The following is a 128,984-nucleotide window of genomic DNA, read 5'->3' on the forward strand; positions in this document are numbered from 1 at the left end:
AAACTGCAAAGTTTCTATTACTTCGCCTGTAAAGGCCCCTAAAAGCACTAATGTAATCACTGCTGACATAGTTAAGGTGTTGCACTTAAGGGAACTGTGAACCCCGTCGTACGGCAACGTCTGTGCAGGCCACAAGGTTGAAAGAACACGTTTGCAAGAACCTAAAAAAAAAAAAAATCTAAGGGACCTGAACTCAGGGGTACTTGCCTTACATTGCAGCCACTACAAGGGCTGCACCCCTGCCATTGAAAAAAGCAACTTTTCTTCTCAAGTGTCGGGGCCCTGACAATTTCAAAATGCGCATATAAATGTGTCAGGAATGTTCCATGTGCGCCTTAATGAAAACTAAATGTCATTTCTAAACGCCAATGATAACATGAATGATCGGAGGAAAGGGAGACAAAGGAGAGATAATGAAGTGTTGATTCTTAGTTTTGTTGTTTTGAACTCAGTGTCTGTATATTCTGGTTCAGGGCAATAAAATATTTGTTAGCGCTCGTGTTTCCGTTCTTATCGTCTCGTCCATGTTACTAATGCGCTGCAATCTCCAGTAACTTGGAAAAACTTTAACTGTATTTTGCGAAATATATAGATTTTCGATTCCCCAAGAACAATCAAACTGCGCTGAAATACTTCACTACGGATATAAATACATACCTAAATTCTAAACAGCTGCCCGAGCTGTAGCCAATACACCACTATTATACGTACCATAGCTAGAAGCTTAGTGTTGAGCCGCTTGGCTTAGTTTGTAGCTTGAAATACATTAAAGGAAGCCTTCTGAATAGCTCGAGGCTGGCGCTTTGACCTTGCAATGATAAAAAGAGTAAAAAACACCCTGCCAGAAGTAATGCGAGAAATTTGTATAAACCTTGTATCATAACTGAAAAAAATTGGCAGTGGTTTAGCTCGGCTATGCAGGATATACTTAGCTATAAGAAATGTGTCCAAACGGATTGTTCACAAAGTCTGCTTCAAATGTCTGGGTCGCAGATGCACTCTCGAAAACTCGAATGGTGTGATCAGTCACACGATGGGCCTTTGCATCCTGTTCTGTCGCTGTCGTCAGTTCCCCTTGATCTTCCGAAGGCTCCATCTGAACGGCCATGCGCCGCATGTTGCCCTCTGCACACTGGCGTCTAAGCTTGGCGAGACGTTCTTCTCTCTGTTCAGGCGTCTCTTCTGCTCGCTTGACCTTTCTGTATTCAGTATTTCTTTGCTGAATGGCCACTTGGCGGGCGACAACTACTGGATGCGAGGAACTGGGCCTCTCCTGTTGATACCACCGCTGAGCAGCAGCCCGTTTCTCCTTCTTTATGCGAAACGACTGTGCTGTCTCCGCCGAGTCTCGCCTCCGAGTCTCGCCTCCGATTATACACGCCGTTGCGCATGGGCAGTTATGCGCATATCTAGCACGTGGTATCCACGTGACGTCAACCGTGGTTCCGACGGTGGTGTAGGCATGCTGCCCCGCTGCGCCGGTCCGAAAGCTGCTTCTCTCTCTCTCTCTTTTTGCCGCGCATGCGCATAACTGCGTGGCGCCGGCACGCGCGGCAGCAGCGGCCGCACCCGGCAGCGAAGTTCTGATGTTACGCCCCTTGCACTCGCTCCTCCTCCCCGCGTAGCCCAGTGTAGTTTTCTCTACAAAATGTGCGCCTTTATTGTGTTGCCGTTTTGTATTAGACAAGATAACAATTACAAGGTGAAGCTAGTTTACGTGTTTTGCCTTGCTTTATTGTAGAGTGGTCTTTGCCGTTTGTTGAACCCTAACTTTATTTGAGAAGCTCAGACACGTTGTTCACTTTTCTCGTCATACATCATTTCGGATGATGCTGCTAACGTCCACGTGCTCGGCAAGCTCGTCTCCAGTCTGTACCAAGATGACGGCGTAGGTGATGATGGAGCCAGCCATCTGAAAGCACAGGTCACGGAATTAACAACTGCACTTGCTTCGTTGTTTTCACAGCAGGTTGACGAATCAAGTACTGAAGGATTTAGGAAAAGTCGTTCTTGCTCACTGTATAAAAGAGAGGACATTTAGAGCAGCAAGACAGGGACAAAGAGATGAAGTGGACAGGGCATGGTGCTGATTTCGTCTCTTCGTCTTTTTGCTTTAAGATTCCTGTAATCATGTACAAACCAGCCTGCCAGAGTGTCCTCGCAGTATAGGAAATGCTACAGTAAGATTGAGAAAGGACGAAATGCTACCAATTTATATCTGTATTTGCACGCGGTGAACATTTTGAGCGCTGTTTGTAATATAATTGCCAATCTCAAAAACCTGGGAAATTCAGCGTTGTCAGTCCAAAGGCTACAACGGAACAGAAGGCAAGAGAAGCGAAAAAATAAATAAATAAACAGATTAAAATATTTACTTGCCTAGTTAGTCAATGTACAATTCTTTTCCCTGAGCAAATAAAGCAAATCGTTACTGTTTCGAATAAAAGACAGTGCCCAACATGAGTGTTACTGGCAGCTGTTACTGGCAACTGTTACTGGCAACTCTGATGAAAAAAAAAAAGAACGCGAAACGCATAAACAAAGCTGCCTACTCAAACGCCATCGAAACCAACTAGCTCAACTTCATGCCTTGAATAAATTATTTATTTGAATTTTCCCTCTTAGGTTAACTTCGACTTAGCACGTTGCGTATAATCTTATAATTTTGATAAATGCTTCTGAGTCTACGTTAAGGCGTTAACGTATCACTAGTATACGCATCCTCCAGGCGACACGGCTGAACAGTATCAAAACTATAGTTCATGTATACATCCACCGTTGATTCATCGACCTATCACCATTAATCAGTCACTAATAATAAATCTGATAAAGAGATTTGATGGACGAGCATACGATGGGATGAGGTAAACCTGAGTGAGGGTTTAGATTTGATATTTTCATTCCTGCTTTTACGATAGTCGTATTCCACTGGATCAGATAATCTCATTTGGGCGTCCCTCTTTTCGCGCTCCTGCGTGCTTTGTGGACGATTCTGGAGGCTTGAGAATTTCTGATGGGTCGTGTTCTGCATGGACTATACCTTTAATACCAAGAGGCTGGCCTTTCTACCCTTAAGGTCACTATTGAAAAGGAAAGGCTGGATTTTGAGGTTCACGTGGATTTCAAGCCCGGTATGCTATTCTCCGGATTATTGCGTTTCGCGTTAGCCATCGCGCCAGTGTCCATATTCGTGTCTAGCTGGCAACAGTAGGTTGCTTAAATGTGCGTGTTCCGCTGCGACACAGACGAAGCTCACCTTCCTTCTGAAGTTATACATTACGTCCAAGATATCTGGCTCAGGCGATTGGCACGTGCGTAATTTGGCCTCGCTCTTTGATAGCAAACTTACAGACACGACAAGGGCTTTGTTGAAGCGGCGGAAGCCGGTGCCAGACAAGCACATGGCCTCGGGGTCAATAGTGTCATGCAGATACTGTACCTGTTTGAAGGAAGAATGCAAATAGTATCAATCAATCAATCAATCAATCAATCAATCAATCAATCAATCAATCAATCAATCAATCAATCAATCAATCAATCAATCAATCAATCAATGGACTAATCAGTCACCCAATATACCAGCACATTTTTATGCTAAGGTTCCTCCACAGTTACAGCGCGAAAGAGAGGACAAAACAGGAGGTCGAAATATACCGCTGTGTTTTGCCCCGCTTGGTGGTGCAGTGTTTCGGGCGCTCGACTAATGTGCCAAAGGATGCGGGACCGAATCCCGGCTTAGGCGGCCGATTTTCGATTGAGGCGAAAAGCAAGGCGTTCGTATGCTGTGCGATGTCATTGCACTTTAAAGAACCCCGGGTGGTCGAAATTTCCGAAGCCATCCACTAAGGCACAGTAACTTTGGGACGTAAACCCCTAAAACCAAAACAAAACAGCGCTGCGTTTTGTCCTTCTCTCTTGTCCTCTCTTTCGCGTTTTAGCTATGAAAGATAGTCCCCAACTCGCCCAACAACTTGCTTTGTTTATGGTAATGTTAAACTGGCTAACAATCAGTTAACGATTCAGTCACTGATTATAAAGATTCATATCTAAAAACATAATTATTCAAACAAAAATTACAACTATAAATCATATTGTTGTTTGACTTTGTTTACCTGTTCTCTGCAGGATTCCGCGACTTCCGACATGGCAACACAAATTGTGGCCTCTTTCAGGTTATGAGCCTTAAAAAATAAGTAAAACGAACGTGAAAATACATGGCGTCGTCTGTCGAGTATGTTTTCAACCAAGGCTTTCTTCTTGATGCACTTATACTATTTCTTGGCATGCGATTGTTGATGCGCGTTACGCAGAATCGGTAAATAAAAGTGGGTAATCAATAATGGTTTTTGAAGAGAAAAGGCAGATGTGATGGGCGTAGCAAAGTGGGAAAGAGTGAACTAAGAGCAGGGAATAGGGAAGGGGGGATTGAAGATTGTATGGCATTAATATTATTTATCCACTCTTTAAAAACTGAGGACGAGTAAGTAGAATAAAGTATAGGTGGTCTGCTTCTAGGCGGCATAGTGGCGCAGATTTAGCTTTAATGGAGGTCCTTCCCTCTGGAGCGGGTAGGACAAAACCCTCCTTACCATGAAGAAATTCAGAGCACTGGAAATGCATGACAAGGCGCTCGAAGTGGCCCAAAAGCAGACCTTCTTGGATCTATACAATATTGACAAAGACTGTACATTGCGAAAGTGGCTTTTTATGGACTCTTTGGAGTGCGTCATGTCCCCGGTAACGAATATACACAATGCGGATGGAAAGCGTAAAAATAAATTCTTGTACAATTGTTGTGTCGAGATTGAAAATAAGAACTCGAGAAAGTAAAGAACAGTGAGGAAACCAGCAGCCAAATGCACCTCCTGCATGATGCCCCATGGACAATAAAAAGCACCTGAGAGCACCACGGGCTTCAGCAAAACATTCACTAAAGTGGCCTACAGGAGTGCACGTATCATGGGTGTGTGGTGTTACGGAAAGTGCACGTTAAAGAACCGCAGGTGATCGAAATTTCTGGAGCCCTCCACTACACGCCTGTCATAGCCTGACACGTTAAACGACCCAAACCACCACAGAGAGTGTTATGGTGAATAAGCTTATGAAAGAGGCAAGGTCGCGTGAGCGATGCAGGTTGTAAGAGGCTTAGGTCGTATTTCATCGTAGATAGGCTCAAAGTGCGATTTTCGAATATTCTAGCATGCGGTTAGCTTTGTTGATGATAGATTCGACGTGAGTTTTCCAGCTGAGGTTCGAAGTGATATGAATGCCGAGGCACTTTTATGATGTGACGGATTCCAGAGCGATGCTTTTTAGGGTGAAATCAAATAAATAAATAAATAAATAAATAAATAAATAAATAAATAAATAAATAAATAAATAAATAAATAAATAAATACAAAAATAAATAAATAAATAAACAATATGAACCGAGGCTCATTGTTTTGAATTATTTCGATATGGTTAATGAATTCTTTAGTACCTGGGTCCCAAACTGACGATGCGTACCCCAGTTGTGGACGGACGAGTGTTTAGTAAAAGAGAAGTTTAGTGTCAGAGGCGCTGAGTTAAAGTCGCGCTTTCAATATTCTAGCATGCGGTTAGCTTTGTTGACGATGGATGCGACGTGTTTTTTCCAGCTGAGGTTAGAAGTGATATGAATGCCGAGGTACTTGTATGATGTGACGAATTCAAGAGCGATGTTGTTAGGCTGATGCAAGTTGCTATTCTTTCGGGATATGCGCATAGATTTAAATGTTTTTAACTTTAAGGGCGTCATTTGCCATGTTTTTCACCAAGTGGAGATATGGTAAATATCAGCTTGAGATGCATGTACGTCCGCGTCCGTTGTTATTTTATAGAATATTACGGCAGTCGTCAGCAAATAAGTGAATAGATGAGGTAGTACAATCAGAGAAGTCTTTATTGAATATCAAAAAAAAGCAAAGGCCAATGATGGTGCCTTGTGGAACGCCGGTTAAAACTGGGTGCAAAGAAGGGTGCATGCTACATGCTATTAGCTGTCAGAAATTGTTGACGTTCTGTAAGAGAACATTCAAGCCGTTTTAGTACGTTTGAGTCAGGACCTATCATACGTAGATTCAGTAGAGGCGATGACTAACCTTATTGAACACCTTCGTGAAATTCAAAAAGATACTATCGGTGATTGAGCGGCAGTTAAGCATGGCATAACTGACTAGCGTATGAAAGAAGTTGTGTTTCACATGAATATGGTTTGCGGATGCCATGCTGTGCGGGACGAAAGAAGTTAGTTCGATTCGAAGAAATTTACCATATGTAAAATAAATACATGTTCAATAATTGTACAAGGAATACTAGAGATAGAGTTAGAGCGATTGTTATATGGTGACTGGTGAGTGCCTATTTCTAGATTTATGTACTGGAAAATCACTTTCGTTATCGACCAGGTCTACTGGAATAATATCGATAGAATGATCGAGCAATATATTTCAGTACTTTTTTTAACTTTAGTATTAATGAGGTCGTGCCGATAGCTGAAAACAATTTCAAGTTGTTGATGATTTTTGAAATTTCTTCCAGGTTGTAAACAACCGAATACACCAGTAAGTAATCATGGGCACAATATTTGGATAAGTTGGCCTCCGCAGTTGTAGCAAAATGCCTGGAGAAGACATCGTTTAGTATATAATGCTGAGTATTCATGATCTTTAATAGTTTCATCGTTCAGGTTGGTTAGTAGAATTCTAGATGTGTCAGCGGATGAGCAACTTTTCAAAACTTCAGCGAATTTTCTATTAACATGTGTGGTAATATTTATTAAAACAATTTTTTTTCGCCTTTTTCACAGCTGAAATGCAGCCTTCGTTCGAAGAGCTATACAGTGATCATCGAAGTTGACTATGTGATATTTTAGCTGGAAGTTACAGGAGATTTTTTTTTTCGGTTAGATAATCCACTGACGTATGAGTTATACCAAGGTGCTTTTGGATTATACGAGATTATCCGGACTGGTGAAACGGTTAGTAAGTGTCACAAACCCCCGCCTTTACGGTCACAAGAGGTGCGGGATCCCCTTTACGATTACTCGTCGTTCCTCTATGAGGGTTGTGAACACATTTAAAAGTTAGGCCGGTCAACCCGTGAAGCACGTGTGTCGGTGTGTGATTGAGGAATAAGTACAAATAGGTCACTTTCTTTTACAAACAATTGAAGGTTTATAAATAGCAGACCAAAATTACACTGATAATAATAGAGTACAATGAAAGAGAATACAACGCCACGACAAGATATTGATAAAGACGAAGAAATAAATGATAAGAGAAAAAAAAAATAACCCGACAATGAACAAAACACTGTGATAAAAATATGAAGACTATAAAGATAATAAAGCAGGTATTTCAGATATTATAAGTGTGAGCAAAAGTTACATAAGAACACAGCGTAAAATACTACTAAGTCAGGTCAAAAGTTAACAAAGCGAAAATAATGTTCGATTGAACAACAGTCCGTGGCGAATGAAATTCTCACGTCTTCTTGTTTGCTGAGGCGTCGAAGGCTGTGTTGCTCGGTAGCGGCGGCCGTACAGGTGCAGAGGACGATGCGTCGATCGCGGGCCCGAAGAACACAATACGCTTTCGGAGCACCGCGGAGTGGCCGGAAGTTTGAATCTTCCCAAACGCACTGGTGAGGGCGTGCTGCTGTCGGTTATTTTATACCCTCGGCCGACTATGCAGCAGCCGCGTCAAGGACAGGCGGTCGCTGCCCCATCGGCTTGTCGAATCTTGTCCAGAGGAGCGACGGAGTCCCGTGAATTTCGCTCTATATTCCAGCCATAAGCTCCCGCATCTTCCGCTGTATAATAGGTGAGGCAGCTTGTGACAGTAAGCTTGGCAATCGTTTGTTTAAATAAAGACCAGTTATCATCAACTGTGCGTAAATCGTAGTTTTCAAACAGCGCTGATAGGAAATGACTTAGTTTGCTGTTCATTTTGCTGAAAATAGAAATATTGAGTGCAATGTGGTCGCTTACACATTGCAAGTGTATTATTTGTGAGGACAGTTTGGGGCTAGAGAAAAGAACTAAATCTAGTATGTTTGCAGTAATGTCAGTTATTCGCGAAGGCTGTGTGACGATTTGCGGTAAGTTGCAGCACGGACAAAAATATCTAAATTTTTAGCATGTCGATGGGTAAGGTTTATTAGGTGGAGCGATCAAGGGCCAATCCATGCTAGGAAAAATAAGGTTGCCGAGTAAAAACACAGGTGCTGATGGGCAATGCAATGTTACAATATTGATGGCGTAACGAAGAATGGATGTAAATGTAGATAAAGCGTTAAACGTGCGATAACAAGCGCCTAAAATAACTTAACGGTGGTTTGTTTAACACATACCCATATAATCACTAAGTCTGATCTAATGCTAAGGTCAAATAAGTCTAGGTGAGTTGCTAATGACTTTTAGTACACCAGCTTCTTGCGTTGTATCCCTATCGCATCGATAAAGATGAAACTTGCTAGACGAATAAGAAAAATTCACAGTAGCGGATATTTCTATGTAGGCATGTTTCAGTTAATACTATAATATCATCAAAACCCGCATCTGCAAGAAATGACAGTTCGCTGGACTTTTTGATTACGCTTCTTGTGGTGGTGTATAAGACAGAGATGTATTTTTAGGAGGAGGATTGATGGTCACTTTTCCTTGGCAACCGTTAATCAGATGGTGACGTACTGATGTCAGTGGCAGGCAAGGACGCGAAATTAGTACCCAAGCTGTCATAGGCTGAAGGCGTAGGCCGAGTGTTGGTTATCTCAAATACCTTGTCAGTAACGGGATTGTGCTTGTACTATTTGTTAGCTATGTTCAGTTTGTTATATATAAGTTTGAATGATGACTGTGGTTGGAATTTTGTAAATTCAGTGAGGCTATTTTTAACGTGGCGCGTGGAAAGAGAGATATCTTCAGTTGCACTAGCATTATCTTGTTATAGCTTTGATTTATTCTGGAATACGTTTTCTTTTGTTTTGAAGCTTTGGAATTTTACTTTGACAGGACGGTTTTTGCTAGGCTGGTATTGTCCAATTCTGTGCGCACGTTCAGTATCAGCCGAGGATAACCGGTTGTTGAGACTCGTGAATAACAAGATTGTCTTTCTTTTCCGTCTGTGCCCATGTTTTTTGAGCGTCTCGTAAACCAACGAAATAACACGTTATCCGCCGTCTCCAGTCATCAAGTTCGGTCAGATGTGAGGGAGAAAGCTCATTTTTTTTTTAAATTATCGACAGTTACATCAACGACTTCTTTTAATGCGAAGCTTATATTTTGTTTCGTATTTGTACGGTCGAAGGAATAACTACGAAGGCCAAGCATTCAGGTACGTTTACACCCGATAGCAAGAACATTACGCATGCTCAGACGCTGAGTGCGAAGGGAGATGACGTTTATTTACGCACTGCCATAAAAAAGATGAGCTAAAAGATAAAAAAAGATAAAAGATAAGATGTTACATTGTCGGGCCAGTTTGGTGACGAGATACAGGAGAGTAATTTCAGCTTTTAACATTAGAAGTCTGGCAGAAGAGTAACAGAAGAGCGTGCCTCATCGTCAGTAGTTAAAAGCTAACATGATTACGCATGTATTAAAGGAAGGCGGTGAAAATGCACAAGTGTGAGAAGATTGAGACGGCAAAGTTTGTTTCAATGAAGAAGATTCGTCCGTGTCGAAAACCTCTTTCTCGGGTCCGCGTCCTTGCACTTTTATGTTGCCCGTCCAAGGTCATACATTATACTGTAAGCAGGGTTTGACGAGGTTAGAACACATAGGCTATATAATTTTTTATTTCACAAACTTGCCATAAGACATACCACATGAACTCATGTAAAGCATTTTCTTGCGGGTTAACAGGAGAAGGCTTCTGATCTTATTTCTGTTGGTTAGTTAAAAGGTCGCAATTATTAGTAAGTTTAAGCCTGTAAAGTAGCAAATATTGAACAGAAACGCGGGTGAACCACGTAATCTGGAGTGCATGCACAAATATACTAAAACGCTGCGGCTTACCTCATCGGTCAGCGCCTGGCTCAGAATGGCAAGGTCCACAAAGGTCATTGTGGTTTGTACAGAATAGGCCATCGACATCCAGACATCTTGGTGCCCAACATTGCCAGTAGCTACAGCGTAGATAGTTATGCACACTACTAGAAGGAGGCACACTGCCCACACAGCCAAGGCTGGATGCCATATCTCGTTTATGGACCTCTTCAGACTCTTGATGGCGGTCACGCTAAGCCTGACGTTCTCTATTTCACGGCGGATCTGCAGGTAGGGACGCATGTGGCTGCCTTGCCTGCGAAGTGCTGCAGTCTGGGCGCGCAGGTAATCGGCCAGAACATCAATGCAGCAGCTGAGGACAATGTAAACGATGATGTCGTACCACGCTAGCACAAACGCGGTTAATATATTTACTGCTGTGGCGCAGAGCCTCCACCACTGTTCATCACCTCGTAGAAGAGTCGCTAGAGGAACTCTAATGGCGAAGCCGTGACAAGTAAAGCTCCCACGCTTGCAAATTTTCGCATCCGGGCATGCCTTTTTGTCCTTCTGATATGGGAGTCTTCGATAAGCACGAACGACGCGGATATTTCGTAGTCGTGTGAGTCTCGGAGGAACTGAAGGAGCTTGGACGAGCCCCATATCGTGCAGCCGAAATTGACGGTGAGCTTGGCCGCCACGATGCTGTTCACGATAAACAGCAGGCTCTTTGTGAAAGACTCAGTTAGGTCAGAGGCGAGGAAGAGCTTGCCGATGAGATATATCGATAGTGTTGCGCTTAGAAGCATGCATGCGGCGGAGCAGAGGCTGTAGACGCTAATAAACCGGACCTTGGCCTTTTTCAGTGAGCTGTCCCAAATTCCTTCTATAAAAAGGCATCCGAGCAGCCGGTAAACGATGCCATATTTTTGAAAGCGTTTCATCATGTACGATCCTTCATCAAGGGGAGACGCTTCTTGTCTGGCTCGAATGAAAAAGACCTTCCGTTGCGGATCTGAAAAAAAGAAAGTTATATTTGATTAGTTTCGAGGTGGGGGGGGGGGGGGGGGGGGGGGTATTTTTCAGCTGTCTCGTTTGTGGTCAGGTATGTCTGTTTTCGCATGGTTTGCGAGATGATGAGTCTTATTCTTTATGAAGCTTAGCATTCGAATCTCACATATCTGTAGCACGCTCGTGAAAAAACTTACGATAATTGATGGTAAAATTTGAAGAGTGACATATCAGCAGAAATGCCAGAGCTCGACAATGTGAAACCTGTAGTAGGAGGAGAGCAGAATGGGTTACGAAACCGACGAAACTGGTGAAAAACATTGCTCTGAGCCATGCAGACCGCAGCAAAGAAGCCGACCTACTGGCGCTACTCACAGCTAAATTTTACTTGAAACCAGGAGGCATCTTATATAAGGTGAAGTTTCAAGAGGAAAGAAGGGTAGAATGGAAGAGAGGGTGTACAAAAACGACCATCAAGAATGCAGAGGCAAGAAACAGTCCAGAATAACAACGAAAAAACAAAAAATGTCGATCAGGAGATAGCAGCGTCTAAAAACTTTATTTCGAAGGCAAAAAGAGATAAATAAGGGGGCTGGGGGATGCACCTACTTCTAAACTTCATAATATGAGAGGGGCCTCCTGGTTTCAATACGATTTAGTTGTGAGTAGCGCTTGTGTCTCGTCCTCTTTCTTATGGTCTGCATGGCTTGGCGCAAATTTGCACCAGTTCAAGTAAGCACCAATTAGCCCAAGAAGAGGTGTTAATGCGGAGACCAACAAGGTTAGCGAAATCCCGTATAGACCGCATACAAGATGCTATTCAGAAATCGTGTATAAAAACTAAAGGGGAATAGTTTCGTAGAAACGAAAACCGAAGATTGCAAGAGAAAGCGAGCACATTAGGTGGCGGTAGAGAGGTGGGCACATTAGAAAGCTTGCGAGGATGTATGATTGCGGCAGTGGCATAGGATAGGGTGAATTTTAGAGGCGGAGCGAACTGCTTTCTCCGGCAAAAGGGGTGCTTAAGGCTGACGATGATAATAGCGACAATTAGTACGCAGTCAGCTTTACGTAGGGCTGACCGCCGAAGAATTGACGCGTTTGAATTGTGGTGCTGGCGAAGACTCTTGAGAGTTCCTTGGACTGCCAGAAGATCAAATCAGTCGATATTGTCGACCATAAACCCTGACTGCTCATTGGAGGGTCAAATTCTAAAGGTAAAGCTCAGCTGCTTTCGTCATCTGATGAGAAGAGAGGAGTCGCTGGAGAAAGATTCGATGTTGGGAAAGGTTTAGGGTCGCCGGAGAAGGGGTAGGCAGCGAACGCGATGGTTAGATGGCATCCTCGAGGCACTGCAGATGAAGTTATGTGATGTTAGGAAGATAGTGAGAGACCGGAAAGCGTGGCGTGACATGGTCCATAGGGTCACGAAGAGTCGGACACGACTGAACGACTGAACTGAACTGAGGCCGTATCATGGAATCCGGACCTGCAAGCTGATTCTCGGTGGAAATAGATTTTGCCTAAAGCATGCCGTACAAAGGTCAACGAGAGACTCACTGTAATCAGCAACGTTTTCTTAACAACGAAGACAATGGTGCGAAGTTAAAGTGTCCGTAACTGAGTACTTCCGTCATTCTGTTTATCCGAACGATGGTGCACAAGGAGGCTTCACATTCGACCTACTCATGCATATAACCTTAAACTAGGAAGGGTATAAGGGAATAGTATTCACAATTTGGGACGTCATGAAAAGTGGCAGTTTTAAACCACACCCTAATATTTAGTCTTGGCGTGCTGAAAGTGAAGATAACTGCTTATGTTGAGTACCTGAGTCTATCGCGGAAGCTGAAGTTCGTGCTTTTAGTGGTAAATAAAATGGCGTTCCTTACGATGAAAGTAATCCATTGCTTGTAATTTTGAGGACAGCATCAGGCGATGAATGCACGAATTCCGCGCAACATTGAGAGTGCTCTACTGACAATGTACTAGCAATAAGGTGCTGTCTTATGCCCTATGAATAAGGTACAAATGGCGTAGTCGAAGATGACTAATGTGTCCCAAGTGACCATCTTTCTGAATAACTCAACATACATAAATGACGTGCTCTGTGTATAATGAAGTTCCTATGAAGATATTTCATGCAGCTCACATTTGCTTATGCCGGAAGGAGTGAGCAGACAAGTTATGTAGGTGTTTACTGAGAAGATGATTGAGTACTCGGTTACACGCTCACACAAGTTTGCAAATATGCGTCAGAAGAAAATATTTGAAAGTTGTTTACCAGATATGCTAATGACTGAAGTAGCCTACAGTCATGACATGGGTTCCTCATCTACTTATCGTAGCTGGAACTAACCATCCAGCAAGTTCGATTATCAGAACTATGTAGGCCTCGTCGCCGGGTGCAGGCGTAAATTGTTCCATCCGTGCAATGCCTAAAAAGCAAGACTAAGAAATTAATTATGCAATTGGACTTGCTCGTGGCGGTTTGCAAGGGGCCAGTAGATGCAGGTATATGATGAGAAATAAGCGTTTTACACGGGGCAGTCCCTGGAAGATATAGAACGATGGTCACGTATCCCGACTAACGCCATTAACTGCATGCACTGTCCACCTGTATTGGTGTAGCAAACATTTCATCGCAGCATTTCGTGCCGTGGCTTGCTGAGGGGACATAAAGAGCGTCGTTAATCGTCGATCGAACCGAGAAACATTAGTAGTCCATAGCGCGTGAAAACCTGTACCCACTCCCAATTCATGAATAAATACGTGCGGATGGTTTGGAGAAGGCATGCTGAATGACCGAGACTAGAAGATAACCTGCGCGTAACAGTGCGTACAAATGAAGAATTAAAGACATGACATTGATGATCTTAAGTCCTATGACGTATTAGAGTACCGCAGTGGGCTGTGCAAATATTTTCATATTGGAAGGCTCCCAAATGCAAGTTCCTACTGTAATTAAAGTGCCCCAAACTTGTAGTTCACGGGCTCTTTTGCTTGCATCTCTTTCACACAATAAATTACGGGGACTGAAACAAGCACAAAAATTTGAGCATGACACCCGAAGGGCCCTGCCACTCAACCGCTATGACAGGGTTTGGAGGGGAGAGAGATGAAGCCTCTTAGAACCGAGCTAGAAATGGTTATGTTCTCGTTTTGAGAAGCAGTCAGCGGCACTCGCTGCATAAAATTTTGAAACGAAATATTTCAATACTCTTAAATTCATGAAATTTGAAGGAATTACATACAAATATTGTCCGTATATTTTCGGAGCATGAGAAAAGAAAAACGGCTAGGTAAAACGAGATCAAAAGGTGAGCATGTGCGTATGTGTAGGCATCCTGCTTGCGATTCCTTCTGAATCTAAGTATTCTGTACATCAGTGCTCCGAATAAAAAATCCAAAAGACCTCTAGGTGACCACCCGTCGATGTGGACTCTGCAGAATTCCTTCAAATTTTCATATGCCTAGCCCATGGGCTAGGTACGGGAAAATATGAAAGAACTCTGCAGAGTACACGTCGTTGCAGCCTGCTGAGTCCAGCATCGTTGCAGTCCAGTGCGGAGGCAGCGCTGCCTCCTCGTTGGGCTGCAACGACGCTGAAGCGGCTGTTGACGCATGAGGAGAGCTCGGCTGGACAGTGCCCGAAGATTAAAAAAAGGCTTTTTCCTGAGTCCGCTCGCAAGAGTCCAGACGTTTACTCGCAGGTCTGCAGATCCTTCAGTGGTGACAATATTAAAGGTTCAATAAGAACAACTCAATCCGATCGCGGTTCTCGGTATGTAAATGCCTTTGATTTCGCTTTTCCTTGATGTGTCGACATTTTTACGTGCAAATTAGACGTCTTCGACTGAATAAATAGGATTTCGACATCTTTCTTCAGTTGATTTAAAACATAAGCCATCCGTACCGAAAAGGGTTGGTTTCAGCCATATTGAATCTAATGGATATGTGCTATGACCTCCAGACTCTGTGACAAAATTTGTATAAGAAAAAATAAACACGATCAAGGATCTAGCATCGTTAGACCAAATGTATTTTAGGCGTTCTGTCACATTGGATTTCACTTACGTTAGTTTTGGCTTTTAAATGCATAGTTGGTCTGTGCCGTCCGCCAAGTGAGCCTATGCATGCATATTAATTCATAGAAGCTCTGCTCTGTGGATGCAAGACAGTGAATACATAGCTTACAAGTTTTGATTTTGCAGGGATTTCTGCATTAATATTCTATAGATCCTTAGGTATTAGTTCTGCGCTGGCCGCAGACCAGGGGAAGAGCCCAAGACTGGAGGCGAGGAATGCTACTGTGGTTTTATGCGATATCATATACAGCTATAGTTTAGTCGAACAACCGTCGCCTTAAACCCCATTTGAGGAAAATATGTAGGAAAAACATACTCGTGATTTCCCATAAAATTTTGATGAAACTGTTCTTCGCGCAGCGTTCAGTTGTTGTCATACCATTTCGTTTCCCATTTAACATCCATCAGAGATAGGGATTTAAACCGACCGCCCCTGTGCCTGTAATTGTATGCCGTTAATTTTAAGTTTAGGTGTCCAATGTTTGGTACGGTTATGCTATGTAGTCTACGAATGAAAGACTGTCATGAGTTTGCAAAGTGTTAAAAGTCTTTAACCGATTTGGTTTTAGCGGAAATAAAAGCGCACAGTATCTGTCTCACTTCTCATTGGACAACTAAACAATGCCAAAAGTTTTCGGACGCTTTAATAGCATAAGTGGCAGAGTTAAACTCTGGCTAATTCTACGCGATATCGTATACAGCTCGTCCACCGAAAGGGCCTCGTTGTCATGACCTGGCATCGCGCCAAAGAGTCGCCGAACGTGTTGAAAAAAAATCCAAGGGTGCACGTAGTCTTCCAAGTGTGGAGCATGCGTAAGCATGCCAAATTTGGATGCACATCTATTTAGAAGTCTCCACTGAGTTGGACATCGTCATATTAGGTTGGGCACCTGTTTTGGTGCAGTTCTGACGAAGCCCATTTTTGGAGGGTTGAGATGGCGAAATTTAAGTAATGGTTCACCGAAGCTTGAAGGTCTCCACAGAATTGGCCTTAATCGAATTAGACACCAGTGTTCGTAAAATTCTAACGAGGTCACATTTTGGATGTCCAGAGGAGGAGGAGGAGGAGGAGGAGGAGGAGGAAAAAACTGTATTAAAAAAAAATGTAAACACTCCCAGGAGGACCTCTTAGTCCAGGAGCCCTCTGGCTGTTCCTTCTAGCTTAGCCCGCTCGACTAGCCGCAACTGATCTGCAGGTTGCGTGGCTAAAAGGGCAGCCTCCCAGGAGGAGGGGGTGGGGTGTTTGACGGGAGGAACGCGGATGGGATGTGGGCATTCCCATAAGTAATGGTAGAGGGTGGGTGAGGTGGCGTTGCACGTGGTGCAGTATGGTGGGGATAGCCAACCTAAATTTGGAGGTAACTATTGATTTGCGTTTACTCGAATTAGGTCAGACACAGTTTTGGTCAAATTGTGACGAAGTAATATTTTCAGGGTCTAGGTCGCCGAATTTTAGTGATGGGCCATCCAAATTAAAGTGTCCTCACTGAATTTGCCACACTTGAAATAATGAGGGCACCAAACTTCGTCAAATAATATTTGGGGTTCCAGAGGGCCAATTTTGGCGCTTTCTGTACACATTGCTATCTGTACATTTTGTGGACGTCTGCGTACGCTTTTTTTGCACAGCGAGCCTGGTAATACTTATAAAGCTTCAACTGTTAGGCGGTGCTTAGGCGTCTATCAAGATCTTTTGTATCGGTGTTGCTTTCTGAAATCTGGTCTGTTTAATCGTGGTCTGAGAGTGACACTAACCATGGCGAATCCTGTTCCTTGTCCTTCCGTGGACGGCAACGATGTCTGTTTTATTGAATACAGCGAGGTGGTGAAGGGGGGCTAATCCTGGCCCTGATGGGGCTGGGACAGGTAGGTCACCGCCGCTTGCGGCGGCGGCTAGCCTGCCATCGTAGTTTATCGTTTGTAGGCCGTCATTGCACCCGCCACCGCTTCGGTGGAGGACGACGGCTGTTGTGGCGCGCGTCTTTCTCTCCCTCTTCTTTTTCTTCTCTATTTTATCTTCTGCCCGCACGAGGCAGCGGAGGTGGCTCAGCTACAGAGGCAGTAGCAGGCCCGTGGATTTTCTTTTCGTTTTTCCTACAGCCACAACAGTCGAACGCTGATTGATTGATTTATAGGAAGGGAGAGGCGCGGTACCTGTCTCCCTTGTTTTCTGTGGACACCTTAACCGCTCTGTAAGGGAAGGGAGGAAGGTGGGAGTGAAAGTGGAAATAGAGAAAGAGGAGCCGTAGTGAGGGCTACGAAGTAATTTCGACCACCTGGGGATCTTTAACGTGCGCTGACATCGCACAGCACACGGCCGCCACTTCGTTTCGCCTCCATCGAAACGCAGCCGCCGAGGTCGGGTTACCCGGGTACTCCGGCACTGTAGTCGGGCTTTCATCCCATAAATCGGATTTGTAGCACACTTCCCGGGCTTGGGCTTTGTTATAGAAAATGGCAATCGTTGCAATGCAAATAGCGGCGTAATGTTTTATTTTTGATGATGCTTTCCTGGTAAAAAAAGTCTGCCACTTAGTTTTCATCATATTTGCGCACGCTAGCATGAAAATTGCACTATGCGACGGATTTATTTTTCGGCCAGTTCAAGTACGCATATATGCTGCCGGCTGGCAATGTGATTAAGGTGCTGGAAATCCGGAAGAAGGAAGACGAGCATGTTTCCAGTTTTAATTTTATTTCTCGTCGTATCTTAATGTGATTTAAAATTGAGGTTATTTAAATATAAATACTCAAAAGTATGATAATAATACTCTGGGGCTATCACTGCATAAGGAAAATGCCGATTTCATAAACGTCCCCGTGTATTTATCCTTTACGTTTTTAAAAGATTACACGTATTAAACGCGTGCTATAAAGAGCGCGGTATTTTGGCGCACTTTGTTATATTTATATGCTACATTCAATTTTCATGTATTGCAGGTCCTCTCTTTGCTGCAAAGTGGCTGTCATATGCTTCTTGCACTTTCTAGTGTATATGCAAGGCAGGGTTGAGGTTTGAGCTACTGTCAGCCACACGATGACGAAGATTAGCAACACAGTAAGGTTTACTTCACAGCTGCTGTGGGAGAAATGGCCCTGACAAAAAATTAAATCTTGAAGATTTCGCTTAAGGCTGCGATGCAATGTCCCATATTCTTTAGTGCTTATCACTTTTAGGAAATGTATGAGTCCCTTCCCTGCTCTGCGCTAATGCTAGAAGCTTAAGTAAAACACTACCTTCGCACCTCCCGCCTTTAGTTGGTTCGAGACTTCGTGAGTCGAATTCGACTTCAAAATGTTTCGGGCTTAAGCGACTACAGAAAGCGAAAGCATTCCTACCGCGCGCCTATACGTTGCATGTATTCTACGCACGCAGCTTTAGCAGGCGCCTGCAATATCAAGCAGACGGGTGAGCGGTCGGGCTGGGTTTGGAGGTAGGGAAACACGCGATGTTACATCTTCCGAGCAGCAGTAATTTCAGGCGCCGCCACCAGGTGCAGCGGTTCAAGAAAAACTAAGGAAGATTGTGCATGCCGGTGACTTCGCGCAGGAAACGATGCCGTTTCAGTCAACTACGGAGCAGCAACTGTCACTGCAGAACAAAAGTAGGTCACCTAAAATTTAGCAGTGAACGCTTAGCTATGAACGTTGCTAATTTTCACAGATTTATTTAGTTTCAGCCTTCTTGTTTAGAAAGTTCAAATTCATCGTGCCTTTCCCACCGAAACATTAGTTACGCTTAGAAGAGCAGTTTCTGAATTGAGTGAATTCATTTCTGTCTTCTGTCCGTTAAAGGTATCTCTCATCAGTCTAAACGATAGCAGTTTGGTCATTGTTTTGGACTGAGCCACGATCTCCTTGTTAAAGTGCATCGAACTACTACGAAACATATCGTTTTGACAAAGAGAGCAACAACGGCTGTTCGGTCCGCTTGCCGGCAACCTCGCCGTTGGTGCCGTCTCCGGTGTAACTGAGCGAAAGATCGCCACGAGAGTCACGAGCCAAGGACAATGCGAAAGATGAGCCAAAGCTCTCCGCCGCTCACTCGGTGCTCTTCTTTTTCTTCTTCTGAGATATTCTTTGGTTCGCGAGAAAGCTAGAGTGCCTAGTAACTGTACATACATGTAAGCAAAAATTGTTAGCCTCAATATATAAAAAAGCGCCTAAATATAGCTGCGAAAATATCCAAAGCTTCGCGTATTTTGCTAGGAATAGTCCCTACACGGCAAGGATGTAACCACTATTTGCACTGCATTTATTAACATAAGGATGACTACCTTAATTGAAATATGTGAGCTTTAATGGTTTTGGAAGTTTTGATAAAATAAAACTTGCTCTCAGATACTGCACAGCGTAAAAAAAAATGACTACCTAAATTCCCAACTGCTATACCTGCTCCCTAGATCCCCAGGTGGTCGAAATTACTCCGTAGCCCTCCACTACGGCTCCTCTTTCTCTCTTTCCACTTTCTCTCCCACCTTCTTCCCATGCCTTACGGCGCGGTTCAGGCGTCCACAGCTACAAGTGTGACAGATACTGCGCCTTTCCCTTCCTATCAATCAATCAATCAATCAATCAATCAATCAATCAATCAATCAATCAATCAATCAATCAATCAATCAATCAATCAATCAATCAATCAATCAATCAATCAATCAATCAATCAATCAATCAATCAATCAATCAATCAATCAAAGCACTATGATCACAGACATTGTGCGTCGGTTCGCCACGAGTTATTTTTTGCCGTGTTATGTGCTCATGTAGCCCTTTTGAAAACGTCGGGGCTCGCGCATTAAAGCCTTGCTTTGATAAAAAATAAAATGGGTATTAGAAAATGCCTTGCCAGCAATAGTGCGCGGAATTTATATATAGTAAAATATACGCACTTTCTTAGGGTTGCTGTCTTATGTCATACGATGGGCGCCACATTGTGAAACGAATATGCATGTTTTAAGTTCCTTGGTATAAAAGTGGCCTGTGTCTATTTTTTTTATTCAACTCGTTTTGGGAACCTTGTACGCCTTATTCACTTTTCCCATCATGCACCTTTTCCCATGATGCTGCTAACGTCCACGTGCTCGGCAAGCTCGTCTCCAGTCTGTACCAAGATGACAGCGTACGTGATGATGGAGCCAGCCATCTGAAAGCACAGAGCACGGAAATAATTACTCCACTTGCTTCGTTGTTTTGACGGTTTAGGACAAGCTAAAGATATTAGCATTGGAGGTTCTTTAAAAACTCGGTTCATGCTCAAGTCTCAAGACCGAGACAAAGAGACAACATGGGCAGGACACGACGCTTTCTTCGACTTTGTGCCCCCGTTTCCTGTGCCAAAATCCGTTAACACTGTACCAACTAGTCTCCATGAATGTCCTTAAACAATAAAAAGTACTACCAATAGATTGGCAAACGACACGATGCTAACTATTCGTTGCTCTATTTGCACACTGTCCTAATTTTTCTTGCACTGTTCGCAGTGAGAATGCGCGTGGTTAACTCATGCAAAGTTCAGTATAACAGTCTAAAAGTTGCAATAATAAGTAAGGCAAGTGAAATAAAAAGAAATAAAAGGAAAGATGTTAAGAGCTTTACTTTGCTCGGGCGGTCGGCAATTTACTATTCTATGCCGCAGAACAATGCATTAAAATCGTTACTGCTTAGGGTGTTAAATTTACGTTGTCGCTCCCTTATTGTACTTTCGTTTAATAAATTGCGTGCAATATGATGATTTTTCCATTGATAATGTTTTCTAAAAGAATTAGGTTTTTTTCAGGGGGTGCATTTTCAGGCGCATTGCCAATAGTCTGCAAAATGCTGTTAGTGAAACGGTTTTATTCTGCAATGCATAAATAAAAAAGTCATAATTTTTGGTTGCGTTCTTGTATCATTATACAAATGGTATAATTTTACATATACCATATACATTGTACGCAAAATATATAGAGAGGCAAGAAGCAGAAAAATATTCAACAAAAGTGGATATTTTTGTACTGATAAAAGCACAAAGACAGAACATCAGGCAGCAGAGGCGAATTCCGAAGAGTAACAGAACTGGAGCATACACTGAGAGACACATATCTCTATGAAAAGATCGGCAATGTTTTTGCATTATTAATAAAACTTTGGTGCGCGCTTCAGGGTGCTGTAAAGATTCCATACTGCTCTGGGTGTTTATTAGGAATTCAGATAAGAAATCATCAATGGTTTCATATATATACCAAGGAGGCCTACAGGTCGTGAAAACAAGGAAGGCTTAGGAAAATTTTTCTTTCTATGCAAATTTCTCCTGTGCCACTACGAAATACAAAGCCGTAGCATAAGGTTGAATATTTTTAAAGTCTTTACAGAGATTTGGAGCTTGAGGGGTCTCATAAATGCTCCACTATAAGACCGGGGAGCAAACATAACGATGGTACGTTATAATTCGGGTTATTGCGCTTCGAGTTACCTGTCGTCTCAATGTTCAAGGTTAGAATCAGCTGACGGTAGTAAGTTGCGTAATGGTATACGTTCCATACCGACATATATGAGAAAAACCCTCCCCCCGACGTCAAAAATAAAGCGGGAGAATGCATTTCTTTGCGGCACAACTATCATATACTATAATATATCATACATTGTTTGAAAATGCACTTACAGACAAGAGAAGGGCCTTATTGAGACGGAAAAATCCTGCGCCAGACAGACACATGGACTCTGGATCAATGGTGTCGTGCAGGTACTGCACCTATTTGAGAGTGGAATACAATCAATCAATCAATCAATCAATCAATCAATCAATCAATCAATCAATCAATCAATCAATCAATCAATCAATCAATCAATCAATCAATCAATCAATCAATCAATCAATCAATCAATCAATTAATCAATCAGTCAATCAATCAATCAATCAATCAATCAATCAATCAATCCATCAATCAATAAAACAACCAATCAATTAGTCAATCAATTATGCAATCAATCAGATATTCAATTGATTAATTATTCATTTAGTCATTCACTGATTAATTTATTGAATGCACCGAAATAATAATTACATTCAATATGTGGAATGATTATTTTTATTCATTCAGTCATTCGACAATTCAAAGTAAAGATACCTAATGTGGATGCTTGGCCGAGTTGGTGTTCTATAGATCTTGATACAGCGTAACGGACGCGCACGAGCGCTCGTGTGTCTTTTGTTTGTGTCCCCTTCTCGTACACGTTCGTTGCATTGCATCAAGAACGAAATATACCGTCACGAAGAATGAACGAAATAGCTGTTAGAGAGTATTTACCTGTTCTCTACAAGATTTCGTGTTTACTGACATGCCTGCACGAATTGTGGCATCCTTCAGCTTATGAGCCTGTAAAGAAAACAAAAACAGAAGAAAGAAGCCAGCAGTCAGCGAGGCTAAGTCAGCGAGGCGAGGCTGCATTTTTGTGACTAGCCAATTCCTACTCATTGCAAAAGTTCACTACTTCCTGGCATGTTATTTTTGATACGAATTGCGTAGGATTGGTGAATAAAACTGAGTAGTTAATAATGACGAATGAAGATAAAATAGGGATCAATTCAACGGATCAAAGGTAGCAAGAGCGTAAAGAGTGCATGATTTGGATTCTTCGTTGCTGAAAATTGTATGGTGCCAAATTATTTCTGCTCAGAGCGCGTGCTTTTTAAAAGGTATAGAAGATGAATTGCCGCCATCAGTTCTACCTCACATTTTTTTGACCCAAGTGGCGACAATGTGGGGCGCGGGGGTCACCTGAATCCCACTGAGAGTAAAAAAGGGACCTTCCTCGTAATGGGCGCATGTAATGAAACGATTTGTCAGGGCCGAGCTTAGGCCGCACCCGTCATCGTGACCTCGCCAGACCCGAACATAAGCTCCGAATTTTATTTTTAATCAAACTAGGTTTTTAGTGCGCGAATATGAAGGTGAAAAAATCGCGAAAAACTTCTCACCTTGAAAGAAATAAAATTTAATATGGCCCGAATGCGCCACGAAAAATAATCTTAGGTTTTCTTCAACAGGGCATTTAATACTATGAATGAATGTTCTGCATGCATTAACTTTGCTAAACTATGATGACAACAATGGCATATCAACATATTGCAGAATACGTCTCAATTGAGCAACATTAAACAGGAAAATAGGCGGTGCAGAGCACATCCTTAGGATGGAGTGCCATTTCCTTTCGAACTCAGTCTCGGCATGCGCTTCCCCTCAATGAACAATCATCCACTATAGTGGTCTTCTGCAAACCACAGATTCGCAATGTCTATCCGTTATGCGTGTTTTCTGGGGAATGTTTAGGGCAATTAGAGATATAATATGTCCAAGGGACCGTTAACGAATGGCAGTACAGTGAGACATCGCGGGGAATGCAGTGTCAAATCAAGGCCAGAATTCAATGTCCGTTGCAAGATATCCCAGAAGAGTACCGCATCTTTGCTAATAATGATGCAAAGCAGAGGCAAAATTCGCACTTGCGTTTGGGCGCATGCCATGCACGTAATATTTTATACAACGAAATCTAAATATTTTCCACAACACCATATTTGCATTCGAAAAAACTTGTACATGATTAACATTACAAGTCCTTACAAGAGGTCCACGTGTTGCACGTAGCCGGTTTTTCTTTAGCTATAATCACGACTGCTGTTAAACATACGTTTCAGAAAATCATATACTAGGTGGGATGGAATTTTGGAACCTTGAAGAGGGGTGAAATTTGGCTCGAGCGCAGAACTTCCATAAAGTGTCGCGCGATATTTTAGGGTGCCTGACATGCACGACTGATGCGTTTTCTTTTTGGGCCTTGCAAGCTGTCTGCTCTTCGCGCTTTAATTGGGAAGTGATAAGGAATACAGACACGTAGAGTGAATCATGGGAAATGATTTATCTAGTACAAAACTTATACTTTGCTTCAAATTTCGGCGCTCCAGAGGTGAGTACGAAGGCCAGAAATGCAGATGCGTAAATGCGATTGTAAGAACATAACGTATTCTCAGATGCACAACAGGGAGGTATTTAATCTGTTAATTTGGCACGGTGAAAAATATAAGCCCGTTTGCAAGCTTCCTGCCATGGTAACGGTCAAATGCAGACGAAAAATTATAGCTTTTTACTTTAACACGGTGAGAGAAGGCTGCTATTGTTTCGCCTATATTCGATATTTTTTACAGAATAGCGTACTTCATTTTGGGCATTTTAAGGTTAACATGATGTGACGTGTCATAGTAAAAGGAGTAAAAAATGGTCGTGGTTGTGATAAGTTTTATAGCATTGTTTGCTAGATAAAGCAAGGTCGTAATCCAGTGCTCATCCGTGTCGAATTGTTTTTTGCGTCCGCGCCCTTGAATTATTTAGGTGCCCTTTCTAGTTCAGACATTATAATGCACTCTGTGCCCTATGAGCCTAAATGACATTTGCAATTTTTATTATTGACTGTTAAGAAGCACGATGCACTGAACTAAAAATCGGGTGAACCTCGAAATATGAAGCTCAAACACACAAATAACTATAGCCTTTGGCTTACCTCATCGGTCAGTGCCTGGCTCAGGATGGCGAGGTCTATGAAGCTTATTGAGGCTTGTGCAGAATAGGCTATCGAAATCCAGACATCTGGGTGCCCAACGTTACCGGTAGTGATGGCGTACAGCGTTACGCACAGTATCAAAATAATACACACTGGCCACACTGCTAAGGCCGGGTACCATATCGCATTGAGGGACCGCTTTAGCCTCTTGATTGTGGACACGTGTATCCTGACTGTCTCTATTCTCCGGCGGGCTTGGAGGTAGGGGTGCATATGACTCTCCTGTCGACGAAGTGTTGTGATCTGGGCACGCAGGTAACCTGCCAGAACATCCGTGCAGCAGCTGAGGACAATGTAAGCGATAAAGTCGCACAGCGCCATCACGAATGAGGATAATATGTTTGCTGCCATCACGCAGAGCCACCACCACTCTTCATCCCCCTGCACTAAAGTCACTACGGGAACTCTAATGATGAAGCCGTAAGTGGCGAGCCACGTTGCCAAGCTCGCAAGTTTCCGCAACCGGGCGTGCCAACTGGTGCATAGGATATCAGAGTCTTCGATATGCTTGAAAGACGAGGATAATTCGTAGTTCTGCGAGTCGCGAAAGAACTGGAGCAAATCGGACGATCCCCACACCATGCAACCGAAGTTAACTGTGATCCTTGTGAGCACGATGCTGTTGACGATAAACAACAGGCTCTTTGTGAAAGACTCCGTTATGTAGGAGGCAAGGAAGAGTTTGCCGACGAGAAGTGCAGCTAGTGCAAGGCTTAAAAGTATGCATGCTGCAGAGTAGAGGCTGTAGACACTAATCATCCGAACCCTGGCCTTTTTCAGTGAGCTGTCCCAAATGCCTTCTATGAAAAGGCATCCTAGCAGCCGACAAACGATGCCGTATTTTTGAAAGCGCTTCGTCATGTACGACCCTTCCGCAGGTGGCACCGGTTGTTGTCTAGATCGAACAAAAAACATCTTGTCTTGTAAGTCTGAAAAAAACAACAACATATCATGTTATTTTATTAGTTCAGAGTTATATACTGACCAACAATCTCATTTGTGGCTAGGTGTGCTGTTTATGATTTTTCGACATGACGGCTTGTACTCTTTATGAAGCTTAGTACTCCGAACTTGCATATCCTAAATATCGAAATCCTATATATGATGCCTTATAAGAAGCGGCATAGAAGTCTTATATTAATCTGGATGCGGGATAGGCTTCCAGAGCAGAATACAGATGATTCCGGTGAAAGCAAACGCTATAGGGGGCGGTAGAGAGTTAGGCGGGTGCACTAGATTGAGAAGCGTGCGGAGACATGGCTGCAGCCAAGCTTTTTGATTACACCTGTTAGGAAGGTCTGCTCCAAAAGGCGATTTTTTAAATGCATTTTCTGGTGCTTATCAATTGTGGCGTCATCCAGAAGCTTCCAATAAAAGCTATATGCCGTGATTGCATAATGTCAAATTCCTTGATTTTTTTCTGCCTCTATATGTTTACACGAAAAATAGTGTACGTGGCTGCGTGATGCATTGATTTCGCCGCAGTAGCTTCACGCCCTCGTTGCTGTAGCTATTGCCTTCTATTGAAGATTCCTGCCAGAAGACGTACTAATGCTTGAACCTTAAACGTGAAGTTCAAGGTCTGGTATTTAGTCATAAATGCGCCAAGTAAGGAGTACTAAAAGTATGCTGTTTAATCAAAAAAATAATTCCTTTAAGCGGGCACTCAATATAGCTGCATACAATGAGAGGGCTATGTTTCGTTTTCGTAATTCCTGGCCCATTACCAAAAAATGTTGTTGCGAAATAGAAGAAGCTTGATTTGGACGTTTAATTCATGAAACTTTTTAATACTCATGAAAATAATCTCAACAAGAATGAGAGAAGGAATTGGAGTATGTTGGTACGTTATAAAAAGACTGCAGTTATAAGCCACACCTTAATTGTTTGAGTATTACATGGTGCGACAAAACTGAAAAAGATTGCTAATGTTGAGTCTCTATGCCAGCAGAAAAGTGCCTAACGCGTGCGCCTGAGTTGACTGCGCGAGCTGAAGCTAACACCTTTAACGGGAAGGATTTGCTACAGTACTTACGATGAAAGTAATCCATCGCTTCTTATTTTGAAGACAGAACAAACGAAGAAGGCAGAAATTGCACGCAATGTCGAGAGCGTATTTGGAACGAGGTACGTACAACCAGACGTCTTCTGCCCTACACATCTAACCAAATGGCAAAGTCAAATATGATTAAATGGCCCGAGTCAGTGCTTTTATGAATAACTCAGTATATGGAAATGATGCATCGCTGGTCTGATGAAGTTCACTTATGCAGCCCTCATTTGTTTATGCAGAAATTATCGAGGCGTCACGTAACATAGGGTTGAGGGGAAGACTTAATTCAGTACGCACACATGGATGCAAAAAATACTCACAGAAAAAAGATTAGAGAGTTGTTTACCAAACATGAGACTTCCTAAAACAGCCTACCGTCATGGTAAGGGCCCCCATCTATGATTAGTGGCTGTAGGTAACCCTTCAGCTACTTCGCTTAGCGAAACACTGTACGCCTCGTGGCGCCGTGTTCGGGCGTGAATTGTCCCGTTCCGTGTAGTGCCTAAAAAGCAAGAATGAGATATGAATGACATGCGGAACTTGGTCGTGGCTGTTTTGCGCGGTGCAAGTATAACTGCAGGTAAATGATGAGAAATAATCCTTTTGTGCGTGACATCCCCTGGCAGGCTACGCCGTGGTATCGTACTCTGACTAGCGCCGACAACTAAACTGGTACAAATGTATTCGGTGCCGTAAAACATTTGTTCGCAGCAGTTTTGTTACTACCTCTTGCTGAAGGGACACAAAATACATCGGTAAATATCGGTCGCATCGGGCAACATTAACTGCCTATAGCGCGTGAGAACCATCTAACCATCTGTCCCCCCTCCCCCTTCCCCATGATTATGCAGTGACGTTTTGGTGAAGGCACTTAGAATGAGGGAGGAAAGGAAAAAGTATAACAGTGAGTGAAACGACGGCCCGGCGTCGATATGTTGATGTCCTATTAAAATATCAGATCAACGCAGTGAGCTGTGCAAAAATCTTTCCATTGGACCCATTGGATTTCTTCCAATTAATTTAACCTTTCTCTGGGACCTTAAAGTGCACAGAAATTGTTTTGAACCAGCCTTTTGCATTGCATCTTTATAGGACTGCAAACTTTGAGGAAGTTAGGAAAGGTAAAACATTGCGCGTGAAACCTGAAAACCGCTGCCAAAGAAGCACCAAGACAAGCTTCGAGGGCGCCAGAGAAACCAGATAACATTAATCGAAGAAAAATGATGACCTTAAGCCTGAAGAAAGTTTCCCTGCTCATGGTAGGGTAATCTATATCATGAACGAACAAGCCAGCCCCTACGTATTAAATGTGAGTACCCTTGATTTATAGCACAAAACGCGTGCAAGAAATGGCAAAGGTATACAAAGAAACGAATATGCAGCGCAACATAATGCTTTCGCATTACGGCACCTAAGCAGACTTAATGGCAGCCCTGAAATTATAAGTCGGCTTTGGAGATACAGGTAATCATTTCATAGTCGCAATCGACCACATTTTTTGAAATACGACCGAAGAGATGTATACATCCCATTTTATCTAAATACGAACGACTGCATGACATATGATTATATCGTAGCGTATCGAATCCGGGACGCAAGGGTTGCTGGAGGGTTCGGTTCTCATTCCAATATTCCACCTCAACGAAGATACTGGAGTTGCCAGCTCCTGCCAGCTTAGTCATGTCAGGGGGCATCTTGGCGTCACACAAACCAATTACCACTCAGAACCTGAACATGCCAGCTACCAACTATCACCTGCAATAGACATGGCCGTGATATGTTGGCCATGACGCTGACACCCGCACGTGACTTTTTAGAGAACGGAGTATTAATATTGCAGTGTTAAAAAGAAAAATTGCAGGCTGGCACCGCTATCTCACGGATATCGTACGCGCCGTGGTCGTCTGCTAACCCCCGAAACGTGTGCCTCTGAAACCAGCGAGATTCTTTGACGCTGGTTCCCATAGTGGCATGAACGAAAATATATGTTTTTGTGTTTTTCTGGATATCATGCATAGATAACATAGAGGCCATGCTTTAATAGGCGGGTGGTCCCTATCTTAAATATACATTTAGTTCATGGGAGTTTTATAGCGTGGACAGGAAAGACGGTGAATACATGGTGTGCAAGCTTGAATTCTTGAATCCAGGTTTTTCTGCAGAAAGATTTCTCGACTCCAAGTTGCTATTTCTGCACTGCAGCTCCCGACCAGGAGTCCAGCCCAGGTCTGTTGCCCAGGACTGAGCGAAGTTTTTTAAAGGTGAAATCCTTTCTAGGCTCATGGAACGAAATCCCGTGCGCGGGAGTTGTGTGCGAGATGTGCGCGGGATCTGTGCGTCGGATCTGTGAATGAGATCTGTGCATCGGATCAGTGCGCTTATGTGTCACTTGTCAATCATCCTGATGACGTCATCAGAAAAATGAATATCCTGTCTCCACCGGGAATCAACTTCCATCTCTCGGATCCCCAGCCGAGCGATTTAACCCTTTAGGCATTTGGAAACCTAAGCGAGCCTGCAATTGAGCAGCGCTTTGCTGTGAGGGCTGCATTTGCAATAATGAGCGCGAAGAATGGAAGTTTTCAGCTCAAACTTCGGATTTGAAGAATGGTTGAAGAGAGCAAACGTTATAATGTACATCAGAAATATTAAATGAAAATGAGACAATTTCATCAGCCGCTTGACTATGTAGGCCACAATGAGATCAGATTTGACGAATACAAACAGAGTACCAGGGTTTCTCTACTCAACATCGCGTCTGGTTTGTGCTGTTGGCTGGGTGTGTTTTGTGGTTTAACCCGTGCATCAGGCATGGCTCTATTAATATAAAGCGATGTCTTTCGAGTATTTCATTCCGCAACCGTAACCTGAGAACAGTGTTAGAAATGATCCAAGCGGGATGGATAATATTGGGGGACCAGAATATTAATTGAATATCGCCACTGGCGGACGATTACGGATTGTTACAATACTCAAACAACTGGCGGTACCATAGAATACAAGTGCAGTTGGTGTAACATCGGATGGGCAGTAAACAAACCCATCGATTCAAGACCTCCCCTTATTCGTCGACGTGCTTTCGTATCACTTTTTCCGCAATAATGCGATGCTAACAGTGAGTGCTTGATTAAGATTCAAGTCCATAGGTCACAATAATAATTCCTCTCCTGTACATACTGTATAGTAGCCGTCATTACATGCGCCTTTATACATGTGCCGTACAGCCTTTATACTCATTGCATAATCATATACGGCCGTTTTTCAGTTGACGATGCCCTGTCTAAAGCTATTTTACGTAATCCTTCCCATCAATGGTTTTTCCCTCTCATATACTGTTTAGTACTGGCCATCCTCCTCTGGTTTGCGAGGTTCCAGCGGCGCATCATCCCTGCCTGACCTTATGCACCGTTGACCTATAGCTTACAAGGATATCATCAGTAGCTGGTCATATCATGACCAGGGTTATAACTAATGGCTTCGCCATGCAGGACAATTTAAGAAGCTTCGAGGGCTGCAGTGTTTTAACCTGAAATGTCATGCGCATTGCGAATCCTACAAGAGGCTGGAAGTGGTTGGGCACACAAAGCCGAAGGAAAATCAACAAATGCCTAGGACGAGCCTTAGCACTGCGTGGCACCTTCGTGAAGAGTGGAATGTAATGAAATTGGTACTTCAATCAGATAACACTGAGCTGAAGCCGAGTGAGCGTCTAAAGAATATGTGACTCGACTCCATATGAGTCAAGTAACGACGGTGTGTCTTATGGAGCCTCACATGGCAAAGTATTGAGTGACAGCAGCAAGCACGCTTTATATAGCCGCCGATGATTAATATGTGGCTATTAACCTCCCCGCCCCTTTCCGTTTACAACTCAGCACAAGTATAGAAAACTGGGCGAGTTGGATTGGATTCATCTTAAAGCAGCGCGAAAACACAAGTCTAAAGGAACAGGAGACGACACAAGCGCTTTCTAGCAACTGAATTTTTATTTGTAGAAAGGTGTAGTTATATAGGAACCAACCCAGATAAAATCAAAACGAGCCACGTGAAAACCACCGCGGTGCCCTTTTAGAAACAGTGCGCGTGCGCAAAGTGAGGATTGAACACTTCACAACTAACAAACCTATCAACCTCCCACATGACAAACACCCGCTAACACCTCATCAGCAGATAACTCAGCAAACGTTTAGTGCTTAAAAACGTAACCCTAACGGAGCTGATTATATGCTTGATACGTGTCTTCGTTGGCATACAGAATACGCGTAGGTCACGGCTCGCCCGTTACACGGGCCGTACGTGGGAGCAGAGAAAACCTACCGACCGGTTCCCCTACTCTTTCCCTCAAACAAGAACCGTTTCCTTCCTCTTAAGTCGCGAATTCCTACAAGACACAGCGGGATAGAGAGCGAATCGCTCGCTATATATATTCACCGCACTAGTGCAGGTACTGTGACGAAGTCCAAGTGGGCTAGCAATTTTTTTTCTCGCCAACATGCAGATCAGTTTGTTACCGGTTTCAAATTACTTCTTTGTGTTTATGCACTGAGAGAAACACGATCTGTGCAGCTAGCCTTCGTTTCTGTTCCTTCCTTCTTCAGTTTCAGCACATTTTGCTCCCCTTATTTTTCGTAACCTTGCATTCATTATTCATTAGGCATCAACTCAAGGACGAAGGAGCAGCTAAGGGGACACAAGCCACCAGCCATGGCGGAAGGTAGACAGACACCTGAGTTATATTTTTGTTTTGTATCTCTCGCTGAGTGTGCGTGCCTGGGAGCTATCAGGCATGCCCACTTGATTGCAGCTTCCTGTCTATACTTAAAGCTCGTCGCAGCAAGTCTTTCGCAATCCGAGGCGAGCAATTTCCGTTACAACGCGGGGTGAAGCGGCAGTCGCTAGCTAGGCGTGCGGAGTGCCAGTCGTTCAAGTATCTGGACGTCGCTAAGTGCCGAGAAAAGGAAGAATGCCACCGATACGCAATCCTGAAGTCAAGTTTGTAAAGGTCAGTCTTCTATAACTTGTTTGCGAACACAGGGAATATGAACGCGCTTGTTTGTATAAGCGCTCCCTTCTTTACGGTTGGTGCGTTTGCTGTCGGAGTGTCCAGCAATAGCTTGGTGTATAATCTCCAATAGTGTGTTTTAGCGAGTTTGTACATCGCCCAATTGCATTACGCGTTTTGCGCAAGAAAGGTGCCCCCATTCCTCGAAAGAAAATTTTGATTACAAAACAGCATTCGCCTCTGTGTGCTTGTGCAAATCAGTCGCTCCTTAAATGTAGCTGCAATGTTAGAGGTCGTGTAAGGCAAATAATCAGCAAAGAATTAATTTATTGTATGATTCTGATTAAAATTCATAGTCCTTGATTTTTCTTTACTGCCGAGTTGTGAACGGGAGGTTTATTTATTAATGCTAACTAGGTGTGTACCCATCGATGCAGATATTTATAAACAACGAGTTCGTCAATTCGGTCTCTGGAAAAACTTTCCCGACTTACAACCCGGCCACTGGTGAGAAGATTGCCGATATTCAGGAAGGAGACAAGGTGAGAGATGTGACAATTTTTTTTATATTTTTAGAAGCTTTGCGAAGAGATATTTATACTAACTGCAATGGTACTTTCCCCAGTAGGTGGAAGGTTCCTGATGAACACTGCATTTTTGCGACTTTAAAATTCCAAGCTAATGCTCCCAAACAATACCAAATAAACCGTCAATAAAATAAAAAAAAAATACGGGGCACTAAGCTCGGCCCTAAAGGGCACGGCGCGATATATCATTTCACGCATAAAGCCCCGCTTTAGCTATAGCCGCATGAACGTGCTCCCGTGGCATAGAGGTAAAGTGAATGCAAGGGTATTGACAGGCTCATTCTGATATCACCCTCCCATATGTCAGGAGAGGCCCGAGTTGGCAGCTCCTGCCAAATATAACGACAGGCAACTCCACGGCCAGTCAGTGGACGGCCATGACAGCTACCAGCTACCGCCTGCCAGCGCCATGTTCAAGATGTTTAGCTCATAACGACTACGCCGGCGCCAGCGCCGGATTTTCGCTAAACCCCCTGTAATGCTAAAGAGTTTACTGATTCATTTACGCCTGTGCCTCTATCTCTCTATTCTTATTATTACAGTTTGCACGCGACAATATCTTGTAGACGGAAATCGGATGTGCGATACGCGTAGTTTTAATTAAGGAGAAACTTTGAGTTAGGCCGAGACGGTATAATACACCGTACGCTCACTTCGCAAAGCCGCACCAGTTCGAATATTAAGGAAACTCAAATGAACAAAGTGAAATTTGTTGAATAGAATCAATGATTTCCACTGCTGCTCCTTACAGTGGCAAGAACAGCAAGGTTTTACACCTTCCACCACGACTACCTCATTTTGCTCGTACGCTGAAAACCATTCTGCCATTAAGAATCTGGTGCACCGGAACGTTTTTTGGTATTCTTTATTATTCAACAACCTCTGCCACATACACTTCGCAGGGTTTACTGTATATTTTTTCTCTGTTGCAATTTCTCATGAAAGGAGCATTTTTCAATTCCACAGGAGGATGTTGACAGGGCGGTGAAAGCCGCCAAGGCAGCGTTCGCGCTCAACTCTCCATGGCGAACCATGGACGCCTCGCAGAGGGGCAGGCTGCTGTTCAAGCTGGCCGACCTGATGGAGCAGAACCTGGATCTCATCGCAGTGAGGAATTGTGTCTGTTTGCTCTGCCCAGGCAGCATTAATCACCTGCCCATTAACCACACACTGGCCGTATGTAGGGCAGAACATTCCCATTATAGTGCCAATATTGGGCTCGTGATTCGTGCTGCCTGGGGGAAGCTCATAGAGTATAAGCGAAACAAGATGAGTGGGACAAAGATCATGAAGAAGAGCGCAGATAAAAAAAAAAGCAGCGTTCAAAGAGCTCGATGAAGAAACAAAACAACAACAACAGCAAATGTTTCTGACTGCTGGCGTTAAGAGGTGTTCTATTACATTGTTCTGAGCCCTAAAGTCGTTTATAAGTGGTCCTATGAATTTTAAAACGAACCACTTTTGTGCGCCGCTGATCTATTTTATGCTTATTAAAAGATGATCGCTTATTTCTTAAGTATGACCATAAAGGAGGTGCTTGTATGGCACAAAATGACTTAGGCGTCTAAGATTTACCGGACCGCGAAAAGCTGAACCTACACGCATAAATAGAATAGAGAATCAGGGACACAACATAATACTTTTCGTTACTGCCTATCTTTTCGAGAATCAAGTCCTTATCTCAAATGTCAGAATAGTGTGCACGCAACTGCTACAAGACTCGTGGCCAAGACGCAAACAAAAAGGGCTGATAGCATGATTGTTCTATAAGTTAATGTAACTTGTGAACAGTTTTGTGTGCCGCTTTGTGAAGTCACAGCAGGTGGGAATCATCATCATAATCATCATCATCATCATCATCATCATCATCATCATCATCATCATCATCAGCCTGATTATACCCACTGCAGGGCGAAGGCCTCTCCCATATTTCTCCACTTAACCAAGTTCTGTGCTAGCTGCATCCACTTGACCCCTGCGAACTTCTTAACCTCATCCGCCCACCTAACTTTCTGCCGCCCCCTGCTACGCTTTCCTTCCCTTGGAATCCAGTTTGTTACCCTCAGCGACCATCGGTTATCCTCTCTTCGCACTACATGTCCTGCCCATGTTCATTTCTTCTTCTTAATTTCTTAAGATATTAGGTGGGAATCAAAGCCAAAACCATTTGTGGAAAAGACTAGTTGGAGGTAATACTTACAGCACACTGGAGAATTCCTCTCCATTTCTGTCATTCCAACCCATGCGCGCCATCATCCTTTAAAAACATAACCCTAAAACATTACATGAATAGAGATAAATATACTGCAGAGGTGCTCATAAATACACCCAGTCTGGAAACCACAGAGGTTTTTGAGGCGAAGTTCTTCCTTTTATGAGACCTGCGCTGCTGGGGAGGCGAGATTTTCCTGTGGCAGTTTGCCAAGGACCTGAATGTACTTCCGTGTTCGCTTCCAAGCTCTTTGTTGCGCAGTCCCCGATACTCGCCTCGATGCAGTGATTGTGTCGGCACGCGGCATCGTGAGCAGGCAGACGGAGGCCAGCTAGGTGCTGCTGGAACATAGGCATCTGGGCATTTGCACAACAGTGCCTGTTTCGACCACAGGAGATTTGAAGAATCAACCTGTTAGCCTTGAAGGAGACCGGAAAAAAAGAAGTGAGAGCAAATGCAGCAGTCAGCACAAAAATGGGAAATGAGAGACAGAATAAGTGGTTGGGAAGCTTGCTCTTGGGAAATTTGACGTCGGTTTTGACATCGGACGCGGTTTTCACAGAATCTCCACTTAGGCAGTTTTTTTTTTTTTTAAGATTCAGTTATAATATAGATACATAGCTCTTCAACCGCGTTTGATTGAGTGCTATTGTCACTCCCGAGCAAATTTCTCCCACTACAAGTAACCCGGAAAGGTTAAAATACAATGCGATGGCAAATGCTGACGAGGAGGAGCTACCAGGTATGCGTACAAGGGGTAGAGATAGATAAAAAAAAAAAAAAAAAAAAAACGTTTCAAAGCTAACACCGCTGCTGCGGGGCCGTAGGAGTGTAGATGGAGGTTGGAGAGAAAGGGATCTTGAATATACGCCAGCAGAGGAACGCAAGGCCTTCCCTGGTTAGTGAGGAGGGGTTAACTGTAATACGGAATGTAGAGATAGGTGTAAGCAAACGTGTCGCTGCTCCGTTTTGCTCATGCTAAAACGAAACGAAGTAGTGCACTTTCCATACTGACTCGACGCCCGTGAGAAACAAAACTAAAGCCTGAATGCGATAAATAAATAAATAAATAAATAAATAAATAAATAAATAAATAAATAAATAAATAAATAAATAAATAAATAAATAAATAAATAAATAAATAAATAAATAAATAAATAAATAAATAAATAAATAAATAAATAAATAAATAAATAAATAAATAATTAAAAACATAAATAAATGAATAAATTGAATAATCCACCTAATCGTGAAATAAGTAATTAACCTCCAAATCCTCACGAATATTGTTTACATAGAAACTTTGTAAAAAAGAAAAAAACAACAAACAAAAGCAACCTCTACATTATCAGAAGGGTTGAATAGGAACCAAGCAAGGAACAATTAAAACCACTGGAGTTAGAATGTAGTCGTTGCAAGGTTGGACGAACACTGGTGCAACTTCAACGGTGGGTTGATGAGATGCAATGAATATAAATGAACAAATCAGAACGTAATAAGGCTGAAAATGAATTTCTCAATGTTTGAGAGTAGTGGTTTAATCAGTGATGCGATCAGAGAATTTTTCGATAGTCCCAAGAAAGGACAGAACGTTGTCAGCTAGCCATATAATCCAACGCTTGACGCGTAGGGGGCGCAACTTGAGAAGACCACTGATATGTGGGTACGGCAGCAAGCCATCATTGTCTTCGAGATATTTTCAATGGTAACGGCAAGAAACCATTCGCGTGGTTTTACCACGGTACCTGTCGCTGTCGCCATGGTACATAGCAACCGAAGACTGAAGGTCGTTTTTACTTCCTCACTTAATTATTAGGTGAGGAACATCATCACCCTATGCAGTAACACAGTAAAACATCAGCAACAAAAGAGCAGTACGTAGTGAAACTGCTCATTTTTATCTTAACTCGGGATTATATTATCCACTGTTGTGTTCCGTCTTTTGACTCTTTTTTTTTCATCAGTGTGATCTAGAATTGCGTTCCTGTACTTATAGTACCTTTCCTCTGCTTTCAGGTTTTCAAATAAACAATTCTGAAGGTCACTCAATAATCCAAACAATGTAGTTCTTGGCTGCGACATATGTATATTAGCATGTTGTAAAAAGAATAGAAATATGAGCGACGTAAGGTAAGGGAGCACAGTGGAGTGCTTTCTCATCAGCGAATTTCTTTGAGGAGGCTGTGAAAAGAATGTAACAAAGACAAAAAAGAGGACCTTGTTTGGGGTACTGTGAGGGAGTCCTTGCTTTAACCACACAAACGGCAATAAATGAAGTCAAAGTGGTTGAATGGAAAAATGTTATACTGCAGAAAGAACTAGCAGATTGAACAAGAAAGGAGCCACACAAAGATGAAAAACTTAATGAATTAGAAAGGGTGCGTAGTGGAAAAATAGCACAACGATTTTGTTTCAAGTTGGCAGCTCCTTTTAGCTGTCGACCTCTGGAGTTCCTTAGAGATGGGAGGATGAAATGGGACCGAACAACTCGGGACGTTTGGATCCCCAGTCGAAAACGCTACCTTTAGGCTGCCCAGGCACAGCTTTATATTTATACCGGATGGTTATTCACTTGTTTTGATCGTTACGACGGTATGATAATGAGTATGTATACGAGATAAATGATGCGAAAATTAAGCAATTGGTTATTAAGCGTGTTTCAAAGTTCGTATACGCGAATAAGGATCCGCAAGTGGAGTTGCAGATTTTATTCATTAACATTGTCTCGTCATGCCTTTGAAGGCGGGGCTTAAGCGTTTCTTTTCCAAATATTTTATGTATTTGTACTAATAGTAAGTACGCAGGTAGGAAGCGGTGGGTTTGTCTTTTATCTTCCAAACTTTTGCTGACATGAAGACTTTAACGTAAAATTTCCTTTTTGCAGAGCCTCGAGACCCTGGACAATGGGAAAACATTCAACAACTCATTGAGCGACACCATGTTTGCCATCGGTTCCCTTCGCTATTGCGCTGGTTTTGCCGACAAAGTTCACGGGAAGACCATACCACTCGGTGAGCACGATACAAAGCTTTTATAGAATTCTTCATTATGACATTCAATTCGCAATTTATTTTCTTTTTTCTAAAAGAAAAACAGAGAGAAAACAGCAGAGAACAAAAAAACCTAAGCCGTTCATGATACAGACTACCAATTGATTTGGCGCATTGTTTTCCAGCTTTGTAGCCCTTCTCCTCCTTCCAGTCGTGAATGTGTCCTAGGCCAGCAGTGTGTAAATGCTTGTTGTATTTACGCCTTAAAGAAGAAAGCAATTGCTATAGGTTTATTTCAAGCAACTGAAGTACGGCAGAGGTCATATTTCTCTTTTGTATTTTCCTTTCGAATGATGCATCAGATACTAGTTGCATGGAATGCTATGAGAATGTTTATTGCTTGTTGATGGTGTTTTAGGGTGCGGCTTCCAAAATAAATTTTGGAAGTCACGTGTAAGTTGTGTTTATGTCACGTGAGGCGTAGCAAATTGCATTATGATAGCTGGCACTCATTTGTATTTAATTGTGGCAATTAATGTAGCCCGATTCATGACCTGAAATGGCAGCAAAAGATGTATATCGAAATTTTAATCGTTCACTTCACCTCAGCTCCTATTGCTCGATTGATGAAACCAAAACCGAAACGATACCAGAGAAGAAGTTGAAGTTCAATTACAATCTGTCCATGGTCATACAGAAACGCTATATCGTTGAGTTTTGCGTTAGCTGCAATCTGGTCTGATTTGCACTGCCGCTCAAGTGTTTTGCTACACTGGGAAGTTTTTTTCCAAATAAAAGCGAAATTGAGTATCTATGTGTACTAAAGCGATAACATACACCTGCAATGGAATGCATACAACGTTATCCCAAATTTTAAAGTTAAAGAGTTAAAATAGCCTGGCTATCAAACATACAGCTCATCCCCCGCCCTGTGTATTTACTCTACCAATGTCATCAACCAGCATGGACAATAGGAGACAAGGCGAGATAATTGACAGACATCTCGATGTGGGAGAGTTGCTGGTACAGTGTCTTAAGAGGAAGGAATGTTTTAGAGTGAAATACTAAATCCTTTTAGGATTAATTTCGCACATGTATCAAAAGATATTTTCTTCTAAACAGATGGAAACGCTTTTGCTTACACCCGGCGGGAACCAGTGGGGGTGGTCGGCCAGATCATACCTGTGAGTGGTGAAGCATGTAGGACCACCTACTTTTATTTCATGCAACTTTTTTCAAGGCTCGCTAAAGAAACTTTATGAAACGCGTGCGAGGATTTTCGTACATGGAGTACATCAATGAGCAGTCAGGTTGCTTGACCGCAGGCAAATTTCCTTTTGTTTTCATGCTGTAGTACGGCGTCAGTCTACTAACAGCTACGAAGAGAACTTCGTATGTAACAGAGTGATATATACGTTCTTTTAATTGGTGATTATTTTGTTAATATATTGTTGAGTCAGTGCAGTGACTGCCTGCTGCTCATAATAACTGTGCTTGGTGTGTGAAATACATGAAGACGCTCCATTTATTTCGATATGTGCAGCAGGTATGCAGTTACCTTAGTTCATGCATGGCTTTTGGCTTCTTCGAGATACGGGAAGAAAAATCGGCCTGTAGTTTTGAAATTAGATTTCCTGATTTCCTGATTCCTTAACTCTTTCAGGCACGGTGGTCAGTGTTGCTGACCACCATTTAATTTTTTTGTAGAGCCACCTGGTGTTCATGGAAAAATAAAGGCTGACTTTTTTTTTTTTTAGTGTTCTCTGAGCCCCCGCCAGATGGCGGGAGGTGTCTGTTCGATCTTAGTGTTGTAAAATACCCGCCTTTCTACCCGCCATATCCATTCCCCCATTGTGGTTAGCTACACTTACCACCAAGCATGAACCTTGTGGTATAGGTAGGACTCTATATTTTATCATCCAAATTCAACATGAATGTAAATTTCGCGTTCAAACCCGCCTTCCAGATGTTGAATATGAGGATATTCCATTTCCAGGATATTCCACAGGCTTTTCAAAGATAAACAGAGTGATGAAGGTGTGCCATAAAGAGACCTCTAGCATGGTGGTCAGCAGCACTGACCACCTCTATGTTCTAAAGAACGATAAGTAATTTGTTTTTCTACTTTCTGAAATCATGTTTTTTTTTGATCATTTTTTACTATTTGTACAATGAAATTAAAAATTTAATGGAAAATAAACTTTTAAAAGCATTTATTGAGCACGTTATCATCCCCTATGCAGAATTTCCGCGTTCACTCTAGACCTCCCTACCAGGGATTGCACAGGCTGAAAAATCGTCACTCATCATTCGGACACCATCATAAGCGCTTAAGAACTTTGATGGAAGATACGGCTATGCTGGGCAGAACTGGATAGAAATTTCCTGGTCAATAGTGGAGTTGAAGCTTCTCACTTTTTTACTATGATTTCCATATTTATCTTCGAATTAGGTTGGGTCTAGACTAACAAGTATGAAATCAGGTTTTTATGTAATCGGTTATCTGAGACCGTGCCCTGAAATGTGTTACCGAAATTTTCCCTTATTACTAACTACGCCCTTCAGATCCGTGAAGCAGAACACAAATTTTAGAAGGTCCGTTTTCGTATCGTTAAGAACCAGCATTTTTACGGACAAGTCTTCTCGAACAAGTTGTTCGAGGTTCTAGAATCGGGTGGAATTAAACTATCAGAAAATGAAGGGTTTAAGTTATTGCTTTCAAATTTGGAAATAAAACTAAATAACATACAGACAGGTCAGGGTGGATATTCGGGCGAGTTGGTTCATCGTCAAGTAGTCATATCTCTTACTATTATGAGCTACCACCTCAGTTCAGTTCAGTTCAGGCGTTCAGTCGTGTCCGACTCTTCGTGACCCTATGGACCATGTCACGCCACGCTTTCCAGTCTCTCACTATCTTCTTAACATCACATAGCTTCATCTGCAATGCCTCGAGAATGCCATCTAACCATCGCGTTCGCTGCCTACCCCTTCTCCGGCGACCCTCAACCTTTCCCAACATCAAATCTTTCTCCAGCGACTCCTCTCTTCTCATCAGATGACCAAAGTAGCTGAGCTTTAACTTTAGAATGTGACCCTCCAATGAGCAGTCAGGGTTTATGGTCGACAATATCGACTGATTTGATCTTCTGGCAGTCCAAGGAACTCTTAAGAGTCTTCGCCAGCACCACAATTCAAACGCGTCAATTCTTCGGCGGTCAGCCTTTTTCACAGTCCAACTCTCGCATCCATACATCACAACTGGAAAGACCATAGCACGGGTTATACGGATCTTGGTTGGCAGACTAATGTCTCTGCTCTTTACTAGGCGGTCAAGGCTAACCATTGCTCTCTTTCCCAGAAGCAGGCGTCTCCTAATTTCATGGCTGCAGTCTCCTTCCGAGGTAATCTTGGCGCCCAAGAACAGAAAATCTGTCACAGCTTCCACTTCTTGTCCATTGATGCTCCAGGACTTGATAGGGCAAGACGCCATGATCTTCGTCTTTTTAATGTTCAGTCTAAGCCAAAACTTCTCACTCTCTTCTTGTACGCGCATCAAGAGTCTCTTGAGTTCCACTTCACTTTCTGCCATTAAAGTGGTATCATCCGCATATCTAAGGTTGTTGATACGTTTTCCAGCAATCTTCATTCCAGCTGAAGACTCGTCCAGACCGGCCTTCCTCATGATGCACTCTGCATATAGGTTAAATAGGCAGGGCGACAGTATGCAGCCTTGCCTCACCCCTTTCTCAATCGGAAACCAATCAGTAAGACCATGCCCAGTTCTGACTGTGGCCTCTTGCCCTTCATAAAGGTTCCTGAGGAGACAGATGAGATGAATTGGAACTCCCATCTCTTGGAGAGCTTGCCGCAATCTGCTGTGATCTACGCAGTCAAACGCTTTCGCATAATCAATAAAGCAGAAGTAAATGGGTCTCTGGAACTCTCTTGCTTTTTCCATGATCCAGCGAAGGTTGGCAATTTGGTCTCTAGTTCCTCTGCCCTTGCGAAACCCAGCTTGCACATCCGGAAGCTCCTGATCCACATACTGCTGCAGCCTACCTTGCAGGATTTTTAACATCACCTTGCTAGCATGCGAAATAAGCGCGATCGTGCGGTAGTTGGAGCAATATTTGGCACTGCCTTTCTTTGGAATGGGGGATGTAAACTTACCTCCTCCAATCCTGTGGCCACTGCAGGGTTGTCTAAATCTTTTGACATAATGTATGCAGTGTGTTAACAGCGTCGTGGTTGAGGTTTTGAAGCAACTCAGCTGGAATACCATCAATTCCGCTAGCTTTGTTCTCAGCAAGGCTGGCTATAAGGCCCATTCAACTTCACTCTTCAGGATGCCCGGCTCGAGATCAGTAATCACAGCCGTCCTATTTTGGGTTTGCACATCCGGGTCCTTCTTGTACAGTTCTTCTGTGTATTCCTGCCACCTCTTCTTTATCTCTGAGGCTTCAGTGAGGTTCTTGCCTCGTTTGTCCTTTATCACGCCCACCTTAGCACAGACGCTTCCTTTGATATCTTTGATTGTCTTATACAGAGCTCTTGTGTTCCTTAATTGGCTGTTGTCCTCAACTGCTTGACACTGTATGTTCAGGAAGGCATTCTTATCTCTCCTTGCTATTTTCTGAAAATCCGCATTGAGAACCTTGTATCTTTCTCTTTCCCCCATACCTTTTGCCATCCTCCTTTCCTCAGCTATTTGCAAAGCCTCTTCAGATAACCAGTTTGCTTTTTTGCATTTCTTTTGCTTTGGAACTTACTTAGTAGCAACTTCTTGTATTATATCACGAACATCAGTCCACATCTCTTCGGGCTCTTTGTCTTCTAGATCTAATTCTTGAAATCGATTCCTCACTTCCACAGCATATTCTAATGGAATCTGATCCAGATCATACCTGAAAGGCCTTCTAGTTTTCTGCGTTTTCCTCAATCGAAGCTTAATTTTGGCAACAAGAAGCTGATGATCGGTGCCACAATCGGCCCCAGGCCTTGTTTTTACTGATTGTATAGCGCTTCTCCATCTCTGCCGGCAAATAATATAATCGATCTGATTCCTGTACAAACCGTCCGGTGAAATCCATGTGTACAGGCGCCTCTTGTGCTGTTGAAAATGAGTATTCGCTATGGTCAGGTTGTTTTCTTGACAGAACTCTACTAGCCTCTGCCCAGCTTCATTTGGCTCACCAAGACCGAACTTGCCTGTAATTCCAGATATTACCTCAGTGTTATGTAATTTGTTGCTCCTAAGCTCACATAAACTAGGTTCCTGTGTAGTTGCTTTGCAGATATCTTGCTAGATTTGGCTACAAGCTAGTATAACTATATTAGCAAGAAAAATGTCGTCAGACTTGTACAGCATAGTACGGTTTTTCATATACTGGAATTTATTATTAGTATAATTGTAGACCTAATTACTGTTGTTTTTCTTACATGCTGAAAATTTCCAAGTTTCTTCAACGTTCGCTACAACATAATTGCTCACAGGCTACACGGCTACATGTGATAACTAGCTTTATCGGAAATAAACAAACGAGCGCCGACAGAGAATAACCTGCCCGTGAATAGGTGACATATTAATTTCAACACACTGTGGACCCCCTCTGGCATATCTCCCCTATATCTTGTTCCTTCCTTGTTCGCCCACGGATTGCAGTGGAATGCGCCCATAGTGATGCTGACCTGGAAGATTGGTCCGGCGCTCGCAATGGGCAACACTGTGGTCCTCAAGCCCGCCGAACAGACTCCGCTCACGGCGCTCTTCGTGGCGAGTTTGTTGGTGGAGGCCGGGTTTCCTCCTGGAGTGGTGAACATTGTACCGGGATACGGCAAAACCGCGGGCTCTGCCATCTCCAGCCACCCTGATCTAGACAAAGTGGCATTCACGGGGTCTACCCAGGTGATGAGACGCTTTTTTGAGGCGATACCTTACCCGCTCAATCAGTGCCGTGAGCTGAAAGGGTGAGCAGGAAGTGATAACAAAACTGTCACGTGATTTCTTATTAAAGTGTGACACAGCCGTTTTATGTGCAGCGTTCTGGGTGACGTCATACTGTTTCGCTTGCAACTTAACATTTATCTACTAGTGAAGTAGGTAGCTAGTTTGCGATCGGGGGGGGGGGGGGCGGATTCGAACCAACGATATATACAGTATTGGCCAAAAGTCATAATACCAAGTGATTTGCATCTCAGCCGCAAAATGGAACCGTCATTACCCCGTTAAGGCCCAGAAGCCGTGAAATGCTGTGAGATAGTTTTTTTCATGTGACAAGAAACAATTTACCGGCATTTTAAAGGCTCCGCGCTTCTGTTGATGCCGTCACGGCTTCATTTTGTTGCTGACCCCAAAGTCCTTCGGCTTCAAGACTTTTGAAAAAAAAAAAACAACAACAACAAACAAACTTGTAAACAAGTCATTCAGCACATTTATGCCCGCATGGATTTATTTTTTTAGGACTCAGAGTCCCTAAGCAAAGCGTAAACGACATAGTGAACAGTTTCGGCTTCAACTACAATGTTACGATAAGTTGCCGATCTGATCCGGACGTGCTCAAAAGAAAGAGAGGAGAGAAAAAAGTGCGCAGGTCAGTCACGACGAGGAAAGAATTGATAAATTTCTTCGGCCTCTATGGCGCAACATTTACCTAAAACACCTGAACTTATGCGTGCGCTGGATACGCTATAGTTGCCTAGAGGCTACACCGGTTAATTCTGCTTCCATTCGTTCGTATGCAACAACAGCAATAACAACAATTCTGTATATAAACGCATGATGCGTATGCATGGAAAGTTAATACGCTGCAAGTTGCATGGGTTTTATGTATTTATATTGTTTTTTTTTTATTTTCTTGCTAAGATCTTCTTTTCTTACAAATTTAAAGTGACAATCCTAAATGAGTGGGTTCAACTATAAGTTTTAATTGCGCGGACTTTGTGGTGTTCTAGAAGCGACCCATGTATAAGGTTTCATTTCGTAGACTTCTTAAATTTTTCGAACCATCCAGGTTGGCCGAATGGTCCTCCAGGCTTCTGGAGCGTCGAACCTCAAGAAAGTGTCACTAGAGTTAGGTGGCAAGAGTCCTCTCATCATTTTCCCAGATGCAGACTGTGAGTATAGTGGCCTGTTCGACCTCTTATTTCTAACTGCTCACCTGCAGTAGCGCGTTTTAATTCTGCAGTTTTTTAAGTGCATTAGCCGAAGTGCTTTAAGTAGTAGAAACCATCATTTTTGGTCATAGAATTTCCCGAGCAGAACACCTCTGTGAGACTTTGCTGACTCTGCGTCTTACGCAGTGGATCTGGCCGCCAAGCTGGCCCACGAGGGTGTGTTCTTCAACCAAGGGCAGGTATGCTGCGCCGCCACACGAACGTTTGTTCACGTCGACATCTACGACAAGTTCGTGGCCAAGGCTGTGGAATTGGCTAAGAAGAGAGTCGTCGGCGATCCCTTCGATGAACGATCCGTCCAAGGGGCCCAGGTACGGACTTGACAAAGGCACCCACTCGTCATAACTTTTCACCTTTAGGTGGCATACCGTCATCACCTGCCGGACTATATCCCAACTCTGTCCTGTGCTAGGCATATTCCGTTGCACCCTGAAAAGGTATTAACGTCGCCCGCCCACTTAATTTTATGCTGTCTACATTAGGCTTGCCTTCACATGGACTCCGATTTGTTACTCTTAGCGACCATCGATTATTTTCTCTTCGGACTGCTGTTGGCCATGCCAATTTATTCATGTTGATCTAGACCAGAATTTCGTTAACTGGAGTTTTTTCCCCGATCCTCTCTGCACACTTTTACTCTCATATCTCAAAAGGCGTATAACAATCTAATACTAACATTTACTGCGTCCTTTCCTTATAAGACAGGCAGATGGGTGACAGGACGTACTACATCGTTCCTTTTTTAAACACATAGAAATAGATAGGCAGACGGACAGGGCCGGGTTATCCAGGGTTCAAAGGGTTAAAATGAACTGGGCCCTCCATTCTCAGGGTCCTCCGGAGAGAGAGAGAAAAAATGACAGATTTAGAGGTTTGGTCCGATAAATTGTGAAACCATCTTCCTGATTTCCCATGATTAAAGTAAATTTAGAGCTTATGTATTGCAATGTAGAATGCTTGAAAAGCTGTTTGTTGCATCGCACAGTTGATCCCAAAGCCAGCCTCACATTTCGCCAGTCAAAATGTAAAACTTTGTACTCACCCATATAGAGCAAAACAAATCCAAAATGATTTCAGCTGGTTCTACCTGGTTTCAGCTGGTCCCGTAGCAAATCGTATTGAATTAGCCATGAAAATAACAACTCGGGGAATTTATTTTCCACAAATTTGTGTTATGATTTGCGAGGAAGGATGTTATGTAATATTATGTGTTAGACGATGCTCATAAACAGCCTGCATATTCTTCGAGTTAATACGGCGTATGTTTTCTGTAGGAAATTAAATGCTTCAAGTTTCAAACGTGACAACATGAGGGGGAGGGGGGGGTAATAGGGGCCCTCTCAATTTCTGTTTTGAACCAGGCCCGGATCACTGTTAATCCGCTCTTGCAGACGGGCATACACACTCATAATCAGGTAGAGAACAGCAACTCCGATTGCTCAAAGCTGCGCTTTCTACACTGGTCATACGCATATGAAGCGCAACGCAAAAATTAGTTGTGGTTTAGCTCTGGTTCACTCTAGTTGAATTGCGAAAGCAACGGCGGAAGCTTCTTTTGCCTGCTACATTATTCTCCTGTCACGCCCTATTAATGTAAGGTGCTACATTTTTGGGGACAGTTAAGATCATCTTTTAAGGGTATGACGTGAGAGCGTAAGCTACCAGCATACATATAAAGCCTCCGCTTCAACCAAGCCGTATGGACGTGCCTGCGTGTCGTAGGGAATGGAATGGAATGGAACCGCCTTCCCCCCGATATTAAAGCCATTTCAGATAACAAAACCTTTCACGACGCAATAGCTAACAATGTTTATACTGAAGGAATTTGATCATATTGTTACCTGGAAACGCGGTACCAAAGTGATGTGCTCACTGACGAAGACGACGACGACAAGGCGTTGAAAAAGAGGACGACGCTCACAGTGTGGACACTGCACGGCTACTGAAGTCTCAGCGCCAAGTTCAGCCCATCGCAGTGCTGTTACATTAAGTGCATCCCCGTAACATCTTGGTGGAGGTCGCGGGTTCGACACAATCTGACGCTGGATCTCCGCAGTGGCCGTCACCTCGGAACCGTCACGATGACAACCGACGCGGCTCCATCTACCTCCGCAACCCCAACTGTCGTCGTAGCCCACCCCCGTGACCCTGGCTCATTCTGCGGTACAGATGAGGTCGACGTCGAGGACTGGCTTTCGCTTTATGAGCGTGTTAGCCAGCACAACAGGTGGGACGCCACGCTGATGCTGGCCAATGTCATCTTCTACCTTACTGGCACGGCACGCGTTTGGTTCGAAACGCATGAAGCAGAAATACCCTCCTGGGATACTTGCAAACAAAAACTCCGTGACCTGTTCGGAAAACCGGTTGGCCGTCAACTCGCCGCTAAGAGGGACCTCGCCAAACGTGCCCAGACATCCACCGAGCCTTATATTACGTATATACAAGACGTTCTGGCCCTCTGCCGAAAAGTTGATAAAGACATGCCAGAACCTGATAAGGTGGGGCACATCCTCAAAGGCATAGCCGACGATGCCTTCAATCTTCTACTCTGTCGGGACTGTGCTACGGTTGACTCCGTTTTGCAGGTTTGTCGACATTTCGAGCAGGCCAAACACAGACGCATTGCACATCGCTTCGATCGGCTCCCCAACACTGCCCCTACCTCCACGTGCGAGGATCTGCCGACCCTAAGGCAACCTTCCAACACTGAAAATGTGACACGCATTGTGCGTCGTGAACTAGAAGCGCTCACCCCTGCTGCATCCAACCCGCCCTCCTCGGACAGCAACCTAGCGACGATATCGCTCATTCAAGCCGTCGTTCGTCAAGAGGTTGCCAACTTGGGCGTCCCCTGTAGCCACACCGTAGAACAACACAGTTCGAGCTCCGTCCCTCCCATGGTCGCCACCGCTACACCCCGCAACACCTACGCGCCACGCTACCGATACCGCAATCCTGATGAGTGGCGCACCCCTGACGACAGGCCTATCTGTTTCACGTGCTCGCGTATTGGCCACATCGCTCGCCACTGCCGCAGCCGCTGGACATCACCACCTCGACGTTTTCCTTACGTTGACCGCTACTCCAATTACGGTCACCCCCGTTTCACGCCTCGTTATGAGCCGCCCCGCACCAATACTACTCCGCCTCCTCCTGTGTCCAGTCGGTCTCCTTCCCCGCCAGCCCGCCGTTCCCGTTCACCTCTTCCTGGCCGCAGTTCCTCGCCGTCCTCTGCCGGCCGCTTCACGGGAAACTAGCCAATGCAGCCCCCGGAGGTGACGCTGCATTGGTACCCCGACCTGGAAATCCTCTACTGCCCATTTCTTCGCCCTGTAACCTCCTGTCCCTGTTCGTGGATGGTGTTCCCGTCTCTGCCCTCATTGACACTGGTGCCCAAGTCTCGATCATGAGCTCATCGTTTTGCCGCCGCCTCAAGAAAGTACAGACCCCCGCCGCTTCGCCCACCGTTCGTGTTGCCGATGGCAGTACTGCTGCCGTCACTGGGCAGTGCACTGCCCGAGTCACCCTTGCCGGTCATCACATCCCTGTTTTGTTCACTGTCCTCAACCAGTGCCCTCACAATGTGATCCTCGGCCTTGACTTTTTAACGGCCCACTCTGCCCTTATCGACTGCTCCAGCGGCCTTCTTCGTTTGGACCTACCTGTCTGCTCAGAACATCCTCCATCTGCACCCCGCCTTCGCTCCACTGAGTTCGCTCGCCTGCCCCCTGACTCTGCTGTTTACCTACCTCTGTCACCTTTCCCGCCTGTGCCTGACGGTGACTATCTTGCTTGCCCTATCACCGAGGTCTTTCTTGACCGCAACGTCGTTCTTCATCATCTCATCGTACGCGTTACACAGAACAGCACCTACCTTCCTATTCTGAACTTCAGTCTGTCACCCCAAGTTCTTCCCGAAGGAATATCCCTTGCTACCTTGTCCCCTCTCACAGACTGCACCATTTGTGCACTCACTCCTGGCCCACATTCAAGCGTCCTTCCAACACCCGTACTCTCCACCACAATTACCGACCCTATTTCCGCAATGATTGCCTCTGACCTCAGCCCCGAACACGTTCAGGACCTGCGCAACCTTTTGTTATCCTTCTCCGACATTTTTGACTTTGCTGCCGGTTCTCTGGGCCAAACATCAGTTGTGACTCACCGCATTGACACCGGCGATGCAAAGCCTGTACATCGGAGGCCTTATCGTGTGTCCCTTTCTGAGCGCCAAGTCATCCAGCAGGAGGTCGACAAGATGTTGGGCAACGATATCATCGAACCTTCGAACAGCCCCTGGGCATCTCCTGTCGTGCTCGTTAGAAAGAAAGACGACAGTTGGCGCTTTTGTGTCGACTATCGACATCTGAACAAGATTACAAGGAAAGATGTTTACCCGCTGCCGCGAATAGACGATGCCTTGGACTGTTTACATGGAGCCCGCTACTTTTCCTCCATCGACCTTCGTAGCGGCTACTGGCAGATCTCTGTTGACGAACAAGACCGCGAGAAGACAGCTTTTGTCACACCCGATGGACTTTACCAATTTAAGGTTATGCCTTTTGGACTTTGCAATGCCCCTGCTACGTTTGAACGCATGATGGACTCCTTACTCCGCGGCTTCAAATGGACGACTTGTCTATGTTACTTGGATGACGTGATTGTCTTCTCGCCCTCGTTCGAAAGCCATCTTAGTCGCCTTTCTTCCATCTTGGCACTTTTCCGCCGTGCCGGACTTCAACTGAACTCAAAGAAGTGCAGTTTTGGTCGCCGCGAACTTAAAGTGCTTGGCCATTTGGTGAATGCCACCGGCGTGCAACCCGATCCCGACAAAGTTCGCGCTGTCAGTGCGTTTCCATGTCCCCGTTCACCCCGTGATGTCCGCAGCTTTATAGGACTGTGTTCTTATTTTCGCCGGTTCGTCCCAAACTTTGCCGCTGTTGCTCGTCCTCTCACCAATCTGCTGAAGAAAGGCGTTCCTTTCTCATGGGGACCAGAACAGGCTAACGCATTCTCCACCCTCATCGCTATTCTCACCAATCCTCCTGTGTTGGCCCATTTCAACCCGTCTGCCCCGACGGAACTTCGCACCGACGCCAGTGGCCACGGGATTGGTGCCATTCTTGCACAGCGACAACGCGGCCAACATTGCGTTATTGCCTACGCCAGTCGTCTCCTGTCATCAGCAGAACAGAACTATTCTATTACGGAACGGGAGTGCCTGGCTCTCGTTTGGGCCGTTGGAAAATTCAGACCCTACTTGTTTGGCCGACCCTTCACTGTAATTACCGATCACCACGCCTTATGTTGGCTCTCTTCCCTGAAGGATCCTGCTGGCCGCCTCGGCCGCTGGGCACTGCGCTTGCAGGAGTATACCTTTTCCGTTGTATATAAATCCGGTCGGCTTCACCAGGATGCAGACTGTCTGTCCCGCTATCCCGTCGATCCCCCTTCCTCTACTGACCATGAGTCGGACCCCTGTGTCTTCTCTATATCGGACTTTTCCCACATAGCCGACGAACAGCGGTTGGACCCAACCCTCAGTTCTCTTATCGACCGCCTCCGCACACACAGCCGTGACTCTTCCCTCGCCCTGTTCTTCCTTCATGGGAATACGCTATACCGCCGCAACATGCGACCTGATGGCGCTGAGCACTTGCTGGTCGTTCCCCAACACCTACGCTCCGCCGTTCTCGAACAAATGCACGACGCTCCTACAGCTGGTCATCTTGGCCTCTCACGCACATACGACCGCGTGCGCCGGCGTTTCTTCTGGCCTGGACTCTACCGCTCTGTCCAACGTTATGTAGCCGCTTGCGACCTCTGTCAACGTCGGAAAAAACCCCCTGTGCTACCACCTGGACACCTGCAGCCGATTGCTATCCCGACTGAGCCATTTTCTCGTGTTGGCCTTGACCTTCTAGGGCCCTTCCCCGAGTCCTTGTCGGGAAACAAATGGATCGCTGTGGCCACCGATTATGCCACGCGGTACGTGATCACTCGCGCCATTCCAACCAGCTGCGCCACAGACGTTGCTGACTTCCTTTTGTACGACGTCATACTACACCATGGTGCTCCCCGTCAACTCCTTACCGACCGTGGCCGCTGTTTTCTTTCCCGAGTTGTTGAGGAAATACTTCGTTCTTGCTCCGTTCGGCACAAGTTCACCACTGCGTATCACCCTCAGACGAACGGCCTTACGGAGCGTCTTAACCGCACACTCACCGACATGCTCGCAATGTACGTATCCGACAATCATCGCGACTGGGATATTAGTCTGCCATTTGTCACCTTTGCATACAACTCTTCGCGTCATGACACTGCTGGGTACTCTCCATTCTATCTTCTCTTTGGAAGAGACCCCTTGCTGCCCTTCGACACTTTGCTCTCCGCCGCTAGCCCCGTCACAACCTATGCCCGCGATACCATCGCCCGAGCCGACGCTGCTCGCCAGATTGCTCGTCAGAATCTCACCATCTCTCAAGAAACTCAAAAACGCCGCTACGACGCTCACCACCGCGATGTGCACTATCCTCCCGGATCTCTGGTGTTGCTCTGGCTTCCGTGCCGTCGTGTGGGGTTGTGTCAAAAACTTCTGCCCCACTACACAGGTCCTTACCGTGTACTACGCCCAGTGACCGACGTGACCTATGAGATTTCACCGCTCCACCCAAAGTCACCGACTGCTACACCCACTTCCGAAATCGTACATGTCGCCCGCCTAAAGCCATATTACTCCCCCTCCACATCGCACGCCTAATACGCACCGGGACGTTGCCTTTTGCCGAGGGGGGTAGTGTTACCTGGAAACGCGGTTCCAAAGTGATGTGCTCACTGACGAAGACGACGACGACAAGGCGTTGAAAAAGAGGACGACGCTCACAGTGTGGACACTGCACGGCTACTGAAGTCTCAGCGCCAAGTTCAGCCCATCGCAGTGCTGTTACATTAAGTGCATCCCCGTAACAATATGTTATATCTGTTTCCACTGTGTTGTGTACATTGATTTTATGTTATTTACGCTTTGTGAATGTTTGTTTTATTCTGGAGGAATTTTATTTTGTACTACTTGTTTTCACTGTATTATATTCATTGCTCTGTATCCTAATTAAATCACTCCCCTCTGTAATGCCTTTGTCCCTGAGGGTACAATAAATAAATAAATAAATAAATAAATAAATAAATAAATAAATAAATAAATAAATAAATAAATAAATAAATAAATAAATAAATAAATAAATAAATAAATAAATAAATAAATAAATAAACGGTTCTGGCAGGCTGATTCTGATATCACCATCCCATATGAAAGGAGGGACCTGAGTAGGCAGCTTCTGCCCGTGGCATAGAGGTAATGTGAATGCAAATGACATGACAGGCTGATTTTATTTTTATGAGGAGACCGTAGCTACGCCTCTTCACGGCGTAGCTGCGGCCACCCGAGGTCTCACTTTGGCTATCGTAGTATTGCTTTCGCAATAAAGGTTCGCATGCTTTTTTCATCCTCACAGATAGACGGCACACAGATGGAGCGCATTCTAGGGTACATCAAGCTGGGGCAGAAGGAAGGCGCCAAGCTGCAGTGCGGTGGCGGCAGGCATGGAACTCGTGGGTGCTTCGTTCAGCCGACTGTCTTCTCGGACGTCGAGGACAACATGACGATCGCCAAGTAGGCCCAAAGTGCGCTCGACTGCACATAGGTTATGGCAGCTGTTATCGCGTATACAGACGCTAATGTTCAACAGCTCGTAGCGTTGCGTGCAACGGCTGGGCGCGAATCGCTGGTACACTGATACACTTCTGTCACATTTAGCCAGTGACAGAAAGAGATTATATCTGGGTAGGTGTTAGAGCACGAAGTAGGTTGCATTAAAGGAATCGAACATTTTCAGAGCCCATTGAGCATACAATTACTATCGAATTCTATATGCTCCTCAGAAGCGACAATATTGTAACGTAACGTTACACAGAAGGCGCTCTGGCACTCTGACACCGAAGAACACCAACAGCCAGTCAGGGCAGCACGAAAGCGGAGCACTGTTTCGCTTCGTCGTCTTCTCCGAATCGCCGGTTCAAATCGTCGTCGTCTATGAATGGCATGTGTCATTGCCCCCCTTCTTGGCAGCATCGCCTCGATGCTGCAAATGCTGCTTGATGCGATGAGCTGACAGATGTTATGGTAGGTTGGTGTGGGATACCACAACACAAAACGGGGCACCATCAGTCTCAAGAATAGTCAGCGGGGCGATCGTGGTAGGGTTTCATCCGAACGACGTGTACAACATCAGTGAACTTGCGTCGTCTGCGGCTTGAGGGATCTTGGGTCGCGGATTCAACTTCGTAAGTAACGTCGCTGAGGCGGCGGAGGACACGATATGGGCCGAAGTACCGGCGCAGCAATTTTTCAGACAGCCCACGATGACGAACGGGCGTCCAAATCCAGACATAGTCTCCAGGCTCGTAGGCAGCGAAGCGCCGTCCCTTGTTGTAACGGTCAGCGTCTAGTTGCTGTTGTTGGTATATGCGCTGCCTTGCCAGCTGCCGTGCTTCTTCCGCCCGCTGGGTAAAACTAGCGATGTCCAGGTCAGGCTCATCTTCGTCGTCGGTGTATACGGGCAGCATTGTATCCAGTGGAGTGGTCACTCGACGGCCGAAGACAAGCTCGAAGGGTGTGAGCCGCGTCGTCTCCTGAAGTGCCGTATTATATGCGAACGTGGCATATGGGAGGATTTGATCCCAGGTCTTATGCTCTATATCCACGTACATAGAGAGCATGTCGGCCAGAGTTCTGTTTAGCCGTTCCACCAAGCCATTAGTTTGTGGGTGGTATGCCGTGGCCCGTCTATGGCTAGTATGTGTAAGGTCCAGTACAGCCTTAGTCAGGCGGGCCGTAAAAGCTGCCCCGCGGTCGGTAATGATAACAGCCGGAGCGCCATGACGCAACACGACGTCGTGGACAAAAAACTCTGCGACTTCGGTGGCAGTTCCATTTGTGAGCGACGCAGTCTCAGCATATCGGGTCAAGTAGTCTGTCGCGACAACAATCCAACGCTTTCCATTACTTGACTTCGGGAAAGGACCAAGAAGATCCATCCCCACTTGTTGGAAAGGAGTTTTCGGTGGGGCGATCGGCTGAAGAAATCCAGCTGGTTTCACGGGTGGAGTCTTTCGGCGTTGACAATCACGGCAGGTTTTTACGTAAGATCGCACTGAAGGTAATAATTTCGGCCAATAGTATTTCTCCCGAATTCTTGCAAGCGTACGACTAACTCCCAAGTGGCCGGAGGACGGTTCGTCGTGACAAGCGCTTAAGATGTCAGGCCGTAGGTGCGTAGGCACTACTAGTAGAAATGTCTCTTTGGATCTTTCAAAATTGCGCTTGTAGAGAACTCCACTTCGTAAAGCGTATGACTGCAAGCCACGACGAAAAACAAGCGGTACTCTACCACCGTGTCCTTCCAGATAATCGATGAGCGGCGCCAGCTCCGGGTCCTTGCGTTGAAGGTCAGCCATATGTGATTGGGTAATGGCCCCAATAAAGGGAAAATCGTCGGCGTTTTCCACTGCAGTGGAGTCCAATGGCGCGCGTGACAAACAATCCGCATCTTGGTGTTTATGTCCCGACTTATACACAACAGTGACGTCATACTCTTGAAGACGGAGGCTCCAACGAGCTAAGCGTCCAGACGGGTCTTTAAGGCTTGCCAGCCAGCACAAGGAATGATGGTCGCTGACAATACGGAAGGGTCGTCCATACAAATATGGTCGAAACTTGCTGATGGCCCAGATTACCGCAAGGCACTCCTTCTCTGTTGTCGAATAGTTCGCCTCTGATCGTGAGAGTGTTCGGTTCGCGTAGGCGATAACCCGTTCTATTCCGCCTTGCCACTGAATGAGTATCGCGCCGAGGCCAACGTTGCTGGCATCAGTATGTACGTCGGTTGCGGCGTCTTCATCGAAATGGGCGAGTATTGGGGGTCTGTGTAGGCGGCTTCTAAGCTCCTGGAAGGCTTGTTCTTGATCGTCTCCCCACAGGAAGGGTATGCCTTCTCTGGTTAGTGCTGTCAGTGGTTCAGTTATCTTAGAAAAATCTTGGACGAAGCGGCGGTAGTATGAACAAAGACCTAGAAATCGTCGAAGTGCCTTTTTGTCGGTGGGGCGTGGAAAATTTGACACTGCGGTAGTCTTCTCGGGATCAGGGAGAACGCCCTGTGCACTGACAACATGGCCGAGAAAGCGTAGTTCCTTGAAAGCAAAGTGGCATTTCTCAGGCTTGATCGTTAGTTGCGCGCCTTTGAGTGCTTGAAGCACGATGCGCAACCGGTCCAAGTGTTGCTCGAAAGTAGGCGAGAAAATAACGACATCATCTAAGTACACCAAGCCCGACTGCCACTTCAGACCTGATAAAACCGTGTCCATCATACGTTGGAACGTGGCCGGTGCAGAGCAAAGACCAAACGGAAGCACCTTAAACTCGTATAGGCCGTCGGGCGTCACAAATGCAGTCTTCTCTCGGTCTCTCTGATCCACCTCAATTTGCCAGTATCCGCTTTTGAGGTCTAATGAGGAGAAGTACCTGGCGTCGCGTAGTCGGTCGAGGGCATCATCAATCCTGGGCAGCGGATAGACGTCCTTTTTAGTCACGTTATTTAACTTTCGGTAATCGACACAGAATCTCAAGGTGCCATCTTTCTTTTTGACAAGGACCACTGGCGATGCCCATGGGCTCGTCGAAGGCTGGATCACGTCGTCCGCAAGCATTTCATCCACTTGCATTTTAATGGCGTCACGTTCTTTAGGAGAAACCCGGTACGGGCGCTGGCATACCGGTAACGTGGTCTCATCGGTGATAATTCAGTGCTTGGCGACAGGAGTGCGACCAACCTTAGAGCCTGTGGCGAAGCAGTCTGCGAAATCGCTCAGAAGAGCCGAAAGAAGATTCCTCTGATCGGGCCTCAAGTCGGGGTTAATTTTAACGGTCTGCAGAGCATGACAAGGTGCGGCCTCCTCTTTAGGGTTCGCTCCGGTGGTGCATGAATGAGGCAGGGCAGTAGCATCGTGAAGGACGGCAACAGCCGTGTCCTTGGCGAGATGCCGCATCTCCTTAGCAAAATTTGTCAGGAGGACAGTAGCACAACTGTTCTGGAGTTGTACGAGTCCTCGAGCAACGGCTAATTCCTTCTCGAGTAGTAGCGGAAGGTGCCCATCCGCGATGCCCTCGTAATCGTGGAATAAGTCATGCTTTACAAGAACCAACGCACTAGAACGTGCCGGAACCCTCACGTCATCGTCGACTATACGCAAAACGTTCAGACCCGGATCTTCGTTTTCAATGCGCGCCACGGCTCGTTTCGTCGTAAAGGAAACACGCGCTTCTTTCAGGTCAATGACAGCGCCGTTGGTCTGCAGGAAGTCTAGACCGAGGATCAAGTCTTTCGAACACTCAGGAAGCACGATAAATTCTCCGACATACACAAAACCACGGATGCCGATCCGCGCTGTGCACTTGCCTGCAGGTTCGATCAAGTGGCTTCCCGCCGTGCGAATTTTCGGGCCGGACCAGTGTGTCAAAACTTTCTTCAATTCTCGGGCGAGACCACGGCTCATTACTGAATAATCGGCACCAGTGTCGAGTAACGCGGTGACATCCACTCCATCAATCGTTACACATAAATCGGAGGTAGTATGCCGGATGCTGTCGCTACCTGACACAAGCGAAATCTCGTCGGGTCGGCCTGACGATGACGGAGGATCTTCACATTTCCCGACATCAGCGACCCTGCCTCCGAAGGCCGCTGGTATTAGTTTTCCCGGCTAGGGCTGGGAGAGGAGCGGCGTCGGGAAGAGTGGGGACTTGTCGAGCGGTAGCTCGTCGGGGACGTAGACCGGCGCTCTTGGTAACTGGACGTGACGGGATACTGTCGCGCTGCAAGGTCGCTTGCAATCTCAGTAGGCCGTTCGTCATTCCGAGGGCGGAGTTCCTCCGAGGCGAAACCCCGCATGTTGACGCGGCGGTACGGGCACGCCCGGTAAAGGTGACTGGCTTCCCCGCAATGATAGCACAGGGGGCGACGGTCCCGGGGCCGCCATACTTGACGGGGTCGCTGGTAGATTGGCGGAGGGGAGTAGTGAGGCCCCATGCGGCTCCATGCGAGGCCCTCCATGCGAGGACCCTGCGGCTCCATTGCTGGAGCTGCGGCGTTGATACTATGGTCCGGCGGGGGAGCCCTACGTAAGACGGACGCGTAGGTGGGCCTCGCGTCGATCGTCTGGTGGGGAACGCGCTGCTGGGGAACAACGTCAGCAACTTGCTGAGCTGCCATACGCACCTCGTCCCGGACGACTTCAGCCAGCGAAGGAAAAGCTGTTGTGTTGCAAGGCATCCGGAGCGCTTGCAGTTCCTCCCGCACGACAGAACGGATGAGATTTCGTAGTGCGTCCATGTCGCTGCCGATATGCACAGGAGGTGCGTCGGACCCAATGATGTTAACGTCACGGTTGTACTGACGGGCTCGGTGTTGCAGCGTTGTCTCCATGGTCGCTGCCTCGCTGAGAAACTCCGCCACAGTGCGCGGTGGACTGCGCACCAGTCCCGCGAAAAGTTCTTGTTTAACGCCCCGCATCAGGTGACGCAGTTTCTTATCTTCAGGCATTTGTGGGTCTGCACGCTTGAAAAGGCGTGTCATGTCCTCAAAGAACATACGCACGCTCTCGTTCGGGCGCTGATTGCGCGAGTGTAGCGCAGCTTCTGCTCGCTCCCGGCGGTCGGCGCTAGGAAAGGTGGCTTTGAAATCACGACAGAAGGCTGCCCAGGATGGGAAGGCAGCCTCATGGTTTTCAAACCATGTCCGTGCAGACTCTTCAAGGGCGAAGTACACGTTGTGGAGCTTTCGCTCATCAGTCCACCCGTTGTAACGAGCAACTCGCTCGTAGTTCTCAAGCCAGTCCTCGGCGTCCTCGAACACGTCGCCATGAAAGGAGGGGGGTGTTCGCGGCTGATGACACAGGATGTGGGTGGGAAGCCTGCTCTCAGATGTCATTGCAGCAGGTTCAACGGCCGTCTGAGGATGCGTCGTCCTGGTAGCGGCCGGAAGGGGTCCGAATTCAGGGGGCTCTCCACGTAGGCGGCGGCCGAGGCGTTGATGTACGGGGGTAAGCTCCGTATTGGCAGGTTGATTATGCAGGACTGGATCGATACCCCGCACCTCCACCAGATTTGTAACGTAACGTTACACAGAAGGCGCTCTGGCACTCTGACACCGAAGAACACCAACAGCCAGTCAGGGCAGCACGAAAGCGGAGCACTGTTTCGCTTCGTCGTCTTCTCCGAATCGCCGGTTCAAATCGTCGTCGTCTATGAATGGCATGTGTCAATATTACAAAAAATGGGAAGAGAAGCATGGCTGAATGGGAAAAGCTTTACATGTTTTCAGGGATGGGGAAGTGTCTGTGTAACCAAACCCAATCTTCAAGGATTTTAAAAGTTATCAAATTGTTAAGGATTTGAATAGAGGATGATGATAGCGCCTAATAATTGTTTTGAACCACTTTTGTTTCCTTGTTTTACACGATTTCCTGGAACGAGTGCTTTTACACCTAGATTTTATCTTTACCTCACGCCGGGCGAATACGTATTGCGGAGAGTGGATATTTTGCGTTTTTATTATTACGCTCATATCATCTATTCACAACACGCCATGTATAAGTGGAAACTGTGCCAGGCCTGATTTTAAGAAAAGAGGGCTCTAAGGTGTCATTGGTCAGCTTTGGTGCAGGTCTTTTTTTTGTGTGTGTGTGTTCATCATCACGCAAAACATAAACCAATCGATTACTACTGTTTCCTGGCTGCTGAAATTTAAAGTAAGGTAGCTATAGGAACATGGAACCAACCTCCCAAGCGCATTCACGTTTTTTATATTTTTTTTCTCGCCGACTGACAGCGCAAGAAAATCATTTTTCTGTCTTGCAGGGAGGAGATCTTTGGTCCCGTCCAGAGCATCTTTAAGTTTTCGACCACCGAAGAGGTCATCCGAAGGGCAAACGAAACTAACTACGGACTCGCGGCGGGTGTCCTCACAAAGGACATCACTACCGCCACAGTCGTGGCCCACGCACTGAGAGCCGGCACCGTTTGGTACGTAGTCGTACAAGGGAGTCACGGTTTTAATGCGTAGACAATTTTAACCTAATTGCTTGCTATTTGAAGGCGCACAGGAATTACGTCACTGAAAGCAACAGTTCTTAACGCGCGTGGAGAAGCGTGCCGTGTGAAATAATACCAATGGACCTTTCTCGTAGTAGTTACATCATTATAGACCGTCTCCTTATGGACGATGGTTAACGACGCTGAAGCCTACCTCATTGTTCTATGTTGTACCTGAGTCCTCAAATACTATTGAAGAACTCTAGCACAATACTGTTGAAGGACTCTAGTTGTACTGTAAAACCGGCAGTACTTGCTAAGGTGCTCTCAAAGGCGTAAAGAGGCGTAATTCTATACATTGTTAGAGTAAGACGTGATGTTGGTCTAGTGGGTTCATGGTTATAACAAAACAGAACTGTGCGAAGGCAACGGGACAAAAAGGCACGAATACACACACAAAAAGCGTATTGTTAGAGCTCCGTCAAAGATACATTACTCTTTTTTGTACATAATCTGCAAGGGCGTACTTAATACCTTATCATTGTCCTGAACAAATGTCCAGGGTGTAAAACTCTAACCAATTTTATGGCTCCTCGGCTCTATCTTAGGAAAACAACAACAACAACGGCATCATCATCATCATCATCATCAGCCTGATTATACCCACTGCAGGGCGAAGGCCTCTCCCATATTTCTCCACTTAACCCGGTTCTGTGCTAGCTGCATCCACTTGACCCCTGCGAACTAGGAAAACAACATACACTATTTTAGATAACCTCCAGTTTGAATGTCCTCGTTTCACTCCGCTTCTTTCTGTCTGCCCTTGATGTGAATTTTTTTGGGCCACAGCTTCCAAAATTTTTTGACAGACCACCGGTTACGTGTTTGATGCATCGGTTACGTTCTCTCACATTGCAGTTTGTCTTCTTTCATACTCAGATTGGACTGCTACGTCTGCTTATGTGCCTACTTATAAGGCTTCAAAGGATGAGAGAGGGGCTGAAAATAGAAATGAGACAAGCAAAACAAAATGGATAAGTTGTGCTGTAGAGGCTTCAAAGAGGGCTGTATTAGACAAAGAAATTCCTTGGGCAGACCGTTCCAATCTTTTAACTGTGAACGAAATAAAAAGGACACATAAAACGATGGGTGGTCGTTCCCACATGCAACAATGTAGAGCATTGACGCCGGCCAAGTGATAAATCATGCTTTTCGGTCAAAAAATGTTAAAATGCATGCATTTCGTTTGCGGATGAGTCTTCAATAGCTTCACATGATCACGAAAAACGTGGAAAGATTTCATGTGGGTGTGTGCTCAGCTCATTACTGTATTCCATGTATTATCGCAATATAGGATCAACGGTTACTACCAGATGGGACCTCAGGCACCATTCGGAGGCTATAATATGTCTGGAATTGGACGTGAAATGTGAGTTCCTCTTAGCTGCCTTCTCTCTTTTCCAGTGACTATTGTATTTTGTTGTTTCAAATGAGCTCCTCTAAATACCATAATATTAAAGCTTTATTACGCGGCCGCCTTACTTTATGCAGCTGATATTTCTTGGTAAAAACATGTGTGAGTGGGAAAAGAAAATTATATTTACGATCTAATGTTCTTTTGCTGGCTTAAAACTAATGCAAGCTGCGTGTAACAAATTTGGTGTGATAAGCTGCAGTAATATATATTTTATAGCTTTACGCGTGTATGGCGCGACAATGTTCACATGAACAGCACCGATGTTTCGTTTGGTTCAACAAGAAACAGTTCTACTGATGCCCCGCCTGGGTAGCGCAGTAGTTAAGGCGCTCGACTACTATTCCCAAGGATGCGGGCTGGCCTCGGTGGCCGCTTTTCGATACAGGCGAAAAGCAAGGCGTTCGTGTGCTGTACGATGCCAGCGCACGTTAAAGAACCCCGGATGGTCGAAATTTCCGGAGTCCTTCACTACGGCGTCTTTCATAGCCTGAGTTGCTTTGGGACGTTAAACCCCACAAACCAGCCACAAACCAACCAACCAGGTCTACTGATACTAATTTCATGCTGTGAAAGCATGACTCCTGGTACGTGTTGATGTTCCGTCCGTAAGTTCTACTTACTTTCCAATCAGTATTGTGGAGTTTACAAGTTCAGTGTGCCAGACCCCTTCGTGGAATGTAATGCTCTGGAGAATTTTGCGCAAATCTCAAACGCGAAGCGTATTTCACAGGCGGCTGCAGCCCGATTATCCATGTGGCTGTCTAGGTTTATTTTGATTTCGCCGGCGAGAAAAATAAAAGCCACAGGCTTCCCTATTTTCCATTTTTCCCGATTTTACTCGGGTGAAGCGGCGACTTTGGTTTTTTAATTTGTATATTTACTTGTTTCGGAATTGTAAATGGCAAAATTGTGTGAATGCAGGAAGGGAAATAGGAAACTGCAGTGAAAACAAAGGCGTACAATATATGAAATACTCTGGTTATTGAACGTTCACAAGCAGATAAATAAAAGAGAAAAAAAAACGGCAATCAATCATTCGAAGAAAGGCTAATCAAAAGGATGAATTAACTAGAGGGCTGCAAAAGTATTCCAGAAAGGCAGTTTTTGTCCGAAACGAATCTCAGCAAAATTATGTTTTTCATTCTCTTGTTTGGAAAAATAGTTTATTCAATGACTGCTTCACTCTCGCGTTCCTAGATTCTTGAGAAACGTAGAAATAGAACTCTTTTACGCGTGAAAAGTTTGCGCATAAGTAAATAAAAGTGACATTTTTCTCCATACTTTCAAGAGTTGTGATATGGGTGTCCTTAATTAGTACTATACACTCAAGATTGCTGCTCAACTGTTCCCTCCTCCTCAGCCTCAGACTCTCCTTCACCCAGTTCACGTAGACTTCATCAATTCCACATAGATGACATTCTCAGCTTACAGAGGGGATACTTCCTTCGCTGCGACTTACGACAACGTCTCCTCCCTAAACAAAATATAAAAGAGAGGTGAACAGGGGTAGAGGAGAAGCCTAAGTTTGCAAGCCAAGCCAACGTTTCGACAAGTGGACTTGCCTTTCGCCACACAAAGACAAATCAACTGGTAGAGAATTGGACTCGGCATGCGAAATGAGGATCCCCCTTCAAACCGCCAGTTCACTTTCATCCTGTGTAGCCACCTTCTTCTATAGGTATACCCTGCATATCAAACTGTCATATAGACATCATAGTTAAGCGTTGTGCCTTTCATGTCCTCGCTTAGTCTTCATTGTCTTGTGTTCTTCTGTGCAGGGGTGAGGATGGCATCCTTGAGTACACCGAAGTCAAAACAGTAAGTGTTGATTCACATGCCGTATACCGTCATCATGTTACTTTAGTATGCATAACTACTGGTTCTAATTCCGCCTGGAAAATGTTTCGATGTTTCAGGTTGTCACCAACATCCCGGTGAAAAATTCATGAACATCCAGAACTGCAGCGGACATATCCCTAAAGAAGACACGAGATGAGTGCAATAAATACACTGATACCACAGAAATTTGTCAGCTAAAGATAATATGCGTCTTATTTTGTGGACAAAACATCTTCAAATCGACTGCAGTTTTATTCAAATAAATGTGGCTTTTATTCTAAGGCCAGGGCTCGACATCTTGAAAGTGTTTAAAGTCAACTGCTTTCCCCTCATTAATTTATCGGGGGTGGTGACGCAGTGGTTCGGGCGTTCGAGTGCTGTGCCCAAGTATGCGGAATCGAATATAGGCAGCGGCTGCCGCTTTTGGATAGAGGTGAAGAGCAAGGCACCCGTGTACAGTGCGATTTCAGCGCATGTCAAAGAATCACAGCTGACTGAAATTTCTTCAGCCTTCCGCTGCGGCGTCTCTCATAGCCTCAGTCACTTTGGGATGTTGAGCCACATAAGCCAAACCTAACCTCCAACTACTTTCCTTTCATTTATTTCAGCATTTGCCTCTAAATCAAATCTACATGTGCTTCGGCATTTACGAACCAAGAAATATATTGACACTGGCTCAGTACGGACGTTTTGATGAAATGTATGCTATTCTCACTTAAATGCTGAGGAGATGGTGAGTTATGAATTCAGCAACAGAAAAAACAAACACGAAATGGCATACTCAATCAGGATATATATGCTATATATGTTCAGGCGATTTGCTTTGGTATGATGTAAATGCAGCGTTCGAACACAAGGGCAGCCACAGAATGGACAGCGCGTGCGGCAACTTTCAACACAGTTTTATTCAATGCAAGTACAGGTTTTTATACTTTGTAGGAGCAGGAACAAATATTATCCCAGCAGTATAGTCTTAGACAAAGCGGTCCCTGCGTAGGTTTAACAGCGATCCTCCAAAGAGCCTGGTGGGCCCTATAAGTATTTTCTCAATATCGCACCAAGCCCTCCCTAACCTTTGTGTGAATTGTTTTTGGATAATTGAAATGCGCAGGAGAGCCCGAACCCGAAAACGTGTCGGTGACTGGTTATAGGTACACGGCAAAAACTTCGCCTCAAACTGAACGATGGTCGGATGATTTCTTCGGTGTGTGTACTGCAGGCTTCGAGACAACTGAGTGGACCAGAAGGACGCGCCAGCAGCTGCAAATTAGAAACTAACTGCGCAGAACGAATTTACCACCTTAGCGGGTGTTCATGCTTGCCCACTGGGAGATATGCACTACCGCGTATGCGTATCTATAAAGAAATACCCGCTTATGTGCATGCGTTCGCGTATTTGTCATTGTGAAAGTGCTCGTGTATGTGTATGTGTAAAGAAACGGCACAGAATCAACGCTACCCTTCCAGCTCGGATGTCTTTTATAAACCCGTATACGTGTAGATATTACATTTCTGTAGCGTAAAACTCTTTGCCAAGGCCAGCTAGTGCTTTCGGGACCATTCTTCTCGTTTAGGGCAATCTGAAGACACTCGAAATTGAAGTCTTGTTTAGTAGCGTTTTCTTAAGCGGTGTCAAGTGACCGGGGCAGGTGGACGTTTATCGCCGTTTATTGCAAAAACAAATTTCAAGGAAATTTCAAGGAGATGACATATACTACATAGAGTATATACTAAATATATATATATATATATATATATATATATATATATATATATATATATATATATATATATATATATATATATATATATATATATATCTTTATCTATAAAGAGATAAAGATTGCTCGCATGTGCAAAAAAGCTGTTCGGCTTACGCTAAAATGTTATATGATGTATTTATGATGTTTATTAGTGTCCTTCACGCGGCCCAGGCAGGCGAGTGACCGCCAATACCTGAATATTGCACTTATTGTGATACAAGAAATGCCAGATTTCTGTGTGTAGAAAACAAGCCTGCCGAATTGTGTATGATTGAAAGCGTGGTACTTTATGGTGGGAAGTGGCGCTCATGGGTAGAATGTCACTGACGCACGAGAAGGGCGGGAAATCGAAGGTCAAGGGCCCTGTTTGAAACCGTGTGTGCTAACAGCACACATCCACAAGACGATACGAAAAGGCATTGCACAAACGCTCGGCAACATGACTGAAAGAGCGGAAATGAAGAGAGTCGGTAATGGACTGTATCATGGGTGACAATAGAGAGAATTAGCTTACCGTGATCCGCGATCCGCCTCGGTGACCCTCTACCGTGCGTGGGCGGGGCGAACAAGCTCATTGGTCTCGACGCGGCAGGTCCATGTGCGGACATCCAGTATGTGGCGCCATCTATCCGCGTCGAGGGGGTTTGGGCATGCGCAGTGGAATGCGCGGTGGCGGTTCACTGTAGCGGATCGCGGATCACGGTAAGCTAAAACTCTCTAATAACTGCATTGAAAGGCAAGTGTCTCGGTGAGTAAACAGATCGACGTGCTTCTTGGAAATGGCTGGTAGAAATTATTGAGTACCCGCGTATAATTAAGTGTCATAATGGCTGTCAAAACGAGAAACACACGATCTGCGACCTTAATATGGCTGTACTAGTTCGTTTGCCACGAATCGGTGACACCGTGAGCTTGTCCCTCCTACATTTTTCTGCCCGGTGACAAAACCCACTAAAAAAAAATCTCTCGCACATCTCACTTTGCATGGCTATTCGCCCAGTCACGATCATAGAAGGGAACGATATACAATTATTTTTAGTAGAAATGAACCTAGCTTAACTAAAAAGACAGTTTGAGTCTATAGGGCTCATCATCCAGTTGTAGTTCACAAAACGTGGTAGTGTTAGCCAACCTTTTTATTATGTATGGAGAATGAGACAGTCGACGTTCTTGTTCCTTTATTCAAAGAACTCATTCATATAACAATGTCAGGCGAAAAAGTAAAAATATATTTTAAAGGGAAGCTTCCTGATTTCACAATCACTACACAACTACAATTAGCTGTGATTATTCACAGACTATGCTTTGGTGTAATTAAAAAAAATCTGATTCATAAATATCTGCCTCGGAGGCTCAAACATACCAGCTGCTTGGCGAAAAGACTTCAATAAACTCTTCATTTGACCTTTAAAAAGGAATATATATTTTTTAGAAAAGAATGGACCGACTCTATTTGGTCCCAATCTACCATACGCACATACGCTCTAAGCGTGCAAAGTGGATGCTATGACAACCTCTTGTTATGAGATCGAGGCTTCGTTCGGAGGGTACAACATGTGGGTAATCGGACTGGAAATCTGAGTTTCTTTTATTTCTACTTTTTTTTTATCCCAGCGATGGTTGAGTTTAGAGATTGAAATGAACTGCCGTGATACAGTGCTTGGAATAAAACTGCTCCAAACTCGCGACCTGACTGGAGCTGTCGCAAAGTGTTATCTAAGCTCGGCAATTGAAGATTTAGCCCTCATAAAAATAGGTAGAAATCATCACTGGCTTCTTTGCCTGAATACTTGCATTTGATAGGTGCAGAGAGGCGATAATACTGACATATTTATATATTTAAAAACGATGACTGTGAAACTTTACTTTAATTTATATTGCTCATAAGAACCAAAGTGCAATGCAAAACAAAAATGGAAGGTAAGAAACAAAGACAATATTGGGGTTTCTTAAAAGCTTTAATATGCTTGAACAGAACAATACGCCAATTAATAATTCCATCAAGTGGTCTTCAGGACCGTGAATAAAACAGGGCCACTCGTAAGTGTTCATAAACAGGTAGTTCCAAGCCAAAATATACTGCAATATAACAACTTAGCGCAATTTCGTTTTGTCTTTTAGACAAAGGGCTGTAATAATATACTACTCGTTAGATGTGCGTAGCTTGGGCTTAGTACCGTGAAAAGCGCGCGCAGTGGTTTCCTTGCTTGGTGGTAATTCACGCTTTTTGTGTGCATTAAGCGCGATCGTTTTGCGCATATTTCAAATCATTGCATATGGTTAGCTTCTTGGCTAATATTGTCTCCGATTTCTTGTATGTACAACAGACATGATGTGCCTCATATTTAACGTATAACTTCCTCACCCCTCCAAATCATATTGAGCTCCGGATTCACCTAGGTAACATGAACACCACCTGTCCAGACGTTTGCACGGTGAGATTTTCCCTAACAACGTGCTCCGTTGGTGCTGTTAACCCGCAGGAAGTATCATGCAACCTTCACTGCAAACTGCTCAGGAGAATGTACCTGATCCGTTACTTGCAGTCTTTTAATTTTGGCGCAGGCGAACACAGGATCCGTAAATAGATCGAAGTGAGAACAGAAAGTCTCTATCAATATGCCATTTTTGCGCACTATTAAAATTAACATGCCCGAGTGCTTATTCATATATTTTTTGTTTGTTTGCGATATAAATAATGCTTTGTCCCTTACCCCCGCCCCCTGCAATGCCGCTTGCGGCGCTGTGGGTATTGCAACACTGAAGGTTCATAGTACAGCCATAAATGTACTGAAAATGAATTAAAAATTTAAGTGTCGGTAATACGAAATTTGTTTATGGTCGAACAAATTTCCACGTGCGTTGAACATAAGAAAGCACTAAATTAAATGGGTTATTTTGCTCCTGGATTATGCTGCTCATTTTGAAACAGCGTATAGTGACTAATTTTGCTCCGATAATTTCAAAATTAGATTTACCTTTGAGGCCAAGAGACTCGCAGGTACTCGGCAACGCCCTAGAGTTGAAAATGTTATTTTTACAAGAACGCAGTGCTCGCTTTGCGCCGGAGGTAGTGATAACTCAAAGGGTCATAGAGAGAAAAGCAGTTGAATTGAATTAGCCGTGAATATTGAGTGGTCGTTATAGACGGGCCAAGAAAAGAATTCAACAACAGCAAGACCATTATTTGAATGCTACTGAAAGAAAAAGAAAAAGAAAGGAATGGGAATGTTGAAATCTCTTATTTCAAGAAGAGGGAAACAAGGCCTAATAATGAATCATCTGCTCAAATATAATTTTCACCTGTAAGTACCAATGAATAAACGCACAAAATGCGTCGGTTCGCCGTGAAACACGAACACATGACAAAGCAGGAGTTAAGCTAAAACAAGGAAACGTCTTCGCAAAAATCCTAGCTTTTCACCTGTGCCCAGTTGGCGGACGCCTCGGGCGATGAACGTTGATAATAGAGAGATTAAGCTTGCCGGGGACCGTAGACGTATTAGCGTAGACGTATACAAGTTTGCCAGACCGCTCCTGCGCACGCACATTGAGATGGGTGGGTGCAATCGAAATCAATGCGCCTGCGTGGGAGAGGTACGGTGAGCTGGTATACGTCGACAATAGTATGTCGCCGGCAAGCTAAATCTGTAAATCTGGCATTTGCGCAGTCTATTCGTGATGCATGCGCGGCGATGATGAAAACACTTTTGGTGTGAACACTTCCCACAAGTTTCATGGTAGGAAGCAGCTTACCGTAGGTAATAATCGTGCAACTGGATTCCTTCACTATAGCTTTATTGACAAATTCATGACATTCGTATTATGCAGAGACTTCCAAGTTACATTTACGGAGCAGTTCGAACCAGGCTTCCGACATCCACGCGCTCAGCAAGTGTGTCGCTCGTTTGGACCAAGATAACTGCGTAGGTTATAATGGCGCCGCCAACCTGAAAGCAACGAGTACATCAATTTTTTTTGCAGAGCATTGGGCCGGCACCTCATTTGTTATATAGTTAAAGGTAAAGAAGTGAATACTATAGTTCGAAGCTTCGTTCACCTTCATCACGCACGCACACGCACACACACACTGGGCAATTGTTGTCTAATTATATGTAACTAATTATTAATAACACCGGTCAATGAACTAATTACCACGAATAATTAAGCATTCAATAATAACTAATTAACTAATCATATTTGAATATTCAACCAAGTATTATTCACTAATTAACTAATTATTGTTCACTAATGTTCATACACTTACTACTACATCATTGATTAATTATCAATACTTAAACCGCCCTGCTCCTTCTGAAGATGATTGACAGCTTCCATGGACACACGGACGCACGCACCGTCACGCCGGCGAGTCATGAGCCAAAAAAGGCTTTCTAAAAAAACCGACCATTCCGGCAGCTTGGCGAACTCTTAAGTAAGTATGCACGGGCACCTTCTATGACAAACGAACCGAAATGAGCAATAATAAAGGTGATTCTAATGTGAGTAGAAGTTGCATGTAGGTATATTGATCAGAGACAATTAACTATAAATATATATAAGCAGATGTAAGCTGAGCGCATGTAAGTTCATATCAACGCCAGTCATGAGGAGGTGTCTGGATTATAAGTATAATTGAAACTTATTCCTCAGATTACGTGCTCTAATCAGTCTACAGAATAAAGTTTGCAACGATAAGTCCATAATTTCCTCTCATTGAGTTTCTCGATGATGTCTGTTATAATTCTCAGTGCCAAACGAGACATGCAAAAACATCTGTTTGTGTATATAAAAATACACACATTAGAGAGTGAATACTAAAATAAATAAATATTTCGAGTTCTTCGGACATCATTGTGCATTTCCCCCGTTTTAAAACTGGCATGTTATTTGCAACAGACAGCAAACAAATAAAACCTATCGATTAAAAACATAGTTCTATTTACAATGAGAAGATGAGGGTAAACCCTTATGCATGCTTGGACAGTTGATATGACTGGCGTTTTAAAACGTTAGGCTGAGCTCTTCGTACTGTCACGTGCCAGTCAATGTACTAAGAAAAATGTCTATCCAGAAGTTCTTGGCTCAGCCGAAAAACACGTGTCTTGCCACCTGCCACTGCCTGCTGACGCCAAAGCGCACACAGTTAAATCTGCAAAAAAGAGAGAGAAAAAAAAAAACGGAGTTCCTAATGCGGATCTATTCTACCTAGGATAATTCGAACTGCGCATTATTTACGCTCATTATTCCCGTTGGCTTTCTCTTTTTTAAGACGAGCGGCAAAAACCGCGTAACGAAACTTCTGTTTTGTGAATTTTGCACCCCTAATACAAGCAATGAGCGTCGCGCTGGAATCCGGAATTGTAGGACGGTTTCATGATCGCACTTCTGTTTATCAGGCTAACTAGCTGGGACGCACAGAATCGCGACAGATGTGTTTGGCTATCGTCGTTCATCACGAATTGTGTTCAAATTTTGCTTTGGCTTCGCAGCGGTGGCTCATTCGTTAGGGCACTCGACTGGTGAACCCAAGAATTTGGGGTCAATCCCGGTCTCGGCGATCGTTGCAGGCGGAAAGCAAACTGCCCATGTGGTGTCCGACGTCAGTACACGTTGAAGAAAACCAGGCGTTCGGAATTTTCGTGGTCCTTCAATACGGCGTTCCTCATAGCCTGAGTTGCTTCGGGACGTTAAATCTCACAACAACCAACCATAACCAAACGATGTTTACTGGTTAGGGCTTTTTTCATCGAAACCTCTCTCGTTTTGTCCCGCGCAACTTACACCAACCTATGCCAAAGATCTCATTGCCTAATATTGCCACGAACCACTCAAATCTCTATTTCCTGTTCCTTTAACAAGCCGCCGGCATGCGGCCTTATCACTGTGATTATAGCCCACGAATCGATTATGTACTCTTTGTTTGTTCATGCTCGTTTTCGCGAGACGCAACTTGGTCATTTCATTTGTCACGAAAGATGCTTCGAGACGTACCTCGAAGGGTTCCAGCGACGCTCGTGTGTTTCTACAATGTTCCAGGTTATGCTCATCACCGTTTGCGGTTTTATCTAGATGTGTCTTCTTCACGGGCATTCCCTGCTTGACGACCGACGAGCACGTTTGCTGCTGTCACCGCAGAGTTTCTTAGTTCATTTGCGGGCGCAAGTCAGCCCAATAAAGAGTTGATTTCACTGCTATTACGCCTGTTCTCTTTTGTGCCGATGACATTGTCCTTACCCCGTGACAATAAATTTACCTGAGTGACTCTATGACCGTCTTTATTTAAAAATGTTTTAATACGCAAGAAAACAAGCAAATTTTCTTAAACTGTTCACTCTGGAAAATGTTAAAGTTGATTAAAGTGGTTTGATGGAGTGTTTTTCTGGTCCAAGCACACAAAGCATGACAACATTTTGCGCCAGAACGATGATGCATCGTAATTCATCTCCGGCTTTTAGCAACGAACCTACCGACACGAGAAGGGCCTTGTTGAGTTGGTAGAAGCCAGCACCGGAAAGGAACATGGTCTCAGGTTCGATGATGTCATGTAAATACTGCAGCTGTTGGGCGAGAAATGAGAAATATCAGGAATTATACAGTGTTCATAGCCGCCTCCGAGGATGCGGCAAATAATAGTTCCGTCTCCCTTACATGCTGTCGGTAAGAATCAGTGGTTCCGGCAAAGCCTACCCGCAATGTGGCGTCCTTGAGCTTTTGGGCCTGAAAAGGAAAATCATTTGAGAATCCTTTCCAATCCTTGCGAATGTGGAAAGACTTTCACAACATACATCAAAAGGGCGGGGGGGGGGGGGGGGGGGGGGGGTCTTCCCAGCGCAATCTTCAGCCCACTGAAGCCCAGTCGTTAAGGGAGGGTTAATGAAAAGCGTGGAAGAGAGCGGGCGGTATTTTCGGGCCTGCTATGGAATATGGCGAAAAAGATTTTAATCCCAGAATGTAAGGAAAAGTCCAGGCAGTGTTGACCCATTTCATTTTTAAAGAAAAACAACATTTGACACACTTTATCGTGCTAGCGTTAAAGATCCTGGTTTGCAGAAAATCTAGCTTGTCGACGTTGCCTTCGTAGGATGTGTGAGCAGCAATCACGGGCATGATGGCCGCATGACCGGATACTGATTGGTCGTATACTGACCACGTGACCACGTGGCGTCATGTAACCACATGACATGGCCGATTTGGCTGGAGCTGTCAACTCGCACTTCTCAATTCATTTGGAGGGTGAGTGGAATTTAATCTTCAGGACTCTTACATTCCGATAGAACGAAAGGAAGAAGATGGTTTGCACGGTATAAAGAAGAACTGAACAAAGGTAAATAGGGTACGCCTCAGGTCGCAGATGAGCCAACGTTTCGACAAGTGGACTTGTCTTCGTCTGGACATACCGATCATCACTGGTAGGGGTTTAAATACGCGTTTGCTTCCGAAGAAAAAAAGCTGGGGAGGGGAAAGTGGGTGTGAAAGAGTGGGGAAGAGAGGATGGGTGAGAAGAAAGTGGGTCATGAAGTGGAAAAAAAAATCTTCAGCATGTACTTATCAGCCATGGAGCTAGGGATTCTGTGGTCTGCAAAAGAAGTAAAAGCGGCAGTACCAGGAACTTTTCTTCTTCGGAAGCAAAAGCGTATTTAAACCCCTGCCAGTGATGATCGCTATGCCCAGACGAAGACAAGTCCACTTGTCGAAACGTTGGCTCATCTGCGACCTGAGGCGTACCCTACTTACCCTTGTTCAGTTCTTTTTTATATCTTACATTCCGAGTTAGACATGGTACCCATAGGTCACGCAGGCATGTTCTGATGGCTTGAGGTTTCGGAGCTTATATTTCTGTCGGGTGGTCTTTCACGTATGATAAATGATAGTAAATGATAAATAGTATTTGCGAGAGGATAACAGCACGCATTAAAGGACGAGTGAATGAGTGGCAAAGTGCGTGTATTCGAACGTGGATACGCAAGGGGATCCGCGGATGGGAACCATCAATGCTATCGCGTCATACCCTTAAAGGTGCAGTTTAAGTTTACCCGTTATTTTTCGCTGCCTAGACATGAAGTGCAATCCGGTAGAAAGCAAGATTACGATTGAGAGCGAAGTGCAAGTTTGGAAATACGGAAAGTAGGCAGTTCCTAGAATGCTCAAGTTGGAGCGCCTGTTCCACAAAATCCGTGGGACACTTAAGCTCCACGCATGCGCCTGTTCCACAAAATCTGTGGGACACTTAAGCTCCACGCATGAGCGCAAAAGTCCACTCGACATATAAATCCCGTTTAACCAAGCCGCATTAACTTGCCTGGTGCGCTGTCTTACTCAGAATGAAGGGTCCTGGCAGGTTGATTCTGATATCACCCTCTCATAGGAAAGGAGAGGCCCCAGTTGCCAGCTCCTGTCGAATGTATCGCCAAGCAAACCTACTAGATCCGATCAGTGCGCGGCCATGTCAGCTGCCAGCCTCATGCTCGTGATTTTTCGCTCACAGCCATAGAGTTTCTTACTCTTACCTCGAGGGAAAGCTGTGCTGCCGTCTATGGGAGTTTACATGGAGTTTCCAGACGGCCAATTCAGCCACCATGGGCGCTCAAAGCATCATGGGCCGGTGAGCTACCGAGTGCAGAACTACAACTTTTGGCCAAAACTAATGCAAAGATAAACGTTGTTCTACCGTAAAAAATGTCCTAACATTGAATATTGTGACTATAAATTGCAAAAACAGAGAGAAACAGCATGTAAGTGTGATATTTATCCAATATAAGCGATGGCTCTTTCTCCTATTGGCTTAGTTTTGAGCAGCACAAACACCAATATTTCGCACTTAATAGGCAAAATTTGAAATAAAAAAAACGTTACAAAAACATTTATGGTTGTGCAATCACTGAAGGAAGTTTTTAGAGGCATTTCGGGAAACAAGAACCATTTATTGGCGACGTCTGCTTTTGCGCCTTCGCTACTATGGCTTTCGCGGTTTATGTACGCACCTTCAGATGATGATAATGACGAAAAAGAAACATTACAGTAACGCCACTCCACGTACCCGAGAAAAACCTACTTTCCCGCAACAAATAGCACACCGGTCCATGATTCTTAGCGCGCCCATGGTGACTGAAGTGCAGCGCCCTCAGCTTTCCCTCTAGTTAGTGTAAGGAACTCTATGCTCACAGCATCGACGCCGACGCCGACGCTGACAAAGCCTATGGAGTTTCTGGAGAAAGGGCAATTTAACGCCGTCGCGTCCAAAATTGTAGTATTGTACATTAGACTATGTGAGGCATGCAGTGCTTACCTATGGTCAACAACCTGCAAGATGAGTCTGCCTTTAAACGGTTTCTGCTATTAAGGCGAAAGCCTTTAATGGCTCATGCGGTCGTAGACAAAATCTGTCCCGCTTTTGCGGCGGTTCTGATTGGCTGAAGCGGCTTGACGTCATAGAGGTATCGGCCAATCATAGAGCCCCACCACAGTATGCGCGAATGCGTGCCTTATATGGCCATATATTAATCAATGATCAATTGATAATAATGCCTTATTATTAATTACTAATTCATAAATAATCAAAAGAAATAATTTACTATAACTAACTAATAAATAATATAATCAATTATTAGGTAATTATTTACTTTATTAATGACTACCAAATTACTTAACTATTAATTAGTGTCAGTTTCGTAGCAGAATGCAGCCCTCAGGCTTTCGCTTTCACTACTTTAGTCGCTAAAGTCCCTCGTAATTTTTTTTCACAGCACACCGTTCGGCATTATTATAAAAAACCTGCTCAAATACACTAATATGGAGATACAAAAGGACCGTTTTCGTTATTCTCTACAGTGCAACTCCGTAACAGGCTCCTTGAAAAAAAAAGAGAACCATGGCAATTCCAGTTTAAAGACGCCTTTATTATGTTTTTCAAGAAGCTAGAGGTTCTTCCAGAGTACGGTTCTTAAGAAGAAGACATATGTAATAAGATCTCTAATAAATACGGCTGTGTCAAGAGTATTCTCCTCAAAACCTGATCGATTACTAAATTTAACTTTGCGACTTGCTCGAATATCAATATTACAGCTAGAACTGGTTCTAATAGTAACCGCATTATGAAAGAACTCACCTGAATACGAATCGAGCATTTTCATAAATAGTTACGGCTTTCGGGAATATCTGTTCTAGACAAGGAGTAGTGCGAAGCATTTAATCACCAGCGGTGGCCATAAGTGCGGTGGCATGACTAATGAAGCTTGAGCTACAGGTTTTGAAACGCGCGACATTAGTTTTCACTAAGGAGTCGCAATGCGAACTCAAAGTTATATCCACACATTCTGATAAATTTTTTGAACGTTCTTTAAGAATGCATTTTCTTTCATTTCTCGTAGAAATGTACCGTAAAGAATAGTGTAAAATCATATCCTCCATCTACATGCTTATAGTTCTTATGAATTCAACAACGAATCGCACAGTTCATTATACGGCAGGGTTAGCTACGAGGTGGGAGCGGAGGACAATTTTGAAAGCCGTTTTTTCATACGCATGCGTAGGAAACTTAGAGTGCTCTTTAGATATGTTCATGACAGTATGTTACAGTATACCATAGTGTTCCCACAACTAAATGCGGCAGCCTGCTAAGCTGGATGTGATTAGTTCTGTCAGTGTCCAGTCACACCTACTGAAGAATTACCTTTCGCTATTGATGACAAAAGAGAAGAAACTAAAATGACGCTTCAGGACATGAGGCGTATGACAGATACGTATGAGCCACAGCCTTTGAGGTCTGGCCTCCAGGCTGAATTTGCTGATTTTGTATGAGCCGTGCAGCAACATGCAATCTCATAGGTCATGTATGAGTCTTATGAGCGCTGCCGCATGGATTATAGCGTCGGTGGAATTCTTCATCCCGCGCTTATGGATCGCTCCCGGATTTTCCCGGCGCAGGCGGGAAAATAAACAAATTGAGGCGGGCCTAACTCCTGCCTCTTACCAAATATTGGAAAAGTATTTGAAAACCTGCAAGATACTTGATTATCTTCGCATAAGATTGAACTTACATTATTTGATTCGTTCGAATATTTAAATAGAAGGATAGTTGATTCTTTATACTAAACTTTCTAATATTCGCACATTTCTAATAGTAACGAAACACGTTACTAGGCTAGCTGGTAAAGCATGGTTTCTTAAAGGTTGTTCAGCGCTGCATAAAGACGAACACATAAAGACGAAGCAAAGTTATTATATCGTGAAGTGGAATGTGCCATTCATAAATCAGAAATACGTTCGCTGTTAAGAAAATAACTAGCAACGTAATGCATGCGAAAAAACTGCAGAAACGCACAGCTTACCTCTTCTCTCAAAGCTTCGCTCAAGATGACAAGGTCCGTAAAGCTGAGCGAGGCATAGGCGGAATAGGATATTGCGAGCCAAACATCCGGGTGCATGATGTCACCTTCAGAAATGGCATAGAGAGTTATGCAAAATATCAGTATCAAGCCTGCTGGCCAAACGGCCAAAGCTGGATTCCACATCTTATTGATGGACATTTTGAGGCGCTTAACGTTGGATACTGCATGCCTGACATCCTCCACATGGCGCTGCGTATGCATGCTGGAGTGCGGTCGGCTGTCGTTCTCACAGTTGCTTAGTATGGCCGCCTGTGCTCGTAGGTAGTCGACAAGGACATGCGCACAGACGCTGAGGATGATATAAATAAGGGAATCGTAAAACAGAAACACGAAAGAGGTGACAAAAGCTGCTACCACTATGCATATTTGCCATCGTCCATCGTAGCCTTGCTTCGCGCTCGCCGCGTGCACTCTTACGGCGAAGCCAAAGACGAATGCTAGCAGGAGTAAACTGACAACTTTTCGTAGCCTGCCGCACCTTCTTAGCCTCCGGCTTCCGGAGTCATCGATGGGGACGAAAGACGCAGTCTTCTCGTACGCTTGAGAGTCTCGCAGAAAGTCGAGCAAACTGGATGACCCTGCCATCATGCAGGAGAAATTTAGGACAACACGAACGGTGATTGTGCTGTTCACAATAAAAAGCAAGGATTTTGTGAAGGAATGGGCTACGTCAGAGAAAAGGAACACGTCGCCGATCAGGAGTGCCGCCACAGCTGTGTTCAACAGTATCCAAACGGCGGAGCTGAGGGTATAGACACTAGTCTTGCGGACTCTGGCATTTTTTAGGCTCCTGTCCCAAAAACCTTCGATGAAGAGACAGCCTAGAAGCCGACAAATGATGCCGTACTTCCGAAACCGCTTCATCACGTAAGACCCTTCTTTTGCGCGGTTTGCTCTTCGTCCAGTTCCGATGAAGATGGTGTTCGCATTGTTGTCTGAAAATAAAACCATGTTGTTTTTTAGTGGGATAAAAACATTTGCTAATTTCTTGTCAGAGATAGTTGTTGACATTGTTTTTATACTTTGACGTTGACATTGTTTGACATTGACATTGTTTGACATTGACATTGTTGACATTGTTTTTATACGGTACTTACAGGGTTAAACTAAAAATAAAGACAACGATTGTAGATAATTCTGTATAATTTTTTTTATAACGACAGCTAAGGTTGCCAATGAATATGGTTCCTTTTGTGGTAAGCAAGCTTAAAATAGCATCAAGGCTTACTATGAGAAATACTAATATATACAGAATAAATGCAACAGGACTTACAACAGTTGTATTCGAAGGACTTACAACAGTTGTGTTCGAACGAAGTAAAAAACAAAGGAGTATATGAACACGTATAGGAGGCTGTCAAAGTTTTGATGATGTTTCTGCTAATTCGCAGTAAACCCACGGCAAGATAATGTCCCGGCAAGGGGGAAGCATACAGCGTCGAGTCAACAAAAAGGGAATGCATGCTTACTTTGTGCCCACATATTCTTGATAATTTCATTGGTTCACCTCACGTGTATGTAAAGAAAAACAATGCACGCTTATTACGCATTATAACACAGCCTTTTAGCTTCTTAATTTCTAAGGCATTTGTATAAAATGCGCTTCTCAGAGCCAGTTTTTCTATGCTCTGGGCATACGTAAGTTGTTCGCGTTGAAATCTTGCCCTGTCATGTTATATACTGAAAGTTAACTTTGATTGTGTAGTTAGAGTTTTAGGCATATTTGTTTTTGGAAGCTTTTTAACCTCAAAACCCCAATGCAACAACCAACCGCCTTTTAGCTTGGGCGCTTGCAGTCGTGCAGAACATTACAAATCCAGCACAATCATTCTCAGTACAAATGCCTCTCGCAAGCCAACCCAACTTATTTTTCCAATAATTCAGTTAGACGAATATGCAACGAATTTCATGAACTCTACTTTTTCACTACAGACAAAAAATTATTAGCAACTTACGTTCCAAGTAATCCATTACTTTCGACTCTCAGTGGACCATCGAAAAAGCATCATTGACGCAGCGGAATGGTTCCAGGACTGTTGAGCCTGTAAGCCCAGTCGGAGCTGCCTGGTTTTTAAATCCCTACCCAACTTCCCGCCGTCTTTCTTAGCCTGCATACGCCTTGATCGCAGGCTGGCTGGTTCGTCGGGCAATTGAACGAGGGAAACGCCAAGCTATTCCTTTTAGAGTGCATAGGAGTTACGACAGCCATGTACTGTCCGAAAGCTGTGTGAAACAACCACCATACCGTTTCCTCTGCGTGGTGTTAATGTAACCAGCTGCGGTGGACATTTGCAAGAAAAAGAGGTTTCAGGCTAGAAAAATAAATGAAAGTTGTTCGATGGCTTACAAAACAGCTCCAGGCTGAGGTCAAAAAACGGTTGTGACTATATTGCGTTTACAACAATCATTATGAGGCACAGAAAGGGGAGCGGTAGCGAGTACAATCATGGTTGAAGGAGGTGCCGTCCTAGTTTTCATGGGTGCCGTGAAGCGTTCATCTACACCCTTTGCAAAAGACTGCACGTGTCGTAGAACAAAGGCACGAACTCTTGCATGAATAAAAAACGGGGCTTGCGGAATCGCATATGAATCAGGAATACGGGACAGTTTATTAGTGATGGGAGCCGATATTTGCGACTATGACAGCGGCTTTCCTGCGCGAGAAGGGTCGCAGGTCGAAGGTGATGTGCTTTGTCTCAGAGCATTTACATTAGCCACAGAGGTGTTTATATGTGGCCACAAAGCACTGTGAAAGAAATTTGTGATGCGGGTTGCAAAGTGTGAACGAAGGTGCCCGTTAATGACATGTCAGTCGACTAATGCATGAAGCGCGAGTGTGTCAATAAGTTAATTGATGCAGTCTCCTCTGACGAATATTTCATGCAGAATTACCATGCAGAGAAGAGCAACGCAGTGACACATTCATCGCCGAAGTTAGGGGCGGGTGACCTTACCTGTGTTCACCATACAGCAGCGCCTGTAATTCGGAACAGTGGTCCGGTTCGTTTGCGCCACGTCGCGACGCATGGTCTTCAGCGCTTAAGAATTCACTCGACAAAACAAAAAGACAGTAATGGGGATCTAACGAGGGTAAGAAAGCTAATAGAAAAATCAAAAATATAAAATCGTAATCATCGCCCCGCAAAAATGTTCTATTTAGCTTACTCAGCCCCTCGGCATCCGTGGTTTCCTTCTCTACGGAAGCGCCGGCACCAGAGAATTAAACATAATGATCGCAGACTAGTTCCACGCTCCGCCCGCGAAACTGTCACTAGCCAATGCGGCTCGGCTATTGGCTCGTTTGTTGCTTGCACCTTTGTGACTAGAGAGCAGAGGCAGAGTGGAAAAGGAAACGAACAGTGGTATCCTTGTGGGCAAGGCCGTCACCACGATTTCTTTGTTGTGGCAATGGCGAACGAATCAACACACACCATTCAATGACGTACCCCTTCGCAAGATGATGCAATACGCGGGAATTTAGGCCAATGTTCGGCACCGCGGGTATCCGCGCGACGAAAAAGCCGAAGTTCTTAGAATTATCTTGTGAATTATTAGCTCGCTTCAAGGACCTGTATGCGGCGTGCATGCTCAGCGGCGTTTCGTGTACATAACGCGCGAATTTTAAAGCCATACTCTAGTACCCCTTTCAACTAATCATTGAGTTGAGAAAAACTAATCACACAACGCAATCACAAGAACTTTTGATTCGATCGATACAACATTAGGACGGATGGATGGATGGATGAATTATAGGAGCGTCCCCTTTGAAACGGGGTGGTAGCAGTAGCTATCATGCTCATTTTTCTCCCTATATCTTAATTATTATTTTAGATTGGTTAACTATACCATCATTCTATTTATTAATTTTTTTTTCTACATTACTAAGTCCCTTCACATGTTCTACATGTCACTTCTCTGCTTTTAAGCCACCAATCTTCCAGTCGTTTTTTGCTAGCTTCCACCGCCGGTTTATTCACCCGGCCACTGGTATCTCTAAACTCATAAGCTTTAGGAACAGTGACTGCGCCTGCATCGACTTTCGGATGGATACCATTACATTCGAGTACAATATGGTCAATTGTTTCACTCGAGTTACCACATACAGCACATGCAGCATACAGCATTAGGCCTTTCAGCGACAGCGCTACGTACGGATACCAGTGAACTCGTTAGCTTAAAACCTGCAACGCGAGATGAAGATAAGGAGTAACGGTGTTTTCAAGATGTAAAACTGGTCGGTGTTTCATTGAGCGAGCAAGCGAACACTACCGAAACCTGTTCAACAGTGGAGGTAGCTTCTAGTCGACTATTGCAAAGTGTGCTTAAATTGCCGTCCTGAATTAAAAAAAAGAACTGTGTTCTTGAGGAGTGGAAAGGACTGCATCGAAAGAGAGATTGTAGAAGCCTATTATATAAAAAAAAGGAAACAAATGCCTGAGCAAGCCTTCCATTACACTTAGCAGTGAGGAAGTGTCTTTCCTGGAAGGTTTTATATAGCTAATAGGTTGTTTTTGACGATGTGATGGCGTCCGCACGGATTTGTTTTCGTCTTCTATACCTTTGACGCAGACTTTGGTCTTATCACTTCATTTTTCATTTTTTTCCACGTTTCTTTTGGTCATACGCTATCACTCCCCACGCGGTTGTTTTTATTGTTTTTAAAAGCTTTTGTCTTGTTCATGGTTTCGAAGTTTATGCCTTTGACGCAGACTGTGGACCAACTGCACATCTTGTTTCACTTTCTTCCACGTTTTCTGTTGGTCATCATACATGACTCCTCACACGGTTGATAATTATTGTTTCAGATTTTGATTGACTGGGCTAGGCTTCCTTTCTTATTGTGCTGGTGTAGAGCAAAGGAGCAAAAAAAAAAAAAATGTCGGTTTTTTTCTTCCTGATGACCTCGTTAAATTTTGATTAGATGGTTGTTATCGTCTATCTTCATCTTTTGATCTGATGTATTGCGTCAGCTGCTGCTCCACGAGTATGCGATAGATGTGTGATTTACATGAGTGATACTGACTGGTTGGCTACAAAAAGACAGGTTTGGATGCGAAATAAAATTCAGTTCTTAGTGGCGCTAGTCCTGTTGTTTGTGTGACTACATTATCTTGTCCGTCGCACCGTATTATTTTTGATTCACTTTGAAGAAAGCGACTATAATTGCTTTTACTTGAAGGTGATATCATGTGTCGGTAGGTACAAGATTCAGCATAGGAAAAAAAAAACTTTTCCTCTTATAGGTAATGTGAAGAAATTGCATTTTGTGACCTACCATGTGTAATCCATTTCGAGAAGCAATCAAATATTGCTATGTCTGCGAATGATTCAAGTCCTTATTAGTTCTTTTTTGATAGCTGCCGGCATGCGGCCCTGTCACAGTGATTCTGGCGCTAGGATCAATTCTGCCTTTTTTTTTTTTCCATATTCGTTGTCGCGAGATGCTGCTTTATTAGTTTTTTGTCGCGCAAGATGCGTCGAGAGGAATTTATAAAATTCCTGCTACGCGCGTGTGTTCTTGTTATGTTCCAGTTTACGCTAGTCGTGGTCTGCGGTTTTATCTCGATGTTTCCTTGCCGTCTTTGAATTGAGCGTTGGCGCTTGTATCGAGCATTCTTTGTTCGACGACCGTCGAGCACGTTTGTTGCTATCGCCGCCGCCGATTGCTTAGTTTTTTTGCGGGCGCAAGTCAGCCCAATAAAGAGTTAATTCCAGTGCGATTACGCCTTTTAGCTATTGGAGTTCACGGTTTTGTCCCCACCACGTGACAATATTTTGAATAGAGGTCGAGGAGCAGACATGTTTAATGCACGACTTGAAAAGAAAGTTGTTTTTAATAAAAATTGTTTTCCCTCCATTATTTGCTTTGTGCGCCCTATTATATTCCTTTTTTCCTTGCTATGAAGGCGCTCGATAACGGCACTCACTCTTACTGGGTAATCAAAGAGCAGAAAGTTACCGATGCTGTTACTGAAGCGCGCTTTAAAAGTCTCCTTCTTCTCTGTTTCCCCGTCACGTAAGACAAAGCTGCGGAAAAGACTAAAGAAGACATAGAATATGAGTGCTATGGCTACAACGTACGGCAGGTATTCTCTCGAGGTCTGAACACATGTACCATCACATCTTATCGTAAGATTCCCGTTAGAGAAGAGATTGCTTTAATGAAAGTAGGATTATGCTCCTGTGACCAAAAACAGCCGTGATATTTTATCTGGTGCAGTTAGTGTTAGTGTCAGTGTGTTACTAGATCCGACGTCCAAGCAAGCGCTTTGCGAGCTGTAATTGAGAGATAGAAAAAGAGCTCTTGCAAAACAGTTCACGTGGATATTCTTTCGCGATTGCTTTATTGTCGAGAATGCAACAAATTAATTACATGAAGCATGCCAAGGCGTTTACACAGCTGTTCGGACCAGGCTTGCGACATCGACTTGTTTAGCCAATGTGTCACCAGTTTGGACCAGGATGACGGCATACGTCATAATAGAGCCAGCCATCTGCGAGGAATGGGTAAGCATCACAGTTAGCGTAACATCGTGTTGGCATTGTAGCTATACAGAAAGAAAAGTGTCGATAGAGAAAGATAGAGTGAGAGAACGTGTCGAGTATGTGTTCAGTTCAGTCGTGTCCGACTCTTCGTGACCCTATGGACCATGTCACGCCACGCTTTCCGGTCTCTCACTATCTTCCTAACATCACATAACTTCATCTGCAGTGCCTCGAGGATGACATCTAACCATCGCGTTCGCTGCCTACCCCTTCTCCGGCGACCCTCAACCTTTCCCAACATCAAATCTTTCTCCAGCGACTCCTCTCTTCTCATCAGATGACCAAAGTAGCTGAGCTTTAACTTTAGAATTTGACCCTCCAATGAGCAGTCAGGGTTTATGGTCGACAATATCGACTGATTTGATCTTCTGGCAGTCCAAGGAACTCTCAAGAGTCTTCGCCAGCACCACAATTCAAACGCGTAGAGTATGTGTTACTGTTTCATTATCCTCTACGGGAGCGTTTTTTAGCAATGAGCTTTCTGCTCATCTTGAACGGAAACATTTAAAAAGGAAATAAAAAGTCTAGAGGCAAATACAAAGTTTATTCACGCCCGCATGACATAAAAAAAAAGGATTCAAAGAATCAACATTTTGGGCAGCCACAGCCATTAGCGATAAAAAACAGTGAAGTGGGCTGATGAAATCGGACTAGAATTTAAAAAAAGCGCACGCTATTACGAAAAAAAAAAAAAAAAGGCCAACATTATCAACTTTATAATAATAGCGTATTTTATGCGAATTTAACGAATTCATGTATGTAATACAATAAATAAGAAATAACTATTGTGACCAGGCCTATGCTTACACAATGAAGCAAGTATGAAATGAACTACCAAAAATGTAATTTAAGCTGCAAATTATAACTTGGAGACCCACAATGTTTTCACAGCAGTTGTAGTAAACTTCGCTAACATTTCGTTCTAGATGTGCTCTCTATTATCCGCGTTTTTAATTATCACATTTAACTATAGGTCTGGTTGTGTCAAGCGCCTTTCTGATTCCTTTCGTAGGTTCATGTGCTGATTAAAACAAGCTATTTTAGAAAGCCTACAGGATATTAGGCTGAAGAATCTTCATCCAACATAAATTGATTACACTACGTATTCATTTAATAGAGTAAAGTTGGTTTTGATTTTATGCTAGCTCATTTGTCTCTTCGAAGTAGCTTACATGATAATAACAATGCCTGAACAGAACCTTGACATGAGTTTTGAATTCTACTTCACTTGGTTTCTACTAGGATTTAAGGTTTTTCACACACATTATCTTAGAAGAGACACCGTGAGACTGGCTTGGAAACAGTACTTGAAATAGAGCTGAGATGTCCATTTCTTCTAGAGACCGCTAGTAGACATGGGTATGCACATGTGATACGCATGACAAATGCTTCTTTCTCTGCTTGCGCCTTTCTTTTTGTCTGTTCATCTATGTCCCTGCGTATCGTCTTTGGCGTCATAATGTTTGCTCGGCACACGTTCGTTTCAAGGCAAGGGCTTCTTCGAGTGATCTCCATAAATCCCATCCTGAGACTTCACTCCATTTAAAGTTTCTAAAATCAGGTTCTCAACCTGACTCTATGACACAGCCGGTAACTAGTGGCCTTCATTTCTGTTATCTCCGCTCTTTATGGCTACCGGACTGGACTACCTCTTTCTGCTCTTTGTCACTCTCTCAAGAAAGATTGACTCCGATAGCGATGGCGAAACGTCTTCTTATTAAGAAATTACTCAGAGACCAACGTTAAGGATAGCAGCATCTTTATGGATCGTTTCATACAAAATGAGGCGAAAATGTTTTTTTGCCATGTTAAACCTGCATTATAATTTTAATCAACTTACTGTCACAAGAAGAGATTTGCTGAGTAGATAGAATCCTGCACCTGAGAGGAACATAGTGTCAGGATCAATCGTGTCGTGTAAGTACCGTACCTATTTCGAAGGAGAGCGAAGAAACCATAAGCAATGAAAAAAAGGTGGGTAACAGTCATGCACACTACGATTATATTTGTTTTCTTTTGCCTACATGTTGGCGGTAAGTCTCTCCGGTTCCTTTCATTGCCAGTCTTAATGCGGCATCCTTCAACTTGCCTGCCTGAAAAACAGTCAGTTCAATACGTTTTCAAATAAGGTACAGCCTCTCACATGCAGCTGACCCAGGCCACATGTATAGCAGTCACTTTCTATGATCCCTGAGCTTTCTGGCATGCACTTGAAATTAGTTATATGAATAGGTTGTGTAGCACAATGGAGTTGCTTAGTAAACAAACCGAGGAGACATGGAATTCTTCAGCCTTCAAATACGGATTTTGTCGTTGAAAAGCGAGTACCAAAACGAATTCGCTGCTGTTTTAAAAGCTGCACGTGAAACTGGAGACAGAACAAGTAAATATTACTACGGCACGGACCGAAATGAATACTTTGGCGCCCCGATAGCGTGGTTGTGCAAGCGATGCGTAGTTTGTGCAGCCGGTTCCGAAAATCGGCTTGTTCCTTTGCAGTTTCTGTAGAGTAATAATATGTGTGTATCGACCATCGTCTCTACTCTGATTGTGTTGATTTGCAGACTACATTTACGTACCTAACAAGGTTTAATATGTTTCTTTTTTGAACTTCAATACAGCAAACCTTTTCACAAAACATGTTTGAAAACACGCTCGGACTGTTATTATCTGCATCTGGGGACAAAATGGTTACCGAATAGGGAAAAACAACGTTAAATATACAATTTGATGTGCTCGTTTTGACTGTTTGCTGAATAAACCTCTATTCGCATCAATAAGCGTCACTTACTTGCTTTACGCTCAAGAAAGCGTCTGTAGCAAAAGCACTAATGAAATAAAGTACACAGTGAGGGAGCAAACCTAGCTATAGCCTATGATTAAGCTTGCTATCATGAGTTCAAAAATGGTTCAATATCACTACGCTCGACATGAGGCCCTTCTTTTGTGCCAACGCATTTCAAGCATAGTAAAATTATAGAGTTTCGTGAATAAAATAGGCACACGCAAAATATACGTACAAACAAAAACTCTAAGTAAACGCGTAAGGAGGATAAGAACATTGAACTCACCTCTTCTCTCAAAGCTTCGCTCAGTATGGCAAGGTCTGTAAAACTGACTGAGGCATACGCAGAGTATGAAATGGCGAGCGAGATATCCGGATGCCCAAAGTTTCCGGCAGAAATGGCGTATATGGTTATGCATAGGGCTATAATCACACACGATGGCCAAACGATTAAGGCCGGTTTCCACATCTTGTTGATTGACTTCTTGAGAATTTTGATCTTGGAAACAGCAAGCCTTACTTCGTCCACTTGACGGGGCGACTGCACGCCGAATTGCACTTGATTGTCTTTGTAGAAGACGTCCAGCGCCGCTACCTGGGCCCGCATGTAATCGACAAGGACATGCGTACAACAGCTGAGTATAATGTACACGAGCGAATCATAAAAGAGCATAACGAAAGAGGTGACAACCGTTACGGCTTTAATGACAAAGCGATAGCGCTCCTCATAACCTTGACCTGCGTTCGCCGCTTCGTTCCTCACGACAAAGCCGTAGACGGTGCCCAGTAAGAGAAAGGCCACGATTTTACGGAGCTGTGAACATCTCCTTAGCCTTCGGCTTGAGGAGTCTATGATGGGGACGAAAGACGTGGACATCTCGTATGCATGGGAGTCGCGCAGAAACTGGAGCAAACTGGATGAGCCGAGCATCATGCAGGTGAAATGGAGGCCAATTCTGACGCTTAAGATGCTGTTCACGATGAACAACAAGGATTTTGTGAAGGAGTGAGCTAGATCAGAGAAAAGGAAGAGGTCGCCGATGAACAGAGCCGTCACAATTGAGGCGAGCAGTATCCAAACTGCCGAACAGATATTGTAGATGCTAATCGTGCGGGTTCTGGCTTTTCTGAGGGTTCGGTCCCAGAAGCCGTCAATAAAAAGACATCCAAGAAGCCGGCAAATAACGCCCGTCTTCCGGAAACGTTTCATCATATAGGATTCTTGTTGTTTGCTTTGTCCTCTTCTTGATGGTAGGACGAAAATAGGAGTACTTTTGTTACCTGCGAGAAGAAAGCATAATTTATTACTTTTCTAATCTGAACATACCTAGTTTTTACTTTTTTCTCTTCCTATGCTAAATATCTCCAATACAGAGAGAAAAAGTAGTTTTGACCTCGCATAATAATTTGGTCGATCTTTATCGTTCCCTCATGCCCTCGTACTGTTTTTTATCATAAGTCGGAATCGAAGCAAAATCATCTTTGCATAATAGAAATGTAACATGCTACATTCATTCTTTATCACAAACAAGAACATTAAAGAACTGAAATCCTTTACCGTAAGCATATATGAAGACAATCTATATGCTACCAACGTGCAACACTTTAGAAGTTTCATAACTGATTTTGCAATACTGGCGCACATTAAACGGTTCTTGCACTATCTAGAAGCAATTTCAGCGTTGTTTCTAAAAAAAAGAAAAAAAAAACTGGTCACGTGGCGATTCCTGCAATTTATTATAGATAATTTACTTTTTAATCTAGCAGCAGAATTGTAGTATGAGAAAGAACCTAAACGGAAGTCCAGCCATATGACCTAGGCACAGAGAGCTTGAATTTTCGGGTAAAAATAACTTCATTACTCTCCATGGTGGCGAATTGAGCATCGTGTGTTATTTGCTCTTTTGAAATATCGCCCTACTAGGTTGTATTTCAGTGCGCTTTAGCAGCGCATAGTTTCGATGTATACCTTGACTTTACTGTGGAAAGGTAAAAGGTAGCAATTCTGAATTTCAGCGCGCTAAAGGCGCGCATGTCCTACGAGGGAGCCCATTTGGGAGGGCTTCAAAGAAATTGGGACCACCTGGATTTTCTTAAAGTGCGATTAGATCGCACAGCTCGTGGGCGTTTTTGTATTTGCCCTGGATATAAATACAGCCACCGCGAACATCTACTTGAACTTTTAATAAGTAGTCGAATGAACTAAACACTGAGCTATCACGGAGGGTTCAGTTCAACAAATGAAATGTATTGAAACAGAATAACACTATGGAAGCCTTCGTTTGCTATTCGAAAATATACTCTAAATAAAGCTCTAACTTACATTACGGAAATCCCTACAGCACGTAAATGCGAACTCTGTAGCTATGATTATCTTTTGCGTCTCCATTGGTATTTATTAATTCATCTACAAGATTCAAAATTAGTCGGCTGCAGTGCGAAATTATCCATAATGTTATGCCTTTTTTACAGTGTGCCCGATAACCAAACTTAAAGTAGTCACTTCGCGGCTAAGGACTTCAGGACACTTACGATAAAAGAGGTCCATAAGTTCGTATTTCAGTGCAGTCACCGAAGGTGGATCGCAAAAACAGTGGAATGCTTCAGGGATTTCCAGACCGAGAACGCAAGACGACTTCTTCTTTCCCACCAAACTCGCAACACAACAGCCCGTGCTCCTGCCCGACCACTGTATTTTTTGCTCACTGACACGCTAAGAAGATTGAATGACCCGAACGGTAGACCTTTCCAGTCAGAGATATCCAGAATAGCAAAAGCTTTGATCTCTTCGGGGCCCAGCAACCGAGCAGGAGAACATGCCGTGCAGCGTCTCGCACTGCACACATAATCTGACCAGGGTGAGTCGACTTCCTCTCAAAGACAATAGCTACGAGCATGAAAATAACGGACGTTATTCCTACAATATTTATAACAAAACAGCGCGAATTATGTCACAGGAACATTTGTGTATATATTTGATGTTTATTCAACACCCTTTACCAGACTTTGGAATGCAAGCGGAAGTGCGTACCGCGATAACAACAGCTCTTGTTATATATGTTGTGGCTCCAGCGATCTGCATAGCCGTACAACGTTTCTAGTTGACCTAAATGCTGCACGTGTCGTGGCATATATGCTTACAGGTTCTCAAAAAAACAACAACACATAAGATCGAATATTCACGCACGAGTATTCACGCATTCACGCCTGCTTCGGTGTTAGGCACGCCAGTATTTAGCGCGCACGCAAGTCATCCAAGCATGAGAAGGGCGGCAGATCGACCGTCACGCTACATATTTCACATAGGCTGGACCAGCCGTAAGGATCCATGTGCGACCCCGAAACATCATCAGAAGTGTTTGGCGGGTCATTAACGGAGAGCGCTCTAATGACGTTACTAGGACAAAACAGTGGACCCTGGTCCGTCAAGCGCAAGTGAAAGGCAAATAAATAAAAGCAACGTTGGTACGAGGAGTCATCTAGCCCACAAGTATGCTTAGCATCACAGTGGCCGCACAAACAAGGTCACATAAACCTCCACACCATTGTTTATGCCATTACACGTGAAATGGGATCCATTAGCAGCAAAAATAAGCTCGCACACTAGCCTAACCCAGATGACAAAATAATCATGCAATGTGCTGACCAGCAGTGGTAACACAGTGGATAACAGTTAATTGACTGTTATCCACTGTACTACAGAACTGCGTAACTACAGAACTGCGTCAAAATTATGACCAAATATCCTGTAGTTCTGTCGTAACCATCAGATTTTTCTGTAGGTCTGTAGTACTTTTCTGTAGTTCTGTAGTTTTTCTGTAGTATATTTCTGTTGTCTGTAGTTCTGTAGCACTTTCCTGTTGTAACTACAGAAAATTATGATGTTACTACAGAATGTTCTGCTATCACAACAAGTTTCTCGTCAAAAACCGCACAGAAATTTTATCGTAACATCGGAAAATTTTCTGTAGTTTTTTCCGACTGGGAATAGTCTCAATAGTTTTAGTCAAATTATTTTTTATATGTCTTATTAACAGCACACACACCTATGAAATAATAATAACGGTTGTAAAGGGACACTGATGGCAAGTCTGAAATTAGCCTGCACCATTAACGTATCAAGCTTAGACAAGAAAGGACCAGTTCCCCCTCCCCCCCGCCAAGAAAAGAAGAGATTTTCAAAGAAAATAAAACAAGTGTGATGCAACTAATGAAGCCAAAGTTCGATTTCACAGCATATCCGCGTAGACGTCAAGACAACTCTTTGTGCTGACTTCTTAGGTAGCATTTCCTTGAACTTTTAATGAACCTCAGCCACTCGCTTCCAGCTTTGAAGTAACTGCTCTCAATCTCGAAGCGAAAAAAACCTTTCATATTTCAAACTAGGTTTTTGTTTTCAGTTATACTTCAAAACAAAACTTGGGGCCAGCGAGCTGTGTAGTTCCATCGCTTTACGACAACGTAATGCGCTCTAGAATATGTTGGCTGCAATATGCTTTCCCGGAACAAATATTCACGGTGGTTGTAAAAGCTTTTGTTCTCACAACCTTGTTATTTAGCCTACGACTGGGTGCAAGGGCCTACAGCTTAAATAGCGCATCAGCGGCGCTAAGCGTATGAGCCAGCAGAGCAATGCTTATCGCAGCTGAAGCATTTTTAGGGGCAGAAAGAGGCACCTCAATTCAGTTTAGCAATATAGGATGATGCTTTTGCTATAGGATTAAAGGGCAGCTAGATTATCTGTCAGCGCTTCAGTGCTGCTCTGGTCGCATCGCCAATAATCCAAACCTCCGGGGTGGAGAGAGAGGAGGTCCCTTTGCCGCCCTATTTATGGGGTTTATATATACCATGATAGCATTTACAGAAAGAGAGAGAGAGGGAGAGATAGATAGATAGATAGATAGATAGATAGACAGACAGACAGACAGACAGACAGACAGACAGACAGACAGACAGATAGATAGATAGATAGATAGATAGATAGATAGATAGATAGATAGATAGATAGATAGAGATAGATAGATAGATAGATAGATAGATAGATAGATAGATAGATAGATAGATAGATAGATAGATAGATAGATAGATAGATAGATAGATAGATAGATAGATAGACAGACAGACAGACAGACAGCTAGATAGATAGATAGATAGATAGATAGATAGATAGATAGATAGATAGATAGATAGATAGATAGATAGATAGATAGATAGATAGATAGATAGATAGATAGATAGATAGATAGATAGATAGATAGATAGATAGATAGATAGATAGATAGATATATAGATAGACAGACAGATAGACAAACAGATAGATAGATAGATAGATAGATAGATAGATAGATAGATAGATAGATAGATAGATAGATAGATAGATAGATAGATAGATAGATAGATAGATAGACAGACAGACAGACAGACAGACAGACAGACAGACAGACAGATAGATAGATAGATAGATAGATAGATAGATAGATAGATAGATAGATAGATAGATAGATAGATAGATAGATAGATAGATAGATAGATAGATAGATAGATAGATAGATAGATAGATAGATAGATAGATAGATAGATAGATAGATAGATAGACAGACAGACACAGACAGACCGATATATAGAGAGATAGATAGATAGATAGATAGATAGATTAGATAGATAGATAGATAGATAGATAGATAGATAGATAGATAGATAGATAGATAGATAGATAGATAGATAGATAGATAGATAGATAGATAGATAGATAGATAGATAGATAGATAGATAGATAGATAGATAGATCATTTATTGAAAAATAGACACTTTTTCCGGTGTTCAGAAATCGCTGGCTTAGCACGCTGCTTTGAAATGACTGGGGAAAGACGGTACAAGAGTGCATTGCCAATTGTTTAATCTGTAGAAGCCTTCGGCTGTCAGAAACTGCGTCTCATGAATGACTGTGTCGTGCAAGTACGTGTATGTGTGGGAGGTTAAAGAGCGATGGAAAAAACATAAGCAAGTAATTAAGAAAGATAACAGTCATGATGATGAATGGAAGTGGCAGCTTCGTCTTTCTCGCATGCTGTAGACTGAGCATAGTTAATTTCGCCAATTCTACTCGCAGTACGATGTCCTCCAGCTTTTGTGTCTGAAATGAATAGTTCGAATAAGGGAGGAGAGGTTCTGTGCGCACTCATGATTTCTGTATTTATTGGTTAATGGATCTCAGCGTTCTCCATGCCTGACTGTCAATACTTGCCACACAGTATAAGTTAAGAAAAATCGGCTTCGCTGAAGGATTTATTAAATAAACATACCGAGGAGCCAACAGGCCTAGAGATCAGGGAAAATGGCAGGTCATACTTCAAGAGAAAAGGAGTTTCGCTATATTCCTAAAGCTACGTAAACTACGAAGTTGAAAAAGAAAAGCAGTGTTAAGGAGGTTTCTAAGCTGTCCCGCTTAAAACTGTCTTTTGATACTTTCTTATTAAGAAAAAAAAAATGAATATACAAGATGCAGGAGTCACGGCCAGTAGCTGTCTTCACAATTTATATACTTGCGTAGAAGTTGATTCTCAGACACGGATACAACAGGCGATACTGTATCGTGTTGACTTCGAAACGGCAACAGCTTGTCCTTCTCGGTAAGCACTATAGACGAGCTTAAATCGAATGATGCGAATGAAGCCTAATAATGTGTCCTGCATGGTTCGCTGTACTGCCTCACAACGATGTTTTCAGGAGAATAGGTCCACCTACCTAATAACTCTCTTACGTCACTCGCCATCTCACTATCCAGACGCCAGATCCTCCACAATATTTGTAATACCTTGCAATAGACTGGCAAACTCAGGCGGTGTAGGCCGCGACAGCGTTAAGAGGTCATGACACCGATTGTGGAATACAAGCTGCTTATTGCATATTATTCCTGATGAAACAAAACCTCAAAATTTCAGCTGCCTCAGAGCTGCAGATGTTTTGAAAACTAGTATTTTCGTTTCTTCGTAAACATCTTGCTGATCTGGCAACCGGCGCAGCCACGACTGGATGTTCTCTTCCCGACCAGCGTCAACCTTGGTTACACGAAGCCGCGGTAATGCCGGTCAAACAGCAGTCATGTCGCTTACCTAGGTTACTGCAAACTGAGCATTTCGTTGATCTCTATTAGCGTTATCGGGCGAGGGGGTTGTCGAAGCACCTCCTCTCTGGACTGTTGCAAACCGGTTCCGCTGCCGCTTCCACCGTGTTGACGTCAGGCGCACACAACAGCCCAGCGAGCAATATGGTGACGCCCAGGAGGCCCTCGTTGCAAAGGTCTATAGGCAATAGCGGCATCTGTGGGCGGGATTCAGATGCACGTCGGCGTCCGAGTACGAAAGGCGCACGAGCTGCCCTACTCGAACAGCCTACACATTGTACACAGAATTAGGTCTCAAAAGCTACGAGATAAAATGTGCAATGTAATGTAGTGCCGTCCGACGGCGCTTTTGTGCAATCTTCGGGCACCTCCCGACTGCGCAGCTGCGCACTGCATTGAGGCACCCAATGGCCCGGCGGTCCCGTCTAAGCAGCATCGTTTACGCTGCTCGTTTTCAGGCCTAAGCCTGGCCCTAGCCGCGTAATGAAAGTAGACGATAAGCTCATGGGGCTTACATTTCTGGATGCCGCAAGCTTACAGCAACGGCTCCACCCACGATCGCGAAGGACGACGGCTCTCTGGCTGCCTCCCTAATCGTCGCTATAGCCTAAATTACTTCGCATCGAAGCCTAGGCAGTATAGCACTTCGTAATAAATCAACCAGGTGTTTTAGTAAATGGACCTCTCGGTTCTGAAACTTCTTCACTCTCAACCCCACTGCCTCGTAGTAAAGGAAATTATTATTTTCGTCAACGCCTTAACAGCGGAGCTAGCGTACAAGAAGATGGGCACCGCACCGGCTGTGAGCGAACGCTCCTACCGTATATGGGTAGGCATTTCACAAGAAGCATTCATTTTTGAAATTCCCTTTCTGAGGGCCTACTAGTACTAGGAAAACAAACTTTAGCATGTTTTTCTGATAATGGCGCAAGGGATCTGTCGTATCGCAGATGCGGATGGTTTGCGCGGAAGGCACGGCCAGCACAGAGTGTTTACGGAGGTGGGGGCAGTGCTGTCGTCAGACAATGGCGGCGGTCGCACCGAAGGTGAACGCCTGGGCAAGAACTAAATCGCGCTTCACTACACTCTGTGTTCTGTCCTCAGAAAAGAGCTGACTACACTTACTGGGAGTCATGCCGGTCTTTTAGCAAGGCAAGCGCGAACACAGTACAATATATCGGCAGCTTATCGGCGCCCGCACAGCAGCAGACGACGCAGTGGCCGGTGTCGCACTGTGACGTCACCAAGCATTTCAACATGACGATCGCTGTTGGAGGAGCTTCACGGAGTCAACTTCAGCCACTTATTTCGTAATAAGGAATGCGTCCAGGGCGCTCAAATTTCTGAAACAGAATAATAAGGTGCAGTATTATCTTCCAAACTAAAACACTGTAATATATTGGATGACGGTGGCATGACCCTTTTAAGAGGCCCCTCAAGATCCCAACTTCACCGTTCACTCGACTGCCCGAGACGTTTGAGCTCCGCATAACCATGGCAGGTTGGCGAAGCCGAGCAGAATATTGCGCGACAGGTTGCACATTGCCAAATGTGATAAAGCCTGGGACACTAAAAACTGCCCACTAGTTCAGTGGCAGTGACGGTGCCTAAACCAGGAACGGGCGCGTATGATTGGTTTAGTTTATAAGGTTTAAGGTCCCAAAGCGACTCAGGCTATGAGAGACGCCGTAGTGGATCGGAAATATCTACCACCTGGGGTTATTAACGTGCACTTAAATCGCACATCACACGGGCGCCCGAATCCGTCCCCGGCAACGAGGTGGCGCACGAGCTAGCCTGAGCTCTCTATTTCCGGTCAGCCGTAGTGCCGCCTGTTTTTGATAGGATGGACTACAGGTGAAGAAACCGTGACACGTGCGTGAGCTCACCATCTCTAACCATCCAAGATTGGGAGATTTCATATCTGGGTACCTAGGAAAAATTTGTGAAGCGCATGTGCCTTCGGTTGTTTTCTGCGAGTATTTAATCTGTTTTTTCTAATCAACTTTCAGTTTATAGCAGCGCTTGTCTTTGTCCTTCCTCTCTCGTTGTTGTTCTTCGTCGCAGTCATGTACCAACTAGCAATCATGTACCAACTAGCTCAAATTCCCTATTACTAAAGTAAAACGTGGGAGCAACTTTGGCTATCACGGTACTAATTTTTTTTTTTCAATATAGACTTAGTTTAGCGCTACCGCTTAACGCTACCGCTTACCGCTACCGTTTACCGCTATCGCCTATCGCTCCCGCGCGAGAGGCAGCACGCATGCGGAGATCACCCCGAGAGCGACAGATGGCGCCACGTCCCTGTCAAATTTTGGCGGACTCGAACGCAGGGACCAATTAGCACGTGCTACGCTGACGGCGCACGGTAGGGGTAGACGCCCGCGGTAAGCGGCAGCGGTAAACTAAAATTCTCTATTATCGCCAACTCATCCAATACAGAGGTCGATTGTGGCGAACCATGTCGTCCCCGTGGCAACGTAGGGGCGCTATGACGACGCCTTCGCTCCGGTATCTACAAGGGACGTGGAGCACGCCATCTGCCGCCAGCTATGAAGACCAAGCGCCGGAACGAGCGCGCCATCGCCGCCGAGGGGAGCTACTCACCTCGAATCCGACACGGAAGAAGCCGCTGTCCTGCACTGTATGATCGACAGAGTTCTGCCAAATAAGCACTACAGTAAAACCAGCTCCAAAGGCTTTCGCCTTATCGCTCTTAAGTTGTCTTAAGTGTCTCAATGATGTATTTTACTTGTTGTTTCATTATTTAGAACACATGCTCTAATTCTGCAAATACAGCGGGCCCCCTAAATAGAAACAAAAATTGTTAATGAACGTAGTTATTCACTTAAAGAAGAAAATGAAGAAGTCTGCCTCTTGCTTGGTGTCCACTGTAGCCCAGAATACAGAGCGAGGGGTAAATATCTGTAGGGGTTACGTTTTCGTTAAAAATTTTTGTACTTGCTAAACAAAATACAGGGTACCCTATGTTGATGTGTTATACTAGTGCACAGGTGAGGAGCAGTTGTTCAGCTTTGTTTCTCTATACAATTGTGATCGCGGTAGCTTTGATGCGTCGCTCCTGCGTGGTCCAGGCGGTGGCTTTAGAGGACGAAGCATCAGAAACATTTATTTAAAGAGGACATCCGAGAGGTTTCACTTTGGAATTACCGTCTTTCCTGCTACTGTGCTATAGCGAGAAAGAAAAGTGGAAGAAAGGGTACTCCGAGGAAAAAACTATTGTGCATGCGAACACACCCGGAGTGTGCCTTTCCACAACTGCGAGTCAGTGCTGCAGTTGCCTAAGAAACAGAGAGCCTACGGGCATCTATATGTTTAAACAGGTCTCCGACTAAGCACCCAGCAACAGACCCTCCCGGAGTGGCCTGCTCCAAAAATGTACACAGAAAGCAGCGAAAGCAAGTCATTTTCGTGCAACCATGTGTCATAGAGTAATTGCATGTTCCAGCGTCATTGTGACATCACAGAAAGACGAGCCTGAAAACTTCAGTAATTCAATTAGAAGAAGGCACTACGGTGTGAAAAGGGCATTCATGCATCCTCTATGTATATACGTAATCTGTTAACACTGAATGTCTTGCTTAAGGATATACGCCGTTGTATAATTATGCCTTTCAATCTTCAATTTTAGAATCTGGTTTAGCTTTGCGGAACACTCCGATTTGCCCATAAAAGCGGAAAACGAGTAATGTGGCGCCTGGCCTCCAGGATGCACTACAGTTTGCAGAAAAATACCGAGGAAATATTTCGCTTTTTCGTCAGAACTTTCATACAGATAGAGTGTTCTGCGGTGCACCATATTGTTTTTGCGTGTAACCAAGGTTAGAGAAGTTCAATGCCAGATACTGACTAGCAACAAGCGTCAATGTACGTGAGGCGCAGTTTTAAAGTAAAGAAATTTCCAACAAGCTTCAGAATGCTCTCTACACAGATGGAGAATTATTTAACGTTATGTCACCTATCCATATACTAGCTGATATCGTTTTGTGACCTCATATGTTGCCTCGAATAATTTGCTCAAAGCGGACGTTTGTGCTCGCGGTTTGCTTTATTGGTCTGTCATTGGGAATGGAGGCGTTGTCTCACCAAGAGCACATATTGGGAGAAGTAAAGGCCCGTTCAGACGTGCGACTCGAGGATGTTGCGCGACTGTTTTGGTCGAAAAGCGAATGTCGCAGACCATTAGAGCGCTGCTCTGTTTTCCAGCCTTGCGACTGCTGGTCGCAAAGTGATAACCAACCAGCGGCTTAGCTGAAGTGCAGGGAAGTTTGCTTCTACATCCTGCTTCTCATTGCAGGCGAACAGTCGGGAATTCAAGGTGGACAAGTCTCGTTCCGAACAGGACCAATTCGGAAAAGCGACTCACGGCTTACATTTGCAATTACGAACATTGGCCGAGCTCAGCGGCTCCCCGGTCGCATGCGACAGCCCATCGCATATTCTTCACGATTCGCAAATGTGAATGGACCTTAGGGTGCTTTGGTCGAGCGACCGTTGTGGTTCCTTTTATGTTGCAAAGCACGAATATGCAACTGTTGCTGAAACTTGAGCCGTCACCCGTGGTTGGTTCACAGTAATGTGAGAGCAAAACCTGATATGATAGAAGACTGATGGTAGCTTACACCCGTCGAAAAACCTCTGTCCACCTGGTTATTGAGAAACATTGACACTGAACACTAATGCATAGGCTCTGTTGTGGCAGAATACAATCGAAGTGATTCATATGTTTTGCTGTCGAATTAGCATATGAAGAAGGTATGAGTCTGTGGGCAGTCTCGTAGTTTTGTATCCAGGCAGATTCACGCTAGAGTGTTGCATAACATATCCATTTGAATATGATAATGGGTGATCTGGTAAATGAAGGCACATAAGCCTTTTCTCTGTTTTTTTTTTGTTGAAATACCAAGGCTTCAGTACACTCTAACAGCACAGAAAACTCAGGCTGTACCGTATATTTGAAGGCGTGAATACATCATAGTATTATGTTGGACGAAATTTTGGATTAGCATATTGTCCGTAAACTTTCGTTTCCAACATAAAGATCGACAAGCTACACGTTAGAGTGACCTGAAAGTCGATCACTGCAGAGAATACATTCTTTGCCTCCTTTCCCACTCAACATAAAGCATGACTGATAAGTTACATTAGAATGTTTCAGCATGTGAAATGTGAAAGCAGTGCTTGTTTATTTTATTGTAGTTAGTCGACTTCTACGGTGAAACTTACGCTACCATGCGTCTGGATCCCATTCGACTAGGAATTCTTGACAGGGATATTCGTCACAACCTGAAATGTGATTGCGCCAAAGTTAGAATATTTGACAGCGTAGTAAAGACAGTGATCAAATATAACGACAAGTACATACTGTCTTGATCTGAGTATATTCCAAAATGCCGTCTTCACCACTGCACGGTAAAGAAAACAGGTAGTTGTAGATATATCAGTAAATTCTTAGAAGATTTTTTTCACAAACAACTACATGCGACATATTTAGCAAAAATATATTTGTAATTGACTGCTCGAAAACTAATATGCTCCACCAAAAAAAAAATTTTAATGACGATTAGATGCGCAACATTTAAGATAGTAACTGCGCCAGCAGTAGCGATACAATGATGTATCAGTCTCAGATTTCGTCGTCGACACCATTCATTCGCTTTCATAGCAACAGTCATAGCCTTATGACATAAAAATAATTTCATAATCTTATAATGCCCCGTACAGCCTCATGATTTCGTGTTCCTGGTGCGTCCCAAACCTGCGAACGTAGCTAGAGGTTTGTATGTTCTGAAGACGTTGCGACCGTCTAGATTTAATTACCCATCGCTCAGTCTTCTGCAAAGCTACCTTTAGCGCATGACACAACACGGCCGCCTCCCGCTCTCGTCTGTTCTCACTCGAAAAAAGAAACATAAAAATTTCTTATGTCGCAAATAAATTTCTGGGCGGGTTTTGACAGTGAATCTCTCGTGGCAACATATATATCCGTAGCAAGATCGGAATTTCCTGTAGTTACAAAAAGAAAGGTGCTGCATGACTACAGACTACCAAAGAATACTACGGATATAACTAAAAAACGACAGAAATATTTGAAGGTACGACAGAGCTGCAGAATAATTTCTCGTATTTGTGACACGGTCCTGTAGTTTTGTTTCGACTGGGTGTGGTGGCCGCACTTTACCGTGGGCGCCTGCTGAGTCTGTGATCATTAAAATAGTCTCATATTTCGACAGTCTCTCTTCTCTTAGACTGCAAAGAATATTTAATTATTTGAGTCTGCCTTTTAAGCCATTCCTTGCCATTTTTTCCCTTCCTAATCCCATCTGTGGCGTACGTCCGCCTTTCAATTATAATGATATCGCTATCAACGTAGCTCAAATATGCTAAAGCTCAGGACAACAAATTTATCGTGTAGAGGCTGCAGTGGGCTAATAAATCGAAGCTCGTGCGATGCTTATTCTAATGCCGACTCATATGCAAGTGCTATTTAAACAAGCAAGCAAATTAAGACACGCGCCTAACTGAATTGTAGCAAATACAGCTTGAGCAGCAAACCCAATATACAGAGTTTATATAGCAAATAAGTTCTAGGCTAAAAGAAACAGTATTCTAGAATACTTTTATTTTCCTTTAATAATTTAGGACGTTTATCCCAGCATACTCTATTGTGAACATATTGTTCGTATTTCGGCAACTGTATAGTGACAGGTATGTCATATATTATGGGTTGAATGACAATAATGCTTAGTATATCGTACCGTTGAAAGTCACAATCACATAAGCTGGTTGGCAGTGACGGTCCGAAGACCTCATCGATTGCTAAGCGAATTCGGTAATAAATTGGCTACAACTGAGCTTATTATGTGGACAATGAACAGAACTATACTTACAGGTCGCGTCCAATTCCCGACATCTTGTAGCCACCGAATGGAGCTTGTGGGCCCATTTGAAAGAAGCCGTTCACCCTGCGTTGCAATATAGTAGAGAGAGGTGTAAAAAACTGCGTTTATTCTTTGTCTGCGTGTGCGCTGCTGGCGGCTTGCCAACAGAAATAGATGTAAACGAAAAGTTGAGCACGACTGTAATTTATATACGTAAAGCAGTTGTCTACTGAGAGTGTTGTTTCTATCCACTGTTGCGCTATTGTGAGCTCAGGCTTTGATTTTGTAACAGAAAAATGGAAATAGCAAACTGGTTTGACGGCTGCTATGCAAACCTGAAGAGCTGAGCATCATTTCAACGGCAAAGCCGCAATGGCTTTTTTTTTTATCTTGATACTAACAATGAATGATTTAACATACTTTATTAAACGAGCGTCTTGGTTGAGGATTGAGGGAGGCATTGTGCTCTGGGCTGTGCAACTTTGGTCACCTGCGGCCAACCTATCTCAACAACGCTTTTAATGTCATCGCCTACCTGGGCAGGTGATGATAATGTCATCGCCATTATCATCGCCTACCTGGGCCCCCTGATTTGCATTTCTTCTGATGTAATGTACTCTGTTTTCATTAGGGTGGATAACGATGGTACCATCACAGATGAGTCCGTCTAGAGTCGACGATGGAAGCTACTGGGAGGGGAAAATAAGATAATAGAGAAGGGTGGCGGTAGAGTAAGAATGAGATCAGTAGGATAGAAGAAACGTGAAGAAAGCTGTCAGGCAGAAGGGAGATACGGCAAAAATTAAAGGGCTGCACTTATGTCTGCTTATGTGCAATAATGCGAAAGCACTACGAGTTCTGAAACGCCGCCTTTGGATTCACCCAACATAGGCTAGTGAATCTCGGCTGGACTCGGCCAGATGGCGTTAATATGTGGCGCACTATCAGGAGCAGAAGTGGTTGGTGTATACCACACGTCACTGCGTCTGGTATACACTGCTCTTGTGGCCCCATATAATGTTTTTACCATGCCCGATGCCGCGGATCGTAACGTACACGGTCCGGTATGCCTCTTGGTAAACATGGTTGCTACCTCGCCTGTGTTGGTAGCAGGTATTTATGGTTTGATAGAAGCTTAAAGGGTATACACCAATTTAGCGCCCGACCGTAGCTAGAATAAATGAAGGAGCAGATAGGACATCGTGATGATTGCGACGTTTGCTACAAAGCGCTAGGGTGTGTTGAAGCTTTACACGAGGCGTACAGTGCTATCGGGCCTGGGTCAGAGATGCGGACTTGTTCATTCTGGCGCGGGTTCAAAACCCAGTGACGTCAAAGTTTTTTCTTCTTTATTGACAGCTCGTGCTGATGTACTCTGCCCTCAGATCCTGGACACAAATTCCGATCACGCCACGGATGAGGAAAACGACTATTTCGCATTGAAACTGCTAGAGCTATTTTCATTGGCTTAGCGCATTATCAGCGCAAGCTGAAAGAGAACCCCACATGCTGCTCTCCTGCCTTGTAGAAACTTAGGCCCAATTCCAAGAAAACTTTTCAGGAAACCGCTTCCCCAAAGGGGCGAGGGAAACAACGCGGTGAAAGCTGTGTTCGGGAGCCCGTTGGCTTGTATAAGGGAAATGGCGCCCTCGCTTCCTTGTTATGAAGTGAATAGCAATAAACGCTCGTAGTGCAGCCTCTGGCTCACAGTTGTACACTCGTCAGGAGAAACGTGAGAGGGGAGAGGAGGGTATAAGAGGACGGCGTGAATATTTTGCAAGGTGGATCTTTGGAGGAAGGGAAGGAATAAAATTGCCCAAAAAGTCTGCACAGTTTGTTATTAACTGCTCCCGGGCCAGAAGTCGAAATATACGTGTCTACGTGTGCCATGAGTGGTTACGCGCTCCCACTCTCGCTCTGGAAATAGATTCATCTGCAGCTTTACTGCTTCTCCAAGGAGACCACCTAAAACTTAAGGAGATGCAGCTTAGCACTGGAAAAACGATTGTAATGGCTTTCCTTCTTAGAGCTGATTTTTGCCTTTATCGGTGCTGTGGGACTTTCGACTGATGCTATCTGACATGAATAAGCCAGACTTTTATCGCCCTCGTGCCTGGGTATCTCGCTCCCAGTTTCGCGTTTTGTGCGTTTAATCCCTACCGGAAAATCGGAACAAGGTTTCGTAAAGACCGAAACCGAATAGCTGTTTAAATAAGCGGTTTGGATTCATATCTGGAGTTTCGATAACCTAAGAGCGAAGTGGTTGCTGACCACCTATCCACGTCCACCTCGGCCGATTCGGAGATCGCTCCTGATAAAAGATTAGAATTCGGCTTAAATCTTGTCATTACCTATGAGAGCGACTATGGCTCGCGAACGAAATTGTTCTGCAAGGGAGAGGTCAGGAACGAACGACTTCTGGTGTGGACGGTCTGGGAATCAAAATAGGAAACTTAGAAAGTAGCGCGCGAGGATGACACAGAACTGCAACGTGACTGTGAACTGGTGATGTGTCGTAACTGCACCGCCCTCGTGTTGCTCTTCGAAGGCTTAGACAAAAGCGTGTGCTCGCTGCAGAGCGAGAAGCCGATCGAAGGCGCAAGAAAATGAAATGTGAGAGGTGTCGAAGGGCCCTCAGCAGGGCAAGTGGCACCAGAGGCAATGCGTAGGAGGTGGACCTTGAACTTTCGGAACTGCTTGCTCTGGCGAAATTCGTGCCACGTGCACAGCGCTGCAGCGTCACCATTGAGATCTTGACAAATCCAGCGCAGACCAGTAGCCTACTTCATGACTACAGGTGGACAATAAAGTGCTAGAAAAGGAAGCTACGAGCGCAAATTCGAGTCAAGTCACGTGGTGTTCCTTCGCCACTTTACCATGCCCCTACGCACAGATTCATCTGCTGATTCTTTATCGCCCTCCTCGGTCAGGTGACGTTCGCTGCTGGGAGAGAAGGTCATGCATTGGCTTTGTGAGGGCCTCGGTGGTGACGGCTGGAGCGAGAAAGTAGGTCTCGTCAGCGCTAAGCAGGATTTGGCTCATGCCTTCGGTTTAGCATGACACTTGCTTACCGGAGCTCATTTTCTTCAGCCTTTAACTTATCGCCACGCATTTTGCTACTTATTGGCAGATAAATATCAAATGGATGTACCATACAGTGCCAGCCTGGAGACCGTGCGCTACGGTAGTGGCCGTTGTGATGTCTTTTGTGAGGACGCCCGCCGCAAGCCCGTAGGTGGTGTCATTTGCCCGCCGAATGACCTCTTCTATGCTGGAAAACTTGAAGATGCTCTGCACGGGACCAAAAATCTCCTCCCTGGAAAAATAGACAGATGCTTCCGTGACGTAAAAGTACGAGGTGGGTGTAATGCAGCCCTTTTCGTGTTATGGTCTCTTTAGTGCACATTATAATATTTCGGTTCAAAAGAAACATTTTTCTTCCTACAAATATATTGTATCCTTAATGAAGCAAATACATAAGCTTCAAAAGATGAAATCCCTACGTTAAGGGGGAATTGCAACATTTATTTACAAAATACCCCAGCCGTTGATAACTGTGGCATTGAAATGCCAGGGTAAGTCAGGCACCTGAAAAAGTATGGAATCCTTCTCCTGGGCATAACGCTAGAAATCTCGAAAACATGCTTGGGGAATTATTGTGTGGAAAAGGGTATACTGCTTCAATGATGCGGATGAACCTAGAAGTTTCGCAAACATTCTTAGAATATTTTTAAGTGTAAACGGGCGCACCTTCAAACTTTTTTTTTTTTACTATTTGGCCTCAACGTTTGTGCGTTCAGCAACTAAGTGTATATTGTATACCAATTTAACCGTATTCAATAATAGCTGCATTGAGATTATCCCTCAGGGTTTGACGAATCAGCTGTTTGGGCACAACTCTTCGTCTGTGAACAGCAACTAGAGGTGCAGCTCATTATTCAATAAATGCAGCAGCTGGCATAAAAGCAGTGCTGTCGAGGTGCGGGTCGAAACACTGCAGGACGATGCAGAAATATACATGCCGTGTCTCTCGTATCCCTCATTTTTCTGTCACGATACATGCTTTCTGAAACAAAAAAATCCTCTCAAATGGTGTCAATTGATTCTCTCCTAATTTCAGCTTTCCGGACATAAGGAACCTAGGCATCGCAAACAAATGCAGAAATGAAATATCGAATATTGAAGCGGAACCCAATCGTGGGCCGCTTTTAAAGTGGAACCGCCTTTAGGAGCAGACATCAACGTCGTTCAGCAGTTGCATTGTTGCACCATGATAAGAGTTTATGAAGGTGCAGAAATGGTAACAAAGAAGAACATGAAATATATCGGGGCAGATAGCACATGTAGCTGGAAGTTTTCTCTGACGCTGCTTCTCGTGGGTGTACATTGTCCCTTAATTTTATATTCGCCATGCTTAGATTGCTCTTAAAACACCTTGATCTCCACATACTGATGTCGACGCAAATACATTATACGCTGTGCACTTTGCAACGCACAGCAAATATGTATGCAGAGCTGTGCGGATGGGAGGGAATGTCATTCGTGTTCTCCAGGGTAGCTTAGAAGCATGCGAAGTTGTGCGGGCTGCAATGAAAACTCAATTGTAGCCACAGTTGCTCGATATTGTTTTGAATTATTTTCTCTCGTGAGCATACGCCAACCTCTCTTAAAAAGTCCCACTACCGCACGTGCGCCCTTAGCCGTATTTTTAATAAATATGTAACAGACAAATAGTGTGACCTTACTTGGCTATTGTCATGTTGTCCTGTACTTCTGAGAAAACGGTCGGCTGGACGAAGTATCCACGTGTGCCGTGCCGGCCGCCACCGCACTGGAGCTTGGCCCCCTCCTTCTGGCCCAGCTTGATGTACCCGAGAATGCGTTCCATCTGTGTTCCGTCGATCTGCGAGCCGAAATGACGTAGAGAAAGGTTCAGCAGAAATAGGCATATTTACGGGACGCTGAAAGCGTTTTGCTTGCCCGAGGTGATTCAATAAATAAATAAATAAATAAATAAATAAATAAATAAATAAATAAATAAATAAATAAATAAATAAATAAATAAATAAATAAATAAATAAATAAATAAATAAATAAATAAATAAATAAATAAATAAATAAATAAATAAATAAATAAATAAATAAATAAATAAATAAAAAAATAAATAAATAAATAAATAAATAAATAAATAAATAAATAAATAAATAAATATGCTTGTCAGCTTGTTCACCACTCCATCCAAAAATAAATTGAAAACTCAATCAACATGTCAGTCAGACTCAGTCAGTCCATGAAAATGAATCGATGTATGAATAAAACAGCACGTGAAGTAATTTTGAGCAAACGAATTCGTCCACCATAAATAAGACTGTCAAACGGTCATTTGGAATGAAAATGGGCATAGGATGTCGCAGATTTTGTTACATTCGAAGTATTTAGATGGCGGCGGCAGAGTCGCAGAGAGACTGGCTTCTCTTGTGCCGACTTCCTGTATACAGTTTAGTTTGCTGTGCACTCAGAGCGTAGACACATCACAGTTGCTGCGCCAGTAGGGGACTGTGTTTTCAAAGTGCGCTTGTAAAGCCGAAAGTACGTCGCAACGAAGAGAGGTCTATTTGGAAGACCCGAGCATGCGTTTGAACAAAAGCCGTTTCTAGCGTACAGGATGTATCAGTGGGGAATGGTTTTTTAAAGCGAGAGCTGACGAAGAAAATGGAAGGGGTCATGCTTAACCTTCCAGATGAGACGCAAGGTGGCCCAACCATCGCCAAGGTTTCGAGGCACGGGCGTGCTTACATCACCGTAGCCGCTGCGACAGTGACTTCTGTTCCACTCTGTCGTAGTTATGTGAACACGAATATTAACGCGATAGCAATAAAGGTCACGTTACTCAGAATAATCAGCGTCGGCGGTGTGAGCAAAAATTCATGGGAATGATACTGGCATGTGCATGGCCGCGGGCACTGATTCTTGGTTTGCGCGACTCAATGAGACCACGGTAGAACGAGTGAAAGAAGATGGCTACACAGTATGAAATAGCATTGAACGATGGTTGAGGAGGAGGAAGCCTCACTTCGCAAGCCGAGCTCATGTTTCGACAAGGGGACTTTTCTTGTGGGCCATAACCACATGATGTGAGGAAATTCGAAGGATGTGCCAACTCGGGTTGTTCATTCGAGGTGGGTAGGTGGAATAATAAAAATCGAAATTCCAGTGCTCTTGGATGACGAATTAGACATACTTCACCTAGGCGACGCAGGTATGTTCTTGTGGCTTGGTTCAGTAGGAACTTATAGGTCGGATGGTAGCCTAAGTTATCGCGTTATACCTTATAAGGCGGATCTGAGGTGATCAAATAATTATTTTAGTGCGAAAGCACTCGTACAGCTTTTCTTCTTCTCAAGTTTGTGCATTGCCTCCACACCTGGTTGTCATAGTAAATGCGACGCCAGAATGTGTAGAGAAACCGAGGCGGTGAGTATAGGACGGCGGCATGTGATAGTTCTGTGCCAGGCTCAGCTCCCACGTTGCTTCATGCGCAACGGGCTTCACGTGACGCATTTTCTCTTTCGCTTCAGACGCAAGGGCGTACGCACCTCCATTTGTATGCCTTGGAATAAAGAGGTTTAATACATTGCCAAAAAATGTGCCAGTCATTTAATAGTGAACCACCAGCTAAACCGTCAAGCGCAGACTAAGGATCCTGAACATGTACTCAAGCGCCAAGGACTGAAGAGATAAAGTCTGAAACACCAGAATAACGGGCTCGAAGGCTAACCGTAATCGTAAAACGTGTTAAACGTGACGTTCATCTTCAACGTCGTACCGCTTTATCAGGTCCACTGATTAAATCACACCTAAACATGACTAAAAGTTTTGTAATTGGGTGAACACTACTGGCACTACAGGGAATACACGATCGTTTGTTTACGTTGCGTGGCCTTGGGCGAAGGAACGAGTTAGCGACATCGTACGGCGTATGCGTCTCATCACTCATATCATAGATAGTAGCGTATATGCTAAGTCATACAGCGCTGTATACTCAAAATTTCAGTCATGCGACATAATAATAGTAATAATAGGTCGTGTAATTATGATTAGTCATGTGATCACATAATGTGCCAGGAGGCCTAAACGAAAGCTCAAAATGGTTTATACAGATGTAGCATCATGACAATTCTATGTCACTTCGTACTCGTCACGTGACATCATCACTGAGAAGTTTCAGGTGATTCAGGATGACCTGCAAGAAGTGATGACGCCACACCGGAGTCACATGACAGAGAAGTGTCACATCATTCATGATCATCATCAGCAAAACACGCTAATGCTTTTGCATTTTTCCACTGAAGCACACTTCAGTGCTCTTGTAGTTTCTCTGCGCATTGTTCAGTGACAGAACCAGCTAATGAAACAAATTATAAGAGTCAATCAACTGAACATGCAGAAGTAGCAACTGAATTCAGGGATGCATAAATTAATAGAGCAGCTAAGCAAAAATTCAGTCAATTTGCGAAGTTTATGAAGCAAGCAGTCAGGATGTATCCCAGCAGCAAGCTGGTCAATCAAGGACAAACCAAATCAGCGAGTTTGTCTGTTTGCTTCTTGAAATTAACAAAAAATACACCTGATCAATTGGTAGGCATTCATACTTAGATTTGGGAATGGATTGATAGAAGGACCAATAAAATCTGATTATGCGAACCATATCAGGCACAAATAAAGACGGTAACAGAACTAAATGCTCCTGCCACCATGCTCACCTTCCCCAATTCTCATCACGCCTTTAAATAAACCACAAAGCAACAACATAAAATGATGGTAGTGGGCGGTACATCCAAAATCGTCGCTAACTTAATATCAATACCAAGCTGAGCACTTCAGGGAGAGCACAGCTTCAGCATAGAGCCTGACAGAGTGAATGTGTGGTGCTTGCAGCTCACATCAGTACCTGAGCGCCTTGGACCGACTGTTCATCGAAGGGATCCCCAACGACTCTCTTCTTGGCCATTTCCACTGCTTTGGCCACAAACTTATCGTAGATGTCGGCGTGCACGAAGGTTCTAGTAGCTGCGCAGCAGACTTGGCCTTGATTGTAGAATGCTCCTTCGTGAGCCGCGTAGGCGGCGAAGTCCACTGCGATAAACATCGTGTGTACAAGACACTTGGATCTTGGAACGCATGTAGAATATCGGAGCATGGATGATGGTAGCATTTTTTAGGCATATCACTAACTCGAAAAGCATAAACACTTGGAGCAAGGCATCCCTTTGCCTATGTTATTTCTTCATTCATTGGGGATTTGATGTGTATGTTATTTTCGTGCAAGGTCATACGCCACAAGAGCCGAGCGAGCAACAACGTAAGAAGAGCTTGGAGAGGGCCTCATTAATGAGATTCCCTAGAGGTAGGCGTGACACAGATAATGATACAGACGGGCAGCTCTATACCTGAACAAGCATATGACCTAATCAGCGACAATACATTGAAGTGCGCTGCTGAAGGCAAAGGCTTTCCTCTAAACCCTTATCTGCGCCTCCTTGGATTACCTTGTAGTGAACTTCGTTTAGTTTAAGGCAGTTGACATATGAATGTTAAACAGTATCTGTTCAAACAATCGCACTTATTCGGGCTCCTAATTGTACTGCGTTTCATAAGCTGTTCACAACATTACAGAGGGTAAGAGTGATCTTGAACAGTCACAAGATGACAGCTTCTGGCTTGGTTTATGGAGTTTAACGTCCCAAAGCGACTCACGCTATGTGAGAGGCGGTAGTAGAGGGCTTCGGAAGTTTCCACCCGCTGGGGTTCTTTAACGTTCTGTGATATTGGAGAGCTCAGGGATGCCTTGCTTATCGCCTCCATCGAAAAGCAGCCGCCCGGCAGAGAGGAGACCCTGCATCCTTAGATACAGCAGACGAGCGCCCTAACAACTGCACCACCGCGGCGGGAACATGATTGTGCTTCTACTCTGCGGCACTACCGCCGCCGACCAAAATTGTCGAAGCGCAGCATTGCTGTGCGCACTTTTGTGACTTGTCCAGATGCGTTTTCGTTGTGTGTTTCGTTGTGTTGCGACCAGCTTGTAAAATAAAATATAGCTTCAGGGCGGACTGCTCTCTGAAAAAGTGGGTTGACTTAATAAGTTTCCTGCTGTACCTAATAAAAACTGCAGAGAGGATTTTTATTATACATATTACATTATAATTAGTGGAAACGCTTAATAACGTATTTGAAAGACTCAAGCTGTGACTGAGAGCGTTGAAACGAATTTACTGTGTACCGCTATACAGTTTTGTGAGAAAAATCGTTTGAAATCTTTCATTGCTCTTAGTGAAATGAGCCCTGCCCAAAATATTGGCCATCATGGAATGCCGTGCTGCTGATCTAGATAGATGGATTTATTCAAAGGAAAAGGCAGATAGGTTGGCCCGAATAATTCAAATCTGGCCTGCTACTCTGCACTGGGAAAGGGGAAGGAGAGAAGAAAGAAGGTCATGATGGGTGACGATGTGGGAGAAGGCATATGAAATATATATACAGACACAGCAGCTTGCTTTACAAGCGCGAATCAAGTCCGCTGGCGCTCAAATAACGGCAAAGAGCACGCACTGCCTGGACGCCCTTCCCCTTGTCCTGCCAAGCGCCCAGCAGCAGTTCCTCCGACAGAGGCCTCTTGTCTAAACGCTTCAAGGAAGCAGCTAGCACATTTCTTTCGTTCGCATACTCTGGGCACACCAATAATACATGGTCCACAGTCTCTGGGATGCCACAAGTTGAACATTCCGGTGAGTCCATCTGTCCAATTAAATGTAAGTACTTGCGCGTGAAAGCCACGTTTAAACGAAGTCTATGTATCAAGCATGCCTGATGACGCGGAATATCACGCGGAACATTAAATTTAAATGTTCGATCGAGCCTTCTTAGACGGATGTTTCGGGCGTCTGGTTGAGCCCAGTAAGCTGCTGTAGCAATATTCATACAACTCTTTAGAAGACACGTCGTATCCGCTCTTGAAAAAGGCACAGCTGTTTGGAAGCCATTGATGAGTGCGCTTTTCGCTTCAACATCGGCCTGCTCATTCCCATGGAGGCCGCAGTGGGCAGGAATCCATTGAAACATTATCATGTGGCCTTGCAGCTGGGCAGATGTGATGAGCTCCATAATGTTTAGTGCCAGGGACTGATAGGCAGTGTGGCGTAAGAAGTTTTCCAAAATTTGTAATGCAGTGTTCGAGTCCGTGAATATACACCATTTTTGAGGTGGTTCCACACATATATAGCGAATAGATTCCCGAATGGCTACAAGCTCGGCAGAGGTTGATGTAGAGGTATGTCCCAAAAGGAAATACAGAGTCGTTTTCTGAGCTGGTATGACCACAGCTGCAGCGGATGCCCGTGCTGACACAGATCCATCGGTGTATACGTGAATATAATTGGGATATTCTGACCAGATGTGTGCCAGAGTAAGTTGTTTGAGTCCACTAATTGGTACCATTGATTTCTGTAGTATTCCGGGAACACGAAGGTGCACCAAATGTTTATCCATCGTCCATGGTGGTTGGGTGAGACGATATGGGAGGGCATATCCTGTCGGTACTTGCGACTGATGGCAGCGGAGTGCACTTGTAAAACTGCAGTCCGGCCTCTCATCCAGAATCTTGTTGAGTGGGTGAAAACGGTGTCTTGTAAGTGCTCGTAAATATATACAAAGTGGTTCGTGTGACAAGTATATGGACATTGGGCGAGCGTGTGCCTCTTCAATTGTGCCTTTGTTAGAGGTGCATCTGGGCAGTCGAAGGCATATTTTCAGTGCCTGCGCTTGCACGCTCTCTAAAGTCTGCGAGCAGGAAATGCTCATACTAGAGAGTACTGGGAGACTGTACCGGATGTAGCCAACAAACAGAGCCTCGTAAAGCCGTATTAAGGAGAGCTCAGTTGGACCCCATATTTTATGCCAGCTATGTAACGAAGTACATGGAAAAAATTAATTAGCCTTTTCTTTACCATAGCAATATGGTTCGACCAAGATAGTAGGTGGTCAATAATTACTCCCAAGAATCTGTGCCTGGAGACGTATGGTATTACGACTCCATGAAGGGTAATCGGGTAGCGGCTGACACATTTTCCCGTAAACGCGATCACTGCACACTTTTCTGCCACTAAAAATAAACTTTGACGCCGTAAGCACATCGATGTTGATGACACAGCTCGTTGCAGCCTCGCACGTAGTTGTGGGCGCGTCGAACCAGAGGCCCAGATGCAGATGTCGTCAGCATATGCACCTATGTGGATGTTAGTTGGCAGTTCACTCACCAGGCCAATTAGCGCAACGTTAAATAAAGTTGGGCTGAGAACTCCTTCCTGTGGAACTCCACGACCGACATGAAAGCGGGTAGTATCTCCTTCAGGCGTAGTCATGTAAACAGAGCGGCCGCTGAGATAGCTTACAATCCACAATTACAGCCGGCCACCAACTCCCACGTCGTCAAGTCCATCAAGAATAGCTTCATGGAGGACTTTGTCGTAAGCTCCCTGTATATATAAAAAGGCAGCAGCTACTAGTCGACGGTGACGCTTTTCGTGTTCTACTGTCGCCACAAGGTCGATGACGCTGTCAATGGAAGAGCGTCCGCGGCGAAATCCAGTCATCATATTCGGATAAAAATCCTTACTCTCTAGATACCACTCAAGTCTTGCCAGCACCATGCGCTCCATAACTTTTCCAACACAGCGTGCTAGGGCAACTGGCCGGTATGAGGTAAGTTCAAGAGGAGGCTTTCCAGGCTTCAAAAGAGCAACCAGGCGGCTAATTTTCCAGTGTTCAGGAACAGTACTAGAAGCCCATATATCATTGGAATAATTAAGTAGTGCAGTTCTACTATTCTTGCCTAGGTTTGATAAGAATAAGTAATCCCGTCAGGACCAGGTGCAGATGAATGCCGACAAGCAGCAAGACCGGCGTCTAATTCAGCTATTGTAAAGGGCATGTCGTATTGATCATTCGGCGAAGGTGGTGCAAAAACCTCTGAAATTGGTAACTATGCCTGGTTTGTGCCCACCACTATTTTACAAAAATCTTCAGCTACGTCAACTTCGTTGCGGCGTTGGTAAAGGTCCAGGGCACGAAAAGGGTGCCTTTCTCGCGGAGGTGTGCGCAAGCTTCTCGCAACATGCCAAATACGCGACAGGGGCTTACGGGGATCCAGTGTTGAGCAGAATTGTCTTCAACGTTGTCGTCCTAACCTCTCCAGGTGGCGCAAAACTTGTCGTTTAGCTCGGCGAGAAAGTGCGAGATCTTGCGCGGATTTCGTTCTTCTGTACTTCCTTTCAGCCCGCCGACGGATCGCGCGAAGCCGCTCGAATTCCACGTCGATGCTGGACACTGACACCGGCACACTAACATAGCGAGTGTTCTCACTGAGAGAGGAAGTAATGAGTCCCTCTATTTGAGATGGTGACTGGAGGTCCACGCTGGAAGTCTCCACCGTTGCCCTAAAGGCGGGCCAGTCTGTGTATTGCACACGGGGTGAAGTGGATGGTGCAAACCACTTGATGCATATGTAGGTTGGTATGTGATGACTCCCATGTGTTTCCACATCACTACACCAAGAAACGGAAGGATGGAGGCTTCTGGAAACAAACGCCACATCCAAGCAGCTGCTGTAGGTTGTTCCGCGTAGAAACTTCGGTGAGCCGTCGTTTATATTGACAAGATCGTGCGTATGCATAAAGTCTGCCAGGTCTCTTCCTCTATTGCTCATTATGGCACTACCCCACTGAGGGTGGTGAGCATTAAAGTCCCCCACAATAATACGAGGAGCTGCACAACACTGGATTGTTGAAAATAGATATGATTTGTCCAAGCCATCCCTCGGTGGAATATAAGCGCCAATTACAGAACATACTCGTCCTTTCAGGGGTAACGTCAAACAAATGTAGTGGTTCGTGTTGTGGGGGCTGCAGAGCATGGCGGACGTGCGCAATGTCTTGGCGTACACATACCAGCACTTTGCTTGTTTCGTCTGCTTCTCTAGACCATAGCAGAACATATCCAGAAACGCGGAAAGCAGCCGGCATGTTGGGCTCACAGATCACAATCACAGGAAAGCGGTACTTCTGTACCAGCTGTCGGATGTCACTCAGCCGACCACGCAGGCCTCGGGCATTCCATTGCATTACTACACTGCGGCGCAAGTGCATCGTCACAGAGGTGGGGTTAGTTTGTTGCGCCATTGTGAATTATTGCAATGCCGCCAAGAGCGGCTCAAATGCGTCCAAAAACTGAACAGCAAACTTTGCTGTTTGCGTGTTGATTCTAGAAAGCAGCACCCGCATTGAACGAACCAGTTGTTTCAGCATTTCTTTTACTTGCTGGCTGTCGGGGTTGTCGGAATTTTCATTACGTGTGGCAACCAAACTGGGATGAGGCCTGGCGTTGGCCTTTGATGGTAGAGCAGGCCACTCAAAATCAGAGGCGGTAGGTAATACAACAGCTTCTGTCTAATCCTTGGCCTGTGACACTGTCTGCGACATTACAGCAAGAGTACTCTTAACGGGATTAGACTCAATCTGTTGTGACATCTGAGCTGACGTTAACTCTGAAGTTGACTTATCGAGGCTAGGCTTGCCTTCCGATTCCTTGTGTCGGCGTCGGGAACGGTGCTTGCGACGACGAATAGACGCGGCCGCTTCTTGATGAGTCGAGTTATCTCTCACCATCTTTTTTAGTATACGTTTTTCGTTCCGAATTTTAGGACAGTCCTTAGCCGTCGCTTCATGGGCACCCGAGCAGTTCGCACACTTGACAGTCTCCGTCTGGCATGTGTCATGAGGATGCGTACAACTGCGTATACCTCGTTTCGACAAACGGCGCTCACATGTTCGATCTTGTGGCATTTGTGGCACTGAACAGGTCTTGGAACATACATCCGAACTGGGTGTCTCACATAGCACACTTTAACGTGGGATGGGAGGGATTCAGTTTCAAAGACTAATTTAACGCACTTTGAGCGGCCGAAACGATGAACATCCACAATGCGCGCCGTAGATTTGATCAGCGTGCAGAGATCGCTTTCACTTATCTCGGGGTCAACGTCGGTGATTACACCTGCAGTAGTCTTTTTTCCATGTGCAAGAAAGGAACGGACCGGCATGTTGCCTAGCGCACCAATTCCTTTCAGCTTGTCCACTGTAGCCTGTGATTTGACATCCGCGGTCAGGACATTCTTCCAGGGATTAATTCTGACTTCGTCAACTTCACCGGGAACCAGCTGGTCGAAAAACTGGGTCAGGTGCTGTCTGTTTATCACATTCAGATTCGCCGTTGCCGTTGTTGGTACGAAGGCCACGGAAAAGATCCCTTGCTTTTAGCATTTTTTTTTTGGTGTCTCACTCATTACTGATGTTCGGAGCAGCTTCCTTTTCAGGCGGCGCGACTGTACAGGTGTGTAGCTGTTGTCAGAATCCATTTCAGTCACTGTGGACTCATCTGCCGAGTCTGGAAGCTCCACGTCCGCGACGTCGAGGTGACCCGTCGAGTACGCCGTAGCCTGTTCGATGGTGGCGGGTGGGCGCAGGGGTCGTGCGCCCGCCATCCCGAAGGATGACGAGATCACAAATAGCTCACAGCGATATAAAATCCAGAAAAGTGGAAGAGCGCTAGCTTCAGATGTTCGGAAACCTCCACGTTATATACCCCGTTGACCGAAACTCTGGCGTCGACTTCAGCGTTGTGAGCGAACGATCATGAGCTTAGTGCTGGCAGGTGGTAGCTGGCACGTGAAATGGGTGCGTACTGCCTGTACTTAGGGCTGCCTGATGTTACGGTTGGCAGGAGCTGCCAACTTAGGTGTCCCGTTTCACATAGAAGGGTGATATCAGAATCATCCTGCCAGGAGCCTTGCGTTCACGTTTTCCCTGGGCCACGCAGGTACATTGATGCGATTCTGAGAGCGCAGCTTTCTACCCTTAATGATACCCGTTTATGCGACTTGGTTAAAGCAGAGGTATGAGGTGGTGCCTACGTTATCGCGTCATACAATTAAAGACGGAGTATTATGTTTCCTCATAATGTTTGGTGCATCGTAAGCCATTATTTGAGAAGTCATTTTTGCTGTTTTGGCCGCTTAGTCCTCTTTCGATGAAAAATTCAGGACTATATGTCTACGCTAAATGTCCACCTCCCAACAGATGCGCGGTCGTTACCTCATCACGCAACTTTTCATGAACGCAAAAAAAGAAATGAGAGCATCTTGTGGTGCCCACCCTGTACACGTGTTATCGAGAGACAACGTCTACCACAGTTTATCGGACAAGCTGAACAAACCTGGGGTAACTGTTCATCAAGTGCTTTATAATGTGCACATTGGCGCCGGCAGAAGATTGTCATTGTGGCACACACGGGGTGCTTAATAGAGAATCTTTCCTAGCCACGTGTTCCTCGCCCGGTTTCGTGCAGGCCTTCTGCCCGATGGCGGCAGGAGGCCTGCATCTGTTGCGGGCGGCGTTGCTTTTCTGGCAGCGCTGGGCGTCGTAAACAGCCAACTTAGGATTTTTTGCACACACTCTGGCTTCAAATTGTTCCACTAGAAGCGTTCGGTGGCAGTTGGGGATGCGCGTGGGTGTTTCCTTTCAAGGAGTTCCTTGTTTGTGTGCGCGGCCCATTTTGTTTGACATGTCGATTAACACGCAATTTGCTCCTTTAACCTCGTATGCATTGTTCTATGAATACAACCTTGCCGCCTGGCGAAACTTACGCGAATTTTTTCAAGACGTGTGTAAATAAAACAAACGAAAGAAATAAGTCAACTGAAGTAAACCACTTGAGGAGCAAGACATGCAACTGAAGTTCGGATGGACAGAGCCACTCACGATCTGCGTCCGGGAAGATGATGAGGGGACTCTTGCCCCCTAATTCGAGTGACACTTTCTTGAGATTGGAAGCTCCAGAAGCTTGAAGTATACGCCGGCCAACCTGTAAGTGGGATTGAGTAGGAACATTAAAATAAATAGCTTTTAATCATTACTATCTCACATTGTTTAAAAGAAATCATGCTGAGCGAACAAATACACGAGGGATACAGAAAAGGAACAATGAACAGTTTTGTCGTAACGTGATGTTACTTTTGGCGTTTAGGCTTTCATGTCCTGTTTTAAGTCATTCGGGCCACGTAGGAGGAACTTTGCGAGTATCAATCTCAGAAACCATGGGTAACGCAACCCATCTAAGCGGAGATGTGGTGTCTCACACGTGACCGTTGACATTTAGTCATATAACCATCTCATTTGGCACGTGGCCTCATATTGATAGCCACGTACACATCTAGGGGCGAGGGGGGGGGGGGGGGTGGCAGGTTCCCCACCTAGATAATAAGGGGAAAGAGATCTCTCCCGATAAGCTAACAGCACGAATTTGTCTTTGTCGTCGTAAAAATCTGTTGTAAGGTATAAAATTGGGCGAGTTGGTAAATAGACATGATTGTAAAAATGCACTGCGTTTGAAATATAAACTTGAAATGTAATGTTTTTCTTTTTTTTACTATCAGGCGGCTCCCTGCTGGTGCATGTTTGTTTCTCTATATATTTCGTCTTTTCGTCTGTTTCTTCAAATAAACTTAGTTGTGAGTTTGCGCTTGTCCTGTTCTTTACGTGTTTAGTCGTCGTCTTTTTTAGCCCAGTGCATCAAATAAAAAATCCGTTCTTTTAAGCTGAGTGTGACCAGATAGACGGAGACGGGAATTTGGCCGGTAGTGGAATTTGGCTGGTACCGATATTCGCACCATCCGGTGCGAATATCGCTACTAATGGCGAAACTGGTAAGGACATCAGTGGTACTAATAACGAAGTTTCAAAATAGAGCCAGTCAGTACCTGAGTAGATCCTGTAAAAGCCACTTTGTCAATGTCGGGATGGCTGGCGACGGCAGCACCCGCGGTCTTGCCGTACCCTGGCACGATGTTGACCACACCTGGAGGAAAGCCAGCTTCCACCAAGAAGCTGGCTACAACCAGCGCGGTGAGAGGGGTCTGCTCAGCGGGTTTGAGTACCACAGTGTTGCCCATGGCGAGAGCAGGCCCGATCTTCATGGCCACCATCACGATCGGTCCGTTCCACTGCATTTACGATATAAGGGTTTTGAGTTAGAGGACCGCTAAAAAACAGCATTCATTTCTTTCTTTTGCTTTTTGCAAAAATATATTTTATGGGTGCCTGCGTATATGGTGGTTGTGATCAGGAAGACTGGCAATTCAACCCGAGAAAAAGGATCTAAATATAAAATTAATTTTGTTTCACTTATCCTGTTTACATTCGTGGTTCCAGAACGAAAACGACTAATCACCACGGTGATAAAGTGAATGCATCCTATAATAAGCCTTTGTAACGACAATGCACACTCCAGTGCTAGAGATATGGCCCTGCACCACCGAAGCAAGGTTAATGGGGGGGGGGGTGACAATCGCAGTCAGGAGCACCATTTGCCGTTGGCCGACGAAATTAACCATCCGTGCTACGTTTCCACAGCACAGTTCGCATCTAATCATGCTAAGAAATGACCCACATGCAATGGTTTCAGCTTTTCAATGGCGTGCTCAGGGAGCCAACAAAAGGTAAGCGCGGCATTTGATAAAGAAGTCAGTTACAGACATTAAAGCGTTGTGTAAACAATAGCTACTGCGCAAGCATCCAGGCGGTATATTCGAAACTTAGCACAGTGCACATATTGAGAGAGCTTTGAATGTGGCTGCAGAAGTCCCTGTGAGAAAACGTGAGGATACTAGCGACAACCCCGAAAAACAACGTTTGCAAAAATGTCAACGAACGTTTTTATAGTTCATTTGCTAGTCCAAGTAAACTTGCGGTATGACAATAAGAATTCAAAAGAAAATCATGTACGTAGTTCTAATTGATTTCTTTTTGTAATTTTTAATTAGTTCTCTGGCTTTGTAATAAGATAAAATTCAGAGAAGATAATTTATATTTTGATTGGTCATATATATTTGTAACTGTACAAGCCTGCACCGAAGCTGCACAAGGAGCCCGATAATAGAGGTTGACTCTCTTTCCTAGTGCAGCTGTTCTATGTAGCTTCTGAAAGAGTGGCATGTATGTACTTTTCGCAAGATATATTATGCGCTTGCGTTTATTTCGGACTAAATAGTTTCAGTTTATCAGCTGTAGCCAGCGAGCTTTGAGAAAGGCTTGTGTGCACACTAATGCCATGACGGGATAACATGTCTTTGAAAAATCACTGAGGGCGTCTGATAAGGGTATTATGTTTTTATAATACACGAGCCTTGTGCCCTTCTTGTTAATTCTGTGTAATTAGCCAAATTTTCTACAAGGATCCTTGAACTGCGTCGTTATTATGCGAAGAAAAGTAAAAACGAATGTAATCAGATTGTATTATAGTCTTAATCTGAGTTATGAGATCAGACAACAGAAATGTTCCAAAAGTATTTTTGAAACTACTTGTGGGTACTACGTTTTTACCTTTGCATGGTTCTTCGATGCGTAAAACAACATGAATTTTGCTATAAATATTGTCTACATGAAAAACGAAATGAATACCTCTTTCTTTGTAGTTTAATTGCTTCGTATGCAGCAGAAAAGCTTCAATGTTTCGCAACGGGCCTCCAAGTGTTGCTGTTTGTGGTGTACTTTATCCTTGTGTAAGCAACGAAGCACTAATGTTTTTACACTACCTTTGATTTCTAAGGAAAACATCGCATTGTATGCCTGTTGCTAGGTTAAGAAATCAAAATATTTCTAGTGGTTGAGATAGCACCAAACAGGTCAGGAAATAGAATTAACTGGCTGCCTTTCTGCTTTAGCCAAAGCTGTATGAGCAATAGAATGACGTCCAGAACTGGAAACGGTCAACTCGAGGGTGCTTCTTTTTTTTCAGTAATCATATCCTGCATCGAGCATGTGAAAAATTCTTTGATATGGGAGGCGAGAACTGAATGATATACTGTATGAATGAGGCATGAATTTAAGCAGAAATCTGAGATCTTTGGCTAGGGAAGCAGAAAAAAAGAAAACATAGCGAAATGAGCTCATCACGTTATTTATGTGAAAAAAGGATACATTGGCATATAGTTCAACTGCCCCGACTAATGAAAAAGAACGTTTTATGTTACGCGAAGTTAGGTCATCCAGTCTCAATGTACCGCAAATGAAATGTGAGCCACAGAAGTCCTAAAACAGTTCTCCAGATTGTCTGACTTACACTACTTAACACTTTTTTGTGATGTTTATTGCCTGGGGGCACAAAAGGAATGTTATGAAGGAGGAAGGATATATGGTCACGTAAATTAAAAAAGGTTGGCCGATATAATGTAGTCCAGGAATGAACGATAATGTGGTCCTTGTTAATCAATAACATTTAACGGTGGTTCCGTAGTACGTCTTATATATTGGACTATTATGCATAGCGCTTGTGGGTGCTCCACAAGGAAAAGAATTGGAGAACAATATATTTTGCTAAACCTGGGCTCGCTGGATTAGCCAGTACTTTGATGATTAAATTTTTCAAGTGAACAAAATTGTTCATTATTCCGTAACAATGTCGACCCCTTTCCCACCGAGCTTTCCGCAGAAGGGGCTGCTTATTTTCGAACAGAAGAAAGAGCGAAGATAATTTTGCAAGAACTAACACTTACGGGTATGATTTGCCCGACCACTCCCACCGGTTCTCGCCTTGTGTAGACGAACGCAGCGCCATCTGTAAAACAAAAGTGACAGCAGCTGAACATTGAGCCACTGCAACCCAATCAGTTTCCCGAAGGCAAAAAGAAAATATGTAGGCGCTTGTCTTTGGGAGGTAGGTATGCCAGTGCTAGGAAGAAGATAGCAGATAGTGGAGAGTTTTAGCTTACCGTGATCCGCGATCCACTACTGGGATCCGCCACCGCGCGTTCCACTGCGCATGCCATACCCCCCTTGACGCCTATAGATGGCGCCACATACTGGATGTCGGCACACAGACCTACCGCGTCGGGACCAATCAGCTTGAGCGCCCCGCCCACGCGCGGTAGAGAGTCACGGTGGCGGATCGCGGATCATGGTAAGCTAAATCTCTCTATTTTTAGGTTACCGTGATCCGCAATCCGCTACCGTGATCCGCCACCGCGCGCTTCGCTGCGCATGCCCCGACCCCTTGTAGTCGATAGATGGCGCCCATACTGGATGTGTGGGCGCCCACGCGCTGTATAGGGTCACGGTGGCGGATCGGGGATCCCGGTAAGCTAAATCTCTCTAGTAAAAGGGATTGTCTTATAGTTTAACGACAGGTAACGATACGAAAAAGGAACAAGACTGCTTCTTTGTTGCAAAATTTTATTCCCATCTGATTTCAAACCGGTGATTTCTGCCTTAGTGCGGCGTTGCTAATACCGTAATAATTAAGGAGACCGCCAACTATAATTGCAAGGAGCAATTAATCCACTAATATGATGCAAGTGCGAAAAGGGCCCTTGGTGAAAATTTTTTAGCTCGGTCATAATACGGTTAAATATACCCATTAGCGTAGTAATTTAGCGTAGTTATTAGTCAACCGCGTAACTAAGAGAGACGCATTGGGGAGGGAACCGGCCTGATGTACACCGTCCGAGGTGCTTCAATGCGGCCTGAATTCGTAAAACAAAGGGCCGTATTGCATTTCGTCCCTTTATAAATGTATTATGAAACCCTTCATTTGTAATAGCTAAAACATACGACCTTTGTCCGAGCATTCGAACACCTCTAAGAAAAAAAGAAGGCTGCTTGCGGTGTGCTCCCAGGAAAGTTATAAGGGAGTTAATGTTGAAATATTGTTTGTTTATAAACGGGACACAAACGATTTAAAGTCTCAGACAGGCGGGCTCTAAAAGAAACATAATTTTTCAACTCACCTAATGGTATTGTTTTGCCATGTACTTTGTCCGCAAAACCAGCGCAGTAGCGAAGACAAGTGATGGCGAACGCAACGTCACCCTGAGCATTAGTAAACGGCTTGCCATTGTCCAGTGTTTCGAGGCTCTGGAAAAGACAAAGTTTTGTTGGAGGATGTTTCATTGCACTGTTTATTGATGATTTTGAAGAAGTAATGCAGGTGTGAAATAATTATGGGGCTTCCGAAAAGTTTGCCTAAATGATCGGAATATTTCAGTTTTTGTGTCACTGATGACGCTTCGACGTTGAGACACATGAAGAACAAAATGAAGCCTCTACTTGCATGCTGGTGTAAATGTAATGAATAGCGCTATTAAGACTTTACAGTTCATGGTTTGTCGGCACCTGTTCATCACTTCTTCTAAGCAACCTTGAGCGGCTGTTTGTCCATTTTCCCCACAAAAGCAAGAGGCCCATATAGTCATCAAAGATAATGAATCCTGATTATCCATGCTGCCTTCTTAACTTGGTTTCATGCTTTCTCGTTTAGGAGAAGCTACACAAAAAAGGGGGATGAAAAATAGAGACCATGGAGCACGCTAACCTGAGACATCGTTTCTTGTCAGCAGCTATGTGAAACAAAAATGCCCGTGACCAAATATTCTGCCCTAGCAGGCGCATTTCGGTTCCAGAAGTAATTCCTTCACTGCACTGCAAAAGCAATAAGCCCTGTCAGCCCTCGAGGTTATCGATTTTACAGGGTATCGTTTCGTCGAAAGAAGAGGTTGGTAGGGACCTCGATACAGGCTCGTGTTTTGGGCAATGCTAGTAGTTTTTACGTTAAATAATGAATGGGCTTAATAATGCTGCAACATAAATAAATCCCCTATAAACGAATGAAGGAGAAAAAGAGATAAAACTTCGATTGAAAATTTTTGTGACGAATAATACTTAGAAACAAAGTTTTGTTGCATTAGAACATGATTATATGAAAAAGTATGCGTAACCTGTGCGGGATGGAGAAAATTCGAAGGAATAAAAGTATTCTGCAAGATATTCGCTGCATCTCCATTCTGATCTCGATTCTGTGAACTTAAAATGTTAGAAGCATTAGGGTTCAGAATAACGAATTCAACGTAACTGTGTCACTGATAGATGTACAAACGAGCTCAAGCAATAGTGGCTATAGCGCTGAGAAGTGTCTAAGCAGGATATTTAATTTCATGACTCAAAGACTGTCGCATTTTTCTAGATGGGAAAGTTGTCACGCATTAAGCTTCGTCTCGTGAATGCCTGAAACGTGAATCAAAATAAGATTTATTTTTCAGAAGTTTGTTTCAATGAGGAATGAATTACTTTTCTTAAGGTTTAAAAAAAAATGAAAGCCTTTGTGAGGCTGCTGCCCCCTAACAGCGTTTATTAATGGACACCCTATCCGGCGATTAACATATGATTAGAAAACGTTGAAGACCAACTTCAGAGTACTGAAACTAAGGGCCGTAGAGTGACTCTATTTAAAGCTGTCTTCATTTAAAGATCTGCACTTGACTTTTAGCATTCATTGCCTAGCAATCAATAAAAAGCCTTCAACTATCCCAACTAAATCATAGTTGCCGCATTGTGGATGAGATTCTCGCAGAAAGCGATATTAAGCTGTTCTTAAATGGGGTTATCTGGAGCTTTCGACGGGACAAAGCCAGCCAAATAGTTTGCGCGCCAACTTTGATGTCCGATGCTGGATCAATGAAACTCAGGAGTCCGTAATTATGACTGATTCCAAAGGGGACCCTCTCATCCATAATTTTTATCACTGTCCCTATTCCAAATGAGATTTTGTAGGGAATACCACAGTATTTAAATCGTTTCACTTTATTTGTGGGAATCTACATCTAGGTTATTTTTTATAATCCACCATATATTGGACACCTACTTCATTATTACGTGCATAATAATAGCAAAAGCGGTTGGTCTAATGCCATTATTCAATATTACAGGTGATTACCTTGCTGTTATACTTCTGAATCACACAGGACAAGTGTTGCGAATGTGTCTCAGGGCTCATAAATATGACACATCATTCTACTGAATGTTATGGATGTGGTGAACTGCATCTTTTAAAGCCATGCACTTTCGCAGACGTGGAAGATAACGGCCGCTTAAGTAGGTAGCGGATATCTTGGTCCAGATATTATTTCCTCTTTGCGTACAATAGGAATGCTGGTATAAAAGGAAGGCAGCATAAACTATTTCCCTTTCTTGAGCCCTTCTAGGTTCTTCCGCGCAAAAAAAAACAACCAGAACATCGCAGTTTAATATGACAGTTTCAGGCTCAGCATAAAGGTTATATCTCGAGAACACTGACGAGAGGGTATGCACATGAGGTTTCTTGTCTTTAGCAAAACTTTGTTGCTATACTCCTTCGGGAAGTAGTTTATTTTTATCTGGGTATAAAATAGGCAAATAAAATAAAATTATGCAGGTGGCACCGCCATCAGTGTCTTATTCTTATTCTATGTCTCAGTCCAAACCTTTCATATTTATTTTCTCCGCGCAGAGAGAGACAAAGAAGAAATTAGCTTATGCAAGATCGTAAATTGTTACTTCGGTACATCTTCGACTTGCTGACTTTGGCGAGTTGGCCTTACAGCTGCGTCGAGAACTGCAACACTACTCTAAAATGGCGACTGAGGCGAAAAAATGAATTGTGTTACCAGTCCTACTTTTAAAGCAAATCAGAGCGAAAGAGGGGACCTGAAATTCAATAAACCATTCAATAAACCCACTCTCAGTTTTTCGAATCCATCCTTCAGCATTAACACCGACCTGCCGTTACTAGACAGTAATGCGAGGTACACTGAGAAATATTTACGACAATGAGTGCAGTTTTGTTTTTATTTTATTAATACTTGCTTTCTTTTCTGGCAGAAGGAGCCCGAGGTCCGTATGTTGCCATTTGTGATGTAACTGTATTCGTGACAATTAGCTTGATGAGTGGCAGTGGACCACGTAAGATGTCACTGAATGCTAGCCAGCCAAAGAGACGTGGTGGTACATCAGCGCTGTATAATAAAGAAGTGTGCCCTAATAATTGCCTACAAAAAAGGGTCACCCTCGTTGGTATGAGGCATAGAGAACGTGAGATTGGGAAACGCAATATGCTCAATAACGTTCCACAACTAGTGACGCAATTTAGTCGGAAAGGGGAGAAAAGGGGTATTGTACAGATGCCTCTGTTACTGCTGAGTCTATAAGGGAACAGTGATAAGATTGGAAGCTTCTTTTTGATGTCAAGTTTAAAATTACGTCTCAACTTACACATTCGCATATTTGAGACCCTTTAGACTTGATAGAGTTTGCCTATGCTCGGAGGGAAATTGTTTGATGCAAATTGTGCACATGTGAGCAGCTTTAAAACTTGCTCATAGATGCTCCTAAAATACTAACTATAGAGCAGAAGCGCAAACGTTTATGTTCATTAAAGCATAGATGGATTGCGAGCCACCAGGAAAAAGGCCCAGTGAAAAAGCCAACCAGAACCAGAAAACAGCTTTTCTGCTTCCACACTTCAACCTGGACAGGCGACTGAAGGATTTTGATTTTCGGGATTTATCTGCTGTTTATTGTCTAGTTTAAATGAGACGCTGTGTCACACTTCGACTAGCAGCAAATTCCACAAATCTGTCGTGAATTATTTAGTAGTCACAACTTGCTTGCGGAGATGGCATTTCTTGAATTTTAGGGCCGGAGGTGCTGAAATATTGCCTTCAATCCTTTTATGCGACGTTTTCCATTGTTTAGATCTAGAGGGTTAACCAGGTAGTAATGTTCTCTTCTGTGTTTGGGTGTCCGCTCGTGGAAGAGAGCGGCTTCCAAGAAGGTACCCAGCAGACGGTGCCGTTCAAGATAGCACAACAGGCGTGTATTTGGTTGCCTTGGACATAATACAACACACACACACACAAAGACCAACGGTTAAGCAGTACGCCGCAACGTACTAGTAGTACCGCGCACGGTACACTCATGGCTCGCAAGCCGTTAAAAATCGGGCCAGGCGCGCACGACTGCCCGTAAATACGCGGAGCCCTCGGGCGACCGCGGGAGCTTCAAACCACGCGACTGCTCACAGACGCGGCTCCGTTCTAACTCGAGTTCCCTCCCCGCCGGAGCGTAGCCCCCCGACGCGCAGCGCTCCCTCTCTCTGTTTTACGAGCCGTGTCACTCGTGTACGCTTTACTTTCACGCGGCAGACAGCCGAGATCATCGCCTCTCTCCGCGGGGGCATTGCCCGCCGTTAGCAATGTTTAGTCTGGCGGTTTTTTCCGAGAAGTTCCGCTCTTTGCAGACGCATGCGAAACCGGAGAGCGATGGAGGAACACGGCTGTTGTATATGGGCTTCAACTGGGCGCATCGGGGCCCGCCCGGTGGAGGAGAATCTCCCATTGCCGAGGTGCCGACATCACTACACAGGTAAAGCGCATATTATCAAAGGAAACCTACTGCAAGGTAATCCACGTTCTGCTCCATTATGTCGGCAAGCTTGAAGAGAATTCTGCCCCTCTGGGAGGCATCCAAGGTGCGCCACGGCGAGTTGAGTGCGAACCCAGCCTTCGCAGCTTTGACTGCTTTGTCCACGTCTTCCTGCAAAACGTTACACACCGGGTTAGCACGCTAGCTTCTTCACTTGTTCAGTACAGAAAACAGAGTGGAATCGGAACCGTATATTACGAACAGAAAGAGAATTGCATGATTCTTAAATAAACTGTCAGCAGATTAGCTTACAGGCAACTTAAGAGCATAAACACATTGCATTCACGCCAGTGACAAGCGTTCTGGCTGACATGTTGTCCATTCGCATGCTGACAGCGTGCGGTGGCAATACGCTGCTAGGCCTAACTGTCTTCGCACCGTGGTACCAGCGGACGGTGTATTTTAACCACTTAATGCCTATCAAAACACGATTAATCCACTTACGTGTACTTTAAGAATCGAAATATCGCACATTGATATTAGCGTTAAGTTCTTTTCTGCAATGCCCTTCGCAGCAATGCTACATGCAGGCCAGGCCACGGCCGCAGGAAGGTTTAATGAAGTGGTTAGGCTGGCTTTACGGATTGAAATGATGTGGGGTTGAAAATGAATAACCCCGCACCTCCACCAAGAAGTTACGGGGATGTACTTAATGTGACGGCACTGCGATGGGCTGAACTGGACACTAAGACTTTAGTAGCCGTGCAGTATTCGCTTTGTCAGCGTCGTCCTCTTTCTCAACGCTTCGTCGTGCCCGCGTTCCTCGGTCGTCATCTTTGTCAGTGAGCACATCACTTTGGTCCTGTGTTTCCCGGTAACAATATGCTGAAATCGTGTAAAAAAGGGCCATAAAGTGTCCTTGAGCGGGGCGCTGAGGGACACTTTATGGCCACCTTTTTTACACGGTTTCCAAGAGCAGACACTGTTAGCAGGAGCACCACAAGAAGGGGCACTGTTAGCCTTTGTATATATAGACGACATGGGGAATAAGAGCTTCCTGTAGTGCGTGATTTTATGCTTACGCTGGATTTTCAAACTTATAATTTTTTTGTGGCCTCAAACAAAACCTAAGTCTGAAATATTCGGAGCTGATACATTCCTGCTCGACTGTTTCAAGAAATTGTTTTGTGGTGGAAACACGGCACTGTTTGAGAATAATCGCTTTTTTTTTTTTTTTTTTTTTTTTTTTAGTGCGTATGGTAAGTAAGCATGCTGTGCGGATCCCACTCATCGAGATACAACCATTCCTAATCGCCATTTTCACTTTATATACGTTGTTCTGCAGCGTTGCGAGCTGTGCTATAAGTGTTGATGACAGCTTGGTGTAAATACGATTTAGTAGTTTAATTAGTGCTTTAACAATACGTGAACACAAGAATTAGAATTCGTACAGAGGAATGAAAAATATCGGATTATTGCGTACACATATAAAATGTCTTCAACATTGGTTTGTATATGATGCCTCATGTGCCGTTGTAATAATTGCGATATCACGAGAAAAGTCTGCTTCAGTGATTTAGAATGGCAATAAAACCAATTTATATGTTTTAGATAGTCATTTATTGCTTGAGAACAATTATAGCAACGGTCGTTATTTGTGGAGCTTATCGCACTGAAAGATGTAGAATTTTATACAATTTCCACCTGTTTTGAAGCTATTAAAGGTGAATGGAGTAAGGGATATCTTTGCAATGTTTCCTTGTCATTTTTGTTGCATTGCAGATGCGCACTAGCTCTATTTTTGTTTTCCTGCACTGGGGGGTCGCTAGGCAAAAATATTACTGGCGGAATTAGTAGCTGCTTATTGCTCCTACAATGCACATTTTTCTGTTTCTTCTACTGCTTCCGGCGATTATACGGATTTTTCTAAAGGCTCCTATCATTAAACCAATCAATGGTAGCTAATTTCGCGTATAGAATGTTTCGTGTCCACTTAAATGAAGCCAGTGAAATGCGTGTTTAACTCAGTTCTCTCTACAGACACATCGAACAGTGAACATGTAAAGTAATCCAGATAAAAGATTTGACGTGGGCATATTTGTATTAAATTGCTCGGTATAGTTGGCGGGGTCCAACGACCCAGGCTATAAGAGACTTACTAGTGGCCGGCCTCGCAAATTTCGACCGCCTGTGTAATTTAACGTGCACTGACATCGCATAGAGCGTGAGTGCCTTGCTTCTCGCCTCTGTGAAAAAGCGTCCGCCGTGGCCGGGATTCGATTCAACTTCCTTGGGGTCAGCAGTCGAACGCCGCAACCACTGAGCCACCGCAGCGGTGCTGCTGTTTTAATGACATTCATTCGACTTCGTTGAGTATGTTTTTTTCTTTGGATTTTCTTTCAAGCATCCTTTTAAACTTTCCGAGATTTCCTGAATTGCTTACGGGATCCGTCAGAAAAAAGGGATTGTGTAACAGTTTTCACTTTTTTGAGATAATGAAATTGAGACCATGAAATATACTAGTCGTAAGGTAAGATGTGGCAAAAAACTTAATGCTGGCTGTCATTCAGTCAGCTTCGATCGTATACAACAAAAAGGCACCGCGCACACCTGCTATTCCTGAATGTTGACACTTGCGCAGCAAAGGCGAATCAGGTTTCATCGTTTCTTCTGTAAATATTCTACGATCACTTCAGAAAAGGCAATTTGGCTTGGGGTTCCAAAAAGCATCCCCTCTCCTCTCCTCTACAGTTGCAAAAATATTGCAATCAAAATGTTTAAATGCAATTCTCAAGAGAACAGGAGATCATATATTTTCACGGCAGACGCATACCCCGTAAAAACGTCTCCCCCCTCCCTTCCCCCCGTCAATTAAAAGAGACCTATGTCTTTTGGCCTATGTGCCTGCGCGAGCATAAACAATAAATTAAACGGCGACACACAAAACCGCTTACATGCGAGGTTGCGAAGTTAATTTATTGACTAAACCAGGACTATGCTGAATTCCCGGTGCACACTTCGCCTTTTTTTCAACTTCTGCACTGCCGAGTAACTACGTTGTCCAAAATAAATGAGCAGGAGAGATGACTAGATCTGTGTGTCGCCAATATTTAGAGCGCTATACTTCATCATTCATCACTAGTATGCATTCCATTTTTACACTCAGTGGCACAATGTGCCGGCGTATATAAGTCGCCAGAACTCAGTGCCATGGAACAAAACGGGCTGCAAGCAAGCCAGGTTGTATGCTTTGAAAACCTGTGTGAAAATGTTCGATACGCAGTGCCATAAAGAGCTGACATTCATTTTTTAATGCACAAATTTGTGTCGAAACCTGTGAATTACAGTTTTGCACAAATAATAAAATAAAGCAAACCTGCTGAAGAGGATCCTATTTCACTGCAATGGGAATTTGTGCTCAGCAGTTAATCAGGAATCAATCGTTAGAACTTTCAAGGTTCTTAGAAGACGTCCATATTCCGTGTTCCGTCTAATCGTAGCGCTAACACAATGGGCAGGTCTAGACGCGAGTACTCATTTCTAGACAAACAGTACATCTTAAAGAGGATCACATTTTTTTCGCTCCAGTAAGGTACAGTCTGATCTACTATCCTTATAGCACAGTTTTCGGCTAATGTGCGTGCATATAAAGAAAAGATAGAATTCTCACCTTGTCTCCCTCCTGAATGTCGGCAATCTTTTCTCCCGTGGCTGGGTTGTATGTGGGGAATGTTTTGCCAGACGCAGAGTTGACAAATTCATTGTTGATGAATATCTGGGATGAGACAAGACAATGCTGAAGCAGCTTCCACTCTCTGTTGTCTGATAATGCGAGAACAGAAGACTGTAAGTGCTCGACAAGAAACTAAAAGCTACATACAGCAATAAAACCAAACATTTTGCTCATATACAATATTCTCTGAAGTGAAGTAAAACCTCCTGTGGAGTTTAAGCAGCCGTAGATTTATGACCTGCTATGAATGCTGCTCCTGACTGGATGTCTTCAAGATCTGAGGGGTAGTGTAGCTGAATTTTTGTATAGTTAAGTTCATATATGTATACAATCATTAGAGAGTGATAATATTTATGTACGCTGTTTGTTTCAGTTTGCTAGAGTGACATCCTGAAGCACACAAACAGCAAGTAGGATCCACGCCTTGAGTCTGCTGCCCAGGAGGTCTGTGAAAGTTATCCTGATCTTTGTTTGTTTACTTACCACAGCCAGTGCGGAACAGCGACTGCTGTAATCACGTTAGGAAGACGGTTTGAGTACCAATAGTACAATACCCTAATCATCCCACCATTGAATAAAGCGGTTGTTTTAAAACGATTCCGAAGCAAAGCCACAATCGCTGTTGTTCTTCTCCCAACCTTCAAACAAAATTAATTAAAACTTACCTTTACAAATTTTATATCAGGCTTACGGATCGGAGGCATTATGGTTTCGCCCTTGGTGTCCAACGGCTGCGGAGCACAAAAGATTCAGGCAGAGGAGAGACTGTCCGTTCGCGTGGTTTCCTGTCGCCGGCTTGCGGTTAATGGTGGGGAAAACGCTTCTGCGGCTCATCTTAAATAGGCGGGCAGAAGCCGCAATCATTTGGACACGTGCGGAACACATCCCCTCGGGCTCACGGATACAAAAGAACCGCCGAGTATAGCTGTGTGTGTGTGAATGTTTCTCTGTTGTGAAGGGTCCGTGTATGCCATCTGGCGAGGGACGCTGTCCTTGAGACCATGCAATGAGTAATAAATGGCACGAAAAAAAAGAAATAAAAGTACACACTGAACAATCAGTGGTGTAAGGGAATACGAATATAGCATCAATGGGAGGAAAACGTGGCCCAAAAATGCGGAAAATGGGAAATATATCTGGTATATAAGCTCTGCGACGGTCGTGCAGTGGCTAGGGCGCTGGAGTCCTGAGCCCAAGAATGCGGGATCGAATCC

The 128,984-nt window shown here is 44.3% G+C and overlaps 4 protein-coding genes across 4 annotated transcripts; 1 reads left to right on the plus strand and 3 right to left on the minus strand.

Moving 5' to 3' along the window:
- Nucleotides 1-1,810: 1,810 nt before the first annotated feature.
- Nucleotides 1,811-10,956, minus strand: LOC146173101 (uncharacterized). The gene is made up of 5 exons (XM_084585120.1): nucleotides 10,568-10,956; nucleotides 10,040-10,382; nucleotides 4,113-4,181; nucleotides 3,350-3,439; nucleotides 1,811-1,912 (listed from the first exon to the last, which is right to left on the minus strand). Exons 1-5 carry the CDS (start codon nucleotides 10,954-10,956, stop codon nucleotides 1,811-1,813), a joined length of 993 nt encoding a protein of 330 aa, XP_084441246.1.
- A 9,126-nt stretch (nucleotides 10,957-20,082) lies between these two features.
- On the minus strand, nucleotides 20,083-25,609 carry LOC146173102 (uncharacterized). Its single transcript, XM_084583495.1, has 4 exons — nucleotides 24,643-25,609; nucleotides 22,395-22,463; nucleotides 21,749-21,838; nucleotides 20,083-20,251 (listed from the first exon to the last, which is right to left on the minus strand). Exons 1-4 carry the CDS (start codon nucleotides 25,561-25,563, stop codon nucleotides 20,150-20,152), a joined length of 1,182 nt encoding a protein of 393 aa, XP_084439621.1. The 5' UTR covers nucleotides 25,564-25,609; the 3' UTR covers nucleotides 20,083-20,149.
- Nucleotides 25,610-31,652: 6,043 nt separating this feature from the next.
- Nucleotides 31,653-62,398, plus strand: LOC146173103 (aldehyde dehydrogenase 1A1-like). The gene is made up of 13 exons (XM_084584513.1): nucleotides 31,653-31,757; nucleotides 32,195-32,299; nucleotides 33,311-33,451; nucleotides 37,441-37,567; nucleotides 38,669-38,730; nucleotides 43,212-43,454; nucleotides 44,560-44,662; nucleotides 44,849-45,033; nucleotides 52,237-52,394; nucleotides 58,695-58,859; nucleotides 60,223-60,297; nucleotides 62,124-62,163; nucleotides 62,262-62,398. The coding sequence occupies exons 1-13, from the start codon at nucleotides 31,719-31,721 to the stop codon at nucleotides 62,292-62,294; spliced, it is 1,476 nt and encodes a 491-aa protein (XP_084440639.1). The 5' UTR covers nucleotides 31,653-31,718; the 3' UTR covers nucleotides 62,295-62,398.
- A 34,670-nt stretch (nucleotides 62,399-97,068) lies between these two features.
- Nucleotides 97,069-128,474, minus strand: LOC146173104 (aldehyde dehydrogenase, mitochondrial-like). Its single transcript, XM_084584081.1, has 13 exons — nucleotides 128,436-128,474; nucleotides 127,708-127,812; nucleotides 124,068-124,208; nucleotides 119,591-119,717; nucleotides 118,361-118,422; nucleotides 115,568-115,810; nucleotides 114,570-114,672; nucleotides 106,649-106,833; nucleotides 103,442-103,599; nucleotides 101,848-102,012; nucleotides 98,706-98,780; nucleotides 97,181-97,220; nucleotides 97,069-97,101 (listed from the first exon to the last, which is right to left on the minus strand). The coding sequence occupies exons 1-13, from the start codon at nucleotides 128,472-128,474 to the stop codon at nucleotides 97,069-97,071; spliced, it is 1,476 nt and encodes a 491-aa protein (XP_084440207.1).
- Between the last annotated feature and the right edge of the window lie 510 nt (nucleotides 128,475-128,984).

This window comes from Amblyomma maculatum, chromosome 11 (genome assembly GCF_055883805.1).
Source record: "Amblyomma maculatum isolate TAMU_Amacu chromosome 11, ASM5588380v1, whole genome shotgun sequence".
Lineage (NCBI taxonomy): Eukaryota > Metazoa > Arthropoda > Arachnida > Ixodida > Ixodidae > Amblyomma > Amblyomma maculatum.

Bases quoted from the DNA above. Each gene is read 5' to 3' on its own strand.
- LOC146173101 (XM_084585120.1), bottom strand. From the start codon at position 10,956: ATGATGAAACGCTTTCAAAAATATGGCATCGTTTACCGGCTGCTCGGA. The intron at 3,440-4,112 runs GTAAACAAAGTC...TCCTTCAAACAG, and splicing joins CGGAATCCTGCAGAGAACAG to GTACAGTATCTGCATGACAC. The intron at 1,913-3,349 runs GTAAGTTTGCTA...CTGTGCTTTCAG, and splicing joins ACAAAGCCCTTGTCGTGTCT to ATGGCTGGCTCCATCATCAC.
- LOC146173102 (XM_084583495.1), bottom strand. From the start codon at position 25,563: ATGACGAAGCGCTTTCAAAAATACGGCATCGTTTGTCGGCTGCTAGGA. The intron at 22,464-24,642 runs GTAAGCCAAAGG...TTTTCTTTACAG, and splicing joins GCCAGGCACTGACCGATGAG to GCTCATAAGCTGAAGGATGC. The intron at 20,252-21,748 runs GTAAGTGCATTT...CTGTGCTTTCAG, and splicing joins ATAAGGCCCTTCTCTTGTCT to ATGGCTGGCTCCATCATCAC.
- LOC146173103 (XM_084584513.1), top strand. From the start codon at position 31,719: ATGCCACCGATACGCAATCCTGAAGTCAAGTTTGTAAAG. The intron at 45,034-52,236 runs GTACGGACTTGA...TCATCCTCACAG, and splicing joins GATCCGTCCAAGGGGCCCAG to ATAGACGGCACACAGATGGA. The intron at 62,164-62,261 runs GTAAGTGTTGAT...TCGATGTTTCAG, and splicing joins AGTACACCGAAGTCAAAACA to GTTGTCACCAACATCCCGGT.
- LOC146173104 (XM_084584081.1), bottom strand. From the start codon at position 128,474: ATGCCTCCGATCCGTAAGCCTGATATAAAATTTGTAAAG. The intron at 127,813-128,435 runs GTAAGTTTTAAT...GTCTCATCCCAG, and splicing joins CTGATATAAAATTTGTAAAG to ATATTCATCAACAATGAATT. The intron at 118,423-119,590 runs GTGAGTTGAAAA...TTTGTTTTACAG, and splicing joins TGGCAAAACAATACCATTAG to ATGGCGCTGCGTTCGTCTAC.